The sequence below is a fragment of the Haematobia irritans genome, chromosome 2, assembly GCF_050003625.1.
Source record: "Haematobia irritans isolate KBUSLIRL chromosome 2, ASM5000362v1, whole genome shotgun sequence".
Classification (NCBI taxonomy): domain Eukaryota; kingdom Metazoa; phylum Arthropoda; class Insecta; order Diptera; family Muscidae; genus Haematobia; species Haematobia irritans.
In genome coordinates this window covers 224,053,637-224,175,532 of record NC_134398.1, presented here as the reverse complement: position 1 = coordinate 224,175,532, position 121,896 = coordinate 224,053,637, and the positions used below count along the sequence as shown (strand labels likewise).

The 121,896-nt window shown below is 28.5% G+C and overlaps 1 protein-coding gene across 1 annotated transcript; it reads right to left on the bottom strand.

The window, feature by feature from the left end:
- Window positions 1–2,689: 2,689 nt before the first annotated feature.
- LOC142227181 (ras-related and estrogen-regulated growth inhibitor-like protein) lies at window positions 2,690–62,660 on the bottom strand. The gene is made up of 5 exons (XM_075297583.1): window positions 61,846–62,660; window positions 44,665–44,752; window positions 26,881–27,053; window positions 19,846–20,001; window positions 2,690–4,021 (listed from the first exon to the last, which is right to left on the bottom strand). The coding sequence occupies exons 2-5, from the start codon at window positions 44,738–44,740 to the stop codon at window positions 3,701–3,703; spliced, it is 726 nt and encodes a 241-aa protein (XP_075153698.1). The 5' UTR covers window positions 44,741–44,752; window positions 61,846–62,660; the 3' UTR covers window positions 2,690–3,700.
- Between the last annotated feature and the right edge of the window lie 59,236 nt (window positions 62,661–121,896).

Sequence of the window (121,896 nt, the reverse complement as noted above, 5' to 3'; positions counted from 1 at the left end):
ATAGAAAATTTTGTCAAAATTTTATTTCTATAAAAAATGTTGTCAAAATTTTATTTCTATAGAAAAATTTGTTAAAATTTTATTTCAATAGAAAATTTTGTCAAAGTTTTATTTCTATAGAAAATTTTGTCAAAACTTTATTTCTATAGAAAATTTTATAAAAATTTTATTTCTATAGAAAATTTTGTCAAAATTTTATTTCTATATAAAATTTTGTCAAAATTTTATTTCCATAAAAAAAATTGGTCAAAATTTTATTTCTATAGAAAATGTTGTCAAAATTTTATTTCTATAGAAAATTTTGTCAAAATGTTATTTCTATAGAAAATTTTGTCAAAATTTTATTTCTAAAGAAAATTTTGTCAAAGTTCTATTTCTATAGAAAATTTTGTCAAAGTTCTATTTCTATAGAAAGTTTTGTCAAAATTGTATTTCTATAGAAAATTTTGTCAAAAATGTTATTTCTATAGAAAAGTTTGTCAATATTTTATTTCTATAGAAAATTTTGTCAAAATTTTATTTCTATAGAAAATTGTGTCAAAATTTTATTTCTATAGAAAATTTTGTCAAAATTTTATTTCTATAGATTTTTTTTTCAAAATTTTATTTCTATAGAAAATTTTGACAAAATTTTATTCCTATAGAAAACTTTGTCATAATTTTATTTCTATAGAACATTTTGTCAAAATTTTATTTCTATAGATGAAAATGAAAATTTTGTCAGTTTTTTGATATTCAGCAAATAAAATCTTGTGTTCGGTCGATATGGTATCGAGAATTCACAAAAAGTAGGATGTCTGGTCTAAAATTAATTCCCATTAAAAATTTCAACAAAAAAAAAAAATTATATGAAATTTGCTACTTTTAGATGTTTAAAAAATAAAATTGAATTTCAAGAAGAAATCATTGATGGAATTGAAGTAAAATTACTGTTAATCTAAAATTTTTGTCTTAGACATTTGCATACTTTCAGGCTGGCAAATGTAATTCTATAATAATGGAAAACTGTTTATATACACAAAAAATTCTTTCTTCCCAAATGAAATAAATAAACATCAACACACGTTTATCCGTGTATTGATAAGCCAACACAGTCATCCTTCGTCAAAATGACGATGCTTAATTTTATTTTCGACCTACCATTAACTGTACCATCACATTTTTGCTCACGATGCAATTTAAAGTGCCTTGAAATAGGCTGTGGTTAATGTGATGAAGGATTACGTTAGTGTACAAAAATTAAGGATGACTTTTCAGGATTAAATATATTGATATTGAAGCGATTATTTAAAATGTGGCACATATGAACCAAGAAGTAGCACACAGATCTAAAGGAACACCGTTGAAATGAAATGTCATCGCCTGAGAAAAATTGCAAATTTGCCTTCAAAGAGATATATCATTAGACCCTATATAACAGAACCTAAGGTTCGTCTTCTTTAGTGTATCCCATTTGGCCGAGATTCTGTAGTCGAAAGTGCACGAAAGTCTAGTTTTTTGATAAGGAAAATTTCCTAATTCGTAAACTTCCAAAATATTTTGATTCTATGAATGGGCACTCGAAGTAATTTTTCATAATAAGTGTAACCGTTGTTGGTTGTCCTTGAAGTGTTTTCAAAGAAATTTCTTGCTTCCAAGAAAATTATTTTATCAGTTTTTGTTTTTACTACCCAAAACATTTTTTTAGCCCTTTAGCATATGCCATTGATGAAATAAAACAACTTTGTTTAACATTTATTTAAATAAAAGTTCATTTTGAAATTTATTCAATATTCATAAATAGTTTTTGTATTTTTTTTTGTTTTGTTTGTTTTTAATACAGAGGATACAATTTGTTTAGCAAAAATTAAATAATTAAAAATGTCTTACAAAATCTAGAAAAGCAAATTAAAACTTTTTGAAATGAATACAAAAATAAATGGAAAATAAAAAAATTTTGAAAATATAAATGCAAAAGAGAATTTAATTTTCTTTTTGATAACAATTTATTATTTTTTAATTAGAGATTTTTCTAAGAAATCCATCTGCATGAGTTTTGTTTTTCAAAATTCTCAAAATTTAAGTATTCTTTTTACTCATTACGAGTTAAAAATGAATGATGAATACTCAAAATGAAAATTAAATTCGTTTTTGTGGAGTTCGTTGTTTAGGCATTTATATTTTTATAAAGAACATAAAATATAAAAATATAAATTACAAATAAAAGAAAATGAACAAAAAAATTCATAATAATTATAACTAAATAATTATTACAATTTTTCCTACATTGCTATGTGAAACAGAAAACATGACATTTTCTTTGTTAGTCGTTTTGTTTTAGATTTAGTTGTTAGCGGGAGGGGAGTTTTCCTTATACAGTATTTTTTTGGTAATAAAACATAAAATGTTTTAAAGAATAATTTTTAGGAAATTATTCTAGATTTATGTTTATTTTTTTTTGTTTAATTTTACAATTTTTTTCTTTAAGATTAAAAAACCTCTAGGTTTTTTTAATCTTAAAAATTTTCATAATAATTTTTCTCCAAATTTTCAAATTAAATTAAAACCTTTTTATATCACAGTTCTTTACAATTTGGATTTTTTGTTTGTTTGGCCTTCAGTTGTCAGCTATAAGACAAAAAATCCAAATAATTTCAGTTTGTTTTTGTTTATTTCACTTTTTCATATTCTTCTTTTTTCTTTGGTTTAATTGTTTTTGCATTTGAAAAGCAAAACAATAAATATTTCAAAATTTTGTTTTCAAATGAAATTTTGAACTGTTTTGTAAGATTTTGAAAAGGTTTCTATTGAGCATATTTCTATAGATTTGAAGGGATACAAATGTTGTGGGGTAAAGGGGTTGGTTATTGCTGATAATATGTAGTTTACATAAATATTTTAGTTTGATATTTATTTAAAATGTTGTCTTATATTTTATTATAGTTTTTTTTTTGTGCAGTTAAGAAAGGAATGTTTTTTGGCTTTTGATATATTTTATAGGTGGTTACGAATTACATGAAGTTTGTGTTGACTATTGTGACTTTGTTTTATAGTTAAGCATTTGTTTTTCAAAATTCCATTTAAATACACAAAATATTTGAATATTATTTATCATACACTTTTTTTCCTAATAAAAACTTAGAAAACAAAAAAAACATTACTTGTCAAGCATTTCTTATACAAAAAATATTATTTTTTTTTGTGAGTTATGTGTCCTTTACTCTTAAAAATACCAAAAATCCTTAGAATTGTACCAAGTACACTTTTCTACCAAATACCAATATGTTTACAAAAAATATTTTTTTTATTCAATATTTTTTGTACGTTTTGTGACTACAGAAATTCAGTTAAGATCTTAATTTTTAATTTCTTACAAAATGTTTAATTTCCTTGTTTTTACTTAATTGGTTTTTCTTTAGCTCCCTATCTTAATCTCTAAGTAATGCTAATTTAGCGTTTTCTATATTTTTGTTTTGTCTCCACCATAATTACAAAATCAATTATGGCTTTGATACATGAAAAAATTCCTTATACATATATAAATTTCATAGTTCATAGTATAGTTAGTTGGTTATACACATACACAATATATGCATGCAATTTTGTAAATATAAAAATCTCCAGTTTCTTTCTAAATATAATTTTTGGTTTTTGTCCTGTTGGTTTCATGTTGTTTTTTTCTACAAATTTCTCTGATTTACCAATTATCTTCACGTGCTGGTCACAGACTCGTTGTGGCTGTGAACCCCTGGCGTCTTTTCAAAACACGCGATTTATGTAATTCACCTTTGTGGCAGGGCACCACAGTTCCTTGATGATTAATGGAGCCCAAAGATTTTTGACTATAGCTATTGTTGCCAATCAGTGTTCCCAGCATTTTACTCACAGAGAATTTGCGATTTTGTTTTTGTGGCCTGGCTTTTGAATCGATTATCAGTTTTTCGAATGCTTTATACAGCGTGGGTGTATACTCGGCTACCGAAACTTCACAGAAGCCAATTGAACTGGCAGCAGCGAGGGCAGCACCTTCTTTTTCGTGGACCTAAAATGAGATGGTGAATAAAAGAAATAAAGGATTATTAGTTATTGTATTGGTATAAAGAACATAAAGAGAAAAATTAATGCACACTTGAATAAATTATTTTCATTTAGAAAGGAAATTCTAAAATTAGATCTTTTACCCCCGATTTCATGAAGATCCATTAAAACAAAGCTTGTTAATCAACTTTTAAACCATACAATGGATATGTATGTTATCCAGCCTATATACCCACACATCAGTCAGGATTTGATCATCTACTTTAGTGGTAAATTTGACACTTATTTCAAGCATCGATACTTTTGTGTCATCTTTTTTTTAAATTCCATACTTTTTACATATTTAAGCCACATATTTGTCACATTGTGCCACCCTTTAGTTATTCCTTTTATACTGTAATATATTTTGTAAATTTTCATCACAAATCCAGCTAAGATGTTATCGGTACCTTCAACAATAATCTGGTTTACGCTGCGCTACTATATTTGTGATCAGTTTTTACTTCGCCTAAAACTATGCAACGAAAGTTCTTTGTACCATATAAATTGTGTTAACTCTCCTGAATTGTTGAGTATAAGATAGGACTTTCTATGAAATCGAGATAAAATTATTATTAGGATAATTTCACCATTCTGTTTAGAAAAACTAATATAAATGAATTTAATTTATATATTTTTTTATTTATGGAAATGTCTGATACTTTTTAAAATGGTTGTGCAACCGTTTATTGCATGTGATACTTTTTGTGCCACATTTTAGAAATTCTCAACGGTAACGCAGATCTTATATTATTTAAACGTAAAGTAAAGATTTAAATGTAGACTTCAATCTTGTTTTATATTTAACAAATTAATCAGAGCCACTGGCAGAAATGATTTAGCCTTAGCTATCCCTCTGTCCACACTGAAAAAACAGTGAACCCACCGGGAAGAAAACTTTGCATTAATTTTAGAAAATTTTGAATATTTGTAGAACATTTTAACTAAACAGTATTATAAACGTTGGTGTCATGCCGATGTCATAAAAATAAGTAAATATTTTTCCACAAATTCAAGAAAATTTATTAGACATAACTAAGTTTTTTCACTTGTTAAAGAAAATTTTGTAGTTTGAAGGAAAAACTTGGAGTTCAAAATTGCAAGAATGTCTTTAGTGACACACACAGAAAAAAATATCACCCAAAGATTTCCAATTAAAAAGTTGAGTGTAGTTGAATATTTTTTTCAATTAATAAATTAATTGATACAATTAACTTTTTAATCAAGATAGGAACCATTAAATTAATTAAGTCAACGATTGAAAATTTTAAAAATTTTAATTAAAAAATTAATTGATACAATTAAGTATTTAATCAAACTCGCAAAACTAAGTCAGTTAAAAAATAAAAATTTATTTCAAACAATCAATATTTTAATCAAATTAAAAACACCAAGTCAAATAAAAAAGTAATTGAAACTAGTTACGTTTTTAATTCAAAAATTTAATTGAGTTTTGCAATCAACATTGCTTAAGTTTTCAATTGAATCAATTAAAAAAATAATTGAAATTTTCCAATAAATCAATTAATTTTTTTAATCAAATATTTGTTTATACCCAATTAAAACTGTGATTGATACTATCATTTTCGTGATTGAAGACATTTCAATTAAAAAAATAATAGGATCAATTAATTTCGTGATGAATCAGAAAAAAATTTTTTTGTATGTACGAAGTTCATGATGGACGCATTTTTGGTAAAATTTACAAATTTAAAGAAATTCTGAACTATTTTGTGGAAGACACGAATTTAGTTTATCTTTATGCTTCATTTGAGTATATTTTTTCCTTGGTTTTATTTAATTTAACTAACTTACACAAACAATTATTAGAGTAAAGGAAACTTTCTCCAAACATAATAATTCCATGAACTTTAGTGAAATAGAGAGTTCACTTTTTTTTTTGAGTGCAACAATGCATCTCATACATGTCACAAATTCCATCTAATATTTGTCTAATTTTATTTATAGTTTTCAAAGGAGATTAAAAACTTAATTTTTGTTTTTTATAATGGCGAAACATTTGATACATTATTTTGTAAAAATATTAAAAAATATTTTTTCTTTAATGTCTAATATTTTCATATAAATTATTTACACAAAAAAACACATGTTACAGAGACCATACAAATTAAATAAATTTAATCCCTATGAATATCGCATATAATATTAAATGTTAGTTATTAACTTAAATATACAAATTAATAAAGTATTTTTAAATTAGTTTAACATATTTGTTTACCTTTTTTAAAATAGTCCAAAATAAATCACCAAACTGTAGGAAATTATAAATAAGCCAAATAAAAAAGGACAAACAATAAAATTCTATATTTATTTTGGCTTCAAATTTTGTGTTATTACTCGTATCTAAAATATAAAAAAAAAAAAAAACAAAAAACAATTTATACTATAGCAAACGCATTGGTAGATCAATTCATCTATTGGCAAGAAAACACAACCCCTGCTAATATTACGAAATTTTTGTTGTTTCTTAGGGGCCAATAGTTTAACAACTAGAGCTAAGAAATCCGCTAGCATATGCTGCTTAAAATGACTTTTTCATGTAAACATTTTTGTATTTCCTCAAACAAATTGTGATTATTGTGTAAAAATGTAGGCATTGAAAATTGATTGATTTTTTGCTCGTCGTATATTCAAAAGGTTTTATTACTAAAGCTATGAGGAATATAAATGAAAACATTTGGCATATACATATTATTTTTCAGGAAATTGTGTCAATTTTTTTTTTTTTTGTACATGGTCAAGGGAATAGTTGACTAAAGACCAAAAACGGTGATCAATGTCCTTGAAAATGTAAAGAATATAAAAACAAATAATTTATGGAAAATGTCCAACAAAATATAGATAAAGAAAAATTTATGTTTAATATGCTCAACATTCAAAGGGAAAACAATAGAAATTTCTTTGGCGGAAATTTCCGGAAAAAACACATTGATCATTAAAATTTGATTTGAAAATGGGAACTTCTGAAATATTTATAAATTAGTCTCCCATGTGATTATAATATTCGTAATATCTTTTAATTATTTTGTAAATTATTCAAATGGAAGACTTATCATGTGTCTATGAATAAATAAACTCAGTGAGAGCGTATGCCACAAAATTTAATAATGTTTGGAGAATTATCCAAGAGGTTTATGACAATTAAGGGAAATTTCCCAAAATGTAATAAAATTTCCGGAAACACACATTTCAAATTCATTTTCTTTTAAGATTGGAAATTTGCAAATATTTATAAATTAGTCTCTCATATGACTATATGATATTCGTTATATTTTCTACGTCCAGTATCTTTTAATTGTATGGCAAATTATTCAAATGGAAGATTTATCCCAATTCGATGAATAAATAAACACAGCGAGAGAGTATGCCATAAATTGTATTAATATTTGGAAAAGTTTCCATGAGGTTTATGATAATTGAGGGAAATTTACCAAATTTTATTAAACCACAAGGCAATTATAATTTTAATAAGTTAAATAAGATAAACATATTTTCGATGAATTTTAACCAATTCAAGCTGCACACATAGAAAAATTAACAAATTGGATAGAGTATATAAGATACCTAAAATAAAAATGATAAGAATTTTTACAAGTCAATTCGTAAAATATTTAATTATTATGTATTAGTAGAAGTAGTGAGCTAAAAACGATTTATTTAGAATGCACCCGTTTATTGATTGTTCAGAAATGTTTGAAGTCAAAATCAATCTTGCATTTATATTTTCACTGAATTTTATTTTATTTTTGTTTAAGTTTATGAAATAAAATCCTTACAAACTAGAACAATTAAAAATAAATAAAACCCTAAACATTGTTGTTGTTGATATTATAGATACAATATTTCTTGTCATAAATATAAAACTATTATAAGGTGTATTAGATTGCACACACAAAAAGTTTTAGCATTTTGTAAAATTTGAAAGCTTTTCTCAATTGTGGTTAATGACAAGTTAATAGATATTTTAAAATTTTTAGTCGAAGTGTATCATATCATTTTGTGGTTTTATAAGAATTTTATATAGATATCCCTACGGGAAATGGATCAAGCACAGAACCGGTACAGGACTAGTTCCTGGTGTGTATGGACCAGTTCCAGTTCTGGTCAAAACGTATGGATGGGACCGGTCAGTTTAACATGGGTTTGTCATTGACGGGGTAAATTACATTTTAGGACGCGTTTTGGACTCATCCCATAGGACACGTCCTGGGACAAGTCTCGGATAAACTCTTAGAAATCTGTTTCAATTTGGGTATCGCAATCGAACCCCAAATAAAAAAAACTTTTGGAATATGTCGAACAATAGGTTATTCTGATAATTTTATTTCAATAAATGTGAAAATGCTTGATATTAAATCTTAATGGATCTAAGATTTTAATGTCAAGGGAGTACGGAAATAAATAAATTACGGAGCACAAGTACCAGTTCTGTGATAGTTCCGTCAGTGGCAATTTGCACCAATTTCCCGTAGGGTATTATTGTAAATGCATTTATAAAATTTCATACAATATATATATTCCGATATAAACAAAATGTGTTTCGGGCACAATTTTAAAACACAATATATTTAAGTGCAAACATGTAATGTTCCTAAACTAACACTAAATGTTTGGGACATCTATTTTAATATGTTAGAATATATTATGTTTGTGGCATGAATGTTTCATAAAAATCATATGTGTGAATGCAAACATATCTAAATTTACAAATTTCGACTAAACATACATATGTTGTGATATTTTATTCAAAGCGACAGAGAGAGTATAGAGAAAGAAATAGAGATGGAAACCGGGAGAGTTGACGAAAGATATCAACATAACAGCGAAAGAATCAAACGAGAACAATTTCTGTGAAACCGCTTGTATGTTGTTTCGGAAAATTGTTTTATGATAGGGCCAAAAATTTGATATGCTTAAGTCTAAATATTATTTAATTTTAATAAAGAGAATAGACATTCGGAACCAAGAGAATAGACATTTGAAAAACAAACAGCATATGTTTTCGCCTTGAGAGCACCATTTTATGCATGTGTGGACATGTGTTTTGTTTATCATTTTGGCATTATGGGCACAATTTTTTTCTTGGTTCATTAAAAGAAATCAGGGGTCTTCATAAAAATAACGAAAGGGCACTATACTCTTTTTAGAGTTGTAGATTGGTTTAGTGTGCAATGTAGATTGGTTTAGTGTGCAATTTAAAAAAAATATAAATATAATCCAAATATGCTTTTTTAGAACATTATCCAAAAGGCCACATTTAATATTACATCATGCAGCACTCATGAAAAATATTTAATCTCTAAAGAACTTTATATCAGAATTATTCATTGATAAAATTTTAGTTTGAATATCAATTCAGGGGGCTAATCACGGCACTCGATATCGAATTCATAATCGTATCGAAAAAATTGTCGATACGATTAAAAGTTTGGATCACGGCATTCGATCGAAATTTGATGCAATTTCTCTAGCATTGCCAACAGCAAAAAACGAAGTAGAACAAGATGAAATGACAAAATTAAATTAGCGACACAAAATAGAATGTAGAAAAACACATGTTTTTGAAGATTTCAAAGTAAAAAGTAAATTGTATTGCATTATATCTTATGGACCAATATTTTTACATTCCTCCGAATTCCTTCCTACTTGGAGGATGAGATGAATATAAAATAATTCGGCGACAAATAAGGAATAAAAGGGCACATTGTTATTGGTGTAAGTACATGGGTTTGAAATGGTGTGCACTGTTAGAATGTCACCTTTTTGCAGGCTCAATGGACGATTTCGGCTGACGAAGGAGGCGAAATAGAAAATAATTTTTGGTGGCATGTCAACGTCAATTCTATCGCTTTACAATTGTCTGCCGTCTTAAAGCATTTTTCCAGTGGAAGCCTTCATTATTCACTATTCTTACAAGGTGGTCCAGAAGCGTTATGTTGTCACGGAATGGTTGATCACAATCTCTTGGATACCGATCTAGCATATGCACTTTACATATGGTTCTCCGCCAAGCTAGGATGCTCGCTCCCGAACTCGACTATGACCAATTTTTGTTTAACATTTATTGGAGTTGCATTAGTCCTAAATATTCAAAATATGTTCATTATAACATATGTAAATTTACTACAAACTAGCAACAATTCGAACTAAAACTAATATATTTACTATTCCTATATGGCGAAAACAATGTAAAAAACAAGTGAAAAATGTTTTACGATTGCAATTTACCAATCGAAAAAATTGTCGATCAAAAAAACTCGATATCGACTCGCGTGATCCGACAAATTTAGATTTCGATCAAAAGTTCTCGATATCGAATGCCGTGATTAGCCCCCAGTATATTAAATAACCCTTTATATACTGAGTGAATTACTGTTTACTGGTCTCAAAAGTTTACATTGTCCAGGTTATATAATTTTGATACCTAGTTTAGTATAAAAAATAATGTATATGTGATTTAATGCCATGTCGCTTTAGAATGTATCTTGTAAATATATACAAAAAAGGGATTTTACATGAATGAATGTAATGGACACAATAAATTGGTTACATGCAATAAATTTCTTCATAACTAAAACAATATGGCTGCACACATGATTCAGACTATCTAAATATGGTACCAGAATCATTAAGTTAAATGAGATGTGGATGCCTGATTTAATATCAATTCGTTTTGTAATTGTAAATATTCAATAATATTAATTCTATGCATTTATAAACAAAATTTAAATTAATGGTACTCAATTTTATGAACTGCAGAAAATCGATATAGACTATTGAAATAAGCTACTATTCTATTTATCAAAAGGACTTTCAAATCTTATGAATATGCTTCATGTGTGCATTCCAATTTGACAGAAAATTTAACTTCAAAATATACATATCTCTATGCGAAAATGGTGCACATTGAACGACCTATTCCAGAATCGTTGCCGAAGCTGTAGTTTATCGAAATTTTTAAATTTTCATCTATATTATTAATTTAATAATAAAAATTTCATAAAATCCAATATAATAAATTATATATAAATAGATCCGAATTTATACTCACTTTGGTACTCAATTTTATGAGCTGCAGAAAATTGATATAGACTACTGAAATGAAGTACTATTCTATTTGTCATAAGGACTTTCAAACCTTATGAACATGCTTCATGTGTGCATTCTAATTTGACAGAAAATTAAACTTCAAAATATACATCTATCTACGCACACTGACTGCCTATCCCAGAAACGCTGTCGAAGCTGTAGTTTATAGAAATTTTTAAATTTTAATCTATATTATTAATTTATTAATAAAAATTTCATAAAATCCAATATTATAAATTATATACATATATAAATAGAACCGAATTTATAGTCACTTTGGTACTCAATTTTATGAACTGCAGAAAATTGATATAGACTATTGAAATGAGCTAGTATTCTATTTATCAAAAGGACTATCACATCTTATGAATATGTTTCAAGTGTGCGTTCTAATTTGACAGAAAATTAAACTTCAAAATATACATCTACCTAGGCACACTGAAGGCCTATCCCAGAAACGCTGTTGAAGCTGCAGTTTATTGAAACTTTTAATCTATATTATTCATTTCTGTACTCTATTGATATTAAAAATATACTAGGACTATAAATTTATTGAAAACTCATTATTATAATTATCTGTTATCAACGTATAGCAAACATATCCATACAAGCTCTGGTCCTTTATCAGTTCTGGGGTTGATCCATTTCCCATAGCGAAATTAGTCGGAAATTGATTATTGTTATGTATATCTAATATTTAACATTCAAATATCTGCAATATTTTCTTGTTAAAAGCAATTTTTCATAAAATATTTAATCAAATATTTTGTAACAAATATATAAATATTTATATAAATTCAAGTGCCCCTTAAATTCTTTCCACTATTTTTTTTTCTTAATTCTTGCCAATTTGTATACTTTTTTACATTTTTCATGTTTCGCTTTTTTTGTTTATTTGTTTAAGATATTTCTTGCAAATAAAAATTTGTAACGAACGAAGATTGTCCAAGACGTGTTGTTATTGCTTTGTTTGTTATTATAAATTGTGTAAAATAAACTAAACTTTTCTGACCTTCAAATAGATTGTTTAGTTAGCCTAAAGAGGCCTTATATATTGAAGATTTAAAAAAAAAATCTATAAAAATACCATAAAACCAATTCGATTAACCCAATAAGAGTGGGGGCCAGTATTAAAATTTATGTAGATCCTCACCAAAAATTTAGATGAGAGCACGACCCGTCTAACCTTGGGCACATTTTATCAAGCTTATGAAAACACAGGTAAGTCCGTAGTCAAGGAGGCGCATTAGACCTTAGAGGTGGCATATTAAAAAATATTCTAAAAGAATGTCTGTGTGTGTTCGTTTTTTTTTCGATATTAATTATTAAGAAACATAATTTGAACAAGGCAACACAGTATAAAAAAAAAAAAAACAAAATTGCGTTTATGTGTGGGTAAAAAACAAATTATTGAAAAATGTCGTTGAACTTGCGTTGCGCTCCAATTATTGTAGAATTTTTATGAAAATTGGAGGCTTCTGAGCATTGTATAAATTATATAGATTTTTTTTTTTTGGGTTGAATCCACTAAGAATCATTTAATGATCAGTCAAATGTAATGGGGTATCTCCCACAATTCACAGCAAGGGGTTACGACAAGCCAGTTGCCATAAAAAAAAGAAAACAGAAATCTCAAACAAATTCTTTATTCACAACTGATGGACAGTTTGCTGCTAAGAGATGCCATTTATTTCCTCCTTGAGACTGGCGCGTGGTATTTTCGAAAAAAAAAATGTTTGTTTTTTTTTTCTGTGCTACTGAAATTCTTCTTTTCATTTCACAGTGATTCAAATTGACTGTTTGGCTATAAGTTTTTGGCATACGTACATGCGACTTGTATTTGGCCAAGTGTGCCGGCGTGTGCGTTAAATTGAGACATTGAATTCTATGTAAAATTATGATATGCTTTGGCATTTACATTTTTGTTACTTTTTTCATTTTCTTCCAATAGAACTAGAATGAATAACAACAATTAGTTTTACGAATTGTATTCATATATAGATATTATTTATTGCTTAATTTAAATACGAGTTCGTTAAAATATGAAGCAAATAAATTTGTGGGAAAATGTAAAATAATTTAATATTTATTTTCATACCAAAGAAATTTCAATTCACTCATTAACAAATCATATATAATAAATTATGTTATATTATCATAGAAGATCTGTTGCTTCTATTTTCTTGAGATCAATTAATTGAAGGTTTGCAAACGTCGGCATATTTAATACAAGGTGACCCTCTTAGTGACCTTAACTCAAGCACCCCGTAAAGTGATTTTAAGCTGCACACATAAAACAAACATTTAAAATGTTAAAGTTTACAGTCTTAACAATATACTTTTTATTGTTTTATAATAATATCAATTTGATTATCTATACAGGACTTAATTAATTTTCACTGTATACATTATAATGAAATTACAAAAGACAACTGATTCTCCATTCATGCAGGAAATTATTTGCTTGTGCAAATAATCTTAAGGTAAAATGTTTTGGCTGATATCTTAGATCTATAACAATTCCTTTGAATATAGTATTACTATTAAAATAGATAAAATATTAACTGATGGTAATTATATCAACATTTCTTTAAGAATTTAATAATGGACAAGCTGTGTGCAGCCTAATACCAAGCAAAACAATATGCATATTTTATTTTATTGTGGGTAAAACTAGTTCTCCATACAAGTTTATTACTTAAGTTATGGAATATATTATTTTTTCAAATATCTATTATTTTTCCAATTTTAAACAATAAAACGAATTGATATTGAACATATATGTATACAAGGTAACAATATGTGATAACGACTTTCAGATTTGAGTATTTGACTCGGGGTGTGCATTTTAATTTTACCTTAGTAGGCAATACGTTATCCTGTAATTATTAACTTTAACTCAAGTGTTACATGAAAATATTTAAAGTTAAAATTATATATGGGCTACGGATTAGTTAATTGAATAATAAATCTGTTTGTGAAAACAAAACCTTCTCCATACAAGTTTATTGGTTAAGTTATGGAATATATTATTTTTCAAATGCCTATTATTTTTCCAATTTTAAACAATAAAACGAATTGATATTGAACATATATGTACACAAGGTAACAATATATGATAACGACTTTCAGATTTGTGTATTAGACTCGGGGTGTGCATTTTAATTTTACCTTAGTAGCCAATAATCCTATGATTATTAACTTTAACTCAAGTGTTACACGAAAATATTTAAAGTTAAATTATATATTGTCTACAGATTAGTTAATTGAATAATAAATCTGTTTGTGAAAACAAAACCTCTCAAGGTAATAACATTTTCCTAAATTATATTTCCTTTTAATTTGTCATAAATTTTTAAAATAATTCTCCTAAGTACTTCCAATAAATCATTTGACACTGTCATTTCAACACCATAGAATAAAATATTTGCAATCAACTAGAGACATTATGACAAATATGTGTCAATAATGAGGGTCATTTTGCAAATATTTCTATACATTAATAAATATAACAGGCAATTTGTATGCAAATTCAAAAAAATAAAAACAAAACCTCAACTTTTCCCAAGGTAATTTCAGAACTATATTCGATGAAAGAAAAATTGCAAAGAAAGTATGTCAAACAGCCGCCGCAAAGAACCTGTTGATAAGATTTAGTTTTTTCTTTGCTTACTTTGTACTACTTAAAAAGTCAATAGCACTAAATGACCTAGATTTGCGTGTAGAATGCGAAACGCAGATAAAATGAGAAATTGCCTTGCTAATAATTTGTGATTTAAAGATTGGCTAGATACTTATTAAGAAAAAGAATGTATATATGTATAAACCATAAAAAAACCTGGCAGTTTTATAGCACTCAAAGAATGATTTGTTAAGATTTGTTTTTTCTATGAAAGTGAGTTATTTGTTTCATTTTTACTATGGAGGTCATTGTTATATTATATTGCCGAAGGAGGAATTCATCATTATTTTGGCAAAGAAAAAAACAACAGAAGATATTAATAGAAAAAAAATTCAAAAAAAGACCTTAAATAAATTCAGACATTTTTTATAATTTATTTACTTATTTTTTTTCTTGAAGAATCAGCAAAAACAAATATATATGGCCGTAAGTTCAGCCAGGCCGAAGCTTATGTACCCTCCACCATGGATTGCGTAGAAACTTCTTCTAAACACTGCCATCCACAATCGAATTATATGGGTTGCGTTAACGCTTGCCGATGGCAAGGTATCTTAAAACCTCCTAACACCGTCTTCTAAATTATAAGTAAGTCCATACGTGTAATATTATAAAATTAAAAAAGACCGATTAAATACGTATATAATTAAGTTTGACAAAATTTTCTATGGGAATAAAACTTTGACAAAATTTTCTATAGAAACAAAATTTTAACAAAATTTTCTATAGAAATAAAATTTTAACAAAATTTTCTATAGAAATAAAATTTTAACAATATTTTCTATAGAAACAAAATTTTAACAATATTTTCTATAGGAATAAAATTTTGACAAAATTTTCTATGGAAATAAAATTTTGACAAAATTTTCTATAGAAATAAAATTTTGGTAGATTATTTTTGGCTCGAGTGATTATGAACCGATATGGACCAATTTTTATGTGATATGGGATCGGCTATATATAACTATGGAACGATATGGAATAATTTTGGTATGGGTGTTAGCGGCCATATACTAACACCACGTTCCAAATTTGAACCGGATCGTATGAATTTTGCTCCTCCAAGAGGCTCTGGAGGTCAAATCTGGAGAACGGTTTATATGGGGGCTATATATAATTATGGACCAATTCTGGCACGGTTGTTAGAGACCATATACTAACATCATGCACCAAATTTCAGCCGGATCGGATGAAATTTGTTTCTATTTGAGCCTCCGCAAGCCAAATCTGGGGATCGATTTATATGGGGCTATATATAATTATGGACCGATATGGACCAATTCTGGCGCGGTTATTAGAGACCATATATCAATACCATTTTCCAAATTTCAACCGGATCGGATGAAATTTGCTTCTCTTAGAGGCTCCGCAGGTCAAATCTGGGGATCGGTTTATATGGGGACTATATATAATTATGAACCGATGTGGACTAATTTCTGCATGGTTGTTAGAAGCCATATACCAACACCATGTACCAAATTTCAGCCGGATCGGATGAAATTTGCTTCTCTTTGAGGCTCCGCAAGCCAAATCTGGGGATCGGTTTATATGGGGGCTATATATAATTACGGACCGATGTGACCCAATTTTTGCATGGTTGTTAGAGACCATATACTAACATCATGCACCAAATTTCAGCCGGATCGGATGAAATTTGCTTCTCTTTGAGGCTCCGCAAGCCAAATCTGGGGATCGGTTTATATGGGGGCTATATATAAATATGGACCGATGTGGACCAATTTTTGCATGGTTGTTAGAGACCATATACCAACACCATGTACCAAATTTCAGCCGGATCAGATGAAATATGCTTCTCTTAGAGGCTCCGCAAGCCAAATCTAAGGGTCCGTTTATATGGGGGCTTTATATAAATATGGACCGATGTGGACCAATTTTTGCATGGTTGTTAGAGACCATATACCAACACCATGTACCAAATTTCAGCCGGATCAGATGAAATATGCTTCTCTTAGAGGCTCCGCAAGCCAAATCTGAGGGTCCGTTTATATGGGGGCTATACGTAAAAGTGGACCGATATGTCCCATTGGCAATACTACTTGTGTCAAGTTTCAAGCCGATAGCTTGTTTCGTTCGGAAGTTAGCGTGATTTCAACAGACGGACGGACATGCTTAGATCGACTCAGAATTTCACGACCCAGAATATATACTTTATGGGGTCTTAGAGCAATTTTTCGATGTGTTACAAACGGAATGACAGAGTTAATATACCCCCCATCCTGTGGTGGAGGGTATAAAAATATCATATTTTGTAAAAAAAAAGTATTGAAACCATGGATCGTATAATCATTATTAATAATTCGTAGAAGGTATACGCCACCCAGGTCGATATTTTTCTGAAATTGAAATCTTCATATTTTAATTTTTATGGAAAGGTCCAAATTTTTATTTTAAAAATATTGCATATTTAATAATAAAAAATATTAAAATAAATATATTTTTTTAATTATAAAATATTGCATTTAAATTCAGTTGCATGTTTTCAACAAATAAAAAATAAAACTTATTAATAATAAATAAATTTTTAAAATATCTTACAAAGAGCAAAGTTTTAATGTACAATGTTTGCTTAGAGTTTCTCACATTATGGAATCATCTTGCTTAGTATTGCATAGCAAATAAAATATTTGAAATTAAATTTTTTCGAGAGAAATGTTTTGTGAAAAACTTACATGTCAATATTGAAGCACGTGCCATTGACAGATTTTTATAAAGACATGACCAGATATTGGTACGAATAAGTCTAGAATGTCATTGCAGCTTGTAGCGTTGTGAGTTAATGTGAAACAAGGATTATGCATGCCAGCAAGGACAAAGAAATCACCATGATAAATATTTCGTCTTTGTGTCACCTGCAGCACTATGTGTGGTTCGTAATGGCAATGGAGGAAATTCAATGGCGATATTCAATAAGTGATACATAGGCTAGGCTAGAGTTATGAAGGATATTTTGCACATGATCTCATGCATCAGGAAAGATGGAAGGCTAATTGAATGCATAAGAACTTTTTCCCCGATATTTTTCATAGAATTTGGATATAATGGAAAACTTTGTTAGGTATTTTTTCTTATTGTTAAGAGCAGATGCTTTGGTTCTATGAATACCATACGTAAAGTTTACTTTGAAATTAAATTAAATAATGCAGAATATAAAAAACTAGGTATTATGTTTTAAGAGTTTTTTTTTTGCGAAAAAAGATTAATTAGGGGATGACATTTTTTTATTGGGAATTTTATGGTATTATTTGAGAATTATAAAAACATATCTAAGAAGTGTACTTATATATTCACCTCTTAATATTTTAGGGAATTTGTTGTTGGGCTTTTCATTTTGTTGTTAAATCAAGTTCATCAATTCAATCAACTTTTTAATTGGAAATATTTTGGTGATATTTTTTCTGTGTATATTTTTTTGAGCATTGACTGATAAATTACCTTCAATTTTTTCTTTGATGGAATTTGATATAGATTAATTATTTTTCATTCCAATCATATATATTAGATGCAGTATTAAAAATGTGTGCAATTTCTAAAGCCAAATTAATTGATATTTTTAGGGCCTGCCTCAATTATTTCTAGCATATCAATAAGCTATTTTAAAATATATGAATTTTTGATGTGTGCAAGAGATATATTTTCATATAGTTATGATATGTTTGAGTTTTTTATCACTCAATTTCTGCATATTTAAGGACATATCTAGAAATTGAGTGGTACAAATTAATTTATAGTTTTAATATTTTTATTTTTATTTTTCAGTCCTTTTGTTTTCTAAGGCACTTTGATCATAACTAATTTTTTTGGAAAAAAAAATTATTTTACTGAAATGTAAATTTGACGTGTCCACACGTCCTATATGTTTTATCAGTTTACTTTAATAATGAGTTTTGTGTCTTTTTATTTAAGTTCCTAAAATTCGAGATATATTTGTTTTCAATCTATTTTAACTAATTGATAGAGAAAAATAACAGTATACATAACCTGCGTTGATAAGTCTACTCCCCAAATATCTAAACATTTTTTATGTGTGTGTTTATATTGCGTTTTGCTAGAAACCAGGGTAAAAATAGATTATATTAGAATTCCTTGTTATATGCTGATTGATTTCGTAAAACTGCAAAAAATAAAATCTCTTAGACTCTTGAAATTTTATTTATGCGGGCCTATAAAACCAACATTGTTTTTTATGCATTCACAAGCCCCCCAGAAAAATAGCTGTCAATTCCCTATTAACATTAATCGATTTTGTAATAGTGAAAAATTGTGCAATTAGCTATAGTAACATCTCCCTATTACTTATTTCCCACATAATGCATTTATCTATTCAATTGCAAAAAAAAAAAAAAAACGAAATACCATAAAATATGCATTCATTATAAAATTAATTACACCACTTAGGGAATCCCATTGTTAGATTAGGCCACACCATCATCTAAAATAACATTAAGTAATCATGATCAATAATCGCATCATCCCAATTTCCCACATAATAATAATCACAATAGACCTCACATTGGCTATCCCTTCCAAGTAGGCATACATATTTGTTGCATTCAAAGTTTATGACCCAAATTTGTCTAATTCCTAATCACACACGCACACTTTCGTAATGATAAGCATAAATTTTCGATGTTTTCTTGCTGTCGCCGTTTTAGTTTTCCCTCGCCCCTCTATTTCATTGGGAATTTCTACATTTTGAAGTGGTTTGCATGAATATAAATCTTATACGAGTGCATAACATAAAGGGCAAGATCCCATTCATGGGTGTTATGTGGGACCTATGGCAACTTAAATTAATTTCACTTTATATTTTTAGTGTGTAGGGAGAAAAACTCCACTTCATTTAAAATGTATAATTATAATCATAGTGTTAATATGTTCATTAGAATTTCCACCTTTCTTAGTGATTTTCAAGTGTTTCTAAATTTATATCATTCTCTCTCTCTCTTTCATTTTTTTTGGGGTGGGGGGTTTGTCCTTACCTCTCTCAAATGGTCCAAATCGGCTTTGTTCCCCACCAAATATGCTGTGGGTGCATTCTGTAATGATTTGAATTCAGCCAGACATTTAGCCGCATATTCGAAACTAGTGCGTTGTGTGATATTGTAAACGATCATGCAAGCATCTGCCCATAGAACCTGAAAGAGAGGAAGAAAAAAAAAAACAAAACAAATATGAAAATTAAAAAAAGAAATTCTTTCGAAATTTTTTTCCATAGAAAATTATTAAGACATCAAATGTAATGGGGTCGCCAGAAACCAAACATTAAAAAATGCATAATAAGAATATATAATTACAAAACAAATGAGGTTGGAATAGTGTATTTTTTTCAATTATTGGACAATAATGTGGACTAAAGAGAAATTTTGAAATTTTTTCGTATTTGGGAAAATTGTGAAATTTTTTTATTTTAAGTTAAGTACTGTAATGATTTTATAGCAGAATTTTAAATAGAAAATTATAATATGAAAATACAAAAATTAAACAAAAATATTGGAATTGTATATTTAAATAAAATATTTTCTACAAAGAAAAAAAAATTAATTTAATCACGAAATTAATTGATCCAATTAATATTTTAATTGAAATTTCTTCAAACTCCAGAATGATAGTATAATAATTAGTTTGAATACAAATTTAATTGATTTTGGTGAAAAAAATTTTATTTTTTTGTATTGGGGAAAATTGTGAAACATTTTTTAAGCTAAATACTGAATTTAAGCGACATTTTAAATAGAAAATTATAATATGAAAAAATATAAGTAGAAAATTTAAATTTAAATAAATTATTTTCTACGCGGAAAAAACATTTTCTGAATTAATCATGAAATTTTTATAGAAAATTTTCACGAAAATAATAACATCGATCACAGAATAAATCATTCAATTAAAAGTTTATAGCAGAATTTTAAATAGAAAATTATAATATAAAATAAATACAGAAAATTAAACAAAAATATTGGAATTGTATATTTAAATAAAATATTTTCATATTACATGTTAGCCTGATACCGATGTATAATTAGATGTATAATTAGATAAAATATTTTCTACAAAGATCAAAAATTAATTGAATCACGAAATTAATTGATCCAATTAATATTTTAATCGAAATTTCCTCAAACACCAGAATGATAGTATAATAATTTGTTTAAATAAAAATTTAATTGATTTTGGTGAATTTTTTTTTGTATTTGGGAAAATTGTGAAAAATTTTTTAAGCTAAATACTCAATTTAAGCAACATTTTAAATAGAAAATTATAATATGAAAAAATATAAGTAGAAAATTTAAATTTAAATAAATTTTTTTCTACGCGGAAAAAACATTTTCTGAATTAATCGAAATTTTTATAGAAAATTTTCACGAAAATAATAACATCGGTCACAGAATAAATCATTCAATTAAAAATTTAATTGATTTTGGTAAAAACAATGAAATTTATTTAGGAAAATTGTAAAAAAAATTTTAAGCTAATATTTATATTTAGATAAAATATTTTCTACGCCAAAAAAAAACTTTTTCTGATTTAATCACGGAACTAATTGATCCAATTAGTTTTTTTTATTAAAATTTTTCAAATAATTCTTTCAATTCCAAATTTAATTAATTTTGGTCTAAACACTCAATGTTTTAATTGAAGCAATCAATTATTTATTGTATTATTGTTTATTTATTTATAATTATTTTTTATTTATATATTTTTTAATTTTAGAAATTTTTATACTTTTTTATGAAGTCGATTATTTTTCTTTAGAATTTAGTTGAAATGTAGTGAACCGATGAATAGTATGAAATGAATTATTTTCGAACTAAATTTTCAATTATATTTTTTTATTATATTATTTTTATTTATATATTTTTATTATTTACAAAATAATAGTTTCCTATAAATATAATTATTTTCCTACTATTCATCGGTTTAAAAATTTTTTTTTAATATTATTTGTTATTTAATTAAAATATTAATTTGGATAATTAATATTAAAACTGTAAAAATGTCTTTTCTTTTTTTAATTGTTTGGTTTAAACAATATTTTATTATTTTGAAAAACACCAACTATTATATTAATAATAAACCATTCCATTTATTTATTACTATGTATATTTAGATTGCAAAATAATTAACATCTTGGTTTTGAATAGATTTTATATGGATTTTATTATCATATAAAAATAAAGGAAAAAGCCAACAAAAAAACTAATTTTTGGTTATTTTTAGATCTGTTCTAAAATGGGTTTTCAAGGTCTCTCAATATGCTATTTGCAATCAATCTTCTATGATCGAAGTCATAAGGAAAAACATCTGTGATATTTTAATTTAGTTTTGTAATTATTTTAAATATTTCTTTAATGTCGTGGTGTTCCTGTGCCATTACTTTTTACAATTTAAAATTAATTTTAAAAAATATGACAAAAGACTAAATATTTCAATAAAAAATTCATCCCAGAAGAAGTTGGAAATCACCAACGAAACGTCGGATGTAAATATGAAATAAAGTCTTTTTATTTGCATATTGAGAGACCTTGAAAGCCCATTTTAGAAAGATCTAAAAATAACCAAAAATAAAGAATAAGAAGGTCGTACCAAAAAATTTAACAACAAAAATATTAATTAATCTTTGTAGTTAGTAGCCTACTTTCTGTCATTATTTATAATTGTAATTATTATGGTTATAAATATTAAAAATAAATAAATAAACATATCATTATGTGTATAATAAATGTACGGATATTATTAGTTTCATACTATTCATTGGTTCACCAATTTTTTTTTAATTTAATTAAAATATTAATTTCGATAATTAATATTTTAATTAATATTAAAACTGTAAAAATGTTCTATCTTTTTCTAAATTAACTTTAATTTTTAATTTAATAGTTGTGTCTGTTAATATTTTAATTGATTACGTTTTAAATTTCAATCAACTTTTTAATGGGTAATATTTTAGTGATAGTTAAAAAAAATAATAATTTTTTTGGTTTTCTTATAACACAACTTTAATTTATATTCAATATGATATTATGGGAAATAATCAAAATTATTAATTTAATGTTAATTTTTTTTCTTATATAAAAATGTCTTTACGATAAATGTTAATTTTTTCTTACTTTTCAAAATCAATTCTCTCCGCAGATTTCACTTCTTTTGTTTAGTATAAACATACTGTCATTTCGAATATTTTCTGTATTTTAAGAGAATTCCTTGTTATCTAACGAACCACTCACTCCAAGAAAGAAAGAAAGGCATATAGTTCATTGATTTCTTTGGCATTCCATTGTTCGAAATGAAGATTTAGTAGGAGTGACTGTATATTGTTGAAGACTTCAAGGTATTTCTTTAGGAAATATGTAGATGAATAAACAATTCTAGTAAAAATTTGTTTTATTCAAAATGAAAATCAGTATTGTAGCATTGGGAATAAGGTATATTAAAAGATATTGTCTTGAAATAATTTTAAATGATTGGAGACTTAGGTTTCAGACTCGAAATGAATAAGGCAAAATGAAATGTTGTAATTATTATGTCCTATATATGCTTTTAATATTTAACGGTAAAAAGAAAAAAAAGACCAGTGTTAAACTTATCCCCAATTTCACTTATTTCGATTGCAAAAATAATATTAAGTTTTATTTTAATTTTATTCATTTTTTAGAAAATTTTTCACAGCCAATCCAATTTTCTTTATACCAGGTATGTCTCAAAAATTTTATGAACCAAACGTGGGAATCGGCAATTTAATGAATATGCCAACAAATGTTATTATTTTACCCTATACGGTTTAGCTATGTGGTATACAGTAATCCCTCGATTTACGTCGTCTCGGTTTACATTGTTTCTATTTACGTCGTCGAATTTTTTGTTCCATCAAACTTCGGTTTACGTCGCAATTCGGTTTACGTCGTCGATGTTTTTGCCCACTTTATCAGAAACGCCTTCCATACGTAAAATAAGTATCAACAATGATGACATCGAAACATTTTTTTTTTCTGAAATTCTTACCGAATTTAATGAATTACCTTTATTTTTGAAGTTTTTTATTATGTACACGCACATATATACATAAATGGACTTAGGAGTAAGTATGAACAATTGTTAATTCGGTTTACGTCGTTTCGACTAACGTCGTCAAATTCCGGAACCAATCACGACGTAAATCAAGGGATTACTGTATTATAAATTTTTTATCTGAGTGCAGCTATGCGTATAATCAATATTAATTTTAGAGTTTATAAAATATAATTATTTAGGCGTATACTTTATGTTATAAAGGTTGCCTATTAGAGTATTGCATGGGAACATTCATTCGCAGCGCACACAACTGCACTCTCGAAACGGTTCGTGAGGACCGATGATCGAATGAATAGAATACGAGCACTCGCTTGATCGAATCGGTTCGAATGAATGTAATTGTATGAATGAGAACCCCATAAATCAGTATCGAGCGAATGTTGTCGTGAAGTCACTGACTGAAGTTGTGCATTCGTTCCAATTCTCGTTCGCAAGCAAACATTCAAATGCATTTGGTGAAACGGGATAATCGAGAATACTCGAACATTCAACGGTAGTTTGGGTATTTGCAAAGTTCTCGAGTATGTTATGACAAGAAATGGAATGCTTAATGAGAAAATAAGTTATAATGAGAAAATAAGTTGCTTCAAGTACAGTGTGTAATTCAGAGTTAAGTTTATGGAAAATAAAATGAGTGATTTTAAAAAGGTACATTTTTAATTTTTTATGATTTTGAGTGTAACAAGCAAAGTAAATAAATGTTTGTTTTATTTTTTTCCCCTAAAAAATAATTTGGCAAGACAAAATATTTTTAATTGCCTTTAAATATGAATGTCATTTATGCATAGCATAGACGACGCATTTTCCAGTTTATTTTAAATTTTGTTCTCAGAATTAAATACGAAAAACCTTACTTTTAAAAGTGAAATGGTTCTCTAAAGAATTCTTAGTATATTGCCCAAAAATATCATCAAACCCATTTTTGTCCAAAATGTTTCTCTTAACAACTAGAGCAATATTTTGTTGTACTATTAGTACCCTTTACATAGAAACGCAGAACACAAGCGTCTTTACGGCAACGTACAATACATATAAAAGTTGTTGTTGTTGTTACTATATGAGGGCAAAAAAGAATCGAATTCCTCGATTCCTTCACTCTGTTTTCGAAAACAATTTGACTCGTTGTGTTTGATCCCGAAGACTGAAGTTGTTTGATTGACCGTTTCATACAACACAAACGTGAACGAGTTATGGTTGTATTCGAACGTAAAAAATCGGTCTAAACGGGAACGACTACAAATCTCTACCTTACTTGTTGGGCTTCGAGATGTTCTCGAACACAAAAAAATATGACCGGTGCAATGCTCTATTACCTATACGCGATTGAAGACCATGGAGGAATTTCGGGTGAATACTCTGTTACATGTTTATGTTATTGATGACAATATAAAAGTTAGAAAAAAATGTAATATCTAATTTATTGCACTAATTTTTAGAACAAACTAATTGATATGAAAATATTGTTAACATTTATAGTTATATCAATAAATGTTGTATAATAATTTATAACATTTGCCAATGTGTGTTTGTTTTGCTAACCTAACCATATGACAATTTGTACGTAAAAATATATATTTTTAGATTTTTAAAATATATATTAATACATAAAAAAATTAACGATATATACAAAAACCAAATGTTAAATACAATGTACATAAAATAATTAACAAAATGTCTTCATTTCTCATTATTTTTATTTTATAATTTGACGAACATCTACATTTTGAAATTCTAAAATTAAAAATTTCAATAACATAATCATTTCAATTATATATAGATCATTATTATTTTCATACAATTTAATTAGGTTATTGTCAAGGCCTTTTACGCGTGTGTGCAAATATATCTACACTGCAGAGACTTTAAAAATTGCATTTAATAATTATAACCAGCAATATTAATGAATATAAATTCTTTATGGTTAACAGCTGCCATGGCTATCATCCATCTACCCTCTGGCCTAAGTATGTGGCAGGCAAAATGTTCTCAGCTTTCATTTCACCATTAAATATTTTCCTTAATATGTAAAAATCTAATAAATGTTGTTAGTGTGCTACAAAATGCATGGCATCCGTTTTATAATAAAATACCAAATGGATAAAGTATAATAATGGATAGTTTGTGAAAAAATTCCATTAATCAATATGTAAATGCATTAAGTAGTTTTGTTGAGTTTTTTGTTTAATTATTTTTATATCATAATAAAATCCATATAAAATCTATTTAAACCAAGTGGTTAATTAGTTTACAATGTAAATACTAAAAGTTCAATAATAAAAGCTTGATAGATTTTATTATTGAATAATAATAAATAAATGGAATGATTTATTATAAATGTAATAGTGAAATTTTGTGGGTGAGTTTCAAAATAAAAAAAAAATATTTTTTTTTAAACAAACAATTAACACCAATAGAACAAAAAATACAAATAGAAAAAATATACATCTATATGTAAATTTTTGCAATAAACTATCAATAAAATTTTCAGAATTTAGATTTTAATAATTTTGGTGTAATAAAAGAAGCTATTGTTTAAGAACTATATATATTCTTATATATTTAAAATACTAACCCCCATTTTCATGAAGCTCCGTTAGTGCTACGTTAGCTAACTAATTTTTAAACCAATCTATAGACATATCTGTCATCTTGTCTATACATTCTATATGCCAGTTAGGAGCTTACCTGCTAGAAATTTTTCAGTTTATGTTATTTGGAGAAAATATATTTTCAATTTACTTTCTGTTAACTGTTATTTAAAGCCTAATGGAGCTACATGAAAATGGCCGTAAGTGTCATATAACAAAGTTTATTATTATTATTATTATTTTTTTTTTTTTTTTGAAACCACTTATTTGTTTTTATCGTTATTTTATTCTTTATGGCAATTGCACACTTATTTTTTTATTGTTTTGTTCATATGATTGTCTCTTGTTATTGCTTACCTGTTCCATGGGAAATTCATTTTGTTCATCACCATCCACACTTCCGGCATATACATCGACAATTTCTACTTCCGTCAGACCTGTCTCCAATGTAATGGTTTTGTTGTATAACAAATCTGTATTTGAGCGATATTCACCTATAAATCGTCCCGTCAGATAACGAACTGTGAGTGCTGTAACAAAAAAGAAAATCGATTATAATCAATAGATTTTTTTTTGCTAGTAATGTTCTTTTTATAATATTTATATTCTTTTATTTTATGTATATAAATTTTGTTTGATAATTACACTTGTGGTGTTGTTTGTTAATTTGATGTGGGATGATTGGTATTTATAAAATTTTCTCCATAGCAACATAGCATATTAATTATTCATTATGTTATCAATGCACTCAATAATGAGAAACTATAATCAAGGGGCATTTGTATAAAAACTATCGTGTACAGTATGCATACCATAGGATCTGGATGCCATTAAGAAAAAAGCTTATAGGAGTATTTTTACCATATTAATGCAGGCCTCATATTTGAATAGATCAAAACAAGCCAGTGTGATGTAAAGTGATACGTATTGCGTAAAAATTGTTCCGGATTTCAATTCCGATAAAGTCTCCTAGATATATTTTTCTCAACATTAATACTGGCGACAATTCTGAACTGAAAACTATAAAGTGGCAAATTTGTGTGGTTCATTGAAAGACCTGGGCTTTAAAAAGAGGAACTAATGGAATCAGAAATATTAATTTTCTTTGAGCAAAAACCCAATACATGTTTTTTCGATGAGCGAGTCCATAACTAAATATTATTTTACAAAGTAATTGTAATTTGCAAAATTATATATTTCAAGAGAACTGATATTGTTGTAGTTGGAAGTTTTCAAGATTTGGCTTTCATTAGTCAGTTTAATTTTCTTAATATTGCTTGTGTGTGCAAAATTTTAATATATGAATTATGAATATTTTCCAATATTACTTAAATAAAGTAGGAAACTAAAAATTTGTCGAATCTTCAGCATTATCGAAAATAAAGTTTCGCATTAAACTTTTATATGTGAAATAAATATGCTAGCCATTGTGTTTCCTAGCTAAATTTTTAGTTTTCATAATGATTTTTGCTTTTCTGTTTTTGTTACAATAAAAAAATAAACACCTCATTCGGTATAAGCTGTAATATTTTGTACAATATTTTGTACAATAATAATATTTTGTTACAAAACTTTTTGATTTGAATTGATATGTATAACAACTATATGCGGCCATATAAGGACGGCCATTTTGCTTCTAAATATGCTTATTTGGTTTATGTGTGCAAACCAAGTGCACAGACTTTAAAGAAGACAACGTAAATTACAATAAAAAAATAAACACCTCATTCGGTAAGCTGTAATATTTTGTACAATAATAATATTTTGTTACAAAACTTTTTGATTTGAATTGATATGTATAACATCTATATGCGGCCATATAAGGACGGCCATTTTCCTTCCAAATATGCTTATTTGGTTCATGTGTGCAAACCAAGTGCACAGACTTTAAAGCAGACAACGTAAATTTTATTAAGCTATTGCTGCTTGCAATATCTTAAATTTAGTAAAATTTCTAGAATTGATCTTAGCTAATCACATACAACATCTGATTAATTTACTCAATGACATTTAAAAAAAAATTGTTTTAATCATGTGTGCAGTAGTTTTCCCTTTTGTTCCAATTTTTTTTTTCATCTTGACTAACTGAATTTAGTCAAGATATTAAGAAGACAGCATAAATTTTATTAAGCTATTGCTGCTTGCAATATCTTAAATTTAGTAAAATTTCTAGAATTGATCTTAGCTAACCACATACAACATCTGATTAATTTACTCAATGACATTATAAATAAAAATGCTTTAGTCATCATGTGCAGTAGTTTTCCCTTTTGTTCCAATTTTTTTTCATCTTGACTAACTGATTTTATCGTCTAATTAAGGCAATTATTTTTTTTTCTATTATGATTTTTCTATTAAACAAATTTGATTAATTGATTTTCAATAATTGTATACAGTATATTGTATATAATTCATTAATCATATAATTTAAGTAACAAATTATTTATGTTTCAAAAATATTTAGATGCTTGATGACTGCACACATTTCTGCAAACATTTTTAAGAACTAATGTTAAAGTGGTGCAATGGTTAGCATGCCCACCTTGCATACACAAGGTCGTGGGTTCGATTCCTGCTTCGACCGAGCACCAAAAAGTTTTTCAGCGGTGAATTATCCCACCTCAGTAATGCTGGTGACATTTCTGAGGGTTTCAAAGCTTCTCTAAGTGGGTTCACTGCAATGTGGAACGCCGTTCGGACTCGGCTATAAAAAAGGAGTTCCCTTGTCATTGAGCTTAACATGGAATCGAGCAGCACTCAGTGATAAGAGAGAAGTTCACCAATGTGGTATCACAATGGACTGAATAGTCTAAGTGAGCCTGATACATCGGGCGGCCACCTAACCTAACCTAACATAACCTAGCCTAACCTAACCTAACCTAGAGTCCTTTTTAAATGGAACTACCTTTTAGAGTTGAATTTCATTTAGGAAATCAATCTATGGATCGTTTTTTATAAATTCCTATAAAAACATTTTAATGCTTAATTTAATTTATTTATTGTTTATTTATCTTGCCCGCTTTGCATTTATATACAATTCACATTGTTTTCTTTTAATTTTCTTTTTTTAACCTTTAATAATAATATCGTGTTCTTGTAATACCACATGCCTGATATTCACATTGTCTCCTTGCATAATTCCCATTACAGAAAATTATCATTTATTATATTTTTATTGCAATATGATTTATCCATTTAACTCTTCACTGCAATATTTTTTAATGTTTATTGGTTTGAATTTATGCAAATAATAAATAATAATTATGGGATGTTGTTATGTCATACCGTTGTTGGTTTAAAAGAAAAATGTGCTGTTTTTCTTCAATATTTTATCTTCCGGTTTCTTTTGTATGTAGGCTAATAATATTAAATTTATTAAAATAATTAAAAAAAAAAATACCCAGAGAATGATAATAAGAGAAAATAAAATTATCAATAAAAATGTTCAATTACTAAAAAGGCACAATTTCCTTATTTTTAAACTGATAACACAACAGAAACAACATTTTTTTCTGAAAATGTTATAAAATCCTCCAAATTTTATCAAATTGACAAACACATTAATTTTGTGAAATTAGAGAAGATATTATAAAAAAAATCTTCTTGTTTGTTACATTTTCAAAAATTACAATTTTATGATCATAGGTCATTGTTATTCAGCGTTGCCAATTTAGCTTTTTTCCCGCTAGATTTGGCTTTTTTTGAAGACGTTTAGCGGGACAAAAATGCATTTAGCTTTTAGCTTTTTTTCTGGCTTTTTTTCATGCCCCTTTTAGCTATTTTTGGCTTTTTTTATTTTCGACATGTTCCTATTGAAATATGGATAAAACTTCGTTTTTATCTAAGCCTTGCTGTCAGAATAAGGGTTTCCACATATTTCAATTCCTTATATAAACTGTCAGTAAATTATTAGGAATATTAGCATTTGACTCGTTTATTATGATATAACTAAATTAAAATAGTAGATGTGAATTGCTTTGTACATTGAAAAAATATTGTTGTGAGGCCAAAGATTTCATTTCCTTAAAATACGAACGCGAATTTTGGTTATAATAGCATTTGTGAATTTCTCTTATATAAACTGTTTTCCTTGTCCAATAGCCGATAAATTCTTTTTGTCCTTATAGTTAAGTGATTCAACTTAAAAATGGGTATCTTTTCATGAAAGAAGGCTAGGGTCAATTCTAAAAAAATCTTAAAATTAATGAAATAGTCTTTAAATTTGTGGAGTTTTTGTATCTTGACCACAAACCAAAATAGCGTTCAAAAATAGAAGAGGTTTTTCAACATTTTATTTTAAAAACGTATACATAGAATAATTTCTACTTAAAGTCGAGTCTGAATTTGGAAATTTAAGTTGTCGTTAGCACGTTTTTAAAGCATTGTGATAGCTCATGAAGAAAAAGCTGAAAAAAACGAATATTTAAATTCAAATTTGACTCGGAATCAATACCAAAATCATTAGTGTACAAAATCTTTGGAACCGAATATAGAAATAATTAAGGAAATAAAGTTTTGAATGTGGTATTATTTTTTTAACATCAAAAAATGCAATGAAAAAATTCGTAGTGATAGGATCAAAACAAATCTGCTATATATTAATGGAATGGATTTACATTTACGAAAATTGGACAACAATAGGTTTGTATGGGAAATTTTTGAAAAAAAGTTATTCAATATAAACTTGCAAGACAGTTAGAATGGGTTTTATTCTCTTGGGTAAAATTAGGAGAAGTGTTCTCGTTCACGAATTTATCATTAATTCAGTTAAAACGAAATATATTGATATTTTCCAATGCAGTTCTATGTGACATTATGCAATATATCGCACATTGGACTTGTTGATGATTAACCAGCTGGCAATTGCAAGTTTACTGGGAAAAATGTTTTTACTAGGAAATATAAACGAAGGACTTCCAGTAAAAATTTGTGATAGTAATCAAAATGTATCGAGTACGCAAACAGAGCTAATATGACTTAAATTTTCTTACAGTCTCACAGAAATTGAATTAAAATGAATACAATTAAAATAATATGCATTTTAAGTGAAATAAAGCCTTTAAGTTTGTTAAATTTCAATCAAAAATGTGACTTTTGATACAAAAAATTTTAGCTTTTTTTCTAGCTATTTTTTAAAATTTTTTAGCTTTTTTTGGCTAGTTTTTTGGACAAATCTAGCGGTTTTTTGTGAAACAATTCTGGCAACGCTGTTGTTATTACATATACCTTGTATTGCATTCAGTAGACAGGTTTCATCATTTCGATAAAAAAAAATCTCGAGTGCTCATAACCTCCATTACAGTTAGTTGGATTTCTTGTCTCACTACCTAACCTAACAAATATTCTTGTTATTGAAACTTTAACGACTCGATATATGGTCACATAAGATTTTTTGATTGACTGTAAATTGAATTCTGAGAATATCGTCTTACAAAAAAAGTACACAAAGGGCTATATAAGAAAAAAAAAACACAAGCAGTGAGCAATAACGCGTTTGTTACTTATAAAATGAAAAAGTAAACTCATAACAATGGTGATTCGGTAATAAGAATTTGTTTTATTTTTTGTTTTTTTTTTTTTTTTTTTTGATAAAATTTATTTCTTCAAAATTAATGCCTTTTATGCAATAATGCAACGAAATGATATTGTTCGATTTATAAGGGTTCTGGTGAAATAAGTGTTACGGTAATTGGATTTTGAAAGTGTTATGTAGGTTTTGCTTTATTAAAATTGTAATTGGCTGACCAAAAATCAAACCATTAAATGTTCATTTAAGCTTATAATAAATATGGGATATTTCTTATCATATATCCCGTATTCACTTTAAATTCAATTGATTTAGATTTACTCAAATCGGTACACGATAAAGCTATCCTGTTTATGAGTGTAGAAAATAGTCTGACTAGTTTTTGAAAGAGGGAAAATGGATTGTATTCAACATTAACTGTTAATTCTTTTCAATTTTTTTTAAAACTGGATCTTGAAAAATTATGGTTAGGTTAAAATGATTATGGCGGAAACAAAAAAACTTATTAACTTAAATACACATATTTTTTATATGCCTGAAAACTTTTTGATACAACTCTTTAGTTTGAATTGATTTGCACTACCGTAGTATACTGTCAAACTAAGAAGACCAATTCGATAAAGGATAAAGTTGTTTGATCTATGTGTGCAGAAGTTTTCATTACTTTTTTTATGAGATGGTAATTGTATCAAATTGTATCAATTGAATTTTTAATAAATTTTGTTTTTCATATATAATTAACTCTATGATCGAACAATTTCAATTAAACAAATAACTGGATAAATTAATTTTGTGACTAGTGATTTTTATTTTTATATATTTATTATAATTAATAATTATTACCAAGATTTTAATATAATCCAATAAAATTCTTCTTTTTCTTGTTCTCTCCTATAGCTATCCCCAAAATTTCCATTCTATTAAAATTTCATGTCCAGAATCAAAACAAAATCAAAGAAATTTCCATAGGCCGAAATAAAAACACCTGCTTGTTATATACACAAATCTTTAATTACCTCATTTCAAATAATATTGTATTTCTTAGTATAAACATTTTCAATCATTCAATGATTCATTCATCAATCGCATTTCATTCATGCCTTTGCCACCACAAAATCAGCCAACTAGGTAGGATTTTGTATAGATATACAAAAACAGAATACAAGCAGGTTATTTATTAATCAATGAATTCCTATTTTACAAACACAAAGGCAGTTTTTAATTTAATTAGATTTTTAAGAGCTGATAATAGAAAAATAAAAGGTCAATAGGATTAAAAAAAATTATCCAAAGAGGGAGTTAGATTATATTTTATAAATATTTTTTTTTTAATAAAGAGAATTTAGGACAACTTCCGTAAATTTACCTTTAATCTCTATACAATTTATTAAAAAAAATTAAAATTATCCAAAGAGGGAGTGAGATTATATTTTATAAATATTTTTTTTTTAAATAAAGAGAATTTAGGACAACTCCCATAAATTTACCTTTAATCTCTATACAATTTATTTTAAATAAATAAATAATCCTATTATTATTTATTTTAAATAAAAATACAAAGGTAAAAGTTCATAAGGATTTAAAAACAAATTTTTTCCAAAGAGAGAGGGAGAGAGAAGAAGTAGGATTATGTTTTCGAAGTAATTTTGAATAAATAACCATAATATAGTATAAATCTCTTAAATCTATCAATTTTGCCTAAAGAGAGAGAGAGTAAAAGGGGGGAGTGAGTAGGGTTATATTTTCGAAATAATTTTGAATAAATAAAAAGAATTTAGGAGAACCCACATAAATTTACCTTTAATCTCTTTAATATTTATTTTAGATAACAACACAAAGGTAGAAGGTTCATAGGATTGAAAAAGCAACTTAATACAAAGAGAGAGAGAGAGAGGGATTAGGATTATATTTTCAAAATTACTTTGAATAAATAAAGAGAATTTAGGTCAACTCCCTTAGTCCCTTAAAATCGACCTTTAATCTCTCTACTATTTATTTTACATAAAAATACAAAGGTAAAAGGTAACGAGGATTAAAAAAAAAAACAAAATTTTTGCAAAGAGAGAGAGAGAGAGGGAGAGAGAGGGAGAGAAAGGGAGTAGGATTACATTTTTGACATAATTTGAATAAATGAAGAGAATTTGATCGACCTTTAATCTATTTATTTTAAATAAAAATACAAAACTAAAAGGTAACGAGGATTAAAAAAACAACAAAACTTTTCCAAAGAGTGAGAGAGAGAGAGAGAGAGAGAGAGAGAGCGGGAGTAGGATTATATTTTTGACATAAATTTGAATAAATAAATAGAATTTAATCGACTTTTAATCTCATTACAATTTATTGTAAATAACAATCCACCATGTTCTGATATTCGAAATCGCAAATTGTAAAATATTCATTTGACAATATTTTCATAATCATAAAACGGACAAATCTAAAGACTCTCTAATAATGGAATTTGAATGTATATCCCAGAGTATTTCAATTTTTTCATTATAAGAAAAATAAATCCTTTGCGTTTTGCGATTCCGAATTTCGGTACATAGAATAATGACTTTTAAATGTAATAATTTTTTTTCAATGATAACTGATATATTTGTCATGATTGGTATGACAAATATATATATATATAAATTTTCTTCTTTCAGTTGACTATTTTTTTAAATATCTTTTTTATGTGTATTCAATAAATTCCATTGCAGAATAATGGTGGTATTATAAAGTCATTTTCATTTAGTTGGAATTTTTATATATTTCTCTTTCTCTAATGCAATTTCCTATTATGATTTTATTTGCTTTCATATACTGCATTATAAAAACTGACGTCATATTTTTCATTCATTTCTTTGACTTATTGAACTATGTCTGTTGTGACCAGTAGCTGATGAAGAAAATATTTTTTTATGATACTATAAGCTGAAGAATCCCATGAATGAAACGAATATCTACTTATTGCTATCGATGTTATTCTTTAAAAACCTACACTCAAAAAAAAGTGAACTCTCTATTTCACAAAAGCCAATTTAACTTTATTTTAGTTCATGGAATTATTATGTTTGGAGAAAGTCTCCTCTACTCTAATAATTTTTTGAGTACGTTAGTTAAATTAACAAAAACCGAGGAAAAAAAATATACACAAATGAAGGATAAAGATTAACTAAATTCGTGTCTTCCACAAAATAGTTCAATATTTCTTTAAATTTGTAAATTTTATTACAAATGCGCTCATCATGAACTTCGTATGTCACTAAAGACATTCTTACAATTTTGAACTCCAATTTTTTCCTTCAAACTAAAAAATTTTCTTTAACAAGTGAAAAAACTTAATTATGTCTAATAAATTTTCTTGAATTTGTCGAAAAATATTTACTTATTTTTATAAGTATAACAAACGTGATGTCAGCGTTTGTTATACTGTTTAGTTAAAATTTTCTACAAATATTCAAAATTTTCTAAAATTAACCGAAATTTTTCTTCCTGGTGGGTTCACTGTTTTTTTCAGTGTAAGGAGCACATCATCTGGAATAGGTAGGATTCATTAAAATTTTAGTTTACAAAGATTGATTGGATGAAGAGAAAGCAATCGGTAACTCTTAAATATGTGATCAAATTGGCTCTTTAATATTTTTGTAAAATATTAAAAAAGTCAAAAAAATTTGTGTTAAAATTTAATATAAAATGTTCATACGAAAAAAGCAAATATTTCCTAACTAAATGTTATGAAAAAAATTGTCGGAAATTTATGTACATTTTTCATAGGAAAAATTTCATGTTATGCTTATACTTGAATATAACTAATAACTATTTTTGTAATTAAACAAATTTTTTACAAGTTAAATTTCTCCCATAATACTCCCTACTGTGGAACATATAATACATTTAGACATTTGGTTTGAAATAATTTTATTGTGTGACCAGACAATGAGTTCAATGGTCTTCATGTCATGATTTCTAATTGAGCGTATTTTAATTGAAATGGGATTCTGGCCAAATGATTTCATTCACCCCATTTTATAAAATAATACCATTTTAAACAAAATAAAATCTCCATTGATTTTCAATTTTTATAACCAATTATGTTACCCCACAAAATCATGTTAGTAACAGAAAAGGCAATTACCGGCCTACTTTCACAAGATATTAAAATTTTCCACATCTACTTAAATACAATATAAATCAATGAACTCCTCACATATAATATAATTTGGAATTTTGTACAACAACAAAAAAATAAAATAAAAATAAAAACCCAAACATATATATATATATATATATATATATATATATATATATAGAAAATAAGCAATCACTTTCATTTGTGTGATGGCCGAAATTTTGACTATTCCTGGAAATGCCAGTGAACTTTGTTTAACATAAAATCTCCTCCAAAATGCAGGAGTGAGTTTGTGTTGTGCATATGCATTTTCTATACTTCGGGTCAAAAAAACTTTAATCCAAACCAAAATGATTTGCAATTAATTTTACCATAAATCGATTTATTATGGTTTTGCAAGATTCTAGGGTAAAACAGCAGGCATTGTCATAAAATAATAAGACCAGATCTAATCACATCTAACCATCAATTTAAAATGTGTATAATAACCTAGAATGCCATGGGATGCTATTGATGAAGATGTTGACATTGTTTGTTTATGACTGATAACCTTCAATAGCAGAATATGTCAGTTGGATATTATGAAGATGGAATATGTATTAGGGAAGATTATTTATAAAATATCGTGATACACATTTTAGTAACATATTTTGGAGGGATTTGACATGAGAAAATAAGGAAAATTTGGGAAAGAGTTTTCATTCAGTCTAGAGGTTATGGTGCTGGGTTTTGGAATCCAATTTGAATTCCAATAATGAAACATTTGTACAATTTGGTGCTTTCCTATTAGTTTTAGAGTTATTCATGTGTGCGTTAGATTTTTATATTGAATTTTTAATTTAATAGAAGGATTGCTAAGAATTTGTGGCTTTGTATTTTCGTAAAAATAATAGATATACATGGTCTTTTTCGTATATCATTTCTTTCGTATACATTTTTATTTTCAGAAATTATTCGGTAAATTTTAATTTTTTAATTTAACTATACAAATTGTTCAACCCATGCAATTGATATTGACATTTTGCTTATAGTGTTTGTTTTTTGTTACGAATGTTATTAATTGGGTTTATATTTGGCCCATGTGTGCATTCATAAATCACCTATATTTTCATTATATATAATTATTTATACTTTGTTCTTTTTGAAATTTTAAAAAAAGAAGCAATTGATATGAATAAGACCATTAGATGTTTTGTCTCAGCTATAAAATATTTGTTAATAAATCGTAGAATTTTCTGTGTGTGCAATTTCAATGTATAAACAAATTTAAATTAAAAATATGCTCTACTGCTCAATTATTTTTTTAGCGCAAAGAAATGATTGATAGCACAGTTATTGGAAATGTTTCTTTTTAAGTTATGTTTTCAATTAGTTACTTGGCCTTTTATGTGTGCAGTTTATTGTATTAAAAAAAATCTCTAAAAAATATTTTCGAAAGAAAAAATTAATTGATATGAATAACATCGTTAGGTATTTTGTCTCGTCTATAAAATATTTGTTAATAAATCGCAGAATTTTCTGTGTGTGCAATTTCTATGTATAAACAAATTTAAATCAAAAATATGCTTGATTGCTCAATTATTTTTGTTTAGGGCAAATAATTGATATTAATATCACAGTTATTGGAATTGTTTCTTTTCAAGTTATGTTTTCAATTAGTTGCTTGGCTCTTTATGTGTGCAGATTGTTGTATTAAAAAAAAAATTCCAAAAAATTATTTTCGAAATTTTAAGACAAAAATTAATTGATATGAATAACACCGTTAGGTATTTTGTCTCGTCTATAAAATATTTGTTAATAAATCGCAGAATTGTCTGTGTGTGCAATTTCTGTGTATAAACATATTTAGATTAAAAATATGCTTGACTGCTCAATTATTTTTTTTAGCGTAAAGAATTGATGTTGATAGCACAGTTATTGGATTTGTTTCGTTCTAAGTTTTATATTTAATTAGTTGCTTGGCCTTTTATGTGTGCTGAGTATTTTGTTTAAAACAAATCTCTAAAAAAATATTTTCGAAATTTTAAGAAAAAAATTAATTGATATGAATAACACCGTTAAGTATTTTGTCTCGTCTATAAAATATTTGTTAATAAATCGTGGAATTTTCTGTGTGTGTAATTTCTGTGTATGAATAAATTTAAATTAAAAATATACCTAACGGCTCAATTATTTTTTTTAGCGTAAAGAATTGATTTGATAGCACAGTTATTGGAATTGTTTCTTTTTAAGTTATGTTTTCAATTAGTTACTTGGCCTTTTATGTGTGCAGATTATTGTATTAAAAAAAATCTCTAAAAAAATATTTTCGAAAGAAAAAAATTAATTGATATGAATAACACCGTTAGGTATTTTGTCTCGTCTATAAAATATTTGATAATAAATCGCAGAATTTTCTGTGTGTGCAATTTCTATGTATAAACAAATTTAAATCAAAAATATACTTGACTGCTCAATTATTTTTGTTTAGCGCAAATAATTGAAATTGATATCACAGTTATTGGATTTGTCTTTTTTAAGTTGTGTTTTCAAAAAGTTGCATGGCCTTTTATGTGTGTAGATTATTGTATTAAAAAAATCTCTAAAAAAATATTATCGAAAGAAAAAAATTAATTGATATGAATAACACCGTAAGGTATTTTGTCTCGTCTATAAAATATTTATTAATAAATCGTAGAATTTTCTGTGTGTGCAATTTCTGTGTATAAACATATATAGATTAAAAATATGCTTGACTGCTCAATTATTTTTTTTAGCGTAAAGAATTGATATTGATAGCACAGTTATTATATTTGTTTCGTTCTAAGTTTTATATTTAATTAGTTGCTTGGTATTTTATGTGTGCTGAGTATTTTGTTTTAAAAAAAAATCTCTAAAAAATATTTTCGAAATTTTAAGAAAAAAATTAATTGATATGAATAACACCGTTAGATATTTTGTCCCGCCTATAAAATATTTGTTAATAAATAGTAGAATTTCTTGTGTGTGCAATTTCTATATATAAACAAATTTAATTTATTTTTGTTTGGCGTAAAGAATTGATCTTGGTATTAAAGTTATTGAATTTGTTTCTTTTTAAGTTATGTTTTCAATTAGTTGCTTTGCTTTTTATGTGTGCAGATTATTGTATTAAAAAAAATATTAAAAAAATTATTTTTGAAATTTTAAGAAAAAATAAATTAATATGAATAAGCCCTTTAGGTATTTGATCTCGTTTATAAAATATTTGTTGAAAAATTGTAGAATTTTCTGTGTGTGCAATTTCTGTATATAAACAAATTTAAATCAAAAATATGTTTGACTGCTCAATTATTTTTGTTTAGCGCAAAGAATTGATATGGATAGCACATTTACTGGATTTGTTTTTTTGAAGTTCTGTTTTCAATTAGTTGCTTGGTCTTTTATGTGTTCAGAGTATTTTGTTAAAAAAAATTTTCACCTTTAAAGTTTATGCATTTGTAATACATGACAGACTATTTATATAAATAAAATTAATATATCATTTTCACTTTAAAAATTGCTTGCGATCTATGCTGGAATATTTTGTCAATATTTTCTTACACATATTAGTTTGTGTTTTAAAAGTGTTAAATTTTGTAGAGAAAAAGCTTAATTTGGTTGGAGAATCATTTTATACGAGACTTATTTCGTTCAAGGTAATGTAACGGTCATAAGAAAATTTATTAAATTTCCACTTTTAAAACTAGTAGAAAATGAAATTAAGCGATTTTTAGTATTTATTCTATGCAAACAAAGTTTAATTCACCCTATTCTACTATTTTCCAATGTAATTGCTTTTCATTTATTATGCTTGTGCATTAATATGATTTCCTTTGACAATGTTTTGCCAATGCATAAAGTGGGGTTACGGAGAGATTTAATGCAATTTCTCTATAAATTATGAACAACAAATCACCACAAGGAAAGAGTATGAAAGCCTTAAAGCAAAGGTAATAAAGTGAGATTTCTCATTGCCATTTCAAATGTTTTCATCGTGAAGACAAATACACAAAAAGAAAAGGAAAAGGAAGTATTGCAAAGGAAATGTAAGTCTTTCTTATGAAATATTTTTTTTAAGGTTTAACATAGTAAACAACGATTTTGAAAATATGACGTCAATGGGAGGGAAAAAATACTATCCATTGATGTCATTGGAATTTAAAGGGTAATAATATTAAACGAAAAAAAAACATAAATAAATGCGAATGAATGTGTGAAAGTTTGTATCCCTCTCTATTTAAAATTTTATTTAATTTTTTAAATCGATAAAAAATAAATTTATAATAAACCTAATTTTTTAACAATTTAAAAAATAGTAAATAAATAGGGATGGACATTTTGTGAAAATTAATGAATTTTGAATGCTTAAAATTATTTGAAAATATTTTGCACACTTCATATACAGTATAAATTAAATATAAACCAAAATTTTATTTTATTTAATAAAAACGAGACCAATTTGACTATTTGTTAAATAAACATTTATTTACCAAACTTCAAAATGGGGTTCATTTTTAGTAAATAAAAAGAAATAAAACTTTGCTTTATATTTAATTTAAAAAACATTTATTTAACAAATTGCAAAATGGGGCTCGTTTTTATTAAATAAAATTAAATAAAGCTTTATATTTAATTTATAGTGTATATATGAAGTGTGCGAAATATATTCAACTAATTTGAAGCATTAAAAATATCTGTAATTTTCAAAAAATTTTCATCCCTCTTTATCTTCAAACTATTAATATAACATTTTTAGATATATTACTAAATGTATAGAAAATACACACCCACCACTCTTCACTCATGATTTCTTATATTTTTTGGATAAGTTAAACCAATTGCAATTGCTTAACCCTTAAACGATGACAGTGAAAAAGCATTTCCATTCGAATATGATGCAAAGAACATATGGGATTTTTGTTTTGGCGGATGAAACAAAACATTATTTTCAAAAATATCACATACCATTGAATGTCTGACATCAAATGAAATTAATTACACCAGAAAATATTGTTAGTGTCTAGTATTTCATAAAAACAACACTTTTGAAAATCTAAAATAATGATACACTAAAAACTTATGAAGCGAAGAGATATGGCCTATGTGGTTTAATAAATTAATCAATATGATTTCAATTTCATTTTTATTTTACTGACCCATTGATGATGGCTGTATTTTGAGTTTCTTATACTAAATCCTCTGGCAAAATAAATTACTTGGAATACCAAAGATTAATATGCACAACAATAAATTATTATTTTTTTTTTGGTTTCTTATAGAGAAGCTAGCATATAGAAAAAGAAAACTAGGGAAACTAAACGTAAAAAAGATTTAAGCTTTGACCTGAATAGCATTTGTTGGAAGAAAAAAAATGTATAACCCCACCAAATAGCAAATTCAAATCCAATACTAATTCAATCGTATATAGACACCCTCATTGGCCTCACAACCAATACCATAAACCTGGGCGAAACGATGTAAATTTTTTAATATTGAAAGTTGGAAACAAATCGAAACGAGAAGAAAATCTTAAGCATTACAACTACAGATGCCCAAAAACAAATGGCCACCGACAACGACCCACTTAACATATAAAATACAAGTCATTTGGTTTTTATCGCATTTTTCCTAGATAGATGTATTTCGATTTTTTTTTGCTTGGCCAATTTACCTTTTGCACCACTCTCGACTCTCATTGAGATTGTTAAAAAAAAAACGAGGCGAAATTGTGAGATCTTCATCTCAAAAATTCTATTACACAATTTTTGTGAGAGTAATATTTTGTTATTCTCTCACCTTTGGCCTTCTCCAATAGCATGTAATTTTGAACTCTTAAAAAAATTCTTTTGTATATTTTGATGGCCTTTACATAAGGTAATGAGTATCCTCATTCCCTTAGCTACCTTAAAAATCATTGAGGTATTTCATTACATGAACAACAAAAAAACATTAAAATACCTTTTTAAAACACCTGTTGTTTTCGATTTGTGTTTTTTTTTCGTACTCATATTCATGTTGCAATAGATTTCAATTTTTTTTTTGTGTTTGGTTCTTGGCCACTTGTAGTGGTCTTGTCCAAATATTTTTTGTGTGCTACACGTTTTCAATATTCTTTATAGGCTTTGTTTATTTACACTGTCGGCCAAGTGTTTGTTTATGGATTTTCATTGAAGATATCTTTCTCTGCAATAGACCTCATCACCTTATACTGTTGTGAACTCTTTGGGTGGCTACTTTGCTGCTGGTTTATGCAGTTTTTGCATTATTTTGTATCTCTTTGCTTTTTATTATCAACAAAAGAATATAATTATGGCAAAAAATTAAAAACAAAAAGAATGTGGAAAATTTATTATACTGAGGTGTAAAAAGATCAGTGGATTGGTTGCATTTTTTGATGTGGCAAACAAAAGGCCTTGTTTAAGTTTAAATGGTATGGAGAGCACTTGGAAGATATTATTATGTTTTGGTTTTTTTGAGTTAACACAAAATTAATAATAATGAAAATAATAATAAAAATAAACTTTGGAATTATTGCATTTTACTTAATTTAATTTAATTTTATTTTAGTAACTTAAATATTTAATTCATTTAAGTTTAATTAATTTTTACTTTATTGAGAGAGATCACTAACTCACATGTAAAGGGTGGTTAGATTGTAAGGGCCGATGTTGAATGTGAACCACACCTAAACGCCAAGTTTTTTCCGAATATTATTTGACATTTCTCTATTTCGGACTTATTCAATTTGAACCATGGAGAGATACACAATCCAACAACGAGTTAAAGTTATCCAGACTTATTATGATGTGGATGATCAATTTTCGAAGAAAATCATGTTCAGTGATGAGGCACATTTTCACGTCAGTGGATTCGTCAATAAACAGAATTGCCGCATTTGGGCGAATGAGAATCCAAGAGTGATTGTCGAAAAACCAATGCACCCACAAAGAGTGACTGTTTGGGGCGGTTTATGGGCTGGCGGCATCATCGGGCCGTATTTTGTTCCAAAATGAGGCCGTTCAGGCAGTTACTGTGAATGGTGTTCGCTATCGTGAGATGATAACGAACTTTTTATGGCCGGAATTTGAAGATATGGATGTGGACGATATGTGGTTTCAGCAGGACGGTGCCACTTGCCACACAGCTAACGAAACAATGGCTCTTGGGGTTATTTGAAAGAAAAGGTGTACGTCGATAAGGCAGCAACAATTCAAGAGCTAAAGGATGAGATAATTCGGCACATTAACGCCATAGAACCTCCATTATGCCTCAGCGTCATCGAAAATTTGGACCATCGGATGGAGGTGTGCCACCGAGGTCGCGGCGCCCATTTGGCCGATATTTTGTTCCATGCATAATTGAGTAATACCAATATATCATAATAAAATAAAATTACAATAATTTCCTAAATAGTTTGTGTTTTATTCAAAATCAACATCGGCCCTTGAAATTTTAACCACCCTTTATTTTAACATAAAATTAATAATAATGAAATGAAAATTCAGTTAATTTAAAATAATTTGTTAGTCATTGGAATTATTTCAATTAAATTAATTTCATTGAAATTTATATTTTTCATTTACTTGGATGTTATGTAGTTTTAATTTAATTAGTAACAAACGAGAGAGATCGATAATTTTCTTTAATTTTGAAATACAAATAGTATTGAGAACACCATACGTTATTTTCTCTCTGCAAAACCAAAAAAAAAAAGTGAGATTAATAATTCACTTCTCTTCTGGAATTGACGAATTGCCTAAAATGCTTGATTTCATGGCCACTGTAAATAGCAGTTATACGAGGTTTGCATATGTAACAGTAATCTGCAGTTTACACATATCATTTAACATAGAAAACAACCCTATTCTCTTAGATAATAATCATTCTCATTGCATACTCTATATCATATATGTTAAATACTTCGATCACAAACGAGCTCATATTGGCTACTAATATAGGTTTTATATACTAGATAGAAAGTAAGTTAAACCACAAATATTAAGTTTGTGGTTATGCTTTACCAATCAATATGGACAAACTATATAGTAAAAAAAACGTATATATAAAATATTGTAAGATAATTAAGGTTTCATATGTAATCAATATATCTCATTGGATATTAATAGTCCCCCCTTTTTACGTCATTCTAAATATTTTGAAAAGTTCTAGGTTTTTCCATCATTCATTTAAAATTCCTATTAAAAGAGTAAAAAAATTAAAAGTGATGCAATTGCATATAATACCTCTATTGAATCACTTTGCATAATACTGTTGGTCACATATGTCATTGAGACATATGTTACGGTGTTATGTTATGTGAACGTGTATGTGGGTATTAACAAAGGAAAAATGTCAATCAATAACATTGGCTTGTTGCTAACATCCATACACTCCTACATGTATATGTGAGCTTGAAGAAATTTCTATTGCTTGATAAAGTCAATTAATATTTGTGTGTGTGCGCGAAGTATAGGATAAATAGCTCAGTGTAAAAATTTACCTGATTTGCCAACATCAGCATGGCCAATAACTGCTATGCGTACTCTAGGTATGGCAGTTTTATCTTCAGCCTTCATTTTTGTTTAGAACTGAAAATGAAAGGGAGAAAAACATAGGTTTAAAGATTTATGCAAGATGTTTAAATGTTTATTTTTTTACAATAAATGAAATAGAAATTAAAATTATATAGTATAACAAATATTACTGGAATATTTTCTAATAGTTATATATGTGAAGAAAAAATGTAAACAAAAAATTTTAACAAAATAAAATAATATTTACAAAAAAAAAATTATATTATGGTTCAATTAGTTTTTTTTTTATCAATAAAAGTACAAATAAATATTGTATTTTGTGTTATGTGGAATACTTTCAAATAATTTGTATATGCAAAGAATTTTAGAAATTTAAACAAAACATTTAATAAAAGTTTAAAAAAATAAAATAATATTCACAAAAAATTTATATTATGGTTTAATTAGTTTTTTTTTTTCATTAAAAGTACATATAAATATTTTATTTTGTGTTATTTTGTAACACAATGACAACATGACGCCATGATGGATTCGTATTTGTAGTTTTTTCTTATGGCACTGATATATGAGAATGGCGACATGAAGGGTTAAGAGAAATTTTTCAGTTCAATCATTATGGTATGCATGTGTTTTACAGCGTCATATCCGTGAATATTTGTGAAATATTTTGTCATAAATTAATTGTTGAAGAAATCAACAGATGAAGCTATCTTACGAAAATAAATCAGACATTTTTCTTAACAAAAAAATATAAATGTACATAAATATTTAAGTATGAAATATTTAGTAGTAAAGGAAAAAAGTGAATATTTACACAGGATAAATGTAATTTTACAAAGGCAAACGTTGCCACATTTGTTTGCATCGAGAAGAAATAAAATTAAATCTGGGCCTGCATTAAACATCGATCTCTGCAAACCTATTTGATGCCGTTTTATTAATCTCTCAGTACTCAGTATGAATATGTACACACCAATACCACTATACATACAATGCAATTTACACCGAAAAAAAGTAAACTGTTTTATAGGAAGAATGAACAACATCGCGCGAAAAATGAACTATTTTGTACTCCATGTTTTGAGATTTCCACGAAGTGTTTTTAAAATCAGGAAAATTTAGTACCATGTTGTACTTTTAACTGTTGTTCTCGAAATTACTCCCTCTCATTGAAGAAAAAATTAACTAAAAGTAAATAAGAAAATCATTGGCGCCAAACCATGACCATTTTAACCATACAGTAGTCCAATCATACTATTTTAGGGAATCGTACGAAAATTTTCACTTGTTTTAATTAAAAATTAACTTATGTGTACGGTCATTGAACTTTGTACTCGCGTTTAGTCCATAAAATGTTGAGACATACAGTATGTCAAGAAAGTCTTTTGACATTGCCAAATATTTCAAATTCTAGAAATAATTGAAATATTAAATATTTTATTAAATTTTTAATTCTGTGTACGTATGTATACTTTGCAAAATACATAATAAAATATTTTTTTAAAATTTCATTATATTTAATTTTGGAACAAAACATAATTTTTATCCCATTGTCAAAACACTTTTTTGACAAACTGTACTTAAAAAAAACAAAAATTTCATTGGACTGTGGAAAATTTCGCAAAATTTAATCAAATTGAACTACAAACAAATAATATTTTTGCAATAAAAATAAGCTAAATTTGGCGTTAGTTTAACTAGGGAAATTTTTTTCTGTGTATAAACAAAGTTCATTTTAAATATTCTTCTACTTATGCAGAACAATATAATTGTATGATAATAAGCACGAGTATCTTTTCTTTTAAATCGTTCATTTTGATTGTCTTATCATAGCGTTATCTCAGAGATAAAAGTACAATTTAGCATTTCTTTCTTGATGTGCACGTTTGTTTTTGTATAGGTTTGCCTGTTTTTTTTTTTCAATTGTTATTGTTTTTGTTTAATTTTCGGGGACATTCGTATTTGAACAGAATTTACGTAGGCTTGTGTTTGTATTGTATTAAAACTCGTGCTAGTGTTTGTTGTTGCTTGTTGTCGTTGTTCAAAGTTGCAAGATTCATTTGCGAAGATATCACTTTTTGCATATGATGTTGTTGATCTTCATCTCATTTGAGCATTGAGAGAGAGAAAGAGCGAGAGAAAAAGAGTACAGAAAAAAACATGGACGATTTTCATATGTATGTATATTTGCCTATTTCGACTTCTACAGAAGTATTCACAATCGTCACAGACCCTGTTGTAGCTGGGCCAAATTAGCATATATAGAGCAATAAAACTCAAATGATTCCAATGGAATGTTGTCCTAAGAGAAATTAATATTGCATTTTTTATGCGATAGTTCTCTTGGCTATATTCCGTTAATAATTTTTATGGAAATTTTGCGGTAGTTAACAGCCACCAATTATATGTCACAAAGGCATTAAATTCCATTTTATTTACATAATATAAAATCTACTTTTCTTTTATTGTGTATAGATATTTCGATTTATTATAAAATTATTCAGAAAATTAAGTCTGTTCAAATTCCATTTTATTAAAATAAAGCAAAAATTCTTCTTATTCCCTAGAGCTTTTGTCTACACCTAAGTAAGCAAATTTATTGAAAAAGAAAACATCTGTTTTTTGATTTTTTTTTGCTGAGTTTTCTGATCGACAATGTATTCTTCAATCATGTTGAACAGCTGTCATTATTGACAACATGTTGATCATATTTTGTCTTCATTATTCCACAGAGACTGTTTTAAAATTGAATTTCCACCCCTATCTTCTCTTGCTCTTTATCATTTGCCCTGGGCAAGTGAATTCCATTGACTCATCCGCATATGTGATTAATGCTATGAGTAAAGTAAGGCAATTGTTTTACAGAAAGGAAAATACCAAACAACCCGTGGCTATACCATACGGGTGTCATGTTGTTCTTTGTTTTTGTTCTTATTAAGTGTTAATTATGTGACATGAAATTACCTATCTCCCTCCATCCCTAGAGACGCATTTCTCTTTTCTCTGACCACTATACAGTTATATGTTGAATACCAAAGGAATTTCTTTGATTTGTTGGAAGGAGAAGAGTGAGAAAAAGATTATTGTTGTAGAGAGAAGGGAGACATACATACATATAAATGTATTCCAAACAAAATTATTTATATTGCGGTTTCTTAAGATGATTTCCAATATCGATTAATGTTTGTTTGTTTAAAAACAAAATAACATATATCACATCTTTTGATTATTGGAAACAAGATGAGTTTTTTTATCCAGGAAGAAGGAAAAAGTATTCCACATTTCGTAATTCATTCATTTGTGGAGGCTTGGTCATGACGAGCTGGTCTCATGATTTTGGTTCATTGACCTTATTTTGGATTTCCGCTGTTACAAAAATATGTGGTTTTTAGTCATTTTTTTTTTTGAAAACAAAATAGCAGATTGATGATGAATTCATCGATAAACGGAAATTGAATTGTAATTTTTTTTTACAATAAATTTCATATATATTTATCATGGGCTATTATAGTCAATTTTTATTAAGAGTTTTAGCGAGAATAATGGGAATGAGAGAGAAATATGTTAATGATCGCAACGAAAGCAAACAAAAAAAATTGGAAGTTCTTCCGAAGTTAATATTTTCAGTGGACATTCAAAAATGCTCTTCTAGGGAAAGGATATTTTCATACTTTTTTTTGTCGATATTTTTTGTCAAGTAATTTTAGGTGAATCATATATGAAAAGTATGACAATAGGACTATGAAATAATTAATTAAAAATAGTATATTTTAAATTTTGTAATATGTTTATACGCCAGCCCATTGCATAAAAATATTAATTTTCTTCATTTAACGTGCCAATGGCACGTATGACCAATATTATTTATATAACGTATACGGCCTACCCTTGCCTTATGCATTTAATTAATATTAGTCATACACAACCATGGACATATTTGTTTTAATTCAATCAATTTATTAATGTTAATTATTAGATTTTATTAAAAATTAATAAAATATAAACGATTTTATGTAAACAAACAAAATGTTAAAGTCTCCCGTGATTGTTTTCCTTAAGACAATACCTTAACACATTGTATGAAAATTGCATTTTTTACAACAAACTGGTTTGTTAACCCATATATATTGCAATATAACCTTTGTTTGGAATCAAACCATAAAAACATTTTCAATTATTTTCCACTTGAAATGGGTACATCAATGCCATTATCACATTAATTATAGTAAATCTTAGCTGCAGAAAAGAATTAATCGATTTCTGATTTAATTACCTTTTTACAGAATAACAATGTCCTTTTTCTTTGTTCAACCACAAGAGGACAAAAGGAAATATATCTTTTACATGAGGGCATCTCTATGCGAGTACACCACATTTGTGGGTGCAAAAAGGTCAATACTGGGATCTCTTTTCATTTGCCTTGCGGTTGAATGTAATATACGGGTGAAATGTAGGCGATTTTTTGTGGTTTTTTTCTGTCATACTTTGACATCATTGGCATTTAAAGGGCATTTCGTAGGAATTTTATCATATATTTATGAGAGGGGAATATTTGTTGATAGCTTGGTGTTTATCTATGATAATGTTATTTATCTGTCGAAGGTCGTGAAAAATATTCCCGTGATTCCTGTATGACGTCAGCAATAATTTTTTAAATATTCCTGGTTTCTATTTGGGTAATAAAAACATGCCTGTGTTTTGCCAACTGCATTTTATTTATTCATAAATTTGTCTATGGTAGGGAAAAATATACAACTTTTTTAATTTCATTCAAGGCCGAAACAAGTTTTGATTTAATTTGCAAATTAATACAATATTATCTGTTGGTGCCAAAAATTTGGCTTGGATTTTATATTTCTATTGCCTTTATGCCAATATTATTTTGATACAAATTAAAGATGAGATCTTTTGTCGTATTTTTTTCGATATGAAATTGTATTTGGTATAATCTAGAGAAAAAAATTAATTAGAACCTAAATTGCGTCAAAATTAGCATGTTTGTGTTTTTTGTGATGATAGATTTACGTCCTATATTTGCTTATTTTCATTGTCAATGGTTTCATGTTTTCAAATTTCATAGTTTATTTTTTTTATTCGCAGATAATTTTTTCTAAATTTCTTTTATACACAGATGTAGGTGTAGATTTTTGTAAAATAATAGTAAATTTTTATGTGTTTGAATATTATTTATTGGCGTAGATTACGTAGATAAAAAGGATGTTAGTGTGAAAACTACATGTGCTTGTTTTTTAGCAAAATTAATATATATATATATATATATATATATATATATATATATATATATATATATATATATATATATTAATTTTGCTAAAAAACAAGCACATGTAGTTTTCACACTAACATCCTTTTTATCTACGTAATCTACGCCAATAAATATATATATATATATATATATAAAAGATGTCAATGGACGATATAAAAATATCATAAAAAAGTTATAGGTATTGGAATACTAAAAAAAAACAATGTTTGAAGGTAGATTAGATTTCAATATTTAAGCTTGAAGCAATAATATAAATCCGTTTTCATTATTATAAAGAAATTTTTACTATAATTTTTATTTTTGGTATTACATAGGGTTATGTGGCGTATAACCGATATTAATATATTAAAATTAGTCATACGCAGGGATGTACCCTAATTAACGTCATGATATGTTCTTATATTTCCATATAATTTAATAAAAAAAAAATGTTGATGAACTTACAAATAAAATTTTGTATATTTTTTTAATATTTTTATTTTTCAATTAAGATGACATTTCAATATATTTTATCAATGATATTAACTATTCAAAAGTTTTTTTTTTTTTTTACTTTTTATTACATTAAAAGAAACTGATTATATTTTTTTCCATTCAATATTTTTTATTTTAACATCCGAAGAATTTTGGTTTATTCAAACATTTTTGTTTTCGTGTTTTTTTTTTAAATAAACACAAAATTACATACCCATGTTTTCTATATTTGTGTTTATATTTGTATATATACTATATATATCTAAACTATGCGAAAAAGTCCAAACAATTACTTTTTTTTTAAAGCATTTGGAATACAAAAAAAACAACATTTGATGATTAAGCCAAAAAGTATTGCCTGGTCTATATGGCAAGAGTAAATAATTTAAGTGTTTATTTTAATCTCCATGGTATGTCCCCTTCTGTTTGTTTTTATTTCCAAATAATTTGTAAGCAATTTTAATTTTTTTTTTCAGTTTCGATTTTTAATATTATCTCCCTTAAATACTACTAAATAATAAAAAAATAAATAATTCAAAAAAATTTTTTTGGCTTGTATATAAATAAGTGGATGCTCTGAGTATTGCAAAATTTTTACTGCTTTAGCATATTATAAGCAAATTATTTAGCAATTCTTCATTCTACAGAATGTCAAGGTTAGCCTCTATAGCTATTGTTTTTTTAAGGAATTATCGATTTTTATTTAGGCCATAATTCTTGAAAAGATTTTCCCTGTGGTTTAATTGCCTCATTTACAAGGACATATTTATTTGACCTTTTTCAAAAGATGCTCATAAATTTTTTTTGAGTTAATAATTTATGCCCTTTTTGAAGATGGATATTTCAGTACTTAAAATTAAGTTGTAAATATGAATATTGTAAACCAATAATAATTAAGAGAATAAGCAAAATACCATTTTCAGTATTGAAAAAAAATACAAAATTTTTCTTAAATTCTAGTTTGATAAATTTTATTAAATAATAATTTATTAAAATTTATTAATAATAACAAATATATATGAAATTTTTTTATAAATTTAATTTTTACCAAATATGGAAATTTAATAAACTCATATTCGTCCTAATTTTTTATATCTGCTCCACAAATATATCCCACAATTATTTAACAACAAAGTAATGACTTCATAAAATCAATCAAAATTCTGTCCAATAATAAATATTGCAATATTTTTTAATTTTGAATACACTTAATCCAATTCCTCAAAATATCAATTACACCAAATATGACATGAATGGTTTACATTATTAAGTTTTTTGAAAAAAAAAAAAAACGAAAAAAAAATACAATGCTATGAAAATTTTTCGGTGAACTGCTAAATCTGGCCTTTGCTTTTCGCCATTCCAGCATTTAATGTCCAAAAAGCATACCAATAATCTTTCAAGAGCAAAATATCTTATGCACTACTTAACACATTGACCTCCTTAAAGTACTTAGGTCTTGTTTTGTTTTTCTTGCCATATTATGGATTGGTCGACTGGATGTCTTACATAAATGAAATGTCTAGGCAATCGAAACGGATATTTGAGATATTCCATACACAATAACATTGAAAAAAAAAAACAAGAGTATTTCATAATTGGAACAATTGTTTGTAAAAATATGGAAATTTTTAAAATTTTTTCCCTTTATTATAAAGGGTGTGAAATATGAAGAAAAAATGGTATTCATTTCCGCTGGACTAAATATTATCATAATAGAGGTAATGTTTTTTTTTTAGAGAGATAGAGAGAGAGAGAGAAAAAAGAGTTTGAAGAGTATATTTGTCTGGAGATCTATCCGTAGCCCATAAATGGCTTACATGCTTTTGTATTGTAGTTACTCGTTTTTTGGTGAGTAGGTGAGAGAGAGAGAGAGAGAGTGGATTTTATGTTAATGTGATAAAGTATATGTGTTAATAGCATGTAAACACTATTGAAAACTTTAAAATTTAAATAAATCTAGGAAAATAATCATTAAATTAAGTAACATTTAATTAAAATAATATAAATTAAAAGTGAAGAGTATGATAATGTTAAGAAATGGTTGAAATATTTTACTCCAAGACCCACATCTATGCTAGCCCATAAATGGCTTACATGCTTTTGTTTTTGCAGTGGCTTGTTGTTTGGTGAGTAGGTGAGAGAGATTCGAGTATATGTCAATGTGATAAAGTATATGTGTTAAGAGCATGTAAACACTATTGAAAACTTTAAAATTTAAATAAATCTAGGAAAATAATCATTAAATTAAGTAACATTTAATTAAAATTATATAAATTAAGAGTGAAGAGTATGATAATGTTAAGAAATGGTTGAAATATTTTACTCCAAGATCTACATCTATGCTAGCCCATAAATGGCTTACATGCTTTTGTTTTTGCAGTGGCTTGTTCTTTGGTGAGTAGGTGTGAGAGAAAGAGAGTCAAATAATAAGGTTGTGTATTTGTGTTAATGCGATGGAAATCCTATTGGCAGCTATCATTAAAATTTAAATCAATCTAAAAAATATTTATTAAATTAAATTAGGTAAAATGTAATTGAAATAATCTAAATTAAATTAAAATTTATTAGACTAAAGGAACCAAAATTTATTTTTTTTAAATTCAACGAACTAAATCCGATATAAAAAAATTAGATGAGACTAAATAAAAATGATTATAATAAAATATTATTTATTTATTGATAATTTATTAATAATAATTATAATGAATTATATCGAATTAAGTTGAATAAAACATCAATTTAATGAATTAAAGACCTTAAATAATAAAGCATACAGAAACCAACTTGTTACTACTACCTTCTACACACAAAGAAAAATACTTTCCACCGCAACGAAATTTTAGACAAACGTAATTCCCTTTTGTTATAAAGTATTTTCCTCCAGAGTAAATTTATGACAAACAAGGTTTGTCTCTAATCATTTTAATTGCTTTGAAAGAAATTTTGTTAGCGTCAAAAGAGAACTTTGCTTTTCTGAAATTGTGTTCCTCTGAAAAGATATCTCTTCTTTCACAGTATGGTATACTCAAAAACGACTATTTTGTTTATTTGTCAAATAATCTATCACATTCGTCATTTCCTAAAATGCCTGCTCCCAGCTATAAATAAATCGAGCAATTAAAATATTTTTAAATTCAATTTATTGTTAAATTTCTATGAATCAACCATTATGTTTTTATATTTTAAATTGTATTTTTTGTTATAGCCTCAAAAGCGGGATGTAGAAAACTTTCACCCATTCTCAGTTTTCTCTTTTATATTTACTCGAATCATCCATGAAATATTCACCGAAGCGAAGAACAAACAGAGTGGCAACGACAAATGCGCAATTCTTGACGACAATGAATAATAATTGCTTACGTTTTTCTTTTCATAATAAGCATATATACTCGCACTTTTCTCTGATATATTTTTTTCTGCTCATAATGGGCAAAGAACCACAAATGAAAAACATTTTTCAAAAAAACAAAAAACATATGAAAAACGAAAATTGTCACACAAAAACAAAAACAGAAAATATTCAAAACATTAGCAAGTGTTGAGTGGTGTCGGTCTCTTTGGTCTCCCTAGAAATGAGTAAAATGAAAAAGAGGAAACAACGTAAGGTAGCATAGAGTGACGCATGTGAAAAATCCAACAATACCCAGAGAGAGAGAGAGAAAGAGACAGAGAAAAATGTAAACATAAAGTGAGGAGAGCCAAACAAAACATCAATGATCTTCAAATACTCACCATATGAAATTAAGTGCCTAGAGGGTATAAAGAAGGAGACTGCTGCTTCTACTATGAACAAAGCAAATCCTATAAGGGGAATGTTTTACCCCACAAATACATATACATTGGGCGCCGCTATGACCGCTGTATTTTGATGGCATTTTAAAAATAACATTGGAATTTCAGAATGGATTTCGAATGTTTCGAATCGAAAAGATTCTCTGGCATAGCAAGTAAGCATATATAGGCGACATGTAAATATCTACAAACACATACCAAAGAAAATGTGTATGTTTTTGGAAAAAACTGAAAAATCCCATATCAGCTGCTGGTTGAGTGTACAATATTTGAATATGTTGTCTTAGCGATGGTATTTTTGTTGTTGTGTATTATTAAATGTTGTGGCCAATTTTTCAATTTCAAAATGAGATCTTGAAATTTTTGTTCTTCATGTTGGCTTTCATGTTTGTGTGTAAATGTTTGGTTTTTTTGGGGGGGTTTTTGGTTATATTCAAACATATTTCAAATGAGTTTCCAATGGTATATATAGGAGTGTGTAAATATTTGTAGGAAAAAAATAGGAGGATTTTTTGATGATTTTTGTTTTTTGGTAGTCCACGAAAATTGCAACATTGAAACAATAAACATTTATTAAATTATGCATTAACTTTGGCTTTAGCTTTTTTTTAATTATTTCAATTTTAATTATTTAAATAAATTTAATTAAAATAGTTTAACTTAAAATTGTTTAAATTTACTTCTTGCAATTTAGTTAATTTAATTTACTTTGATTTATTGTAGAATGGGAAATTAATTATTAGTAGTTAATTATTAATAAATTTAATTTTATTCAATTATGCTCATTTAATTAAATTTTCTTCAATTATTCTCATTTCAATTTTATAATTTTCACGGCAATTACTTTAACTTAGTTTAGATATTTTCATTACATAGAATTATTTAATTTAAATATAAATTCAAATCATCATAAAATTATTTTACCTGTCGAGTATAAGTCCTTATACATTTGCCTAAAAACAGTTTATTCTTAAGGCTTCAGTGAAAAGAACGCATATAACCAAAATGCAGCAAACACACCATGTATTTTTGTTGTGTTTTGGTGCGAAAAATGTTTCATATAAGAAAAACACTGATAAAAGAAAAATCTGGGAAATCACACAAGACCAAAATCCCATTAAAAAATTTCCTATAAGAAACTTTTTTTAATGCGTTGATTTTTGTTCTGTTTTTTTTTTTTATTATATTAAAGTTATTTAATATCCTTTGTTACTTTTTTATTTTAAGGTAAATTGTTATTGTTTTTTTACCTTTTTTTTTTAAAATATTTTAAAACTATAAACCGAAATATTTCTTCTTTCTAAAAGAGATTTTTGTGAAATATAATTCTATAAGAAAAAAATCGTATATAAATGAATACGATTATAGGAAACTTTTTTCTTATATGCAGTAATTGTCTATAAGAAAACAAACGCATATAAGAAAAAAATTGCATGATTTTCCGACTTTCTTATATGCGTTACCCACTGTATCTGAGTCAATAATAAAAACCTTTAAAAGCTTGTACAAACACAATAAAAGCTGTACTCTTATATTATCAGATCTAGGGGATCCTATTTAGAAATTGCCATATACAAAAATCTTACAATATCAAATATTTTCGCGATATTTCTTTTAGCTATTGAAGAATATAACGCTTAAAAAGACACTCCATAATATGTTCCATTATAGTCTCCATGGTTACTTTTAATACACAAAAGGAATCGATATCCATTTATAATAATGAGGTATGGGCAAGGATTACGAGATATGAAATATGTAAGAGGAAGTAAATGTTGTTCAAAGATAAAAACAGAAGAGTTTGAGTTTAAGTTTAGGGGGCATCGTCACTGAAAAAGAGTCTTAGACGACTCTTCCTTTTCTTCGAAATTAAAGACGATTTAAATAATATCTGTTCTCGCTCAGATCAATAGAATTTTCTTTTATGCAAATATACACGTTTTAAGACTGAATATCCAATATGGAAATTTTTAAATTTTTTTCTCCCTTTATTATAAAGGGTGTGGAATATGAAGGAAAAACGGTATTCATTTCCGCTTGACTAAATATTATCATAATAGACGTAATGCTTTATTTAGAGAGAGAGAGAGAGAGAAAAGAGTTTGAAGAGTATATTTGTCTGGAGCATAGACCTTTTAATACATAGATGATCCACTATTCTCTTAAAAAAAAATGTGTCAGTTCCAAAAATTAATTTTCTGACATTTCGTTTTGATTTTTTCGTAAAGAGTCTGTCCCAAATATTAATTTTCGTGCATTTGCTTTTGTGTTGTTCGTAAAGAGCAATACTGCTCAAAATTAAATTTCGTATTTTCGCAGTTTTGGTCACAATTTTTTGTTCAAATATGAACTTTTAATATATTAATTTATTTATAAATCCTCTGGTGCATCATAAACGGTCTAATTTTGTGTAAAATTGGCAAACTGCAAAAAGGAAAACGAAAGAGATTGTAAGCGTGCTCTTATTTTTCTCGTATATTCTTAATCTTCGGAACTGTCGAACATAGTTTGACACCCATGGCTCATCTATGTATTATAAGGTCTATGGTCTGGAGATCTATCCATAGCCCATAAATGGCTTACATGCTTTTGTATTGTAGTTACTCGTTGTTTGGTGAGTAGGTGAGAGAGAGAGTCGATTATATGTTAATGTGATAAAGTATATGTGTTATAGGATGTAAACACTATTGAAAACTTTAAAATTTAAATCAATCTAGGAAAATAATCATTAAATTAAGTAACATTTAATTAAAATTATATAAATTAAAAGTGAAGAGTGTGATAATGTTAAGAAATGGTTGAAATATTTTACTCCAAGATCCACATTTATGCTAGCCCATAAATGGCTTACATACTTTTGTTTTTGCAGTGGCTTCTTCTTTGGTGAGTAGGTGTTAAAGAAAGGGAGTCAAATAATGGGGTTGTGTATTTGTGTTAATGCGATGCAAATCCTATTGGAAGCTATCATTAAAATTTAAATCAATCTAATATCCAACTCTAAGGACAAAATGCCTTCATTGAAAAGTTTGTCGACTTATGGTCAAGCGAATCAAAATTTGTCTCAGAGAAATACCTCTTATATGTTAGGCGAAACATAAATTAATAATATAATAATAGGAAGTGTGATTTAATAATTACCCTTTGCTTTGACTTCTGTCATATGTTTGCCTCAGCTTTGCTTCAATTTGATATATTTATAATACTTGGAATTTTTCGTTTCATATTGTGCTAGCCACAAATTCAATTAAGCACGTAGTGTCTCCAGCACAGCACATCCTCACAATATCGCTTGCCTGTGTGTGTGTGCTACCACCACTTGTTACTTCAACTTGTGTCCCTAATGAGTTGGTGTAGTAAGTTTTATTTTTAACAGTAAGTTCTTTTCATAACAATCCTGTAACAATGTTAGTGCTCTTGTAATCCTTGCAAATTATCCTTTGTGATTGGTTCACGTGCTTTAAACTAGCTAAGATTCCATGAAAATAAATCCAATGTCCTGTAGCTAGTGTTTATATTCATGCTTCATAATGTCGACCATAGGGAATTGTGTGGGTTTCCTATGGTTAGAAGACACATTCATGACAAGTCACACGTGTTGCTAATAGATTTTGTATCGATGGTCCTGAGGGTGTTAATGTGTGTGTAGAGCTTTGTAGATTTTCTCCACACACCCACACACATGCATATATACACACAAAAGAAGGGAGAGAGAAATAAATTTCAATGCAATAGACTACATGGATGAATAACTGAGAGTAAAAAAGATTTGGATTGAGGTTAAGAAAATTTAATATAAAGTTCACAATATTATGTCCTTTGACATTCTATATCTAATACCGGCATAATAAGAAACTTGTGAGAAAAAAATTGTTTATTTTTTAACTATTAATATTCTACTAAATAAAGCAACAATTTGATGCCACACTTTGCTTTTGCAAAAAGAAAAGGCATCTGTGTAGCATCCTAAAAATTAATATAAAGTTCAGTTGCACTCATTAAGCATGTAAATTAATTGAAATTGTCTGCCCGAGTTACTAATTGCTATGGTGCTTTTTTTCCACATGCTGTGTATCGAGTTTGTATGACATGAAAAAATTGCTCCTATTGTTTGAATCTGAGTGGCAAATAGGAAAAGTTTAAAACTTTGGTAGAAAAAAAAACGACTTTATTTAGTTGAAGTTGAAATGAATTTAATTAAAGATTTTATAGCAACAATTAAGTATTTAATGAATTTTGCAAAAATAGCCAATTCCACAAGCTGAAAGGATGTTGATGAGCAATGTGGAAGTTCCGAAATAATAGTTCATCTGTCTTACAGTCTAACGGTCATTTTCAAGTGACTCCGCTAGGCTTTAACTCCTGTTAGCAGAAAGTAAAATGGAAATATTTTCTCTCCAGTTAACTTTAACATTTTTCCATAATCAATTTGTTGGTTATATTCGGTAAGATTAAGTATAAGTTAGATTAGGTTAACCTAAGTATAGTGGCAGCCCGTTATTTCAGGCTCAGTTAGACTCTTAGGTCCATTGGTGGTGAACTTCTTTCTTATCACTGAATGTTGCCCGATTCCATGTTTAGATTAATGACAAGCGATATTCTTTTTCACCTTAAGACGAAATCATTTACAGAAGTCTTAATATCAGAAATATCACCAGCATTACTAAGAGGGGATAAACCACGGCTTTAAAACTGTTAGGAGTTCGGTCGAAACTGGGATAGTACTCATGACCGTTTGTATGTAAGGCGGATATGCTAACTATTGCACCACGGTGGATTCCTGGGATATGCTAGTTTCAATAGCAGAAATTGATTTTTTTTGACAAGGTTTCAACCTTTCATATCATGCGTTAATCCGTCCGTTGATTGTTGATTTCTCTTTGAAAGTAACAGCTCGGTTAGAGTCCTTCAAATAGCAAATATCAACACTCTATGCACGGATTACTTAACGCTGTGTAATTCCACTTTTAAGGTTGAGTTACATATCATGCGTTAATCTGTGCGTTGATGGGACGGTTGATATTTTTCAGTTTGAAGCACTCCAAAGGTTGAGTTACATACCATGCGTTAATGCGTCCGTTGAGTGAAGAGTTGAATTTTTTCTTTGAAAGCAACAGTTTTCTGCTTTCAAAGAAAAAATGCAATTCTTCACTCAGCGGACGCATTAACGCATGGTATGTAACTCAACCTTTAGTCTAACAAAAGTACGTCAAATGACTTTTAAACTTTTCAATGACATTACAGTGAAAGTATTGTATAACACTTGAACATGTTTGACGTAGACAATTTTTCCCAGCAAAAGGGTTAATGTGCCTAGCAGCAATTCATATGAAAAACGTGTTCAAAAGCCATTTGTTTTATGAGTATACAAATAATTATATAATCGAAATAAATTAGAAAATTAAAAGTTCACTTGTAGTTTTTCATATTAACCATTTTATTCGATGGTTGTCAAGCAAGGTGAATGCGGAAAAAATTTAATACGTGTGTGTATGTAAAACTGTATTCTTCAATTAAAAGTGTACCAACAATGTTGCCTCACATATTTAATATGTGAGAGATATCAACAATGAGATCAAAAAGAGATTTATGATATTAGAGAGAGAGTGAATGAGATATATTAATTACAACTAATAGCTTAAACTTTTGCATAGCATAGAGACTCACATTTAACCCTAGCTCTGGAACCAATTCTTATCTACATTACCTCTACATTATGAAACATTTACATTTGTAAAATGGAGCAGAGCAATGTTTAAATGATTTAACAGGAATATGTGTATTAGTTATGGAAAAATATGCATTCCCTGTTATTAACATTAGAGGAGCAACAGAGTAGCTACAATAGCTTATTACTGTTACAGTCATAGAATATAAAATAAAACTAATTGAAAATTAAATAATATTCGTTTAATTGAATTCAATACATTTAAATTAAATAAAGTGGAGAGAGGATAAACCGCTGGAGTATTTATGTTAGATGCGACTACATTAATCCCTTCTCCAACTCAACTGGTAATGAATGAGGATTGGCACATTTCAGAGATGTATAAGTGATATGGAAACCTAATTAATTTAAGAGAAGATCGCTGTTATATACACCCAGATAAGGAATATGATCATCGAGGCTGGTTTCAAGAGCATAATGTTACTTTTTCAGATACACTAAATGTCTAGGGAATACTACAAAGAAATATCTCTTTATTAATTAGAAGATAATATTTGTGCTTCTTTACTTACTAAAACTAATTGTATTAGTTTTTATCAGGAATCGTATCTTAACAAACAATAGTAGTAGACAAATTTAAGAGAGAAATTGTAAACTGACGGTCTCTTTTACTATGTTTTACTTGACACTTTTTTTTGAATAAAAAATAGACGTTTTTTGGGTTTCCAATCCAACTTATTTTCGTCTATGTTTGCCAGAATATCATTCTATTGACAATAGTTAACTCCTGTTAATTCACTTAAACCTTTCTCTGGTGCTATTTACAAATGTAAATATTTCATAATGCAGATAAAAATTGGTACCAGAGCTAGGGTTAAATGTGAGTCATAGCAAGAGTCATAGTAAGAGCTAGTTGTAATTAATAAATCACATTTACTCCCTCAAAAATAATAACTCTCTTTGATCTCATTACGAGTATTGATATCTGCCACATATTAAGGATGTGAGACACCATTTTTGATACACTTTTAATTCGAGATTACAGTTTTTACTCTGAGGGTGTTTTTTAATATTATTCTCTTTTTCTACGTTTACTACATGTAAACTAAAGAAACTTAATCAATAGGCTTATATTTACAATTTATATATAAAAATCGGATATCTATATTTTAATCTTAATCCTGATAGTAGTATCAATTAATGGCAATTTCAAAGATAATCTCTGTTTTAAATTTCATGTCTTCAATCACAGAAATTAAATTACATCAATTAAGAAATTATTTTATTTAATTAATTGTTTATTTGATTGATTGTTTCTATTTTTGGTTGATGTATGTTAGTTGTCCTATTAGTTTGTGTTTTTATGTTATTTATTTTATATATTCTGTTATAGGTCGAGAATTGAATCATAGTCTAATGTGCCTGAAATAAAGGCCTGCTACTATACATAACATAATCTAAAAAAAAAAAAAAAAAAAAAAAAAAAATATTCAGAAATAAATTGATCGAATTATTTTTATTCGTAATTTCTTCAATCACAGAAATGGAAATTTTCGTAAATGAGTTTTATATTAATTAAAAAATCAATCAACACTTTTTATTGATTTTTTTTAATTCAATTAAAAATTTTTTTTTTCATAAAAAAAAACCTTTTATATTCCTTGGACTAATATATTTTCTAATTATTTTGTTGACGAGTCTCAATCTAATCTCTGTCACTATTTAAATATATGATTGTTATGACATTTTGAATATCAGTAGCTGTTATCTCAATTTGATGTCGTAGTGCCACAACGATATATGGACCCTTTTAGCATTTTTTTCCTTATAACATAAGTGTGAAATTATTTACTGTCTCTTATACAAAATGATGATAAAAGAATTTCTAAATAGATATTACGAAACTCAAGTAATTCTCAAACTTACCTTCTCGGCTTTTATGGGTATTCCAATGGGTTAAAAACAATAACAACTGGAGAGTTGTTATAAAAGATTTTAGGTGGGGTGTTGTTTTTTTGTTTAACTTTCAACGATTTTAATAATTTGTATTAATTCAGTAGCACTTGTAATAAATGTTCTTAAAAAAACAGTTGTTTATTTTTTGTATTGGACTCTTTTGTTTATTTAACTTTTTTTGTTGCACAAAACTTCCTCTTGGTGATAAAAAGTGTAAATGGTAAAGGTACTTCAAGATTTATCTTTGTAAAATTCTTTACTTCACAATATAATAAATTCCATGTTTATCAGTGGTATAGGTTCTTATTTTGTTTTTATTTTCCAATTTCGGTTTTGAAAAGGTTTTAATTTAACTTTTGTTGGTTTTTTTTTGTGAAAATATTTTGTTTCGTTTCTTTGTAGGCTATTTAGTGGTTAACACTTTCAGATGGTTTTGTTGTTTTGTGGGGTTTTTACGAAAGTGCCACAAATATTTTTAAGGTTTGCTCTTATTATTTCTTTTATAGAAAATATCAAATCGTTCGTTTTCCCCCCTTTATTACGAGGAAAACTGAATAAGCTTTGTAGTCAACGAATTCCACTTGCCTATTGGATTTAATATTTTATAACGTTGCTGTATTTCAAAACAATTCAAATTTCAAATTTTATTTAAAAATTGCACCGTTACTTTTTGAGAAATTTAAATTTGGCTCTTGTATGTTTAGGTTTCTCTCTTTTTCTTTAGTTAGGTGGGATTCTGTTTTCCGCTTAGCACATCTTATTCCGACGATATCTCATATAAAACTGATTTGCTTATCCCTTTAGATATCGTTGATATAGTCAATGGGTAAAAATATTATCGTTTCGAAATGAATGAAAACATTCAACGATATCCACACATTCTCTGGATATGAGTGAGAGTTGCAATTTCTTTGTTTGTGGATTCTAAATGAATGAGTGAGAGAAAGGGTAACGAATGAGATTTTAATTTTTATGCTAGAAGTTTTTCTTATTAAAGCAAATTTTTTAAGATATTTATTTATTATTTGTTTTAATAAAATATTTAATTTAATGAAAACATAACATTCATACCCATATTCTTAATTGAGTTTTTGTATGCAAAAGTATTGCCCATTTAGCGTCTAGAAAAAAACTCGTACATAGGAAAAAATTACAAAATTTTAATTCAAAGCTTAATGATTTTTAATTGAAATATTTCATTAGAATTTTCTCAATTTTCATTGAATTTCCTATAAAATGTTTGATCAAAGTTTTTATAAGAATGATCGTTTTCGTTATGAATTTCGTTGAAAGTTAACGAATTTACAGTTGCATCGCATTGTCAATGAAAACTTAATATTTCTCAAATTCCAAGAAATTTAGATATTTCTATAAAAATTAGTTTCCATAAAATTTTCTACGAAAACTCGATTTTAAATTTAATTGCAAATACGAAGCTTAGCTTGGAATTTCATTTATCTTGATATGGATCGATTTTTATACCCTGCGCCACACTGTGGAACAGGGTATTATAAGTTAGTGCATATGTTTGCAACACCCTGTAGGAGACGAGATAGACACATGGTGTCTTTGGCAAAAATGCTCAGGGTGGGCTCCTGAGTCGATATAGCCATGTCCGTCTGTCTGTGACACATTTTTGTAATCAAAGTCTAGGTCGCAGTTTTAGTCCAATCGACTTCAAACTTGGCACAAGTATGTGTTTTGGCTCAGAATAGAACCCTATTGATTTTGGAATAAATCGGTTCAGATTTAGATATAGCTCCCATATATATCTTTCGCCCGATATGCACTTATATGTACCCAAAAGCCAGACTTTTACCCCGATTTGCTTGAAAATTTGCACAAACATAACACTTGGTCGTATAGTCAAGTGTGCAAAATTTGATTGAAATCGGTTCAGATTTAGATATAGCTCCCATATATATCTTTCGCCCGATATGGACTAATACGGTCCCAGAAGCCAGAGTTTTACCCCAATTTGGTTGAAATTTTGCACTGGGAACACAATTTATAGTGTAGTCAAGTGTGCCAAGTTTTATTGAAATCGGTTCAGATTTAGATATAGCTCCCATATATAGCTTTCGCCCGATTTAGACTCATATGACCACAGTGGCCAATCTTTAACTCCGATTTAACTGAAATTTTGCACAGGGAGTAGAATTAGCATTGTAGCTATGCGTGCCAACTTTGGTTGAAATCGGTTCAGATTTACATATAGCTCCCATATATAGCTTTCGCCCGATTTACACTCATTTGCCCACAGAGGCCAATTTTTTGCTCCGATTTAGTTGAAATTTTGCATAGGGAGTAGAATTAGCATTGTAACTATGCGTGCCAAGTTTGGTTGAAATCGGTTCAGATTTGGATATAGCTCCCATATATAGCTTTCGCCCGATTTACACTCATATGACCACAGAGGCCAATTTTTAACTCCGATTTAGTTGAAATTTTGCACAGGGAGTAGAATTAGCATTGTAGCTATGCGTGCCAAATTTGGTTGACATCGGTTCAGATTTAGATATAGCTCCCATATATATATTTTTCTGATTTCGACAAAAATGGTCAAAATACCAACATTTTCCTTGTTAAGTCGCCACTTCTTAGTCGAAAAGTTGTAAAAATGACTCTAATTTTCCTAAACTTCTAATACATATATATCGAGCGATAAATCATAAATAAACTTTTGCGAAGATTCCTTAAAATTGCTTCAGATTTAAATGTTTCCCATATTTTTTTACTAACATTGTGTTCCACCCTAGTGCATTAGCCAACTTAAATTTTGAGTCTATAGATTTTGTAAAAGTCTATCAAATTCTGACCAAATCGAGTGATATTTAAATGTATGTATTTGGGACAAACCTTTATATATAGCACCCAACACATTTGACGGATGTGATATGGTATCGAAAATTTAGATCTACAAAGTGGTGCAGGGTATAATATAGTCGGCCCCGCCCGACTTTATTTTTTAATTGATACTATCATTTCTGTGATTGAAGACATTTCAATTAAACAATTAATTGGATCAATTAATTTCGTGATTGAATCAGAAAGCAATTTTTTTGTGTACTCAGAACGTTTTGATATACGAGCGTTATTTGTGTTGTTTACAGCTATTTAAAAGGTTAATCTCGCCCAAAAAATTGAGTTAAATCATGATGATTGGCGACAAATTGTGAGTTTATGCATTTTGGCCCGACCCGTTAATGCGGTTTTATTCAAACTTTATGGAAATTTCAATTTCATTGAAAAAATTTTGTAAAAATTTCTATAAAATCGAGTTTTAATAAAACACGTTTCCTCCCTGTTTTTGATAGAACTTTTTGTGAAACATTAATTTTATATTATTTTCAATCAATCTCCAATTTTCCATATTTTTTTCATAAAAGTTTGATTTCTATCCAAAATACTTTTTTGTGGCGAATTTCTTCTTAATTCGAATCAATTTCCACACATATATAGGCATCACTGTTCTGTCATGCGCTTTACAATTTCCACCCACAAATCTCTTTCATTTCTCCTATGATAAGAAATCAGTACACTCAAACATTCTCCATATGGGAGTACCAAAGACTCTCACTCAATAACAGCTGTTTTTTTTCGAGTGAATGTAACATATGTAGGTGTGTGTGTTTGTTAGCCTCTTATGAAGAGTTTTCTTTTTATGAGATAACTCACAGCGGTCCCCTTTGTTATGAATAGGGAAAACACAGAACACTCATCGAATATTGTACGACACCTGCCTGTTGCCTTTCAACTCTCTGTTATTCAAACATTTTTGCCAATTTGACTTATGGTGAAACCATTGCAAGATGTCAGAGCTATTGAGTATGGGTGTGTGTGTGTGTGTGTGTGTATCACTGTTCATATAATACAATTTGCAAACATGCTTCAATATTTTCCAAGAAAAGCACGAGGAGAAATGCTCATTCATAAAAATTCTTAATTCACTTAGTATTATGAAGAGAAGAGAGGGGCAATAAAGTGGTTTTGGATTATGAATATGGAAATGATATCACATAGCAAATGCCTTACACTTCACGCATAGTCTAAGGATTATTACCTCCATAGTAAACAAACAGATCATTCGAATGAAAACAAATACGTAGACAAAAGTGTTTGTGGGTGATCGCAAACCTGTTGAATCATTTGGATTTTTATAAAAACGTCTATAACGCATTTGCAATTTTCAAATTCAATGCTAGTCAAGTGTAAATGGCAAAAATTCTAATATGCCTCAACTGACCTTTCATTCCAATTTTCAGTTAAACAAATCGTTTTGTAACAAAAATAGCCAGAATATGCATAATGCATTTATTTTGGTTGCCCAAAAATTTCCTATATAAATTTATGGCCATATAATTGTGGTTAATTTGGATTTGTCATCATCGGATTCGTGAGGGTTTTTCATAGGGAAAATATTTTAAAAAATTCCAAAAATTTCAAAAATTAATAAATAACAATAAGGAAAGCGTGTTGAGTTTTTATAAAATCTATAATATGAGATGAAATATGCGAGTTAAAATCTAGCAGAGTCGACTAAATAATACCCTACCACGGTTGCCACTGTTGGTAAAATTCTACTAGAAATGGTAGATTTTTTTACTGTTTGGTAGATTGGTAGAATTCTTGATGTGTTGATAGATTTTGCAAACTTTCCTCTCCAACTAAGAGATTTTACAATTTTCTATAAAAATAAAATATTGACAAAATTTTCTATAGAAATAAAATTTTGGCAAAAAAAAATTTAAACAAAATGTTTACAAAATTTTCTATAGAAATAAAATTAAAAAAATCTTAAAAAAAAAAAACATTTTGATAGAAATAAAAATTTGAAAAATTTGTATGTAGATCTCCCATAAGTATAAGTTTACATTAGACAAATATTTGATCAAAATGAGGGTAAAGCTTTTTCCAGGATTATTTCTATTGAAAATCTTGTCCAATTTTTTCTATAGAAAATCTTGTCAAATTTTACTTTTATATTAAAATTTTTCAAAATTTTGTTTCTATAGAAATTTGTCAAAATTTAATATTTTTTGAAGTTCGATCATATTTTTGTGGTAATATTAATTTTTTTATACCCTCCATCATAGGATGGGGGTATATTAACTTTGTCATTCCGTTTGTAACACATCGAAATATTGCTCTAAGACCCCATAAATATATATATTCTGGGTCGTGGTGAAATTCTGAGTCGATCTAAGCATGTCCGTCCGTCCGTCCGTCCGGTCGTCCGTCTGTTGAAATCACGCTAACTTCCGAACGAAACAAGCTATCGACTTGAAACTTGGCACAAGTAGTTGCTATCGATGTAGTTCGGATGGTATTGAAAATGGGCCACTTTTACGTATAGCCCCCATATAAAGGGACCCTCAAATTTGGCTTGTGGAGCCTCTAACAGAGGCATATTTCATCCGATCCTGCTGAAATTTGGTACATGGTGTTGGTATATGGTCTCTAACAACCATGCAAAAATTGGTCCACATCGGTCCATAATTATATATAGCCCCCATATAAACCGATCCCCAGATTTGGCTTGCGGAGCTTCAAAGAGAAGAAAATTTCATCCGATCCGGCTGAAATTCGGTACATGATGTTGGTATATGGTATCTAACAACCATGCAAAAATTGGTCCACATCGGTTCATAATTATATATAGCCCCCACATAAACCGATCCCCAGATTTGGCTTGCGAAGTCTCCAAGAGAAGCAAATTTCATCCGATCCGGTTGAAATTTGGTATATGGTGTTGGTATATGGTCTCTAACAACCATGCAAAAATTGGTCAACATCGGTCCATAATTATATATAGCCCCCATATAAACCGATCCCCAGATTTGGCTTGCGGAGCCTCAAAGAGAAGAAAATTTCATCCGATCCGGCTGAAATTCGGTACATGATGTTGGTATATGGTCTCTAACAACCATGCAAAAATTGGTCCACATCGGTTCATAATTATATATATCCCCCACATAAACCGATCCCCAGATTTGGCTTGCGAAGTCTCCAAGAGAAGCAAATTTCATCCAATCCGATTGTAATTTGGAACATGGTGTTAGTATATGATCTTTAACAGCCGTGCCAGAATTGGTCCATATCGGTCCATAATTATATATAGCCCCCATATAAAACGTTCTCCAGATTTGACCTCCGGAGCCTCTTGGAGGAGCAAAATTCATCCGATCCGGTTCAAATTAGGAACGTGGTGTTAGTATATGGTCGCTAACAACCATACCAAAATTGGTCCAATCACACAAAAATTGGTCCATATCGGTTCATAATCATGGTTGCCACTAGAGCCAAAAATAATCTACCAAAATTTTATTTCTACACAAAATTTTGTCAAAATTTTATTTCTATAGAAAATTTTGTCAAAATTTTATTTCTAGAGAAAATTTTGTTAAAATTTTATTCGGTTCATAATAAAATTTTCATCATTGTCAAAATTTTATTTATTGCCACTAGAGCCAAAAATAATCTACCAAAATTTTATTTCTATACAAAATTTTGTCAAAATTTTATTTCTATAGAAAATTTTGTCAAAATTTTATTTCTATAGAAAATTTTGTTCAAATTTTTTTCGGTTCATAATCATGGTTGCCACTCGAGCCAAAAATAATCTACCAAGATTTTATTTCTATTGAAAATTTTGTCCAAAGTTTATTTCTATAGAAAATTTTGTTAAAATTTTATTTCTGTAGATATTTTTGTCAAAATTTTCTTTCTATAGAAAATTTTGTCAAAATTTTTATTTCTATAGAAAATTTTGTGAACATTTTATTTCTATAGAAAATTTTGTTAAAATTTTATTTCTGTATTTTATTTGTCATAATGTTATGTCTACTTTGTCAAACTGAATTATTGTTATGGTTGCTTGGTGTAGGGTGTGTATCTCAAAGGTGTTGGTTTGGCACGGTGGCAGAGCCGGCTACCCATCAGTCTTTTGGGGGGGGTCCATTTAATAGGAGATACAACCAACCATAAACATAAACTTTCGTGCCAGAAAAAGTTATTTACCTTTTGTCTCATGCGATAAAAAAAAGAAAGAAGTATATAGAGAAAGAAGGTTAAGAGAAGACACTCACATAACACAGTTAAGTCTCCATGTCTGTCCGTCTGTCCAATTAGGCCTCCCACCCCTCCTGCAGTTTAGCAAACCTACAGCCAATGTACTGCTTGGCCCATACAATAAAACAGCAGTACCCTATGTCCATTATCTTCACATGCTTTGCATGATCTTGATACTAATGTGTCGAACGTCCATGTAATCCATTTCTATAAGTCGCAAAGCACCATCCCCAACACCCCCCACATTGACTACGAAAATCTACTCCGACATGTCTTTTGTCATGCTCACGAAGAAGAAGAAAAAGAAGAGTGAGATTTTATATTCAAAATCAATAACATTTCATATATTTCTTTTATATTCAGTGATATTCAGAATAAATATGTGTATACATACAAGAAAACAATTGAAAAAAAAAGGAAAATAAAAAAAAGTAATGAAATAATAGTCGAATATAAAAATAACAAGTATAAAAAAAAGAAATATATATGTGACCATTTCAGGTTAAAATTTTAATATATGAGATGCATCTCTTCTATTTGTATATTTATAATGTGGCTCCACTCACAAATGTCACATTCGTTGGACTTTCTCTTATGTTAAAAATTGATAGAAATAGAGGACTTAAATCGATAACACAGTAACTACTCTTTAATCACTTCGAAAGCAAAAAAAAACCAAGTTTCTGACATTTGTGTTTAGCGCCTATACATTTTTTTTTTTGCTTGTCTTTGTTGTTTGTTTTTGATTCTCTTATTTGTTCAATTCATTTATATATTGGTATATTTTACCAACTCAATTCAAGCAAAACAGATCTTATAACTAGTAATAATTTTTTTTTCTATATACTTATATACTTACAAAAAAACAAAAAAAATAATAAATACAAATTTTCAACAATAATTAACAAGGTGATCAATATTCAACAATGGTGGCGGGCATCATGGTGGTTTTCAATCCAGCTTCTATGAATCCTCCAACCATAACAACAATTTCACATAGTGTGACGTCATCTTGATCACATATGACATTAGCAAATGTATGTGGGCGTAAGGTGGTATATAGGTCGGAATTGTTCTTTTTTTTTTTGTTTTTAGTTGGGTAATGCAGGCTCAGAGTTTGTACTTTCTTGGTTAGGTTAATTCTAAATGTCTACTGTATTCTTTTTTAAATTTGTATGCATAGTTATTTTTATTTCCATTTTTAAGTTTTCAACAATAGTTTTTTTTTTTTTTTTAATGTAGTCTCATTTTTTTTGTTGTATTTTCTTGGTTATGAAATTTTGAAGGTCTATAGCATTTTTTTGCCAGTTTTCTTATTGATTATTTTCATTTTTTTTATTATTTCCTTTTATTTTCCACAATATTTGTTATTAATACATTTTTTTGCTTGTTTTAAATGAAATGGCACCTGGCTTTTGTCCTTATGTTTCATTTATATCAAATGTTCGCATCATTTAGTTACTTTATTCAGTTTAATGTATACATGTAAATGTTTATTGAACTAATTAGTTCGTTTTTTTTTCTTCTTTTAATGGATAATAATATTCACTTTTCTTTTGCTTTTCGGTTTTAAAGTTTTTCGTGAAAATTTCACATTGTATATTTTCTTTAAAGACTGCGCTTTTTTTCAGATTATTAAAAAAAACAAAATAGATTTCTTGCTGTCTTCACATTTTCGTGTATCACATCAATTCAACTCGGCTCTCGTCTTTCTTCTCCTTTTCCTTTTTTTTTTGCACGTGTTCAAAAAATCTATTTTCTTCTTCTCCGTACTCGGCAAAGACCCACTCGCTACTCCCTTTATAGCCTCTCTCTCTAACTAAATGCCCCAATAAGCACTTTAGAACCAGTGATGTATTTTTAAGTACTACAGTGGGCTCCCTATAACAACTCCAAAATTTGCCGATTTTGTAACGTACGTAACGTATCATTATATACGTATTGGATCGATCTTTTTTGATTTAATATATACCACGTATGGACTTACATACAATTTAGAATATGGTGTTAGGAGGTTTTAAGATACCTTGCCATCGGCAAGCGTTACCGCAACTTAAGTAATTCGATTGTGGATGGCAGTGTTTAGAAGAAGTTTCTACGCAATCCATGATGGAGGGTACATAAGCTTCTGCCTGGCCGAACTTACGGCCGTATATACTTGTTTTTAGTTTTTTTTTTCTATAGAATTTTGTTATCTACATTTTATTTCTATAAAAAATAAAAAAATATATATAATTTTATTTATATAGACAATTTGGCAAAATTTTAGTTTTGTCAAAATTTATTTCTATATAAAATTTTGTTTAAATTTATTTCTATAGAAAATTTTGTCAAAATGTTATTTCTATAGAAAATTTTGTCAAATTTTTATTTCTATAGAAATTTTTGTCAAAATTTTATTTCTATAGAAAATTTTGTTAAAATCTTATTTCTATAGAAAATTTTGTCAAAATTTTATTTCTATAGAAAATTTTGTCAAATTTTTATTTCTATAGAAATTTTTGTCAAAATTTTATTTCTATAGAAAATTTTGTCAAAATTTTATTTCCAAAGAAAATTTTACCAAAATGTTTTTAGTTTGTCAAAATTTTATTTTTGATTTTTTGTTTTGTCAAAATTTTAACCAAACCTAAAATTTAACACATTTACACAATATCAACAACAAATTTTATAAAAGTAAACAAATTTTTATCAAAATAAGTTTTACATTCTTCGCTTTCAATAATAAGGCCATTCTCATGAAATTGGACAAAGAAACGTAATTTTGTCTAAAAGTATGTGAAGTTCGAAGATGGGCTATATCGGTCAATTATTTGATAGAGTTCTAATATTACAGCCAAAAACGGTGTAGATGGAAATTAACCCTCTAATGTCCAAGCCCGCTTTTAGGCGGTCTTCATTTAATAAGGAAGGTTTTAGTAAAACACACCTTAAGACAACAAAAATAGGCAAAACAAAAGAAAACTTATTTGAAACTATTCAAGAGGCTTTGCAGCATATGCTGAATTTTACCGTATACATTTTTCTTGCTTAGTTCTTTTGCTTTTTTGTCGTTAACATTGACAATTTAATTAGCTGGCGAAAAAATTGGGGCATTAGATGGTTAAGCCAGAAGAAACTTTTTAAAGCAACGGTTACTAAACTTTCTTTTTCCCATTTCTTTATTTTAAAGAAATGTGTCTTCAACATTGAGTAAAATGAGTGTCTTAAAATTTAGTTTGCATATGCAAAATTTGATATCTTGAGGACTTAAAGCAATTGAATCTATCCTAGTTCGCAAAAAAGTCAGTATTCCATACCTTACCGTTACTTTCATGGTCAAAACCGCTGTGGTCCTATAGATGATCATATTGGAACAAATTTAGTTTTTGATCACCCCTATTCTTAATAAGTCTCCAATGGAATGACAATGTTATCATACCTCTTGCATTTGACAATGAATATAAAAATTAAATTTTCATATATAAAATATTGCTAAATATTTTTTTTGTTTTTGGTTTGCCAAAAAAATTTTGCGAAAAAACAGCAAAACAAAAAAACGACTATAGAAATTCCTCTGTTGATCTTTTGTTTTCAAAATGTCCCTAGGCATGTATATATATTCGGAGAATATTCGTGTGCAACCGAATATTTAAGGTATGGGAATACTGGCGTTCAAAATAAGAGAAAATCTTTCATGATTCACCCTAGAAACTGGATAGAATAGAAAGAAAGGAAATTCCATTTCATTCATAATTTTCAATACCACCATTTCCTAGAAAATTGTATAATATTTAGTGACATGCAATTTTTGTGATTGAATTATGTTTGCTATTAAAAATTAATTATCTTTGAAGATATTTCATCCAAGAATTTCACAGAATTTTTTTTTGTTTTTAACAATATAGACAAAATATATTGTTAAAAAAATTCTTAGCGATGACAACTCATTTCATTGACTACCATTTATGGATATTCTATTGATGGGTCTACGATAAATATATTAGAATATATGTTAGGTCGCTACAAACTCGGCTGGGCAGAAGTTCATCTGGATTCTAAGCTAGAAAACTGCCAAACCAAAGATTGTTTTTAATCCAAATTATTACGAATAAAACTGAAAGTTAAATCACTTGTATACCCTCAAAATCTCTGTCCAAATTCTGTTATCCATTGCAAAATGCCACAATTTGTTCTTGTTTTTAAACGGAACTGTGCTATTTTTTTTTAATTCATTATTATTTGCCCAGTAATTCTGTATATCACTTAATTAAAATGCAAATAAATGATTTAAAATTCTTTCTTGTTGTTGTGAAAATTTCTCCCAAAATGTACTTCCCTGATATGAACAGGTAAATATGATTTTTGAATTTATGTCTGCTATATTTCAATATACAGTGGCATTTTGATCCCACGAAATTCATTTGTTTTTAACAAAATTTTTTTCTGAAAATTCCCCAAGCTTTTTAAATTTATTACAATTCAAGAAAATACTCTTGATGTTTCGTTTTTTTTTTCAAATGCTTTGCAAATCCTTCATGAGAAGAACTCAAATCGGGTTTCTTGTTGCCAAAATGGTTATAAATGAAATCGTCTTTTGTGTGTTAAATTTTACTTAGAGATACAAACAAAGAAACCAAAAACCTTCTGCTAGACTATTTTATTTGAATAAGATTTTTTTTTGTTTTATGAAGAATTAACATTTATGTATAATTTGTATTATTCTTGCTTATGTAAATAATATGGAATGTATGCGAAAAAATATAGAAAACAAATGGCATTTTTCATGAAGTGGAAGTATAATATACTTAAACAAATACTTAATAATATAACAAAGATATTATAGGACATTTAATATGAAAAAAATACTGTCATAAGGCTAATAGAGGAAATATATGACCCAATACCAAAACCTTTAAGAGAAGGCCAAAATATCTTTACTTTTACTTTAAAGAAGCCATGTTTTGCGATCTGAATTACGGTTGCCACAGTTGGTAGAATTCTACCAAAATTGGTAGAATTTTTGACGTTTTTTGACAAAATTTTCCATAGAAATAAAATTTTGATAAAATTTACTATAGAAATAAAATTATGACAAAATTTTCTATAGAAATAAAATTATGACAACATTTTCTATAGAAATAAAATTTTGCAAAATTTTCTATAGAAATAAAATTTTAACAAAATTTTCTTTCTATAGAAATAAAATTTTAGCAACATTTTTCTATAGAAATAAAATTTTGACAAAGTTTTCTATAGAAATAAAATTTTGACAAAATATTCTATAGAAATAAAATTTTGACAAAATTTTCTATAGAAATACAATTTTGACAAACTTTTTATAGACATAAAAGTTTGATAAAATATGCTATAGAAATAAAATTTTAACAAAATTTCATATAGAAATAAAATTTGGACAAAATTTTCTATAGAAATAATATTTGGAAAAAATTTTCTATAGAAATAAAATCTTGACAATATATTCTATAGAAATAAAATGTTCACAAAACTTTCTATAGAAATAAAATGTTGGCAAAATTTTCTGTATAAATAAAATTTTGACAAAATTTTCTATAGAAATAAAATCTTGACAAAATATTCTATAAAAATAAAATTTTGATAAAATTTTCTATAGAAATAAAATTTTGACAAAATTTTCTATAGAAATACAATTTTGACAAACTTTTCTATAGAAATAAAATTTTGACAAACTTTCCTACAGGAATAAAATTTTGTTATAGAAATAAAATTATAACAAAATTTTCTATAGAAATAAAATTTTGACAAAATTTTCTATAGAAATACAATTTTGACAAACTTTTCTATAGAAATAAAATTTTGACAAACTTTTCTACAGGAATAAAATTTTGTTATAGAAATAAAATTATAACAAAATTTTCTATAGAAATAAAATTTTGACAAAATTTTCTATAGAAATAAAATTTTAACAAAATTTTGTAAAGAAATAAAGTTTTGACAAAAATTTCTAAAAAACTAAAATTTTGACAAAAATTCTCTATAGAAATAAAATTTTGATAAACTTTTTTTTATACATAAAAGTTTGATAAAATATTTTATAAAAATAAAATTTTGACAAAATTTTCCATAGAAATAAAATTTGGACAAAATTTTCTATAAAAAAAATTAACAAAATTTTGTAAAGAAATAAAATTTTGACAAAATTTCTATCGAAATAAAGTTTTGACAACAATTTCTAAAAAACTGAAATTCTCTATAGAAAAAAATTTTGACAAACTTTTTTTTATACATAAAAGTTTGATAAAATATTTTATAAAAATAAAATTTTGACAAAATTTTCCATAGAAATAAAATTTGGACAAAATTTTCTATAAAAAAAATTAACAAAATTTTGTAAAGAAATAAAATTTTGACAAAATTTCTATCGAAATAAAGTTTTGACTACAATTTCTAAAAAACTGAAATTCTCTATAGAAATAAAATTTTGACAAAATTTCATATAGAAATAAAATTTTAAAAAAATTGTATATAGAAATAAAATTTGGACAACATTTTCTATAGAAATAATATTTGGACAAAATTTTCTATAGAAATAAAATTTTGAAAACAATTTTATACAAAAATAAAATTTTGAAAACTACTTAGAAATAAAGTTTGGCAAAAATTTCTGTAGAAATAAAGTTTAGACAAAATTTCATATAGAAATAAAATTTTGAAAGATTTCATATAGAAATAAAATTTGGACAACATTTTCTATAGAAATAATATTGTGACAAAATTTTCTATGGAAATAAAAGTTTGGCAAAATTCTCTATGGAAATAAAAGTTTGGTAAAATTCTCTATGGAAATAAAATTTTGACAAAATTTTCTATAGAAATAAAATTTTATCAAAATTTTTTTATAGTAATAAAATTTTGACAAAATTTTCTATAGGAATAAAATTTTGACAAAATTTTCTATGGAAATAAAATTTTGACAAAATTTTCTATAGAAATAAAATTGTAGCAATTTTTTTTTTTATAGAAATAAAATTTTGACAAAATTTTCTATAAAAATAAAATTTTAACAAAATATTCTATAGAAATAAAATTTTGACAAAATTTTCTATAGAAATAAAATTTTGACAAAATTTTCTATAGAAATAAAATTTTAACAAAATTTTCTATAGAAATAAAAGTTTAGGGAAAAATTTTTTATAGACATAAAAGTTTGATAAAATGTTCTATAGAAATAAAATTTTGACAAAATTTCATATAGAAATAAAATTTGGACAACATTTTCTATAGAAATAAAATTTTTGACGAATTTTTCTATAGAAATAAAATTTTGACAAAATTTTCTATAGAAAAAATAACATATTTTAACGAAATTTTGTAAAGAAATAAAGTTTTGACAAAATTTCTATAGAAATAAAATGTTGACAAAAATTTATAAACAACTAAAATTCTGTATAGAAATAAAATTTTGACAAAATTTCATATATAATTTATTTATATTTTGAAAATATTTCATACACCCAAAAAAAGTGAACACACCGTGGAAGAAAATGTAGGTTTATTTTAGAAAATGTTAACTAAAATAGTTTTCTAATTGCAACATGTTACAAATAAGTTAATACTTTTTGTCAAATTAAAGAAAAATTATTATAAATAATTAAAATATCTTTAGCGCTGTACGAAGTTCAAGACAGTTACAATTTTAGTAAAATGTATTCATTTGAGAGACTTATGAACTAAATTTTAGCAAACTTCTGCCATTTTAGGAAAATATGAACTATTTAATTGTTTAGTAAAAGTGTGCACTATATTTGTATACAACTTTTTTCTTATTGTTAGTTCACGTCATTAAAGTTGGCAAAAATTATTCAAATAAGGAACAAAATTTAACTAAAATCAACTAATCTTCATGAACTAAAATAAAGTTTAGTTGGCATTAGAGCCCCTTTTTTTCTGGGTGTATAGAAATAAAATTTGGATATTTTGTATAGAAAACAATTTTCTACAAAAATAAAATTTTGAAAACTACTACAGAAATAAAGTTTGGCAAAAATTTCTGTAGAAATAAAATTTTGACAAAATTTTCTATAGAAATAAAATTTGGACAAAATTTTCTACAGAAATAAAATTTGGACAAAATTTTCTATAGAAATAAAAATTTAGCCAAATATTCCATAAAAATCAATTTTTAACAACATTTGCTATAAAAATAAAAGTTTGACAGCATTTTATATAGAAATAAAATTTTATATAGAAATAAAATTTTGGCAAAATTTCCTATAGAAATAATATTTTAACAAAATTTTCTATGGAAATAAAAGTTTGACAAAATTCTCTATAGAAATAAAATTTTGACAAAATTTTCTATGGAAATAAAATTTTGACAAAAATTTCTAAAATACTAAAGGTATTAAAAAAATCATTTTTTTTTAATTTTCGTGTTATTTCAAACAATCCATTGTAGATGTTGTTGAACTCCGTTCCCCAACTTTTTTGTTTATTATTAATATAATAATATTTTGAATATCTACATTATTGAATATTTTGAATTTAACGTAAATAATTGAATTGCCAATATTTAATATGAATTATTGTTATCGATACTTGAATTCAATCTTTATGCGATAACCTAAAGCTACTACTCAAAATGAATTTTGTTGTAAATTCTAAACCACAATGTCTGACTGTCACTTCGTTTGTTGTAAAACTTCACTTGTGCTTCGTCATTGCCCTTGGTAAGCTGCCGTCATCCTGAATAAAGCCATACTTTTGAATTCTTAAACTTAAACTTTGCCTTTTGCTTTCTTCTCTTCTCGTTACAAAGAATCTTTACATTTCCGAGAGTTAATCTTTATCTACAGTCCACTAAAGGAAACACCTTACGGATTTGTACAGATGTAGTACCGTTGACAATGCAAGCTAAAACCGGCAACCCGCAAAAACTCTTGCACGAGTCCCTTTTTTCTAAGTAATTCATTTTATTACAATCCACATAGTTTTACGTGGAAAAATGGTTGGTTATATTTATGTTTGAGTACTTCCAAAGAATTTGGTTAAATTTTATTGCATTATTGAGATTCATAATTAATTCATTCTTGAGTACTCTTTGGCCAATTAATTGCATTTTATTGTGAAAAAGAAATCCCCATTCGAACATGAAAATACGGAAACCATTTTGTGGCACTTTTGTAAAATTCATAGAATTTAAGAAAGCAAAATAAAAACATGAAAAGAAATTAAAAACAAAAAAATTAATCCAAAAAAATGTGCGTTTGTTTATATGGATACATTTGTTCACCGATATACTTTGATGAATTGAGAACTAGTAACAGATGGAATGCAAATACCTACTTTCACAACTAGAGTCAATTCATTGTACTAAAGCAGAAGAGCGAATTTTGAAAATTACTTGACCATATTGAATGCAAAAAAAAAAAAAATACGTCTCGTCAATATCGGAGAACATAGCCCAAAAACTTTGAGTCATAATAGAAACTTGGCTAATTGAATGATTCTATTGGTCTTAAGCAATTTTAGGCAACGAGAGCTTTATACTCACATGTTTTTAATATCATAATTATTTAGGGTATAATATTCATCTACAATTGTTGTTAATAAAAGTAGGGAATTTGAACTGTAATATTGCCTGAATAAAAGATAAATTAACTAAGAAACACACTGTATTGAACATTGTTGTTCTACAGCTGTAGAAGGGAACAACTTCAGCGCCATCTCTTGCTTTAATCTATGATATATGGCAATGTCATGAAATATGATAAATACAACCCTGATTACAGAGTTTGCAGTGGTGAAAACAACATGTCAGGCAAATAAATCACTCCTTCATAGGATTGGGGGTATACAGTCGAAACTCTGTTAAACGAATATCCCATTTAGCGAAAATCCAGTTTAACGAACGTCCATGTTCTTAACATTGATTATTCTAAATAACGAACGGTTGAAGAAAATTTACGTTCGAATTAACGAAAATGCTTTTAATATTAAAAAAATAAACAACAAAAAATCATCAGTATTGGCCGATTGTGAGAATGTCTTAAGTACTTTGGAAATGTCCACGGTATTCCCAAAATATTTAGATTCCATCAAATATTTGCAAACACGTATTCAATGGCCGGGTAACTAGGTAAAGTTAGATTAGGTAGAGTGGCAGCTCCGATACGGGAAATGGATCTATCACAGAACCGGTACAGGACCACTCCCTGGTATGAATAGACCAGTCCCAGTTTTGGTCGAAACGTATGGAAGGGACCGGTCACTTTAACACGGGTTTGTCGTTGACGGGAGGTAAATTTACACTGCAGGACACGGCTCATTCCAAAGTACATGACCAGGGAAAACTTAGTAGGACTAGACAGGTCCTCATGAACCAGGGACAAACCCTTAGGAACCGGTATTATTTTGATCATCCCAATTGAACCAGAGAGAAGAACGTTTGAAATATGTTGACCCATAGGCAAATGTCTGGATCCAATACAATTTTAAAATCAAGAGAGTATAGAAATCAATAAATTATATGAAAATTTAAAAACTCCGAAAAACTGAAAAAAATTTAAAAACTGCGTTGAGAGTACATGTATTCCGACAGGAGCAGCATAGTAATGGTGTATATAGGACGTTTTAGGAAGATGCTACTATGAACACTACCAATGCCAGGCCCATCTTGAAACCGTGGACTGAAAATTAAGCAATTCGTCTAAGAAGTTAGAGCACTCAAATATTGACATGGGTGTATAAAGGCCTCCATAAGACAGCAAATCTTGGATCCTCGCTAAGGCGACTGTTAGCGCGCTTTCAGATTATGAACGCTGGTTGTTGATTTGACAACGCATTGTGTCATTTTATCGTTGTCATATTGACACCGACTGTTCTCCGTTTAACACCACATGTCTGTTGATTCACTTACTTGGATGGATCGTTTCGAAATAAGGACGCCGTTCATGATGGTAAAGTAATTCGAGAGGTACATAAGATTCATCATGGCCGAACTTACGGCCGTATATACATGTTTTGGACATCAAATATTCATTACCAAAGTGTTTACAAAGTTTTCAATCTTATTTAAGGTCGGGTAAAGAATTGATAAAATGTTTCCCATCAATAAGTTAAACATAAATTAAATACAAAATAAATTAAATTAAAAAAATCGTATACATTAAATTCGAATTCAATTAAAAATTAGCATTAAATTACATTAAACTATATAAAATTAATATTAATATGACTTAAGTTATTAATACATTTAATCATGAATCTTTGAAGTAATCTTCTATGTTTATTATTTCTAATTTATTCAAAGTGCGTCAATTGATTTTACATTAATTGTCATCTGGCCTTATCATATATCCATTAGCACCTCCTTGTGGCACAAAATATACAAATATCGTATAGTGATGAATTATTTCTTTCCATCGAAAATTTCTGTCATATTTTCGCATTATCTGTCATCGGGGTTTAATTTCTTAGACTTTAATTCCCCTTGTGTGTTTTTTTTTGGTATGGTATCTGCACCTTCATCACAAAATCAGGAGGAGATTATATTTGTTTTGGATTTCATCGTTGTGTTCATGTTTTCCTAGAGATTTGTGATGACAATTCAAGGCGATAATGTGACGTGATTTTTCGCTAGGAATTTATATTGGTGTGACAAATGTTCGAATTGCCACCCATTAACTTATCTGGCCCTTGCTCCAAGGAGAGGCTAGAAAGAGGTAGAGAACGAGGAGGAGGAGGATATATCAATATTATTCTTGGCACAAAAAGGTCATTGCTACGATTGCAGGAAGTTTTTAAAATAAATAACCATTTTGAATGGCTTGCTGCTGTGGCTGCTACTGTTTTTGTTGTGATTTGGTTGTGGTGCGTCAAGTGTCAATGACTGGTGGTCTCGACTGCCATTGCAGTGGAACGAACAATCATCAATACTATTATAGCCTCCAGCTTGAATATTAGTGGGGTAGTTTTTGTAATTGAGATGATGATGGTCATCATCAACATTTTAACTGAGGACCCTGAAGGGGTGAGCAAGTACTTGACCTTCTTCCCACCAGGAACATGCTTATGCATTAGTTAAGGGTTTTAGCCAATTGTTCAATTGACATTCATTGTTCAGGGTCATTAGCTGATTTCTTGCCCTTCAGCTAGGCTAGAAGAGGAAAGAACGAATTCTCACTTTATGAAAATCTCCTTAAATTTTGTTAAAGAAAAAAAACCAACTAAATATTGGCTGCAATCATAATAATAACAATTAGATGTGTTTTGATACAGACCATTTGGCTTTCTTTGGAATTGAAAGCCGGTATGGAAAAATCCCCTTGCAAATAAAACCAAAAGCAAATGAAACAGTTGTTATGGTGTTACCTCATAGAATTCAAATTAATGAACTTATGTTTCAACAAATAATCTTGTACAATCTGAGTTATTGGTAAATGAATGATGCGTAGTATGGTGAATACTTAAATACTTGAGTTGAAAAGGGTTGTTAGAGCACATATACTAACATGATGTAACGATTTCACTGGGATCAGGAGGTCAAATCTGAGGATTAGACTAATTTTTGCACAGTTGCTAAAGGTCAAATATTAACATCCACCATGAGGATCTGATAAAATTTGCTCTTCCAAGAGGCTCCGTAAGGCAAATCTAGGATCGGTTTATATGGGGGCTATATATAATTATGGATTGATATGGACCAATTTTTGCATGATTGTTAGAGACCACAGACTAACACCTCTTACCAAATTTCAAAGGGATCGGGTGAAATTTACTCCTCCAAGAGGAAACGCAAGCCAAATCTGGGGATCGGTTTATATGGAGACTATATAAAGGGTGATTTGTTAAGAGCTTGATAACTTTTTTTTAAAAAAAACGCATAAAATTTGCAAAATCTCATCGGTTCTTTATTTGAAACGTTAGATTGGTCCATGACATTTACTTTTTGAAGATAATTTCATTTAAATGTTGACCGCGGCTGCGTCTTAGGTGGTCCATTCGGAAAGTCCAATTTTGGGCAACTTTTTCGAGCATTTCGGCCGGAATAGCCCGAATTTCTTCGGAAATGTTGTCTTCCAAAGCTGGAATAGTTGCTGGCTTATTTCTGTAGACTTTAGACTTGACGTAGCCCCACAAAAAATAGTCTAAAGGCGTCAAATCGCATGATCTTGGTGGCCAACTTACCGGTCCATTTCTTGAGATGAATTGTTCTCCGAAGTTTTCCCTCAAAATGGCCATAGAATCGCGAGCTGTGTGGCATGTAGCGCCATCTTGTTGAAACCACATGTCAACCAAGTTCAGTTCTTCCATTTTTGGCAACAAAAAGTTTGTTAGCATCGAACGATAGCGATCGCCATTCACCGTAACGTTGCGTCCAATAGCATCTTTGAAAAAATACGGTCCAATGATTCCACCAGCGTACAAACCACACCAAACAGTGCATTTTTCGGGATGCATGGGCAGTTCTTGAACGGCTTCTGGTTGCTCTTCACTCCAAATGCGGCAATTTTGCTTATTTACGTAGCCATTCAACCAGAAATGAGCCTCATCGCTGAACAAAATTTGTCGATAAAAAAGCGGATTTTCTGCCAACTTTTCTAGGGCCCATTCACTGAAAATTCGACGTTGTGGCAGATCGTAAGTCTATTCATGATGAAATGTCAAAGCATACTGAGCATCTTTCTCTTTGACACCATGTCTGAAATCCCACGTGATCTGTCAAATACTAATGCATGAAAATCCTAACCTCAAAAGAATCACCCTTTATAATTATGGACTGATATAGACCAATATTTTGATGTTTGTTAGAGTCCATAGATTAACACTGCGTTCCAAATTTCAACCGGGCCGGATGAAATTTACTCCGCCAAGAGGCTCCGCTCAGCCCAATCTGGCCCATTTGAAAGCACGGTTGCTGCAGTTGGTAGAATTCTTTATGTTATGGTAGATTTTGCAAAGAGATGAAATACTTTTCTATAGAAATAAAATTTTGACAAAATTTTCTATAGAAATAAAATTTTGGCAACATTTTCTATAGAAATAAAACTTTGGCAACATTTTCTATAGAAATAAAATTTTGCAAAATTTGCTATAGAAATAAAATTTTGACAAATTTTTCTATAGAAATAAAATTTTGACAAAATTTTCATCGGAAATAAAATTTTGACAAAATTTCCTATAGAAATATAATTTTGGCAAAATTTTCTACAGAAGTAAAATTTTGACAAAATTTTCTATAGAAATAAAATGTTTGCAAAATTTTTTTATAGAAATAAAATTTTGACAAAATTTTCTTCAGAAATAAAATTTTGACAAACTTTCCTATAGGAATAAAATATTGTCGAAATTTTGTTATAGAAATAAAATTATAACAAATAAAAATAGAAATAAAATTTTGACAAAATTTTCTATACATATAAAATGTTCACAAAATTTTCTATATAAATAAAATTTTGGCAAAATTTTCCAGAGGATTAAAATTTAGAAAAAAAAATCTATAGAAGTAAACTTTTGAAAAAATTTCTATAGAAATAAAATGTTCACAAAATTTTCTATAGAAATAAAATTTTGATAAAATTTTCTATAGAAATAAAATTTTGATAACATTTTCTATAGAAATAAAATTTTGATAAAATTTTCTATAGAAATAAAATGTTGACAAAATTTTCGGTAGAAATAAAATGTTGACAAAATTTTCTATAGAAATAAAATTTTGGCAAAATTTTCTATAGACATAAAAGTTTGGCAAAATTTTCTATAGAAATAAAATTTTGGCAAAATTTTCTATAGAAATAAAATGTTGACAAAATTTTCTATAGAAATAAAATTTTGGCAAAATTTTCTATAGAAATAAAATTTTGATAAAATTTTCTATAGAAATAAAATTTAAAATAAAAAGTATTGACAACATTTTCTATAGAAATAAAATTTTGACAACATTTTCTATAGAAATAAAATTTTGGCAAAATTTTGCTATAGAAAAAAAAATTGGCGAATTTTTCTATAGAAATAAAATTTTGGAAAATTTTTCTGTAGAAATAAAATTTTGACAAAATTTTCTATAGAAATAAAATTTTGACAAAATTTTCTATAGAAATAAAATGTTGGCAACATTTTCTGTAGAAATAAAATTTTTATGTTTAGTTTTGTTAGTTGACCTTTGGAATTTTACAATTTTGGGATTATTTGTTTGGCTTGAGGTCATGGACTAATGAAAAATGCTGGTGTTAATGTTTTTCATTACTTTTTATTGAAATATTGCTATTCTCGGATATTTCGATACACCATCGGTGATCATCTTCAGCGAGATATTATATTTTACAAAGTAATAGACTTTCTCCTTACAGTTAGACATGTTAGACATGAGCATTGTAAGCAGAAAGTCTATTACTTTGTAAAATATAATATCGCGCTGAAGATGATCACCGATGGTGTATCGAAATATCCGAAAATAGCGATATTTCAATAAAAAGTAATGATAAACATTAACACCAGCATTTTTCATTAGTCCATGACCTCAAGCCAAACAAATAATCCCAAAATTGTGAAATAAAATTTTGACAAAATTTTCTATAGAAAAAAATTTTGGCAACATTTTCTATAGGAATCAAATTTTGACAAAATTTTCTATAGAAATAAAATCTTGACAAAATATTCTATAGAAATAAAATTTTGACAAAGTTTTCTATAAAAATCAAATTTTGACAAAATTTTCTATAGAAAAAAATTTTGACAAACTTTTCTATAGAAATAAAATTTTGACAAAATTTTCTGTAGAAATAAATGTTGACAAAATTTTCTATAGAAATAAAAATTTGACAAAATTTTCTTCAGAAATAGAATTTTGACAAAATTTTCTATAGAAATAATATTTTGACAAAATTTTCTATAGAAATTAAATTTTGACAAAATTTTCTACAGAAATAAAATTTTGACAAAATTTTCTATAGAAATAAAATATTGGCAAAATTTTCCATAGGAATAAAATTTTGACAAAATTTTCTATACAAATAAAATATTGGCAAAATTTTCCATAGGAATAAAATTTTGACAAAGTTTTCTATAAAAATCAAATTTTGACAAAATTTTCTATAGAAAAAAAATTTTGACAAACTTTTCTATAGAAATAAAATGTTGTCAAAATTTTGTTATAGAAATAAAATTGTAACAAATAAAAATAGAAATAAAATTTTGACAAAATTTTCTATACAAATAAAATGTTCACAAAATTTTCTATAGAAATAAAATTTTGATAAAATTTTCTATAGAAATAAAATTTTGACAAAATTTTCTGTAGAAATAAATGTTGACAAAATTTTCTATAGAAATAAAAATTTGACAAAATTTTCTTTAGAAATAGAATTTTGACAAAATATTCTATAGAAATAATATTTTGACAAAATTTTCTATAGAAATTAAATTTTGACAAAATTTTCTACAGAAATAAAATTTTGACAAAATTTTCTATAGAAATAAAATATTGGCAAAATTTTCCATAGGAATAAAATTTTGACAAAATTTTCTATAGAAATAAAATATTGGCAAAATTTTCCATAGGAATAAAATTTTGAAAAAAAATTCTATATTTTCTATAGAAATAAAATTTTGGCAAAATTTTCTATAGAAATCAAATTCTGGCAAAATTTTCTATAGGAATAAAATTTTGGCAAAATTTTCTATAGGAATAAAATTTTGGCAAAATTTTCTATAGAAATAAAATTTTGACAAAATTTTCTATAGAAATAAAATTTTGACAAAATTTTCTATAGAAATAAAATATTGATAAAATTTTCTATAGAAATAAAATGTTGACAAAATTTTCTATAGAAATAAAATTTTCTAAAAATTTTTTATAGGAATAAAATTTATGCAAAATTTTTTATAGGAATAAAATTTATGCAAATTTTATTATATAAATACATTTTGCAAAATAAGATTTTTTTTGGTAAAATTTTTCCCCACTTTTGGTAGATTATGTTTGGCTCGAGTGGCAGCCGTGTTTGCAACACCATCCGACCTACATCAATAACAAATACTTGCGTCAAGCTGTGTTGTCAATATTAGGAATTTTCCCCCAAATTAGGAACAAATTTTCGCAAATGAAATTTCTTCATTATAAAAAAAGAAGCACAGTGAATCGTCAAAATTTAAAATAGAAAACTATAGTGCTCTCCAGTATACGGCATACATTTGGACAAGAAACGGACACGGGATTTAATTTTGGGGTCCAAGCACTAATTCATAATTTTACTGAGCTGAGACATTTTTCTACAATTGCGAAATCTTATCGCCGGTACTCGGGCCTAAATTTTGCTCTCTAATCAGTGTTCATCACTGATTTGGACATACATACAGAAATTATGAAGATGGTTACCTCTATTATCCTTATATTGATTTACCATCCAATTTTACTACTCTTGGGTAAAATAATTCACCGTAGAGATTCGGACTTATCGTTCCTTTTGTAGAAAGGAACTATAGTTCCTTCGTTCCATCTCGGTCGAATATTAGTATCGGTTTTGATATTTGCCATAACTGTCGTCTACTACCATTAAAGGAACTAAAGTCTTTATATCGTTCAATTTCGTTCCTTTCAGTAAATTCCATCATTCAACTGTAGACTCTCTTTCACAAGCTAATAACACTTATTCATAAGCAAGTAGTGGAAGAAGAATCAATTTTGTATGAATAAATAGAAAAGTTTAGATTAATATTCCGAATTCGATGAATATTTAAACTTTTTTTTTAATTTTTGAATAATTTGTCCGTTTCACTTGCATCTTTGAAATTCAATGTTCTCATTTGTTTTCTCTCTAATCTTCTCTCAGAAAGTGTCTTTTCATATGATGGTGTCAAACAGCTGACCAATGTGGAATCAGATATTAAATAAGGAAAGGAACTGTGGAGCTATAGAAGTGAAAGTGACGGAACTAGTACCGGTCGTTTCATTTGATGAACCGTTCATTGGAAATAGTTCGCTCCGGAACGACAACTAAATTTTATTACTTAAATATTTAGAAGTAAATTTTCGTTCATGTACTATATACATGGTAACCGAACTTCCACTTTCATATCTCGAACATTTGGAAGACGAAAAATTGTGTGGTTCTCTTGGTATTGTGTCTTGAAATTTGGATGTTATTGGAGCTCACAAGCTGGTTTGACAATATTTTTATATTTTTTCTATTTTTACAATATTAATATTTTACAATATTTCTACAGCGGATTCCTGTCATATTGTCAGGAATTGTCTGAGGAATTTTAATTGAAGTTGGGAAATTTTGGGGACGAAAGCATCATAATTTGAGGACAAGTCACAGAAAAATACTGGCAATACTGGCGCCAAGTTTCAAGTCGATGGATTGGTTCGAAAGTTTGCATGATTTCAACAAACGGACGATCGACTCAGAATTTCGCTATGACCCAGAATACATACTTTATGGAGTCTGAGACCAATAATTCGATATGTTACAAACGGAATGGCAAAGTTAATATAACCCCATCCTATGGTGGAAGATATAAAAAGCTCAAAATTACAGTATTTGTGCTCCATTTTATGTTAAAAGTGGGTACTACATTCGAATTTAGCCCCTGAAATCAAAAAATAATCTTTAAAAGTAGATACGCCTTTAGGTTAGGTTATGTTAAAGTGACAGCCCGATTAAGATTCAGGCTCACTTATACTATTCAGTCCATTGTAATACGCCTTTAGTACGATATAAAATAATTTTGTCACCCGACTTTTGTCTACACCAAAATCCCACCAAAAAAAATTTTAAGTCAAAACTTTAAAAGCACTTCCAAAAATGTCCTCCCTAAGAGGTTCTTTATTTTAACTGCACAAGAAGTTTTTTTATTCACTGCAAATTCAGTGAAACGGCTGTTGAAATGGTGGACATCCGTTCTATGACAAACCCATGTTAAATTCATCGCTTCTGCGCCAATTTCGCATCACTTCCGGATACAAAAAGAACATTTTCACTATTTTTTTTTTTTTTTTTGGCGACGGTTTTTTTGCTGGAATATAATAAACGCCGTCATTATTTTGTCACCCGTTACCATATTCAGCATTGCCAATAAATTCCCAATGCAACAATCTTTTAGCACGTCGATAATACTGTGTATTATGCTAAGCATAGCCATAAACCAAAACGATCATAATTTCAATAATCGAGTCATTACTATCGACTAATAAAAATACATTGTGAACGAGCTTTTGATTTCCTAAGAATTCCTAAAGCTAAACGTTTAGCAAAGACATGATCCAACATAGGAAGATAGTTTAAAAATTAGTTCAACTCACAATCAATTGATGTCTCTGAGTAAAGCAGGCAAATTTTTATACGTTTTATACCCATCATCACAGAATGGTGATGGGGGGTAAATTATATATATTCGTGATCAGGCGAAGACTTTATAACGATGTCTGTCTATTGTAATAACGCTACAGACTTCAATTTAATATGCACAATTTTTTCTACAAGTAAGTCAAGTTCCAAGATGGGCTATATCAGTCCTTCTCCGACCAGAGATAGAGGTATATTAGGTCCATGTTTTGGCAAAACCCTCATATAGACCTATCTCCAGATTTGAGTTCTGGGACATCTAGAAACCAAAAAAAAAAGTTCTTACTAATCCAGAATCTGATGAAGTCTCCATATGTAGAAACTTTAAATTTAAGTTGGGGAAGTGTACCATTTGAAGCGATCTGCTTGCAGGAGTACACTCATAAAAACAGTTTACTTGGATCCAAAGATTTAGACCTTTCCTTAAGGATTTCGGAATTGATTCCGAACCAAACATGCGGCTTCTTAAAAATAAAGACATTTCTTGGCGATGTATCTGGCTTTAAATATAGGGTCAATAAAATTAATATTAGGATACAGATCTCATTTATCGAATTTTCATTATCTTTATGTATAAGTATATAATTGCCTTTTCTAATCCAAATTATAACCGATACTTCAAAGTCAAAAATGTTTTCTTAACTCCAAATAAACCTTTAAGCCAAAAATGCTAAAGCCTCAAAATAATTCTCAGCCTAAATTTGAAGCGTTTTTATCTTAAATAAAAAGATTCAATATTTCAGTTAATTTAAGAACGATTTCTTTAAATCAAAAATATGTTTGTTTACTTTAAGGAAAATTCGTCTTAGTTCGTTTGAGGCAAATATTAAAAACTTTATTTTAATTAAAATTTAAAAAAAAAATATTTGTCCTTAATATTGTGTAAATTGCGTATCCTAAAATTTAGTTTGCGTAATCTTTAATATCACGTAAATATTTTTTTCAGTGTAGCTGTCTTCAAATACACTTGCAATTCTATATATTTTTATGTAATTCCTCTAAGGCGAAAAGTCTTCAAAGGCAATTATTATATTTGATTTATGGTGGTGGATATTTAAAATTTAACCCGGCCGAACTGAAGGCCCTATATATTTGATTTAAATAAAAACTATTTTTCTTTACCAGAAGAAAAATTTGCCTTATTTCATAGATATAATGGAGTGACGCAATTTTTACAGATTCAAAAAATTTTTAATTTAGATTATAAACTATCCTTTAATTAAAATTTCTTTTAAATTGTGTGTCCTAATATTTAATACATAATCTTTCATATTAGGTCAATATCTCTTTTCAGATGTCTTCACATAGTCCTTAATATGTTATACTTTTCGTTCATATTACCTGAAGAACATTTTTGACCTCATCTATGGTCATAACATCAACAAATAATTCGCAAGTGTTAATGAAAAACGTCACCTTATTACTTGATTCTTGGCAATTGATTTTCCATAATAAATTATATTATTTAACGGTGAACAGACCAATTGTCAAGGCAATTTTCTATAAAACCCAGTCTATGGTCTGGTATTGAGAAAAATTTGCAAAAGAAATTAACTACGCCTTCATGATCACAATACACAATAGAATAGATTATAAATCAGAATACCATATATGAATTCGTTGCAGACAGACATAGACAACAAAATTGATAAGTAATAAATATATTTCTTTGTAATTTACGATATGTTGATGTCTGGTAATGTTAATGTTAACACTAGATAACAAACAATTTGAGATTTAAGCTAAAATAAAAAAAAAATGCCAAAGTATATATTAAAGCAAACCCAAACTAGTAATATCAAGTCAAATTAAAAAAAAAATATATTTAAAATTATAATTTTATTATATTTATTTACTTCACAGCTTATAAACCAATTAAATTATATTTATCAAGACCAAAAACTTAAGTAAAAATATAAATAAATAAAATAAAAATATATGAACAAATAACTCATAGTGAGAATTTTTATCCGACTTGCCTGAAATTAAAAATCTAGTGATATTTTGGGTCCACAAATAAGTATACCGATTTCACAGTGACGCAAAATTAATCTTTTGGACTCCAAACAAAAAATCACTTATCGTAGCCGAAAGTACTCGACGAGACGAGAAAAGTAATTTCTGGATTTTGATAGATTGCACAGTGGTCGATCCCTTTGGCCAAAAATAAAAAATTAAAGTTAGAAATTTGTCAAAAAGTGTGGCATCACTGTTTCTTGTGCAAACAAGGTTTTACAATGTGTATTTGTTTTTGTTTTATTCCATCTTTACTCTTTAAGAACGGCTTCAAAAGAGAGAGCAAGTAAGCAGTTGGTTTTTGAAATGTGAAAAAGTATAACATTAAGTGCACTTTTAAACAAATAATAAAAAAAAAAAAAAACAATTATATCGAAATAAATCGAAATGAATATTGAACTAAATGGTATTAACTATATTTTAAAATAAAAAAAATATATAAAACTTGTTTTAAATTTGTTATAAAATCAATTTTTCTCAGTCTCATTGTTTCGTGTTCGTTAGTTCTTATATGTAAATTTTATGTAGAGTTTTAGTTGTGTTCCCCCCTGAAGTCTCCAATGGGATTTTTTGTGATTTATTAGTTAATATTTGAAGATTCCAAATTGACAAAAATCAGCTGCTTTCTTTTGCCCCCCTTTGTGCTATCTCTCTAATACCAAAGTGGTCTTGTTTCTTTATATCCAAATATGAATTTTTGTGTGGTGTTTGTTACCACTAGTTTACACTGAAAATGTACATTTGATGACTTCTCTTATGTATTTTGATCTGCTGAATTCGAAAATGAAGGTTAAAAAATTGTTTATGAAACCGTTTTTGAGATATCTCGTTATTTTTAGTTTTTTTTCTGAATTTGTTCGCTAAAAAACAAATTATACCTCGAGCTAGAAATGTCCGAGTATATCGTTGTTTGTACTTGAATGCAAGGTTTTGAGATGTCAAACAAACGTGTATAATAAAATCTGTGATAAGTTAAGTGGTTCAAAATATATCGATGAAAATAGGGCGAATTTTCAAAACAATCTTGTATTACAACTTCATGAAAATCGGATAAAAACTACTGCCCTTGGAGTAAAATCGTGAGATCGGTCTATACGTGGGCTATACCAGCACATGGGCTGATTCACCTCATTTCCGTTACATCTATTTGTGATCTTATAATAGTTCTAGATTTTAAATTCAGGCAAATCGGATAGAAAGTACGTTTTCTAGAAGCCCAAAAAATAAAATCGGAAGATCGGTATATATAGGGGCTATACCAACACATGAACCTATAACCATCATTTTCTTCACACCTATTTGTGGTTCTAAAATACCTCTGTATTTGAAGTTGAAGGCAAATCGGATAGAAAATACGGTTTCTAGAGACCCAAGAAGTAAAATCGTTATATCGGTCTATAAGGGGGCTATATAAATACATGGACCGATATACACCTATTTTGGCACTCCTATTTGCGGTTCTAAAATACCTCTAGATTTCCAATTTCAGGGAAATCGGATAGAAACTATGGTTCCTAGAAGCTCAAGAAGTAAAATTGGGAGATCGGTCTATATGGGGGCTATACCAAAACATGGACCGATACACATCATTTTTAGCACACCTACTTTTGGTCCTAATATACCTTTAGATTTAAATTTTCAGCCAAATCGGATAGAATATACAGTTTCTAGAAGCCCAAGAAGTAAAATCGGGAGATCGGTCTATATGAGGGACTGTACCAAAACGTCATCAATCAATCCAATTTTATCATTAAATAGTCCTGACATAATTATAAAGCCGTGACCGAAGTTTCACGATGATACCTATACTGGAACTATTTTTGGCCGCTAACTCTATATAGCACTGTGGATTGGTTGCCGTTCGTCTTTTATGGGCTTCTAAAGTTTTGTCGCTAAATTCGATATTCAGCACTTTTTTGCAAATTTTCGTGGCCATAGCTCGAAGACTGCTGTGAATTCGTTTTTGATGTATTCAGCAAAATTGTAGCTCTAGACTCGGCCAACAAAAATGCAGAATATATTAGTTCGGAATTTTATAGGCTACATTTTTTCGTACTACATGTTTCTTAAAATATTCAAAAGTTCAATAACTATAATCGAAAAGCGGAAAATCGGTAATAAAAGTGGTAATTTTTTCGATATTTTTGCGGTTTTGAGCATGAAGATGAGAATTTTCCGACTTAATATATTCAGCATTTTTGTTGGCCTAGCCAAGAGCTACAAATCGCAAAAAGTGTTCAAAATCGAATTTGGCGACAAAACTTTAGAGGGTCATAAAAGACGAACCAATCTACCAAAATCCAGAAATTACTATTCTCCTCTCATCGAGTACGTACGGCTGGGATAAGGGATTTTTTGTGTTGCACTGTGTTTTCCTATTTAACTTCTAGACACAGCAATTTTTATCCGATTTGCCTAGAGGTATTTTGGATTCATAAACAATTATGAGGAAGATGGTGAGTATCGGTCCATTATTTCGGTATAGTCGCCATATTTTATGTCTTTCGATTTCCATTTTGTTATATATATGTTTTTCTGTTATCAAATTCACCTGAAATTCTATATATTTTCAAGTGGTGTGTATTTAAGTTTCGGCCCGACCGAACTTAAGTCCGTATTTAATTGATTTATTTTAAAATTCCGACAGCATGAAGGAATATCTCAGAAATTTCCTAAACACTCGTTTCGAAATTTATTTGAAACCTTCGAATAACTTTTCGAAATCTTGCAAGAATTATAAAAAAAAAAATTTTTTGATGGTAAAAAGAGCCAGTGTTGCCAGTATTGACGATCTTCTTTTTTTAGTGGATGAGGACGAAAATTTTTAATTTGGGAACTTGTGGATTTGGTAGGAAATTTCCTACCTAAATTTCCTTAAATTTGGGAATTTTTGTGGGTATTCTTTTGAAATATATAATAAATCAGGTTTATGTGAAATTCTTTTTATTTCTACTTTATTAAAAACACAGCAATTTTCTTTAAAGAAACATTGTTCCACCACGGTATACAATAGGGTGCAAATGCAGAATGTGGTCTAGAACGGACATAGGATTTTATTTATTTTGTAATTTAAATTGAAGATCTTTGGGTAGGAATACGCTTCAATTTGGGGACAAGAGCCAGAGCCAATACTGCCCAGCAAAAAAAGCGTCGCCAAAAAAGTAATGAAAATGTTTTTTTTGGATCCGGAGGTGGTGCAAAATTGACGCAGAAGCGATGAATTTAACAGGGGCTTATCATAGGATGGAAGTCCTCCATTTCAACAGCCGTTGCACAGAATTTGCATCACTCTTTTAGGTGTGATCCGAATTCAATGTTTTAGATGTAAATTAAAAAATTCTGTGGTATTTTGTTAAATAAATAATTTTTATAATTTTTTATAATTTTTACTGGATTCTAACGCTTGTCGGAAATGCTTGATCTCAAATATTTTCAAAAATTCACAATTTTTTTAGATTGGATTTAGCATTTTTTTCGACAAAATTTAAATGATTTGTACCATTTTATGAATTCTTACTCTGTTTTTAACCTATTTGAAATAAAAAAATTTTAATTACCCATTAAAAGTATGAAAAAAACTAAGTTATAAAAAAATGAATTAAAAGATCTTCCTGGGTAGTTAAAATAAAGAACATCAATGGGAGTGTACACGCAAAGAAAAAAAACGTTTGGAAAACGTGTACCGAAAACGTTTTTCTTTTGTTAGAGTTTTTTGAATTGCTTCGAAAATTTTAAACTTTTATCACCAATAAAATTCGTTTGTTACAAAATTTTTATTTTTTCAATAAACAAAGTTATTTTTGAAATAACAACACAGTCCATTTCGTTTATATCAAACACTGTTCTTTTCTGACTTTAGGTCTTTAATAAGACACATTTTACAGTTCAAAATTTAATATAGTACAATGTAATGTTCAACATTTTTTCGGAATCTTCCGAATATATCTGGAATATATGTAAAAAAAAAAACAAAAGCAAAAAAAAACTTTGGCCGAAGCAGGGATCGAACCCACGACCCTTGGCATGAGAGTCGGACGTAGCTACCACTGCTCCACGGTGCCAAACTAAATGTTTGTTTCTGTTAAATAAACTTTGTTTATTCGGTTCGTGGGCGCCGCAAGCTATGCTATATAAATATAACTTATATGGATATTTATCTATTGATGATCATAACAGGTACATAGCTCAGTGGTTAGTGTGTTGGCTTACAATGTGCATGGTCCGCGGTTCGATTCTCCGTCCAGGCGAAAGGTAAAAAAAAATTTAAAAATTTATAAAATCGTATAATTTCTTCTACATTGTTGGTATTACAGGAAAAGGTGTTAAGAACTAAAAATCCTCGTGGATGTGAGAAAGATGTGAGGGACAATGCAATTAGCAAGAAAATAATGTTTTTTTTTTGAGCTAGTCTTTATGAAATTGTTTTTACATCCTGGAAAAGAATAAACGTTTATCACAAAAAGTATATACTTTTCTTCCAAATACACTTCCTTACAGCGAAAAGCAAATGAGAAACGAACTTTGTTTGTCTAAAATTTCGTTTGGGAGGAAAGAATTATTTTTTTGCGTGTATCTTCTGGAAGTGCTTTTAAAGTTGTGCATTTGGAAGAACTTCCGGTGGCGACACCGATAAGTGCTACATGGCCCAGTAATTGGTGAGTTTACTAACAATTGTTTTTTTTTCTACTTTTATTTCACTTCATGGAAATCATATTTATAGGTAATGATATAAATAAGATTTATTTATTAGCCTACCAATACTGGTTTTTAAGGGATTTGATATTACTGTAGAAAAGAAAGATTGCTTTCTGTCAATGTGAACTACTCTTCTTCAAACATATCATGATTGTAAAATAGTGTAATTTATCAAGTTATTAACTATAGCACATAGCAACATCCACGAATTCCCTGATCTCTCTTCTCTACAGTGTCTTGATTTTATTTTTCACCCACTGTATGCATTTATGAACACGCACAGTAGACATTATTTGCATTCGATATCTATGATAGATTGTTTACATCTCATTGAAGAAAAATAAAAAAAAAAAAACTGGTCTTATTGTATATCGAGTTGCTTTTCTAAATTTATGGATTGAGAAATGGTAAATATACAATAGAATATTACACTACCTTTGCAGTACGATGGTTGCCTTTTATATTTTGGGATTAGAGAACAAAAACAAATATTAATCATAAAAAAATCGATTTATTGTTTTTCAAAATAATTCGCCTTTAAGATCTAAGCACTTTTGCCACTCTGATTGAGGTATCTCTAAACTTGCACTCTTCTTCAGGTAACTTTCGACACTTTCGGGCTCATTCGTCATCGACGTGTTTCAAAGCACCGCGATAGTATTTTTGGAGCATTTCTTTCGACCAATCGACACCAGCCTGGTAGATTGTTTACTGTTTGGTAAATTGGTAGAATTCTTAAAGTTTTGGTAGATTTTCAATTTTTTTATAGAAATACAATTCGGCAAAGTGTATAGAATTAAATTTTCACAAAATTTTCTATAGAAATAACATTTAATAACATTTAATAACAATTTTTATAGAAAAACATTTTGACAAAAATTTGTATAGAAATAAAATTTTGACAAATATAGAATATATATAATAGAATATATAAATAAAATTTTTTCTATAGAAATAAAACTTTGACAAAAATTTTTAAAGAAATAAAATTTATGGCGGTGTCCCTTCCGTGTATTATGTTGTTGTTTGATAATTGACCTTTAAACTGTTAATTACATTTGTTTAGTTTTGACAAAATTTTCTATAGAAATAAAATTTTGACAAAATTTTGTCTAGAAATACATTTTTGACAAAATTTTCTATAGAAATAAAATATTGACAAAATTTTCTATAGAAATAAAATTTTGACAAAATTGTCTATATAAATAAAATTTTGCAAATTTTTCTATAGAAATAAAACTTTGACAAAAATTTTTAAAGAAATAAAATTTCTTGCGCTGTGCTTCCCGTGTATTATGTTGTTGTTTGATAGTTGACCTTTAAACTGTTATATTTGTTTAGTTTTGACAAAAAAAAATTGACAAAATTTTCTATGGAAATAATATTTTGACAAAAAATTTTTTTAGAAATAATATTTTGACAAAATTTTCTATAGAAATACAATTTTGACAACATTTTCTTTAGAAATAAAATTTTGACAAAATTTTTTTTTAGAAATAATATTTTGACAAAATTTTCTATAAAAATAAAATTTTGACAAAAGTTTCTATAGAAATAAAATTTTAACAAAATTTTCTATAGAAATAAAATTTTGACAAAAACTTTATCAAAAACTTCATTTTTTAAATGTGGTATTTTTTTTTATGTTGGTATATTTTTCTTGGCACGAGTGGCAACTGTGCTCACTAAACCCTAAGGGTGTCTCAATCTCACGATAGGTCACACGACGATCATGTAATATCAGTTGGCGCACAGCATCTATGTCCTTCGGAACAACACCTAATTTTAGACGATCTCCACGAAATTCGTTTTGGGGTGAACTACACCCAGAAAAAGGGGGCTCTAATGCCAACTGAACTTTATTTTAGTTCATGAAGATTAGTTGATTTTAGTTAAATTTTGCACATTATGAGTAAATGTTCCTTATTTGAATATTTTTTGCTAACTTTAATGACGTGAAAAATAAGAAAAAATTTTACTAAAAAATAAAATAGTTCATATTTTCCTAAAATGGCAGAAGTATGCTTAAAGTGAGCTCATAAGTCTCCCAAATGAGTAAATTTTACTACAATTGTACCTGTCTTGAACTTCGTACAGCGCTAAAGACATTTTAACAATTTTTAAATCCAATTTTTTCTTTCAACATATGAAATTTTCTTAAACAACTGAAGGTTAGGTTAGGTTAGGTGACAGGATCACTTAGACATTCAGTCCATTGTGATACCACATTGGTGAACTTCTCTCTTATCACTGAGTGCTGCCCGATTCCATGTTAAACTCAATGACACGGGACCGCCTTTTTATAGCCGAGTCCGAACGGCGTTCCACATTGCAGTGAAACCACTTACACTTTTAGAAAAATATGTTTTTCATATGTTCCGATATAAACAAAATGTGTTTCGGGCACGATTTTAAACCACAATATATTTAAGTGCGAACATGTAATTTTCCTAAACTAACACTAAATATTTGGGACATCTATGTTAATATGTTAGAATATATTATGTTTGGGGCATGAATGTTTCATAAAAATCATATGTGTGAATACAAACATATATAAATTTACAAATTTCAACTAAACATACATATGTTGTGATATTTTATTCAAAGCGACAGAGAGAGTATAGAGAGAAATAGAGATGGAAACCGGGAGAGTTGACGAAAGATATCAATATAACACAGCAAAAGAGTCAAAAGAGAACAATTTCTGTGAAACCGCTTGAATGTTGTTTCGGAAAACTGTTTTATGATAAGGCCAAAAATTTGATATGTTTAAGTCTAAATATTATTTAATTTGAATAAAGAGAATATACATTCTGAACCAAGAGAATAGACATTTGAAAAACAAACAGCTTATGTTTTCGCCTTGAGAGCAGCATTTTATGTATGTGTGGACATGTGTTTTGTTTGTCATTTTGGCATTATTTTTTTCTTGGTTCGTTAAAAGAAATCAGGGGTCTTCATAAAAATAACGAAAGCGCACTATACTCTTTTTAGAGTTGGGACGGTAAAATGAAATAAGGAGGAAATAGTGAAAAATTACACAGTAAAATGTAAAAAACAAAGTTTAGTTTCTCTTTATTAAAAAGTAGTCCACGAGGAGTTGACGGACACCATCAAATATAAAAGCGGGCATTAAGTTCGACTTTTACAGCTAAAACAATTTAAAAAGTTTATTTTCTTTAAAATGAATTATTAAAGAAAAATAAAAGGAATTTTAGAGCGATGGTGTTAAATGCTAGTAAAAAACTGTTCACTCCTAAATAAATTTATGTTTATATTATAAAATTATGTATGTATGTTTATACTCGACTCCACGTTCTTCTTTTGTTAGTTTTTGAATTCCTTCCAAATTTTAAAGTTTTGTACAAAAACAGTTTTTTATTACAAGATTGTTATTTTTGCAATAAAAAATAATATTTTATCCAAAAATCATTCAATTTCGTTTATATCAAGCACTGTTACTGACTATAAATCTTTAATAACGCACATTTCGATGTTTCATTTAAAAAAATTAATATAGTATAAATATAAATGTGTAAATTAAAAAAAAAAAAAAAACAAAAAAAAATGTTCGGTCGGAGCAGGGATTGAACCCACGACCCTTTGCATGCAAGGCAGACATGCTAACCACTGCTCCACGTGGCAAACAAATGTATGTTTCTGTTAAATAATGTTATGTTTGCATGGGCTCGTGGGCGCTGCAATCTATGCTATATAAATGTAACTTAAAACGATAATTATCTACTGGTGACTATAACAGCTACGTAGCCCAGTGGATAGTGTGTTGGCTTACAAACTGTATGGTCCTCGGTTCGATTCTCCGTGCAGGCGAAAGGTCAAATTTAAAAAAATTATAAAAGTAAATAATTTCTTCAACATTATTTGTATTACAGAGAAAGGTGCCAATAACTAAAAAATTTCGTGGAAGTGAAAATTACGAGTATGTTAGGGAATGAGCACAATCGTGTTTGGGAAAAATTCTTCCAAGCATATAATATTTTTGGCTCAAAATGCTTCCAAACATATAATATGTTCACATAAAACAAACATATTAATGTTTCGGCAGTATGCAATAATATATGTGCTTCCTGCAAAATATGTTTGGAACATATGTTAAAGAAGCGATTTTTTTTGAGGGTGTAGAGAAGCTTTGAAACCCTCAGAAATGTCACCAGCATTACTTAGGTGGGATAATCCACCGCTGAAAAACTTTTTGGTGTTCGGTCGAAGCAGGAATCGAACCCACGACCTTGTGTATGCAAGGTGGGCATGCTAACCATTGCACCACGGTGGGTCCCTAAACAACTAAAAAAAATTAATTATTAAAAAAAAATCTTCTGTTTGACAAAAATTATTAACTTATTTATAACATGTTGCAATTAGAAAACTATTTTAGTTAAAATTTTCTAAAATAAACCTAACTTTTCTTCCACGGTGGGTTCACTTTTTTTTTGGGTGTATGACTTCATTTGAATTCATCATACCATCGATAAACACTGGTCCTTGACGGCACTTCATCGCCAAAAATTGATTTAAGTTCAACGATGCTTTGTTGTTGCGTTATACCATTTCAAAAGTTGTAAAAAAATATCGCACGAAAATTTTTATGATTTAATTCCATTTTTTGGGCGAGATGAATCTTTAAGCTACACGGATGAAGAAGACTGTTTTTCATATGTTTGGCTATAAACATTATATGTTTGGAACACAAATTTTTAAACACAATATTTTTGAGTGCAAGCATATAATGTTCATAAACTAGCATAACATGTTTGGGACATATATGTTAATATGTTAGAACATATTATGTTTGGGACATAAAATGTTTGTAAATATAATATGCTTGGATGCAAACATATATTAATTTAGAAATAGTCTATAAACATATATGTGTTTAGTAGCTTGGAGCGCTATTTAACAGGGAGCGATATTGAATTAAGTTGGTGGTTGTTGCTTGTTATTACAAAATTAACATTTTATTTTTCCTTGGGCAATTGATCAGCTACTTCTTAGATCCTTACAAACTGTGTGGTCCGCTGTTCGAATCCCCGTCCGGCAAAAGGTAAAATATAAATAAAAAAAATCATACAATTGAATAATTTCTTCTACAATGTTTGTATTACAGAAAAAGGTGCTAAGAACTAAAAAATCTCGTGGAAGTGAGAAAGATGTGGGGGAATATACAATTGGGCAGAAACAAAATTTTGAGCATTCAGGTCGAAAACCTATGTTGTTAGCACCTATATTACCTGTTTATTTTCATAATTCGTTATGATTGTAAATATATAAATAAATAAAATTTTGAGCACAATATTGTTTGGGAGAATTTTTTTTAAGCATATAATATTTTTGGGTGCAAAATGCTTCCAAACATATTATATGTTCACATAATAACATATTGTTTTTTGGAAGACAACATTATTGAATTTGGATGCAAAAATACAAAATGTTTGGAACTTAGACTACCCAAACATATATTGTTTAGACCAATATGCTTTCAAACATATTATATATTGGAAGAGATCAAACATATAAATGTTTGGGCAATAGCCAAAAATGTATATGCTTGAAGCAAAATATGTTTGGGAGTATATGTTACAGAAGCGATTTTTTGTGAGCGTGTAGCTACTGTAAATAAATAAATGAATAAAAAATAAAATTTGGTAGGTTTTTGGTAAAAATTTCTTTTTGGTAGATTATTTTTGGCTCGAATGGCAGTGATGACATCACGTCAAGCATTACGATACAAAAAAATATTCATTTAAAAATTTAATGGATTCAACGAATTTTTTAATTGAAACAAAAATCAATCACAAAAATTAATAGTATCAAATAATTTTTTAATTCACCTTCAATTAATTTTTTAATTGATACTATCATTTCTGAAGATATTTTAATTTAAAAAAATAATTGGATCAATTAATTTCGTAATTGAATCAAAAAAAATTTTTTTTTTGTGTGTAGAAATAACATTTTGCGAAAATTTTGTACAGAAATAATATTTTGAGAAAATTTTGTAGAAATAACATTTTGTGAAAATTTTCTATAGAAATAAAATTTTGCGAAAATTTTCTATAGAAATAAAATTTTGCGAAAATTTTCTAAAGACATACAATTTTGCAAAAATTTTCTTTAGAAATTAAATTTTGACAAAATTTTCTATAAAAATGGAATAAAAAATAAATAAATGAATAAAAAATAAAACTTGGTAGGTTTTTGGTAAAAATTTCTATTTGGTAGATTATTTTTGGCTCGAATGGCAGTGATGACATCACGTCAAGCATTACGATACAAAAAAATATTCATTTAAAAATTTAATGGATTCAACGAATTTTTTAATTGAAACAAAAATCAATCACAAAAATTAATAGTATCAATTAATTTTTTAATTGACCTTCAATTAATTTTTTAATTGATACTACTTCTGTGATTTCTATTAAAAAATAATTGGATCAATTAATTTCGTAATTGAATCGAAAAATTTTTTTTGTGTGCAGAAATAAAATTTTGAAAAAATTTTCTATAGAAATAAAATTTTGTGAAAATTTTCTATAGAAATAAAATTTTGCGAAAATTTTCTATAGAAATAAAATTTTGTGAAAATTTTCTTTAGAAATAAAATTTTGCAAAAATTTTCTTTAGAAATAAAATTTTGCAAAAATTTTCTTTAGAAATAAAATTTTGACAAAATTTTCTATGGAAATAAAATTTCGCGAAAATTTTCTTTCGAAATACAATTTTGCAAAAATTTTCTTAACAAATGAAATAAAAAATAAATTAATTAATATAAATAAAATTTGATAGGTTTTTGGTAAAAATTTCTTTATGGTAGATTATTTTTGGGTCGAATGGCAACCATGATGACAACCTCACGTCAAGCTTTACGATAGAGTTGTCACTTGGCAGATTGCAACACTGGGGTTACCCAAACCCGGCATATAAAAGGCAACTCTCGTATTTATGTTTTTATCATTAGACCAAAACAAAAAATTAAATGTTTACTGTTTGTATTAATAACAATAACATTTACATAAACAAGTCAATTTGTTTTTTTATTATTAAATTTCAATCTAGTATTTGCCTATTTCTGGTATTACCACTTCAGTAAACAAGTAAGTCGTGTGTTCGTAATTATTTTGAAATTTGTAATTTATTTTCAAATTTTACAAGAATATAAAATGCTGTTATTTACAAGAATATTGCAAATGTTGATAATGTCTAAGCGTATAAACTTACAGTTTCCATATGGAAAATTGTTGCAAATTTCTACACAACTGGATATCTACCAGATGCTCCAGTTTTGCGCAATTTTTAAATATGCTATGGAATGAGTCCAAATCATGTCCTAAAGTGTAAATTTACTCCGCCATGTTAAATCCATGTTAAAAACACATTTTTGCCAGAACTGGGACTGGTCCATATACTGAAAAAACATTGAACCCACCAGGAAGAAAAATGTTGGCTAATTTTAAAAAATTTAGATTATTTTTAGAAAATCTTAACTAAATAGTATTATAAACGCTGACACCATGCCGATATCACAAAAATAAGTAAATATTTTTCAACAAATTCAAGAAAATTCATTTGGCATAATTAACTGTTTTCACTTGTTAAAGAAGATTTTGTAGTTTGAAGGAAAAAATTGGAGTTCAAAATGGCAAGAATGTCTGCCATATGAAGTTCAAGATGAGCGAATTTGTAGTAAAATTTACAAATTTAAAGATATACCGAACTATTTTGTGAGAAGTATGAATTTAGTAAATGTTTACTTCATTTGTGTATAATTTTTCCCGTTTTTTTAGATGATTTAACTAACGTACGCAAAAAATGATTAGAGTAAAGGAAACTTTCTCCAAACATAATAATTCCTTGAACTAACATAAAGTTACATTGGCTTTAGTGAAATAGAGGGTTCACTTTTTTTGAGTGTACACACCATGGACTAGTCCTCTACCGTTCCAGTGTTAGATCCATTTTCCATAAGATTTTTACTTATATTTGAATTTTGTCCACAACAACAACAAGTAATCGATTAGAATTCCTTTGAAGTGGCACAAAAAGTTTCATTTGCAATAAAAGATGACACACACATTTTTAAAAAGTGTCACACAAAGAAATAGTTCGTAACAGGTTGACTGATAAGTCCCCGGTCTAACAAAGAAAAACACATTTTTTTTGTCAAAATTCGTTTTTATTATTCAACATAGTTCCCTTCAAGAGCGATACAACGACTATAACGACCTTCCAATTTTTTGATACCATTTTGGTAGACTCCTTCGGTTTTGCCTCAAAATAGGCCTCAGTTTCGGCGATCACCTCTTCATTACAGCCAAATTTTTTCCCTGCGAGCATGCTTTTGTTGTCTGAGAACAAGAAAAAGTCGCTGGGGGCCAGATCTGGAGAATACGGTGGGTGGGGAAGCAATTCGAAGCCCAATTCATGAATTTTTGCCATCGTTCTCAATGACATGTGGCACGGTGCGTTGTCTTGGTGGAACAACACTTTTTTCTTCTTCATATGGGGCCGTTTTGCCGCGATTTCGACCTTCAAACGCTCCAATAACGCCATATAATAGTCACTGTTGATGGTTTTTCCCTTCTCAAAATAATCGATAAAAATTATTCCATGCGCATCCCAAAAAACAGAGCCCATTACATTGCCAGTGGACTTTTGAGTCGTTCCACGCTTTGGAGACGGTTCACCGGTCGCTGTCCACTCTGTCGATTGGACTCAGGAGTGTAGTGATGGAGCCATGTTTCATCCATTGTCACATATCGACGGAAAAACTCGGGTGTATTACGAGTTAACAGCTGCAAACACCACGCAGAATCATCAACACGTTGTTGTTTTTGCTCAAATGTGAGCTCGCGCGGCACCCATTTTGCACAGAGCTTCCGGACAGTGTTGCCAACTCCCCAAGGTCAAAAAGCACCAAAAAAAATATTATAAATTCTAACATACCACCTTCCACCACAAAATCGAAAATTAAATGCTCTACTAAAAAAAAAAAAAAAGAAAACTTCCGAAGATGTATTAAGATCGAGTTTAGCTGCTAAAATAGTCATTTTAGCAAACTTTGTCAAAATTTGCTTTTGGTTATTCCCCATCAAGTTATAATAAAATTTGCAGCAAATATGCATAATTTTATGCCCATTTTTACTGAAATAGTTTTCACTTTAGCTCAAACTTAGTACTCACCATTATGATTCAAGTATACACCTTGATCAGTTTTAATGCTTTAGTCCAATTCATTTTGATCAGTGATGTTTTTCACCTTTCAAAATATTAATATATGGAAGGAGTCTATTGCTTATTTCAGTTGTGTGTGCTTTTGTGAATTTAATACAAACGTTTTTAATGACATCTTTACCAAATTCAAAAATTCGACACTCATCGCTCGACTTTCCTACAGAATACCCTAAATAATAATATTAATTAAAAAATAATCAATACCAACTTCCTAACAATCAAATTCTATATTTGGCAATAAATTTCAGTTTCTTCGGCTCTTGACAGTCTAATCAAAATTTTTGTATCAATTAAACTTAATACTGTTCAAAATAAAAAAAGCACCAAAAGCACTAAAGGAAAATGCCAGAAAGCACCAAGTTGGTGCTTTTTTTGAAAAGGCACCAAAAAGGCAATTTGGTGCTTTTTAGAAATCAAAAAGCACTAAATTTGGTGCTAAAAGCACCAAATTGGCAACACTGCTTCCGGATATCCAAATATTGATATCTTTAAAGCCTCTGCTATCTTTTGATATCTTTAAGGCCTCTGCTATCTCGATCAACTTCATTTTACGGTCATTCAAAATCATTTTGTGGAATTTTTTGATGTTTTCGTCGGTAACCACCTCTTTCGGGCGTCCACTGCGTTCACCGTCCTCCGTGCTCATTTCACCACACTAGAATTTTGCATACCAATCAATTATTGTTGATTTACTCATTATCAAGTCAAGTTTTTGCTTCCACCGCATTTTTCCCCTTCAGAAAACCGTATTTTATCAAAACACGAAATTCCTTTTTTTCCATTTTTTTCACAATAGCAAAAGTTGCTTCACAAAAGACGCTCTATCTCACAAACTAGTTGACTAACAGACGTCAAATATTGACACGAATCGTTTGAAGGTTGGTACTATATAAAAATAATATGCATTTAATACTAGCGACGCCATCTATGTGTCAGACCGGGGACTTATCAGCAAAACGTTTATTATGTCACTTTGTCTCTAGAGATTTAAAATAAACTAACAATTATTTTAACTCCATTCCATTGTTAAAATCAAAATAAAACACATTTTCATACTTTCAGGCGGAACATATATGTTCCCTATGGAATTTCGTGGGAGAAAAGTATTATTATAGTGACACATTTTCCATACTGTAGTGGCACAACCGGTAACACTGATTGATTAAATCAGGTTAAAATCTCTGATTAATTAAAATCGTTTGATTTCTCGATAAACAAACTGGTTTTTATTTTCTTCCTGTGTAAACCTTTGACAAAATCACCCAATAAACACAAAGGTTTGAAAAATACTAAAATTCAATAATTTTTCAAACATTTTTTCAAAGGATTAGGGTAATATTCAAGTTGAGAAATTGTTGAGAAAATCGCATTCTCAACAAAAAACAGACATTACCCTCAACAGTAAAATTCAACACAGTAGCAATAATTTCTCAATTGTAATCCTCAAATTGAAATGCATCGCTACTCAATAATTTCTCAAACAGTTTTCAACGTGAGAAAAATAAAAAATTAGCATTGTTGCGAATACTTTCAAACCACAATTTGTATGAAAGTCAATCCTAGTTCTAACTGAAAGTCAATACTAAATTTCTAGGGATTTTGTAAATTTTATTATTTTTTTCGTTAACAAATATAATAATCTTAAAAATAACATTAATAATATATAAAAATAATAATATAATACCAATCAAAATGTAATTATCTTATTAAACGTATTAATAAATAAAACTATGAATACAACTTTAAATATCTTAAACATTTTTACATGTATAATTCCATTTCCTCCATAATGTTGGTGTCAAATAACTATTAATTAATATGCTGGCAATTTGAAATAATTACTATCGAGGAACTTGCTGGCTTGTATGTTAGAATAGATTCCAGCAAGAGGAAATCACAAAATATCAACCTGATGACGGGATGTAAATTGATGTAATGCACATTTTCATCCAGAAGTTCTTGATATAGGTTAGGTTAGGTTATGTGGCAGCCCGATGTATTAGGCTCACTTAGACTATTCAGTCCATTGTGATACCACAGTGGTGAACTTCTCTCTTATCACTGAGTGCTGCCCGATTCCATGTTAAGCTCAATGACAAGGGACCTCCTTTTTATAGCCGAGTCCGAACGGCGTTCCACATTCTAGTGAAACCACTTAGAGAAGCTTTGAAACCCTCAGAAATGTCACCAGCATTACTGAGGTGGGATAATCCACCGCTGAAAAACTTTTTGGTGTTCGGTCGAATCGAACCCACGACCTTGTGTATGCAAGGCGGGCATGCTAACCATTGCACCACGGTGGCTCCCACCGTGGTGCAATGGTTCTAACGACCTTCCAATTATAACGACCTTCCAATTTTTTGATACCATTTTGGTAGTACTCCTTCGGTTTTGCCTCAAAATAGGCCTCAGTTTCGGCGATCACCTCTTCATTGCAGGCAATTTTTTTCCCTGCGAGCATCCTTTTGAGGTCTGAGAACAAGAAAAAGTCGCTGGGGGCCAGGCCCACCCGGTGGGTGGGGAAGCAATTCGAAGCCCAATTCATGAATTTTTGCTATCGTTCTCAATGACTTGTGGCACGATGCGTTGTCTTGGTGGAACAACACTTTCTTCTTCTTCTTCATATGGGGCCGTTTTGCCGTGATTTCGACCTTCAAACGCTCCAATAATGCTCCCTCTTGATATAGGAATTGTTGCACTTTGTTTTAATTGGTTGCACTTTGTAAGTTTTCTGAAAACTTTTCTTTGTTGTTTCCTTCATTGGTTTTTCATCGGCCAACATCTTCCAAGAATATACCATCCAATGATTTTAGTTTTCTGCAAAACAATCGAGTTTTGTGATTTCCATTATGTTTTCATTTCACTTTTTATTTTGACTTACCATTTTGTATTTCTTCCAACTGACCACGTACTTCGTGATTTCCTCAAGAACGTTGGTGTTACAAAATTGTTGTTATTAAAATACTGGCAATTTTCAGGAACTTGATGACCAGATAATTGGAATAAATTTCCAGCAATTTCAATTCACAAAATAACAAATTAAACCGATGATGCGATGTAAATTAAACTATCGATGTGATGCGAATTATCATCCAGTAGTTGTTGATATGGAAAAGCATAAATACCAAGTTTTTTTTGTTGCACTTTGATTTATGGAAACTATCTCTTCTCGATAAGCCACTACCATTGTTCATCGGCCAGCCTCTTAATGTGTCCAAGAATCAGCATTCAAATATTTTAGTCTTCTGCAAAGAGATTCGAGTTTAGTGACTTCCTTAAAGTTTTCATTTCGTGTTTTAGTTTTACTTACCAATTATTATAAGCAATTTCAATTGATTATTAAAAAATTTCCACATTTTTGTATTTCTTCCACGAACTTTGTTGTCCAAAGTAGTATTGAAAACCATGTGGTTTTTTCGTTGCATTTCAGGGTAGTGTTTTGTCAAAGTTTTCTCCAATTATCTTCAACACATTTTCAAAGTTTTCGTCAACAATTTGCCAAATTGGTTGTAATTCGCAAACAACTTGAAGATGTATTGAAGATGAGCTTTTTCAAGTCAAGTTGAATTTATGTTGAAAATTATATTTACCCTCAAACTGAAGAGGTGTTGCATTTGAAAAACGCTCATCCTGTGTTTATTGGGCATCTAACTTCCAAAGATCCGGGAATAATTATGGCAATAAATGCAAACGATTATTGATAAGCGAACAAAAACCTCATATTTTTGTCAATAATTTCCCCTTCCAAGAGCACAGACTTGGACATCGATGCCCAAATTGACATTTCACAACAATGTGACATTCCCTTTCCATAAGTCTATCATAGAACACACACCACAGATAGCTTGATGCACCCTTTTTTTCATTGCAGCCACAAGATTTCTCCGAGTCAATGGAATCAAAGCTGAAATTATCGTCAACAGGCTATCAAGAAAACGTTCATTGTCTTCTCACGACTGACCATCACTATTAAATGTTAATGTTCTAGAAAATTAAAAACAAATCGACAATAAAACGAATGAACTCCAAATGGCTGACACTGTTGCCATTCTTCTTTGCCCTGAAATCAATTATGTTCCATAGTGTCCTATATCACGTCAACAACTATCAATGTATTCATTTCATAAGCCATGGATGAGTATGTTGGTTGGTTGGTTGTGGTCATGGTCACTGGTGGATAAAGGGATCAAAAAGAGGGAATATTTTTCGAGAAACATTCTATGGGCAAATATTTTTGATGAACTCTATTAACCTTTGGTGGTTGAGTGAAAGTTTGATTTATGACCATCTCTCAAACAACAAAAACAAAAAGGAAAATTATTTTTATTTATTTGATTTTGATTAGAAAATATTTTTTTGTTTTGGAGCAAGATAATTGAATTAGTTTCCTCTGACTTTTGCCAGCCGATATCAAGGGAAAAACTAACGAAAAATGTACAGGTGTTTTTACCAATAAATTCTTTTTGAATTATTCTCAAGCTTAGCTATTGGAAACGAGCATTGGCCTTTGACAATATACTATTAATTTTCCAAGTGTAAGTCAGTGTAGAACAAAGTGGCTAACCTGTAGGAAATCATATGATTGATAGAAGTTCAGTGGCCATTGAAAATCTTAAAGTTACAAAGTAGACCTCACATATGATAACCGACAATCAAAGGTTTCAACAAAGGGTAAAAAATTTTACTTTAATTTTATTAATTTTATTAACTTAATTAATTGTTTGCCTCATAACAACACAACCAGCGTTGCCACAATGAATTTTTATTTTGGACCAATATTTTTCCAAAATTTGGACCAAAATTCGTACCAGCGGACCATTTTTCCAAATTAAATTAATGTAACTTAAAATGTAAAATTTTACTTCGATAGAATATTTTTCGATAGAAAATTTTGTCAAAACTTTATTTCTATCAAAAATTTTGTCAAAATTTTATTTCTACAGAAAATTTTGTCAAAATTTTATTTCTATAGGAAATTTTGTCAAAATTGTATTTCTATAGAAAATGTAAAAATTTTATTTCTATAGAAAATTTTGTCAAAATGTTATTTCTATAGAAAATTTTGTCAAAATTTTATTTAAATAGAAAAGTTTGTCAAAATGTTATTTCTATAGAAAATGTTGTCAAAATTTTATTTCTATAGAAAATTTTGTCAACATTTTATTTCTGCATAAAATGTTGTCAAAATTTTATTTCTATAGAAAATTTTGTCAAAATTTTATTTCTACAGAAAATGTTGTCAAAATTGAATTTCTTAAGGAAATTTCGTCAAAATTTTATTTCTGCAGAAAATTTTGCCAAAATTTTATTTTTATTTCTATAGAAAATTTTGTCAAAATTTAATTTCTTTAGGAAATTTTGTCAAAATTTTATTTCTACAGAAAATCTTGTCAAAATTTAATATCTTAAGGAAATTTTGTCAAAATTTTATTTCTGTAGAAAATTTTGTCAAAATTTTATTTCTATAGAAAATTTTGTCAAAATTTTAATTCTATAGAAAATTTTGTCAAAATTTTATATCTGCAGAAAATTTTCTCAAAATTTTATTTCTATAGAAATTTTTGTCAAAATTTTATTTCTATAGAAAATTTTGTCAAAATTTTATTTCTATAGAAATTTTTGTCAAAATTTTATTTCTATAGAAAATTTTGTCAAAATTTTATTTCTATAGAAAATTTTGTCAAAAGTTTATTTCTATAGAAAATTTTGCCAAATTTTATTTCTACAGAACATTTTGTCAAAATTTAATTTCTTAAGGAAATTTTGTCAAAATTCCCTTTCTATAGAATATTTTGTCAGACTTTTATTTCTATAGAAAGTTATCGCAAAATTTTATTTCTATATATATATTTTTTTAATTTTCTTCCTATGCAAAATTTTTGCATAATTTTGTATCTAAACAAATTTTTTTAAATTTTATTTCTGCAAAATTTTATTTCTATAGAAAATTTTGTCAAAAGTTTATTTCTATAGAAAATTTTGTCAAAATTTTATTTCTACAGAACATTTTGTCAAAATTTAATTTCTTAAGGAAATTTTGTCAAAATCCCCTTTCTATAGAATATTTTGTCAGACTTTTATTTCTACAGAAAGTTATCGCAAAATTTTATTTCTATATATATATATTTTTTTTAATTTTCTTCCTATGCAAAATTTTTGCATAATTTTGTATCTACAAAAATTTTTTTAAATTTTATTTCTGCAAAATTTTATTTCTATAGAAAATTTTGTCAAAATTTTATTTCTATAGAAAATTTTGTCAACATTTTATTTCTACAGAAAATTTTGTCGAAATTTAAAAAAATTGGACAAATTAACGATTTGACGAAAATAGACCAAAATCAACCATATTCCATTTGGTCCGACCATCGGACCAAATTAAAAATTTAAAAATTTTTTGGACCAATTTTGGTCCGATCGGACCAAAATGGCAACCCTGAACACAACGGTCTACATCCAAATGAATGATTATTCCATACACAGAAAAAAATGTTTCTGATTCAATCGGGAACTTAATTGATCCGATTAATTATACCCTGCTCCACACTGTGGAACAGGGTATTATAAGTTAGTGCATATGTTTGCAACATCCAGAAGGAGACGAGATAGACACATGGTGTCTTTGGCAAAAATGCTCAGGGTGGGCTCCTGAGTCGATATAGCCATGTCCGTCTGTCCGTGAACACATTTTTGTAATCAAAGTCTAGGTCGCAGTTTTAGTCCAATCGACTTTAAATTTGGCACAAGTATGTAATTTGGCTCAGAATAGAACCCTATTGATTTTGGAAGAAATCGGTTCAGATTTAGATATAGCTCCCATATATATATTTCGCCCGATATGGACTTATATGGCCCCAGAAGCCAGAGTTTGACCCTAATTTGCTTAAAATTTTGCACAAGAAGAACAATTAGTACTATAGACACGTGTGCCAAATTTTATTGAAATCGGTTCAGATTTAGATATAGTTCCCATATATATCTTTCGCCCGATATGGACTAATACGGTCCCAGAAACCAGAGTTTTACCCCAATTGGGTTGAAATTTTGCACTGGAAACACAATTTATAGTGTAGTCAAGTGTGCCAAATTTTATTGAAATCGGTTCAGATTTAGATATAGCTCCCATATATATCGTTCGCCCGATTTACACTCATATGACCACAGTGGCCAATCCTTTACTCCGATTTAATTGAAACTTTGCACAGGGAGTAGAATTAGCATTGTAGCTATGCGTCCCAAATTTGGTTGAAATCGGTTCAGATTTAGATATACCTCCCATATATAGCTTTCGCCCGATTTACACTCATTTGCCCACAGAGGCCAATTTTTTGCTCCGATTTAGTTGAAATTTTGCATAGGGAGTAGAATTAGTGTTGTAACTATGCGTGCCAAATTTGCTTGAAATCTGTTCAGATTTGGATATATATCCCATATAAAGCTTTCGCCCGATTTACACTCATATGACCACAGAGGCCAATTTTTAACTCCGATTTAGTTGAAATTTTGCACAGGGAGTAGAATTAGCATTGTAGCTATGCGTGCCAAATTTGGTTGAAATCGGTTCAGATTTAGATATAGCTCCCATATATATGTTTTTCTGATTTCGACAAAAATGGTCAAAATACCAACATTTTCCTTATAAAATCGCCACTGCTTAGTCGAAAAGTTGTAAAAATGACTCTAATTTTCCTAAACTTCTAATACATATATATCGAGCGATAAATCATAAATAAACTTTTTCGAAGTTTCCTCAAAATTACTTCAGATTTAACCGTTTCCCATATTTATACCCTTCACCACTACTGTGGTACAGGGTATAATAAGATTGTGCATTTGTATGTAACGCCAAGAAGGAGTAATCATAGACCAACCTTTTAGTATACGGATCGGCTTAGAATTAAATTCTGAGTCGATTTAGCGATGTCAGTCTGTCTGTCTGTCTGTCCGTCTGTCTGTCTGTTGATGTATTTTTGTGTGCAAAGTAGAGCTCGCAGTTTTAGTCCGATTATCCTAAAATTTGGTATAGGGTCCTGTTTCAGCTCAAAGACAATCCCTATTGATTTTGGAAGAAATCGGTTCAGATTTAGATATAGCTGCCATATATATTTTTCACCGATCTGGTCATAATTGGCGTGTATATCAACCGATCTTCCTCAAATTCTGTACATCCGAATATTTTATGAGTCTCGAAAAACTTGCAAAATATCAGCAAAATCGGTTCAGATTTAGATATAGCTCCCATATATAGCTTTCGCCCGATTTACACTCATTTGCCCACAGAGGCCAATTTTTTGCTCCGATTTAGTTGAAATTTTGCATAGGGAGTAGAATTAGCGTTGTTACTATGCGTGCCAAATTTGCTTGAAATCGGTTCAGATTTGGATATATCTCCCATATAAAGCTTTCGCCCGATTTACACTCATATGACCACAGAGGCCAATTTTTAACTCCGATTTAGTTGAAATTTTGCACAGGGAGTAGAATTAGCATTGTAGCTATGCGTGCCAAATTTGGTTGAAATCGGTTCAGATTTAGATATAGCTCCCATATATATGTTTTTCTGATTTCGACAAAAATGGTCAAAATACCAACATTTTCCTTATAAAATCGCCACTGCTTAGTCGAAAAGTTGTAAAAATGACTCTAATTTTCCTAAACTTCTAATACATATATATCGAGCGATAAATCATAAATAAACTTTTTCGAAGTTTCCTTAAAATTGCTTCAGATTTAAATGTTTCCCATATTTTTTTACTAACATTGTGTTCCACCCTAGTGCATTAGCCGACTTAAATTTGGAGTCTATAGATTTTGTAGAAGTCTATCAAATTCTTCCAGATCGAGTGATATTTAAATGTATGTATTTGGGACAAACCTTTATATATAGCCCCCAACACATTTGACGGATGTGATATGGTATCGAAAATTTAGATCTACAAAGTGGTGCAGGGTATAATATAGTCGGCCCCGCCCGACTTTAGACTTTCCTTACTGGTTTTTTACTAACATTGTGTTCCACCCTAGTGCATTAGCCGACTTAAATTTCGAGTCTATAGATTTTGTAGAAGTCTATCAAATTCTATTCAGATCGAGCGATATTTAAATGTATGTATTTGGGACAAACCTTTATATATAGCCCCCAACACATTTGACGGATGTGATATGGTATCGATAATTTTGATCTATAAAGTGGTGCAGGGTATAATATAGTCGGCCCCGCCCGACTTTAGACTTTCCTTACTTGTGTTTTTAATTTAAAATTGCTCCAATCACGAAATTATAGTATTAATCATAGAACTAATTTTAATTTTTACACACATTTAATGGATCAATTAAAATTTCAATTGATTTTGATGGCAAAACTTAACCCTTTCACTACCGATGTCCACTTAGAAGGACATTCGAAAAAGACACCAAATTCTATTTTCCCACTTAGTTTCGATTTATTTCTCGATGTTATTTTAAAGTAGAGGCTTTAATCTAAATAAGCTATAAATATTTTCCATATTGGTGAGAACTAAAATACATTTTTATAAACTTCTTTAAATATACGAAAATTTTGAGACAATTTTTCTACTGTATGTTTCTAGTAAATAGACATTTATACAAAAACTATAGCTGATACTCTTTCGGGTTCTTTTTTGTATTTTTTCTCACACTTTGAAAGATATTGTAGGCCAAATAGCGCTCATTTTCGTAAGGTCATTCGGTCGCAATTCAAGAATCAAATTTTCAGAACCAGCTCATATAGCTCTTGAAGTATTTGAGGTAGGTTCTCAAAATGACAATTTTGGTTCTATATGCTGTTAGTACAAGTAAAACCAAAAGAAAAATTAAAGCTTTTAACATATGGTTTATTTCGGTAGTGAAAGGGTTAATCAATTTTTATTTAATTGAATCAATCAGAAAAATTAATTGAATCAAAAAATTAATCGAATTTAATCCAAAAATTAAAGTAAAAAAAATTAGTGATTGAATCAGAAAAATATTTTTCTGTGAATTTCTTATAAAGAAACAATACGAATTAGAGTGTAAATATAACCATAGCGATAGGCTAACACTTGCTTATGTATATTCGTATAGAAAGCACGGTTGCCATTCGGGCCAAAAAAATCTACCAAATTTAAAAAAATAAAATAAAAAATAAAACATCTTATTTTGAAAAAAAAATATATTATTTTGAAAAATTTTGTTAAAATTTTATTGCTATAGATAATAATGTCACAATCTCATTTCTATAGAAAATTTTTGTCAAAATTTCATTTCTATAGAAAATTTTGTCAAAATTTTATTTCTATAGAAAATTTTGTAAAAACATTATTGCTATAAAAATTTTGTTAAAATTTCATTTCTTTCATTCGTTTTGTTTTGTTATTGTTGGTTTTTGTTCTTTAATCATTGTTGTTGTTTTTTGATTTCAGCTTAAAACCATACATTGACTAAACTACAAGTGTAGCTTAACCAACAGAGGAAAAGAATGTTTGTCAAATTTATTTGGGCAAAGCCCTATAGACTGCAAGATGGTTGGATGGACGCACGTTTCGGAATTACCACATTCCTCATCAGCACCCTCTACTTGCAGCAAAACTATCAACCAATTATCAGAATAAATTCATTTCTGTAGAAAATTTTGTTAAAATTTCATTTCTACATTGAAAAAAATATTTACGTGATATTAAAGATTGTAGAACCTAAATTTTAGTATGCGAAAATATTAAGGACAAATTTCTTTAAAATAATGAAATTTTAATTAAAATAAAGTTTATCATCTTTGCTTCAAAAAATTTGTTCATTAAATTTAGGACACATTTTGTAAATTTGTGTTCCTCCGTTAAATTCGCATGTCTTTGAACTAAGGCCAATTTTCCTTAAAGTAAAGAAGAAACACATTTTTGATTTAAAGAAATTGTCCTTAAATTAACTGAAATATTGAAACTTTTGATTTAAAATAAAAACGCTTCAAATATAGGCTAAGAATTATTTTGAAGATTTAGCGTCTTTGGTTTAAAGTTTTTTTGGAATTAAGAAAACATTTTTTACTTAGAAGTATCCGTTATAATTTGGATTTTTAAACTGGCATTTGTTTGAACGTTAGTACCTTTATTATTAAACCGTGAAAAGAGAATGAAAATTTGATAAATGAGATCTGTACCCTAATTTTAATTTTATTGATCCTAGATTTAAACCTAGATAGGTCGCTAAAAATTTCTTTATTTTAAAGAAACTGCATCTTTGGCTCGGAATCAATACCAAAATCCTTAAAAACAAAAAAATAAAATCACTCTATACACAAAATACTGTGAAAATTTTTCTCATTCCTCAGTCCGTACATTTTTCGACATAATACTAATTTCTATTAATTGAAGTTGCTTTGGGAGCCTTAAATTTGTGAATGTGCTTTGAATGCCCTCGTCCGTATAAATCATGTTGTAGTACCGAACTATAACAATTAGTCCATACGATAACAATTTGTAGGTTTTACGATATTGTATGAAAAGTGATAAAACATAAATATGTTGAATGTCAGACAAAGGCCTATTATGTTCTCAAATGCAAAAGAATATAAAAGCATTATAGTTAGAATAATGAATGATAACAATAGCGAGATTTATATGCATATAATATTTCACGGCAAATGTTGACGAGCTCACACAATGAGAAGGAATATGATCAAAGTAAGATGATTGTTCTTGCAACCTGTTTGTGATGATCATATTCCTCCTCTGAGTGCATACACTCAAAACAATGTTTACTTGGATCCAAAGATTTTGACCTTCCCTTTAGGATTTTGGTACTGATTCCAAGTCAAAAATGCGTCTTCTTAAACATAAAAACATTTTTGGGAACCTATCTGGCTTTTAATCTACACAGCAAAAATTCCTATTACCAGGTATGAGTACAAGTATGCCTGCGCTAAACTGGTAACAACTTCCTCGTACATATATCAGTAGTAATATTTTACACGGGCATGACATTGGAGGAAAGTACTTCCGTGCAAACATACCAGCAGTCGAAAAATAAGTACTTCTTCGCAAGCATACCAGCTCTCCAAAAATAATAACTTTACCATAAAGATACCCAAAAAGTGCGAACTCACCCCTGTTGTTTTGTAATCCAACACACTATACCACGCTCCACGACATGGATCTATTCAATGATGTTATTCTGTAATATAAATTATGTTTGTATTATGATTACCGGTATTAATAGAAAGAATCACTTTTTGCCTACACAGGTAAGTTATTATTTTTAAATCCCAGGTAATACTGCAAGTAATAACTTTTTGATTACCGGTGTTACTGAAAGAATCACTAGTGCTTACCCAGTTTTTGCTGGGTAAGATCAATAAAATTAAAATTAGAATACAGATGCCAGTTTAAAAATTCAAATTATAACAGATATCCAAAAAATTTTATCTTAATTTCATGAAAACTCCAAAACCAAAGATACCAAATCCTCAGAATAAGTCCTATCCTATATTTGAAGCGTTTTTATCTTAAATTTACTTTTCCTCTGTTGGTTAAGCTACACCTGTAGTTTAGTCAATGCATGGCTTTAAGCTGAAATCAAAAACAACAATAATGATTGAAGAATAAACCAAAAATAAGAAACAAAACGAATTAAATCTAAACATTTAATGTTTCAGTTAATGTAAGGACGTTTTCTTTAAATCAAAAAAGTTTTTCTTAATATGAAGGGAAATTTGACTTAGTCGAAAGACATACGACTTCAACGGAGGGACGCAAATTTCCAAATTTTAATAAAAGCAAAGATTTTAGTATTTCTTTTAAATAAAATTTCATTATTTAATACAAGTAAGGAAAGTCTAAAGTCGGGCGGGGCCTACTATATTATACCCTGCACCACTTTGTAGATCTAAATTTTCGATACCATATCACATCCGTCAAATGTGTTGGGGGCTATATATAAAGGTTTGTCCCAAATACATACATTTAAATATCACTCGATCTGGACAGAATTTGATAGACTTCTACAAAATCTATAGACTCAAAATTTAAGTCGACTAATGCACTAGGGTGGAACACAATGTTAGTAAAAAACAAGTAAGGAAAGTCTAAAGTCGGGCGGGGCCGACTATATTATACCCTACACCACTTTGTAAGTCCACACTCAAAAAAAAGTGAACTTTCTATTTCACTAAAGCCAATTTAACTTTATTTTAGTTCATGGAATTATTATGTTTGGAGAAAGTTTTCTTTGCTCTGATAATTTTTTGTGTACGTTAGTTAAATTAACTAAACCCGAGGAAAAAAAATATACTCAAATGAAGCATAAAGATTAACTAAATTCGTGTCTTCTACAAAATAGATCAGAATTTCTTTAAATTTGTACATTTTACCAAAAATGCGTCCATCATGAACTTCGTATGTCACTAAAGACATTCTTGCAATTTTGAACTCCAAGTTTTTCCTTCTAACTACAAAATTTTCTTTAACAAGTGAAAAAACATAGTTATGTCCAATAAATTTTCTTGAATTTGTCGAAAAATATTTACTTATTGTTATGACATCGGCGTGATGCCAACGTTTGTAATACTGTTTAGTTAAAATTTTCTACAAATATTCAAAATTTTCTAAAATTAACCGAAAGTTATCTTCCTGGTGGGTTCACTGTTTTTTCAGTGCACATTTTCGATACCATATCAAATCCCTCCAATGTGTTGGATGCTATATGAATCCATACATATATATTCTGTATATCTGAGCAGATCTGTACAGAGTTCTGCAATACTTATAGATTTTACATTTAAGTCGGGTAATGCGCTGAGGTGGAACACAATGTTGGTCAAAAAATATAGGAAACATTTAAATGTGAACCAATTTTGAGGCAACTTCGCAAAAGTGTATTTATGATTTATCGGTCGACAGATGTGTATTAGAGTAATAGAAAAATGTGAGTCATTTTGAAAAGTTTTCGACTTAGCAGTGGCGATTTGATAAGAAAAATGTGGTTATTTCGGCCAGTTTTGCCTAAATAGGAAAAACATTTATATGGAATATATATCGAAATCTGAACCGATTGCAATCAAATTTCACATGCATAGTTACTATGTTGAATCTACTCACTGTGCAAAATTTCACGTAAATCGGATTACAACTTTGACCTCTGTGGTCATATGACGGAAAATCGGGCGAAAGATATATATGGGAGCTATATCAAAATCTGAACCGAATTCAACCAAAATAAACACGCATATGCAGAACCTTAATTCTACTCCCTGTGCAAAGTTTCAAGTTCAATTCTACTCCCTCTGCAAAATTTCACGTAAATCAGAGTAGCACTTTTGCCTCTGTGGGCATATTGGTCCAAATCGGGCGAATGATATATATGGGAGCTATATCTAAATCTGAACCGACTTCAACTAAATTTTGCACACTTATGTTAACGATACTATTAAACGTACTTGTCGTGCGAAATTTGAAGCAACTCAGGGCAAAACTCTGGCTTTTGGGGCCATATAAGTCCAAATCGGACGAAAGATATATATGGGAGCTAAATCTTAATCTGAACCGATTTCAACTAAATTTGGCACAATTAACGATACTATAAAACGTACTCCTTGTGCAAAATTTCAATCAAATCAGGGCAAAACTCTGGCTTTTGAAGCCATATAAGTCAAAATCGGACGAAAAATATATAGGGGAGCTATATCTAAATCTGAACCGATTTCAACCAAATTTGGCACGATTAACGATACTATTAAATGTACTGGTTGTGCAAAATTTGAAGCAAATCAGGGCAAAACTCTCGCTTTTGGGGCCATATAAGTCCAAATCGGACGAAAGATATATATCGGAGCTATATATAAATCTGAACCGATTTAGCTGATATTTGGCAGTTTTTACGGGACTGGCAAAACATTCAGATGTACACAATTTCATAAATACGTGAATTATGATCAAATCGGGGATAACTATATATGGCAGCTATATCTAAATCTGAACCGATTTTTTCCAAAATCAATAGCGATTGTCTTCGACCCGAAGAAAGACGTATGTCAAATTTGAGGACGATCGGACTTAAACTGCGACCTGTACTTTGTGCACAAAATTACATATACAGACAGACGGACGGACAGACAGACAGACAGACGGACATCGCTAAATCGACTCAGAATTTAATTCTAAGCCGATCGGTATACAAAAAGATGGGTCTACGACAATTATTTCTTGGCGTTACATACAAATGCACAAACTTATTATACCCTGTACCACAGTAGTGGTGAAGGTTATAAATATGGGAAACGTTTAAATCTGAAGCAATTTTAAGGAAACTTCGAAAAAGTTTATTTATGATTTATCGCTCGATATATATGCATTACAAGTTAAGGAAAATTTGAGTCATTTTTACAACTTTTCGACTATATAACATATGGGAGCTATATCTAAATCTGAACCGATTTCAATTAAATTTGGCACACTTGACTATAGTACTAATTGTTCTTCTTGTGCAAAATTGTAAGCAAATTAAGGTAAAACTCTGGCTTCTGGGGCCACATAAGTCCATATCGGGCGAAATATATATATGGGAGCTATATCTAAATCTGAACCGATTTCTTCCAAAATCAATAGGGTTCTATTCTGAGTCAAAACACATACTTGTGCCAAATTTGAAGTCGATTGGACTAAAACTGCGACCTAGACTTTGATTACAAAAATGTGTTCACAGACAGACGGACATGCCTATATCGACTCAGGAGCCCGCACTGATCATTTTTGCCAAAGACACCATGTGTCTATCTCGTCTCCTTCTGGGTGTTGCAAACATATGCACTAACTTATAATACCCTGTTCCACAGTGTGGCGCAGGGTGTAAAAACGCTAAAAATATAGGATCTTTAGTTTAAAGGTTCTTGAGAATTAAGAAACCATTTCATTTACTTTGAAGTGTTATAATTTGGATTCTTAAACTGGCATGTGTTTTTACGTGAATAGCTTTATTAATAAGAAAATGAAAATTGCATACTTGAGATCTGTATCATAATTTTAATTTTATTGCTCCTACATTGGAAGGTACATAGGTCCTTAAAAATGTCTTTATTTTAAAGAAGCCGCAGCTTTGGCTCGCAATAAATACGAAACTCCTTAAGGGAAGGTCAACATTTTTTGATCCAAGCAAAAAAAAATTTTTTTTGAGTGTATAAGAAAAATATTCAAGGTTAATAATATGTATTATAAAGACAATTTTAATGAAATGCTTTTCTAATTAGAATTTATGAAAATCTTTTATTTAAACATATTTTAATATTTAAATACCCTAAAAATGATGAACGATTCACCTAATATATATGGTAAAAGTAAAAAAAAATAAAATATTTATAATCATAAGTACAGCCACGAATTGGTCACACCTAATCATGGCAATCATTCATGGTAATTTCACCCAATTTTATTTCAATTTATTTTTTATGGTTAAATTCATTTTGAATGGCACCGAATTATGGTAGGGCACTTACTGCCTGTCATTAATTTTTTTTTAAGTTCTTAGATATAATAATTTTATATATGAGCTTGGTGTTGTGAAGTTGTATAATCGTTATAGTGAAATTTTTATTTTGTTTATGCATAATAATAGTCATTAAATATGGGAAGGTTCACTAGGATTGGTATGCGAATTGGAAATTTCATATTTTTTATGAAATGTCGCCTTCCCTAGGCTTGACAAACCTTATAAATCTTTGATAAAAATTCCTGAGAAAAATGGCAAAAGTGAAAATGTAGAAATGAACCAAAATTAAAAATTCTAAAATACTAACATTAATATTTCGCTTGAATACTAAATTATATCTCTAGTTATTATTGCTTAATTATAGTCGACTAGTTTGGGGTAATAATTCAATCATTGGATTTCGAGGTGACACATCAATTAAGCGATTTGCACTAGACCCTATAGTTTTGAGATAGCGAGCTATGTTGTTTTTTGTTTTTTAGAAATGTTAACAATTTAATTGACATGAAATTGACGCATAAGGTTCATTATTTATGACTCTTTGCCACATTGGATTCTTGACAAGGTTTTTGACATTCTCAACTGCTTTGTATACATTTTCTTATAATCTTTCCCCCTTTGAAAACCATGACCATGAAGTGAAGTGACAATAAAACAAATTTAGATTTTTCTGTTTTGTTTCTGTTCGAAACATTTGACATTTTTAAGTGGCACAACGCACTCTATAGGTGGATCGAGTTATTTAGAGAAATGGGTTATTAAAACATGACTCTTAGAGATAAGTAGCGTTCTTTATAATTTAGCTTAAGAATGTGATTTACGATTAATTTATTTTTTTTTGTGTCGTTGTAGTACTTGAAGCATAACTGAATCAAAAATTGTATCGAATTCTCAGAATCTAAATTTAAATTTCCATCATTTTATATTATATTAAAATAGTAACATTTTCGAAATCAGATTAAGATAATTATGAGGTAATCCATTTAAGAGGTGAAATTTTGACCATTATCTAGAACTGTCATAATTTAATCGATTATTTTTTCAAGGGGGTATTGTCAAAATCAATGTCACGTATATTTCGCAGAAAAGTCATAATCTTCGAGTTGCTTAACTTCATAAAACCAAAATAACAGGCACAGATGATCGATAGTGGGGGCCATAATCGCGATACACACATCACATTTTGACATTTGAAAAACTTTACTGT

Bases quoted from the DNA above. Each gene is read 5' to 3' on its own strand.
- LOC142227181 (XM_075297583.1), bottom strand. From the start codon at position 44,740: ATGAAGGCTGAAGATAAAACTGCCATACCTAGAGTACGCATAGCAGTT. The intron at 27,054-44,664 runs GTAAATTTTTAC...TTTTTGTTACAG, and splicing joins TGCTGATGTTGGCAAATCAG to CACTCACAGTTCGTTATCTG. The intron at 4,022-19,845 runs GTAAGGACAAAC...ATCTCATTTTAG, and splicing joins ATTTGGACCATTTGAGAGAG to GTCCACGAAAAAGAAGGTGC.